The 131,757-nt window shown below is 41.1% G+C and overlaps 2 protein-coding genes and 2 long non-coding RNA genes across 7 annotated transcripts; 2 read left to right on the top strand and 2 right to left on the bottom strand.

Annotated features, from left to right (window-relative positions):
• Nucleotides 1–12,024: 12,024 nt before the first annotated feature.
• AHCYL1 (adenosylhomocysteinase like 1) lies at nt 12,025–83,382 on the bottom strand. 3 transcript variants are annotated; one of them, XM_020809988.3, is made up of 17 exons: nt 83,090–83,380; nt 36,507–36,618; nt 34,336–34,479; nt 33,629–33,729; nt 32,150–32,252; nt 28,639–28,733; nt 27,327–27,433; nt 25,785–25,901; nt 25,486–25,549; nt 22,997–23,085; nt 22,084–22,154; nt 21,721–21,815; nt 21,537–21,635; nt 20,985–21,053; nt 18,497–18,575; nt 15,892–16,012; nt 12,025–14,299 (listed from the first exon to the last, which is right to left on the bottom strand). In XM_020809988.3, the coding sequence occupies exons 1-17, from the start codon at nt 83,198–83,200 to the stop codon at nt 14,293–14,295; spliced, it is 1,584 nt and encodes a 527-aa protein (XP_020665647.1). In that variant the 5' UTR covers nt 83,201–83,380; the 3' UTR covers nt 12,025–14,292. The 3 variants fall into 3 exon arrangements, with proteins under 3 accessions (XP_020665647.1, XP_078248897.1, XP_020665648.1); XM_078392771.1 differs by lacking the exon at nt 83,090–83,380 and adding an exon at nt 53,274–53,431; XM_020809989.3 differs by lacking the exon at nt 12,025–14,299 and having other exon boundaries at nt 15,888–16,012; nt 83,090–83,382.
• Nucleotides 83,383–84,046: 664 nt separating this feature from the next.
• Nucleotides 84,047–93,415, top strand: LOC144589018 (uncharacterized). The gene is made up of 2 exons (XR_013544854.1): nt 84,047–84,219; nt 93,148–93,415. It is a non-coding gene; the product is annotated as an uncharacterized LOC144589018 (long non-coding RNA).
• Nucleotides 93,416–94,590: 1,175 nt separating this feature from the next.
• On the top strand, nt 94,591–96,156 carry LOC144589019 (uncharacterized). Its single transcript, XR_013544855.1, has 2 exons — nt 94,591–94,700; nt 95,993–96,156. It is a non-coding gene; the product is annotated as an uncharacterized LOC144589019 (long non-coding RNA).
• Nucleotides 96,157–96,773: 617 nt separating this feature from the next.
• Nucleotides 96,774–119,898, bottom strand: CSF1 (colony stimulating factor 1). 2 transcript variants are annotated; one of them, XM_020809986.3, is made up of 9 exons: nt 119,675–119,898; nt 115,502–115,633; nt 110,298–110,360; nt 108,138–108,299; nt 106,803–106,971; nt 103,858–105,008; nt 102,378–102,439; nt 101,796–101,851; nt 96,774–100,317 (listed from the first exon to the last, which is right to left on the bottom strand). In XM_020809986.3, the coding sequence occupies exons 2-8, from the start codon at nt 115,625–115,627 to the stop codon at nt 101,797–101,799; spliced, it is 1,788 nt and encodes a 595-aa protein (XP_020665645.3). In that variant the 5' UTR covers nt 115,628–115,633; nt 119,675–119,898; the 3' UTR covers nt 96,774–100,317; nt 101,796. The 2 variants fall into 2 exon arrangements, with proteins under 2 accessions (XP_020665645.3, XP_072853589.2); XM_072997488.2 differs by lacking the exon at nt 119,675–119,898 and adding an exon at nt 116,563–116,642.
• Nucleotides 119,899–131,757: the final 11,859 nt, after the last annotated feature.

The following is a 131,757-nucleotide window of genomic DNA, read 5'->3' as shown; positions in this document are numbered from 1 at the left end:
CACTGGTACTACTGTTGAGCCAGCTACCATCCTGTACCTGTGCATCTGGTTTCTCTTGCCTAAGTGCAGGACCTTACTTTTCCCGCAACTGAACTGCATCTTATTGGATAGGGCCCAATGTTCAAGTCTGTCTAGATGTTTCTGAATGTTGAGTCTATCTTCCAAAGTATTAGTAGTTCCCCCTAGCTTTGTGTCATCAGCAAATTTGATGAGTGCTCCTTTGATGATTCCCCTAATCCAGGTCATTTATGAAGATGTTGGAAAGCACTGGGCCCAAGACAGAACCTTGCGGGTCCCCACTACACACTTCCTTCGACATAGATGTAGTTCCATTGAGGACCACATCTGGTAGTTGTGCTGTCTATCCCATTTTCTACCTTATGCAAATGTAGGTTGTGGTCTACCTTATCAAATCCCTTAATGAAGTCTTAGTACTGTATACTATATCCACTGTGTTTCCTTGGTCCACTAATTTAGTCACTTCATCAAAGAGGGCTATAAGATTTGTTTGGCATGACCTGTTCTTAACAAACCAATACTGGCTTCTAGTAATCACCTTGTTATTTCTAGGTGCTCACAAATCTGTTGCTTGATTATTTTTTCCAGGTTTTTCCCAGGTATTGATCTCAAGCTGATTGGCCTGCAGTTTCCTGGATCCACTCCCCCCCCCCCTTTTGAAGATTGGAACCACATCAGCTCTTTTCCAGTCCTCTGGCAGTTTGCCCACACTCCAGGACCTCTCGAAGATTTCATTCAGTGGTTCCGAGATCACATTTGCCAGTTCTTTTAGTACCCTGGGGTGTAAACCATCTGGTCCAGGAGACTTGAACTCATTCAAAGCAGCTAGCCACTTCCTTACATATTTTGACCTCCTTCACTCTCCTATCTCCCACAGTGCTGCTTTCGACAGAGTGGACAAATTTTTCCTTTAGCATAAATACAGATGCAAAAAAAGAAGAAGAAGAATTAAGCAGTTCTGCTTTCTCCCTGTTGCCTGTCACCTTGTCATTTTCTCCCACTAGTGGACCAACCATTTCCTTGACTTTCCTCTTGCTCCTTACATGTTGAAAGAAACTCTTTTTTGGTTATTTTTGGCATTTGTTGCAAGTCTTAGCTCATTTTGAGCCCTAGCCTTCCTGACTCTATCTTTGCAGATTTGAGCTATTTGCTGGTACAGTGGTGCCTTGACTTACGAACATCCCTACTTATGACCATTTCGAGTTACGACCAGCTCCAGCCGCCAAATTTTGCTTCAACTTGCGGTCGGATCTTCCAGTTACGAACAGAAAAAGGCAGGGAAAAAAGGCAGGAAATTCAAATTTCTAACTGTAGGTGTCAACGAGGTGTCAATTTCCGATGGGTCTTGGGGGTTTGTTTGTTTTTTTGTTCCCCCCCATTTCCTATGGGTCTTGCATGCTTCCCTTGCTTTTTCCTTTGTTCTCTTTGCATTTCCAAACTGCCCCTTTGTTCTCTGTGCATTTCTGAACTGCTCCCTTCTCGGCCGGAAGGGATTGTGTTTCCAATGAGTCTTGCAGTGATTTTTTTGGTGATTTTTTTCTTCTGCCAGAACAGATTAATTGCTTTTCAATGCATTTCAATGGGAAATGGTGCTTCGACTTATGACAGTTCGACTTACGGCCATCTTCTGGAACCAATTAAGTTTGTAAGTCGAGGCACCACTGTATTCTACTTATGAGCCCCTTTTTCATTTTTTAATACAGTGGTGTCTCGCTTTACGATTGCCCCGCATTACGATGAATCTGCTTTACGACGATCTTTTTGCGATCGCAATTGCTATCATAAAATGATGGTCTGAATGGGGGGGATTTTGCTTTGCGATGATCGGTTCCCTGCTTCAGGAATGAATTCTTCGCAAAATGATTATTTTTCAACAGCTGATTGGCGGTTTCAGAATGGCCGCCGGCTAAATAAAATGGCTCCCCGCTGTGTTTAGGGACGGATTCCTCGCTAGACAGGCACCGGAAATGGCCGCCGTATGGAAGATCTTCGCTGAATGGTGAGTTTTTAACCCATTGGAACGCATTAACCAGGTTTTAATGCGTTTGAATAGGTTTTTTATTTTCGCTTTACAATGTTTTCGCTCTACAGCGATTTCACTGGAACAAATTAACATCGTTAAGCAAGGCACCACTGTACTTATCCTTTTTGTCCCTTAGCTTGTCAGAGAACTCTGTGTGCATCCACGCTGGTCTTGTCAGACATCTCTTGTTTTTCTTTCTCTGTGGTATTGTTTTGGTCTGGGCCTTTATTATTTTGCCTTTCAGGGTTTCTAAGCATCCTGAACTGTTTTTCTCTTTAGGATTTCCATCCCTGGAATACTTCATATTACATCTCTTAGTTAAAGTCAGCTCTCTTAAAATCTAGAACATTCGTCTGACTTGGTACAGTTACCCTTGCCTGCATTATGGTAAATTCTAATATGACATAGTCACTTTCTCTTAAAGTTCCTACAATTTCCATTCCCTCAACTATTTCCTCCCTATTAGTAAGTATTAAGTCCGGTATAGCTGACCCTGTACAGTGGTGCCTCACTTAACGGGTGCCCCGTTTAATGATGAATCCGCATAGCGACAAATTTTTTGCGATCATTTTTGCGATCACATTGCAATGTTTCTAATGGGAAAAATCGCTTTGCGATGATCGGTAAGCTGTTTCGCTTACTGATTTTCGCATAACAATGATTTCCCAACAGCTGATTGGCGGTTCCAAAATGGCCGCCGGGTTAAAAAAAATGGCCACCCGCTGTGTTTTCGCCCAGATTCCTTGCTTACCGGGCAGTGAAAATGGCAGCTGTATGGAGGATTTTCGCATAAAGGTGAGTTTTTTGCCCATAGGAACACATTAAACGGGTTTTAATGCATTTCTATGGGCTTTTTTTATTTTGCATAGCGGCGAATCTGTATAGCGATGATTTTGGCTGCACGGATTATTGTCACTATGCAGGGCACCACTGTAGTTCCCTCCTCCACCTTTTGGGTGATAAAGTTTTCAGCCAGGCATGTCAGGAACCTGTTGGATTTCCCACTTGCTGCAGAGTTGGTTTCCCAGTTGATATCCGGGTAGTTGAAGTCCCCTGTTGGGATCTGCAAGATGAGAGGAAGTAGGGATCTTGCAGATGAAGCCTCAGGGCAGGGATCTTTCTCCTCGACCAGCAAGGAGAAAGGAAAAGACACAGGACACTCGAGTGTGGTTTTTCAGGACGGGATCCGGATGAACAAGGACAGCCTGCTGTCAGGCATCTGTCCAGAGGGAATCTCTTGTTCCCCCGCCTCCTCTTCTTTTATTATTTTCTCCTACCACAGCACTAGTTAATCAATACAGAGGTAACTAATTTCTTGAATACACAACAGAATAACCAGAGTGCTGGTAAACAGAGACAGGTAATTTCCTTGAATACAAAGGCATCAGTAAACAGAGTGGTTGGTAAACAGACAGGCTGGTAAACAGACAGCTAATGGTAAACAGACACAGATAACTCCAAATACACAGACAATGTAAACATTCCTGAGGTAGACACTTTAACTACATTACCCAGAGACAATAGACAGCAGGTTAATGATTATCCTTACTGGAAGTTAGCCTTGCTGTTTTAGCATGATGTCTGCTACTAGCATACAGATATATACATTTATATACATTTATAATATACATTTGCTACTGCCATAGATATATACATTTTAAAGGCATACAATTTTCCCACAGTCCCCCATTAATTACTACAGTGGTGTGTTTCCTACACATTTCAGTTAATTGATTTGCAAAATGTCCATCTATTTCCTCTGCTTGGTTAGGTGGTCTGTAGTACACTCCTACAGCTATGTCATTCATTTCTCCCCTAATATTCACCCAAAGAGCTTAAGGAAGGCTTCCATCCTTGGTCTCCTGTACAGGAGTAGTAGTTCTTTACATACAGTGCAACTCCTCCTTTTTTGTTGGGTCTGTTTCTTTTGAACAAATTATATTCTTCTAGCACCATATTCCAATCATGGGTTTTGTCCCACCAAGTTTCGGTAATGACAACGTCATACTTGCCCTCACATACTAAGACTTGCCCTCACGTATGTTCCCCATACTTTCAGCATTAGTGTATACGCATCTGAGCCCTTTATGGCTGACATTTGTTTGCTTGCTGCGTCCAACCTAGCAGTTTGAAAGCATGCAAATGCGAGTAGATAAACAGGTACCACCACGGTGGGAAGGTAACAGCGTTCTGTGTCTGTTCATGCTGGCCACTTGACCACAGAAACTGTCTATGGACAAATGCTGGCTCTACGGCTTGGAGATGAGGGTGAGCACTATGCCCTAGAGCCAGACACGATTGGACTAAATGTCAAGGTCCCTTCCTTCTCACCACTTCCTCATTGTCAAGTTCAGTGTCTAGGGGTTTGTGCTTTAGGTTTGGTCCAAGAAATTGTTCTCCTTCCCCCTGCAGATTTAGTTTAAAGCCCTTCGGATGATTTGAGCGAGATGTCTGGCAAACATGTTCTTCACTATCCCTTGAGCCAGCAGTTTACCTCTGCAGTCCTCCATTACCTCATTGGATGTTCACCCTCTGGCGGAAGTACAGATGAAAATACCACCACTGAGCTCCCAGTTCTTTTGCCTTCCTGCCAGTTGCTCATAGTCCCGTGATATGTTTTTAGGCTCTTCTTTGTGGTATTTGTATTAGAACATTGCACAACTTAAAATAATGAATGTATATGAAAAATAAAGTTCAAACAAATTTAAAATATTGAAATGATTAGACTATTTTTGACCAGAATAGGGTTGCCATATACATGTGTACAAAAAGGAGGACATAGAAAGGAGGACAAAGGAGGATGTATTGTGGGGGGGGGGCTCTGTGCACGGAGTGGGGTGGGGGGCATGTCGCTTTTGGAATTAGGTATTGGGGAGAATAGCTCTTTGATCATGGGTCAATACATTCAACCTACTCAGTCTTGAAAGGTTAAGGCTGGGAAAGTTACATTTTTGGACTCCAAAACTCAATCCACTGGCCACTGTGTTTTCTTGTTTTAAAAAACGTTTTTTTTAAAAAAAACAAATCTACATATACTCTTACTGGGCTCCCAGAACCAATGGAGACAATCTATTCCATCCTTTAATGGAGACCCATCCCCCTTGTTGATATTTTTATTTTAATAAAAGCATAATAAAGTGAAATAAACAGTTTAAAAAGTTGTGTGACAGATCTGAAACACTATAAAAAACAGAAAAAAACAAAAGGTGTGGATTTCTCTCAGCTTGAGAAATGCAAAGGGTGGAGAAAATGGATTTGCAGACACACATACACACACACACACAGAGAGAGAGCCATTTTCTCCACCCTTTGTAATTTCTCAAGCTGAGAGAAATCCGCTTGTGTGAGTGTGTATGTGTGTGTGTCAGCTCCCACAAGCATGGGGGATAACTCTGCATATGCTCCTGGACCTGGAAATGCACCCTGCACATGCTCCAGAGTGGGGGGGGGTCAGGGCAGAAGGGGGGATTAAAGTGCCTCCTCTTCCCTGGCTTTAGGAGGAAGGAGGGACTGGACCAGCCCATATTTCCCTGGCTATGAACTGTTGGCACCCCAAACCCCAGACCAGTCTCCCCTCTGGCAGGCAAGCAAGTGCACTCACTTCAGTCCACACTTCTCCTGTCCATCCATCTCTCTCATACCTTCCTGCCTTATTCAGGTCTGGGCAGAAGCAGCCATCCACAAGCCGGGGATTGATTGCCCAGGTAAACAATCAAGCCGCCTTACGAATCTCCGATCTCTGAAAGAACCGGAGAATTTACAAGTCCGCAACCAAGGAAGTAACAGCGAGAGGTTCAGCTGCAGGGGGTGGGGGTGGGGTGGAGATACAAAAGCTGGACATTTTAAAGTTTTTTAGTTTTGCCTGCCGGACGGAGGACATGATCCTGAGAAGTAGGACATGTCCTCGTTTTGCCGGATGTCTGACAACCCTAGACCAGAAGCAAGCTAGTTCAATAGTGTTACCTCTGCCCTTTACTAAATCTTGTTTAGTACACATGGTGTACCATAGACTACATGTATGTAAGTGCTGCATTTTGAATTTCTCCACATTCACAGAAACTGTGCTGGAATCATTTTATTTGACTATTCTTTCATCTTCCTACTTTCCTTTGAAGTCCATTCAGTGACTGCAAATTTGTGGAGCCAGAATTTTGTTCTGGTGGGAAACACTCTTTGACATTTATTCATTCAGCAACGTGTATTGTTTTTGATCTCCATTGATTTAGCCAAGCCTTTTCTGATTTAATATTTAGAGCTTGAGATGAATGCAGAAAATCTTTCCTTGATTTTAGCCATTGTTTAGGAGGTTGGTGTCCACAAAGTGGATTGGTTTGGTGCTGTATTACAGTGGGGTCTCTACTTAAGAACTTAATCCGTATTGGAAGGTGGTTCTCAAGTTGAAAAGTTCTTATGTTGAATCTGCATTTCTCATAGGAATGCATTGAAAACCATTTAATCTGTATCTGCTCTTTTCTGTCCATAGAAACTACAGTGGAACCTCTACTTAAGAACTTAATCCATTTTGGAATGGTGTTCTTAAGTTGAAACATTCTTAAGTTGAAGCAAAATTTCCCATAGGAATGGACTGAAAACCAATTAATCCATTCTGGCTGTTTTTTGTTATGTAGAGGTGTGTTTATACATTGAAGCATTAGTTCCCATAGGAACTAATGCAAAGCTGGTTAATACATACTCTACCACTAGGGGGATAATTTTTTTTAACCTAAGATGACCTAAGGTTAAAAAAAGAGCAGGAAAGGTTTTTTTTCCTGTTCTTATCTTGGATTTCTGTTCTCAAGTAGAAGCAAAATTTAGCAAATGGAGCTATTCTTAAGTTGGATTGTTCTTAAGTAGAGACGTTCTTAAGTAGAGACCCCACTGTACTTTATTTCATTCATGATTTGCTAGCACCTCTTGACATATTCCAGAGAGGCAATGCCAGCAAATAATAGACTTTTTCAGTAGTAGGAGGTTCCTAGCAGTCAGTAATAATCATGCATGTTCATTAAGAGCTACATCCACTTGTTTGACATGTGCTGATTTATATCATAAGGCACTAGCATATTCTGCTGTGGAGTAAGTAGCAGAGGAACAAAGCTGTTATTATTTGTGGGTATGCAACCCACTCTGATCCAGCCAGTTTTCTAATAGTTGTTTCTGGTAGTAACTTTCTGTTTGGTGTTCAGACAATTTTTTTTTGTTTAGACTGCCAGTCCTGACTGACTTACAAAACTTATTGGGTGACCTTGGGTCATTCATATGATTCCAACTTGACCTACCTCACAGGGTGGTTGTGTCTTCTGGGAATAAAATAAGAGGAATGACAGCGGTGTCCAGAGCCTTCAGCTTACCCAAGATGGAGGATAAACGTAGCACAAATAAAGTGTTGCCAGGAAGTAGTATACAGTGTACTGTTTCTGATACTTATAGTAATATATAGTCGACATTCCTAGTACACATTGATGGCTTTTATAATCCATTAATTTGCACAATTTCTGAAGATGCCCAGGCCATCTTCCTATCGTATGGAAGCAAATTCTAAAATTCAACCATGTGTTGTTGGAAGTACTTCCTTTTACTGCTCATGTTTACATGTACAGGAGTGTGCAGCTGAATCAGCTCAGGATTTTGTTTATATTTAAACAGTCATTTTACATTATGTCTACATTTGGAATTAGCCTAAAACAATAACATACAACATGTCTCTGTTTATATAAAGAGTGTAGTCTCATTGCTCTTTGCCAGAGCATCTACATGTATAAACACAATACATACCTCTTGCATTGTGATAGTCAATTGTTGAATTTTAAGAGTTTCTTGTTTCTGTTATTTTGACTTGCGTATTTATTTATTTATTTGTTACATTTATAGCACGCCCATCTAGTCGTACTGACTACTATGGGCGGGTAACAACGTATCAAATCTAAGTGCAATTTAAAAACATAACAACACATTACTAAAAACACAAAGATCCAGATAGGAGAGGCAAGAGAACAAAATCAGGCGGTGGATGGAGGAAAGGCTTGCTTGAACAGCCAGGTTTTCAGTTGGCGTTGAAGATGCCCAGGGAAGGGGCCATACGGATCTCAGGAAGGAGGCTATTCCAAAGACGAGGAGCCACCGCCGAGAAGGCCCAGTTTCTAACAGCACTTTGAATTTGATGAGATTGTTGATGTTCATTATTAACATGTTGTAAGCTGAGCTTTTAAATGCCCCAGTTCATCCTGTGACATTTTTTATGTGCAGAAAGTCAAAATGCTACAACGATATCACTTTATCCAAGCTCAGGTTCCAGGTATCTTCTCATCTTTGATAGAGAAGCTGATTTTAAGAACAAAACATTGCAACAGGATAGTTGCAGCAAAGGGATAGTAATTTAGGCAGTGTTCAACCTGTTTTGCTGAAAATACTGATAGGAAACGGGATAGCAGTATTGAAATATACAACCAGGAAAAAGTAGTACTGATGTATCTGTGATACAGTACTTCAAGTCTTTGGTGGGCTAATTAACTTGTCTTTCTGGTATACCCAAGTCCTGTCAATCAAATTCATTTCCAATATTCTACATTCCCCACGGTCAGTGCAAAGATAAGAGTAGAGAAAGATGTGGGTATAATGGAAGTATTAGAGACTAGGTACATAGATCTGATATGATCAAGGAATGGGCCATTGAAGAATAAAAAATATTGCCAGGTACAGAATACATTAACCCATGCATACACAATTAAAACTGATAAAGAAATATATTTTGCATCCCTCATATTTTTAATTCCTATGCTATCCATACAGGGGAACTAAAATGAAGGATCAAGAATATAACTATCCCAAGTCCACCTACAAAGATGATGGTCTCTTGTGGTGAAGAAAATGAAGTCACAGATTCTGCCATATCTACATACTATAGTACTTATAGAATTGAACTTCCAGGGGTAGGAATTGTGAAGTTCTAAGAAGTGTGCTTGGACACATAAAAGCTTATGGGGAATAAAGAGAAATTAGTCTTAAACATGTTATAAGAGTTCTAATTTCCCTAGGACTAAGAATAGTATCTGACATCCCATACTTAGTATGTGACCAAAATAGAAAGCACACTGACAACACATGTATTTCTGTATGGGTTACTTATCTTCACATCAACTTAGCCATAGGTGGGCAGGGAAGTAACAAAAATTGCACACAAAGCCGAGGTCTGTCATCATTTTGAAATACTGCTACACAGAATGCAAAAGTCAACTAAGCTTCTTTTATATACAGTACAGTACAAGCTATTACTGTAGCTTCCAGAAACGTATTTGATTTTATTGGAAAGAAGAACCAAGTCAACTAATAAGGTTCTTAAGTACTCTGAAATCTTAATTTCTGCAACCTAACCTCTGATGGTATTGACAAAACTATTATGTTTGGGGTAGAGATGGTTTGACTAGCCACTTGTCAGCCTGGCAGGGAGGCTTGTCCTCCCTCTTTCTGCCAGGAGTGGTGTAAGAAAGTCCTTCTCCGGCGGGGGGGCACTTGTAGTGAAGGCGGGAAAAAGACACGGAGGCTCGTCACGGTCTTCATTAACAACTATTTTATTATAAACAGCTTCTAACTCGCGAGGATCAAACGGATCCTGTAATAAACGATCAGGCAACAAATGGTACTTCTTAGGGCGAACAATAGGTACCGCGCCCTGGTCTCCTAGAAGGGAGCTGGCCCAAACTTCTCCCGATCTGTCATCTGACGTAAAGGCGCACTCCTCACCGCACATACCGTGCCGCAGCACGGGTGGCAGGCCCAATCGCCCTCCAAAGGCTTCTTCTGATATTCTGGCCCGGGACGAATCACACGCCGCCCGCCCCCAGGATAGTTCAGAGGGAAAACCGACACTTTCCATTCTAAAGGCTCAATACCTCTGCCTCTGATTCCCGCAGGGGATGGATCCGGTAATAGTCCCCCTCCAGTCATCAAGTTAGGAAATCCCGGTGTCGCTTCAGGCTTTTGGCTTGGGTCGAGAATGGGTTCAGTCTGACCCCTCTATGTCTTGGCCAGTCCGGATTCAAGTCCGTCCAAGTTCTAAACTCCCGCGCGCCTCTCTCCTCTTTTATCTCCTCCCACATAATTAGATCCAGCTCCTCCCCTCCTTCCTCTACAAGACACACCTCTTCGGCCCTCTCAGCCACCACCTCTGTCTGGTCCAGCTCTATCAACACCCCTTCCACACATCCTCCTTCCTCTATGTCATCCTTTTTAGCGGAGGACGGCGCACTCCCTTGATCTCCTTCACAAGTGGCTAGTCAACTACGAGTTCTGGAGCTATTGGAAGGGAGTGCGGAGCAGGCTGCAGCAGCCGATGGGTGAGTGGATGGTCCGGGTCCAGGGGGCCGGACCCTCGTTATGTCCACCTATGTGGGGGTATTTGTATTCATATGAATACCCCCATCTCTAGTTTGGGGTTTTAAAAGACTGTTTTCCATTTCTGAAATTGCTGTAGCATCTATCTCTTTTCCTGTACTTTCCCCCAAAAGGGATCCAGGAAGATTTATTCACATAGTTTTCATCTGTGTTCTATTTTGGGATTGCTATTTCTATGGCTTTGTTTCATCTTTGCACTAAATCCTTACATTTTGTTTGCTCTTTCATCTTCTGTTCACTCCTACATCTTGACTTATAATAATACTGTCACCTTCCACTGTAGTGTCACTGTTTTCAAGCCAATCCAAAGTACTCATTTTGATATCTGAGGTGCTGAATGCTTTTGTACTTGAAGGGTTTCCTTTTCATATATGTACTTACCTTGATTGTAATATCAGAAACTTTTTTCAGGTCTTCCAATGACATTATGCAAGGTAGATGGCTACCTGCAGTTGTCTTTTTCGGTAGCAATGTTTTGGTTATGGAATGCCACCCCCAAAGGTTGGCCTGCTGCCTATTCTAATGGTCTTGGCACCAGGTAGCACTTTTTAAAATTGCTGAAGACCTTTTAAACCTATTTTATCCCCATTTCACTTAATTTTTATGCTGCAACAAAATGTATTATGCATTTGATTATTATACTATTGATTTTAAATTTGTTTTCAGTCTTGTAGTCCTTCTGAGAATGTCCTTTTACAGGGTAGCCTAAAAATATTGTAAATAAATAAGATGAAGTCCCATGAGTGTCTCAAATTGAAAATAAGTGAAGGCAGCTTTACGCTTTTGGTTGGGAAACCATGACATGAGCCTGATTTGCGGCATTTTAATTTGGACAGGCTACAGTTAAATACAAACTTGTTTAAATTACTTTAAACCACCCTGAGCTTATAAAAAGAATAACGGACAATTAAAATCAAAATTCAAACAATAGCTTGTCTTTGACATTCAACTAATAAGAGATATTTTAGTTTCATACCAATTATTTTAGTTAGATTCACTTGCCTTAATTTATTTTTGGGAACAGTAAGATTCTTGGCTGAAATCTCAACTATAATCAGTAGTCTTCTTTTTATAGGTTTACTAGCAGTGAAAAACTAATGTAGTTCTACCGTGCAACTTCTAGTGCTAGACACAAGTGTTTGGTTTTGGAAACCTGCATACAGGGCTTTTTATCAGTGTACAGAATCATCTTGTGTGGCTAGAGTGTAATGCTAACGGCATAACTTTTGTAGGCAAATTGTCTCAAGTTATGAAATCATCATGGATATTATTATCATGTGACCATTATGTTGCCATAGCTTCACAAATGAATTTTATCCAGTGCTTTATAGTCAATTTCTACTGTAGCCAAAATGAAAGTCGCTCCTTTCTTATATCAAATTCCTCCTAGTGCTGTGAAGCCAGTGATTCATAGGTCTCCTCAGTGTATACCCAACTACTCCTTCCAGAGTAAGATATACAAGACACTATGAGAATGGGCTGAAAACTGAAATCTTGCTATTATAACCAGCAGGCAACTTGTTTCCTCCATTTCTTTGGACATCACTGCATCTGGCTCTTCATCCAGAAGAAATGAAAGCTCAAGGCAGAGGTAATTTTCTAATCATTTTATTTAGATTTGCGTAATGATTTATTGCTCATCTGCAAGAATTAATATTGCATTCATTAAAAATCATTCATATACAAAATAAACTTATCCCCACCTGGGTTGATTCTATAACATGCTCCCTCTGACCACTCTGAGGTGTCGCCAGGCATGAGAATTTATTCCATGGCTTATACAGAGATGGAGCCCTTAGCTAAGTTATCTATTGACACTGCAACATGGAGGCAGACAAATGGAATGAAAAGATCCTCCTAAGCTTCATGGAGGACTTTGGGGAACACGCTGCTTGGCTTAGAAGGATCTAAACCAATTCTGAGATCAGAACTTTCCATAACAGAGCTGTGAGATTAAGAAACAAAAGTATGCAAACCTGATGAAAGATCTTAGAGGAAGCACATATACTGTACTGAGGCCTGGGATCACTATACCAAAAAAGAATGAAGAGTTCAGTTGGGCTAGCCAAACTTAAAATCAAATGCAGGAAAACAGGGTTGGCAGCAGGTGCTGGAGGCAAAGCACACTCCTGCAATCAAGTCAGCCAGTGGCCAGTACCATTGTGTCTGCCCTGTTTGCCTCCTGGCAGATGCCAATGATAAACTAGACACATATCTGTAATAGAAGGTACAAGAAAAGATCATCTAGGGATCTGAGAACTGGAGGGCAAGCATTACAATTGTGCAAAGGCTTGGTGGCTCAGGCTCCATATCACATATAATTTATTCTCAGTGAAGGACTATTGAAAAGAACAACAGCCTACGTAACAGAACATGAGCAATTTTCTGAAGATGGAGCTAGGAATGTCATGTCAAGTTTTCTGCAAATGTTACATAAAAAGGCAGGAAGTTCAAGACTGATCATATGCTCATTATGATTCACAGTAGTCTCTTACTTGTCACAGCTCTTTGAGACTTCAGCACATCTAAAGTGTTCACATCTAGGCAATTATCTGCCTAAACTACCTTCTTTAACCTAATATTTCCCTCCCTTGAAAATGCTGAAGCTTCCCCTCATGTTCATGGCACTGAAACATGAAATGTGGGTTGCACTGCATTCTCTCAAGAGAAAACAGTGCATTAACTGGACAGAATATGCTAGCCTACCAAGATAAGGTAATTAAAGCATCAGAGCACTTAAAACAGCAGTGCCAATGGGGTGGAATTCCACCTTCAATGTTCATTTGCTACAAATGGAGCCTGAAGATGGAAGGAAATGCTTTACATAATGAAAAATTATTTACAGCATCCAAGAAGCTAAGCTGATACAGTATTCAAACATCTTCTGTGCTGTGCAAATGAAGGAATGAAGTACAGGAGACACCATCTCAGCTCAAAAAGGCTGATTGGTTTTCAGTGGCCCCTAAGAATTCTGCAATGCATTTACTAAAATCTTCTGCCTTAAAGTATTTCAAACTAGAAGCAAAAGGAATTCTCACCCGTTGCTTTTTTAAAATATAATTTAGTATACTTCGATCTAAAGAAGCAAGAAAAAAATCCTAACATCTAATAACTATGAAAAAGTGGTTACCAATATTAATTTCAATTCATATCAGAACCCTAGGAACTTTAAAAAGAGAAGTTACCTGGTCTGCATAACCAAGCATGCAGCTATTCATTTCATGTAAAAAAAACAAACAGCCAGCCTAATTGATCATAAATAGTATTTGAAACTTCCCACTGAAATAAATCAATGGGACTTTCTCCCCACAAAACACGATTAGGAATAGGGTTAGGCATTTGTTGAATATATCTATATAACCTAACTGGCCACAAGGTGTCAACTCTGTTCCTCTGCAGGAAAAGAAGCACTGATCTAGCTGCTAATAAATTGGGGCTCGTTAAGGCAATTTAGAGTTTGCAGATAATTCCGAACGGGGTCAGGAAACAGTACTTTAAATGTTCTGCAAATCTACCAGTTCAACTAAGGTGCCCTGAAAAGTTAAATTAAAAAAAAAAGAAAAGAAAATTCACCACAGGAAACAGATGCCTTACATCACCAAAGGAAACAATCTCCCTAGTAACAGAGCTAAGGAGCTGAAACAGCACTAATTTAGTGGTGATGCAGCTAGGAAATCCCAGGTTGCCTGCAATGACAGACCCAACACCTGGGAAACATTAAAGAATGTGAGGGGATAGTAAAATCACATGAATAAAAGAAACAAATGTTTTTAGAATACACACAAAATATTGTTTAAAAACATCCTTGCTAAAGCTCTTGTGTAGATTATGTGGTCTGGTTCTTCAGCATTATTGGTCCATCAGTACCTACAGCAAAAGAGAAAAATCATCAGGCTGTAGAAAACTCACCAAGACACATAATAATCAGTAGACACTCCTGCCTTGAGCATCAGGACACCTGTCTCTGTTGGCTAATTTTATTTTTCTCTTGTTCAGCATATAACTATGTCATCAGTTAGTGTTAAGCAATAACATTTTCATGCAAGGCAGTTCAACCAGAGAAGCTTTATATTTTGCTTGTACTTTTAAAACTTATTTGTACCCCAAACCTCCCTTTGACATGTTCTCAGCAGCCTTACAACCACTTTGCCCAATATCTTGTACTGAGAATTGTAAAAAGTTCCCTATACAGTGGTGCCTCGCATAACGATCGCTGCGTTTAGCGATGAAATCGCTTTGCGATGGACTTTCTGCCATCACATCACAAGAGCGATCGCTTTACAATGGCCCCTATGGGGAAAATTCGCTTTGCGATGATCGTGGGGGAGTGCTCCCCCACGATCATCGCAAAGGCCCCGCCAGTCAGCTGTTCCAAAAAACGGGCTTTGCGCTGCTCGCGGGGAACCACTTCCCTGGGAGCAGCCCAAAGGCTCGCTTTTTGGAACAGCTGACCGGCGGGCGTTTGGGCTGCTCGCGGCGAAGCGCTTCTCTGGGAGCAGCCCACAGGCCCGCCCGTCAGCTGTTCCAAAAGGCAGGCGTTTCGGCTGCTCCCGGAGAAGCACTTCTCCGGGAGAAGCCCAAACGCCCGCCCATCAGCTGTTCCTTTTTTGACCAGCTGACTGGCCGGCGCTCAGGCACGAGGGCGGGGGAAGGCTCCCCCGCCCTCCTCCCGAGCGCACGCCAGCTTTTCTCCAGAAGCACTTCTCCGGGAGAAGCCCAAACGCCCGCCCGTCAACTGTTCCAAAAGGCGGGCATTTGGGCTGCTCCCAGAGAAGTGCCTCTCTGGGAGCAGCCGAAACGGCCGCTTTTTGGAACAGCTGACGGGCAGGCGTTTGGGCTTCTCCGGAGAAGCGCTTCTCCGGGAGCAGCCGAAACGCCCGCCTTTTGGAACAGCTGACAGGTGGGCGTTTGGGCTTCTCCTGGAGAAGCGCTTCTCCGGGAGCAGCCAAAACGCCCGCCTTTTGGAACAGCTGATGGGCGTGCGTTTGGGCTTCTCCTGAAGAGACTTCCCCCCCCTGCCCGAGCGCTGGCCCCATTTTCTGCCAGCTGATCGGCGGTTCCAAAATGGCCACTGCAACCATTTTCGCGCAATTTCCTCGCTTACCGAGGGCGCAAAAATGGCAGCGCTATGGAGGATCTTCACATAACAGTGAGTTTTCGCCCAATAGGAATGCATTAAACAAAGTTTAATGCGTTTCTATGGGGTTTTCCCACCCACATTGTGATGTTTCCAGATAGCAACGATTAATCCGGAACGGATTAACGTCGCTATGCGGGGCACCACTGTACGTTTTAGAAGGGCTGACCAAGTTTGAAATCCAATACAAGTTCAACATACAAAATCAACATGCTACTTCAATGACCAAGATTTCAAAAACCTACAATTCATGTGGTTGCATCTGAATTATAGGCATACATCCTGAGACATTTCCTGTTTTCCCCTCATGGAGACAGTTTACCTATAGTAGTTTGGCTTAAAGGGTCCATTTTTATTCAGTCCCAGATACTTTGCTTGATCATCTGTTAGTTCTGTCAGATGAGCATCAAATGAAGGCAGGTGCAAGCTGGCAACATATTCATCTAGACAAAAGCAAAGAAAAGATGACATAGTTTACTGTGACTAGATTTCTTTAAGAAGTTAGTACCAACAGCATTAACCTACAGTATTAATCAATCTCTAGCAACAGTATCCTCAATAAAGCTAAACTAGAGGTCTAGTAATTCTTTCCATTTTGGATAAATATCCGCAATGATATGAATACAGTGGTGCCTCAACTTACGAACGTCCCAACTTACAACTATTTCGAGTTACGACCAGCTCTGGCTGCAAAATTTTGCTCTGACTTGCTGCCGGAGCTTCCAGTTACTAACAGAAAAAGGCAGGGGAAAAAGGCGGGAAATTCAAATTGCTAACCATTGGTAGGTGAAGAGGCTGCTTCTTTGTAGCTCTTTCACCCCAACGGTTAGAGTGAGTGCGATTGGAGGATGCTTCGGACTGCCTGGTGAGGTAAGGTGCTGTTTTCAGCTTTTTAAAAACTGTTCTGGATGGGGTTTGCAGTGTGGTTCTGGGCTAGGAGGTTATGTTTCTGTGTTGTGATGGGTCTTGGAGGGTTTGTTTGTTTGTTTGGTATTCCCCCCCCCGTTTCCGATGGGTCTTGGGGAGTTTTCTTTCTTTTTATTTATTTACAGTGGTGCCTTGACTTACAAATGTCCCAACTTACAACCATTTCGAGTTATGAACAGCTCTGGCCGCAAAATTTTGCTTTGACTTGGAGCTAGAGCTTCCAGTTACAAACACAAAAAGGCAGGGGGAAAGGCGGGAAATTCAAATTACTAACTGTTGATGGTGAACAGGCTGCTTCTTTGTAGCTCTTTCGCCCCAGCAGTTAGAGAGTGTGTGTTCAGAGGAAGCTTGGGACTGCCTGGCTTCTGCTTCTGAGTGTGTGTGTGTTTCCAGGGAGGCTTCGGGCTGCCTGGCTTCTGCTTCTGAGTGAGTGTGTGTGTGTTTGCAAGGAAGCTTCGGGCTGCCTGGCTTCTGCTTCTGAGTGAGTGTGTGTGTGTTTGCAGGGAAGCTTCGGGCTGCCTGGTAAGGTAAGGTGCTTCTTTCTGCTTTTTAAAAACTGCCTGTTCTGGGTGGGTTTGGGCTGGGGGAGTTATGTTTATGTGCTGGGTTGTTGTTTTGTTTTTAGTTGGTTTTTTTTTGCAACTCCAGCGCCTTCCGATGGGGCTTGCTCCATTGTGTGTGTGTTTTCCAGCCCCAGTGCGTTCCTATGGGGCTTTCGGCTTTGTTTGTTTGTCTGTTTGTTTTTGAGGGGGCTAATTTTTTTCCTTCTGGAATAGATTAATCGTGTTCCAATGCATTTCAATGGAAAATGGTGCTTCGACATAACGACCATTTCGAGTTACATCCATCTTCTGTAACGGATTACAGAATCAAGGCACCACTGTATGTAATGTCTTTAGATTGGAGATGGGGAGCTGTGGAATGCCACCCATTTTCCATTCTACTGGATCCTCACATAGGACATCCCCACCCACATTTTCAAATGACTAGAAGTTTACATTTAAAAGAATATTTATGTCATTTTGAGATATATTAAATGAAGAATTATAACCTCTGGAGTGGCATTTTTTTTTAATCAGGGAGGGAGAGAGGAGGAATGGAGATTGTAGGAGGCTTCCAGGCTATACAACTTTCATTGCACCTTAGATACAGGAGTTAGAGATGGGCACGAACCAAAAACTGAACCAAGAAGTTTGTCAAAGATCATTGCTTTGTTGGGTTGGGTCTGTTTGGGTTTGTCAAAACTGCCGAACCAAACAAACTGAACCAACAAAGATTTTTAGCAATTTAACAAACTTACTGGTCCATCTGCCCCCTCCCCGGTCCCATAACCTGCTCCCTGGCCCCTCTCACACTGTCCCCATCACCTCCCTACCCTGTGCTGCTGCTGCCTCCTCCTCAGCCTCTGCCATCTTCAGAGGCGGTGGTATGGCTTCCCTTCTGGGAGCTGTGGCTGCTATATCTATACATGCACCCACCTTTCAACTGACAGGTGTGGGTCAGGCCTGCTTTCTATGTGCATGCACCAGGTTCCCACTTGTTCAGGGAGATCAGCTGGGACCAATGTTCTGTGTAAGTGGTGTGGCTACATGGTGCTGGATTGCTCATATGCAGCTGGGAGGAGGTGGTGGGAGGACCAGGTAAGGAGGTAACAAGGGCAATGGGATGGGGGCAGACAGATGGCAGCGGGGGTGGGGTGTTAGTGTCCCCTCCCTCCAGGTACAAACTTTTAAAAATGAACCAGTTCATGGTTTTGTTTTGTTTTTTCAATTTGAAAAAGTTCACAGTTTGCGGGTAGCCACAAACCACCACAAACTGCAGTTTTTCTGGTTTGTGCCCATCTCTAACATGAATACAAAATGTTTCCAGAATACTTTCTTTTTTTCAAAACATTGCTGCATGAAACAAACATAAGATTAAGAAACTAGGTTTGTCATACATGTAGTGTTGCATTGGTGTTCCAAGGACCCTTTAAGAGGGCTAGTTCTCTAACTGCTCACCCATCTTTTTAGGCAACAAGTACACATCTTGTTTGTATCGTCCCTCAGGAGCATTGTAAAGCTCAATCAAAGCCAGAGCCTGTGAAAATCATAAAGGGCAAGAATCAACAAGCAGAAACTTTACCTGCTATTTCTAGTTCTCTGAATAAAATATTATTGTGGTTTTGATATTTCACATGTCAAACCTCTAAACCTATAATGACAGCAGATACTTCAATTGAACCTTTGAAAAAAGTTTTCAAAAAACAAAGAAAAATGTCGTTCATAGCCTCCTCCTGTCCCCTCCCATTGCCAGGAGGAAGTTTTCTATTTTTATTTTTTTAAATTGATGCAGCGCACTAGCACTGCCCTTAGAGCAGTGGTCCCCAGCCTTGGGCTCCAGATGTTTTTGGACTACAACTCCCAGAAGCCTTCACCACTATCTCTGCTGGCCAAGATTTCTGGGAGTTGAAGTCCAAGAACATGTGGAGGCCCAAGGTTGGGGACCACTGCCTTAGAGAATCTTAAAAAAAAAAAAAAAAACTTCCTCTCCCCCTCAAAGAAGGAACAGAGAAAGTCTTTAATTTGACAACATTCTGAAGTGGCTCTCTTTTAAAGCCATTTCACAATACAGTGGTGCCTCGCTTGACGACGAAATCGCTTGATGATGAGTTTTTTGCGTTCTCAATAGATGGTTCCTATGGGGTTTTTTTTGCTTTATGTTGATTAGGTCCCTGCTTCGCGAATTGTTTGTTCGCAAAACGATGATTTTTCCGGTTCTGCAAAATGGCTTCCCTTCGCAAAATGGCTCCCTCCCTTCGCAAAATGGCTATTTTCCGGACGCCTGCTTCGGAAGACAGTGATTTTAAACAGCTGATTGGCGGTTCTCTATGGGTGATCTTCGCTGGACGATGAGGTATTTCTCTACTGTAATGCATTAACCGGTTTTCAATGCATTCCAATTTTTTTTGCTTGACGACGATTTCGCTTAACAGCAATTTTCCTGGAATGGATTATCGTCAAGCGGGGCACCACTGTATAGAAATTCCCAGTGACAATCTGACATTGCATTTGCTGGAAACCAACAAAAACTGAGCAATTCTACCCATACAAAAAAAGTAGAAGTAACTTACAGGGAGCCAGAAAGATGTGGGTAAGGACTCTCTGGGAATAGGCTGGTTCACATCATGTGATAGCCAGAAAAAGGAGCAAACCAACCTGTCCCCAGAGTGGACCAAACAGTGGGTTAAATGCCCATTTGATCACACCCTCATATTTTTTTAAAAGCTTAGCAAATCGCAGTGGGGTTTTATTGGTGGCAACTTAGTGAAAGGGAAGCTAACTGTGGGAGTCTCTTTGCAAATCTAGTGTGAACAAAAATAATGAATGATAATGTTATTGGGTACACCCTAGCAGGGACGTGGTGGCACTGCAGGTTAAACCACAAAGCTTCTGGGCTGCAAGGTCGAAAGATCAGCAGTTTGAATTAACGCGACGGAGTGAGCTGCCGTCACTTGTCCCAGCTCCTCCCAACCTAGCAGTTTGGAAGCATATAAAACTTGTGAGTAGATAAATAGGTACCACCATGGTGGGAAGGTAACAACGTTCCGTGTCTAGTCGCGCTGGCCACGTGACCACGGAAACTTTCTACAGACAAAATGCTGGCTCTACAGCTTGGAAATGGGGGTGAGCACTGCCCCCTAGAGTCAGAGACAACTGGACAATTTGTCAAGGGGAACCTTTACCTTACACCCTAGTACCTAAATAGAGATGTGTAAGATCACTTCACTGAAGAGAAAAGTCAGCCTATAACACTATATAGCTCCTCAGCTGAAGAAACAATCCATCTACTCTGCTTCATTTAAATTCTCTTGCAAACTTTGTTTACAAAGGCATCTACAGATACCAAAATAGCAGATAATTTGCATTAAAACTGACAAGAAGCAATATAGTGAGTTAGTGAGGCAGCAGTTTTAAGTATTTAATTTGTTTCTGAGTTCATTGTACAAGGAAAGACTCTTGCATTGTAACCTTATAGAGAACACATGTGGACATAGATATATTTTCAAAAATTCAAGAGCTAGGCAGGATTTCAAGTAATCAAGGAATAGGTCTTCAGAAACCTGCTCTATTCCCATGACTATCTTTTTGCTGCTTTGGTTGCTGTACTGGCCAGTTTTCCATGCCCTTCCTTTCCTGCCAAGCTTTTCCATTCAAAACTGTATGAAATACTGTATCTGAGGAATGCTGCAGATTTACTTGCACTAGAGTTGCACTAGTTCTCTAGGTGCAAATAACTTGTAGTACTGTGGTCCTGTTTCAAGAGCTGAAGTGAAAGACAAGCACTATTAAAACATGTTCAAAATTGTTTGTGGTTTTTTTTTTGCATAGAGTTTAAATAACCAATAGGTTTCTCCTACTATATTCTTCCATCGTGCAAACAGCATGTTCCAACTATAGTGAAAGGTGAGGCAGGAGGTCTGTGAGCAAATATTTCATAATCATGTACCTGAGTAGTAGCTGTGATGGACAGAACAAAGGTAGGAACAGTTGAACAGCTCAGATTGAGAAGTCGTCCCTAGAATATGAAGCCAAGAGGAAAAACTGAGAAAGCATACATAGGACAAAGAGAAAGAACCATAAAAAACTAAGCACGACCATTTCATTTCAAGTTACTGTACCAAGTAAATATTGATAAACAAACACAAGGTAGGCCTGGATTTATCACAAGCCGCCATGCTTTTAATTCAGCTCTCTGGGCCATGCAGACCTTGGATATGCCTACTTTGTTTAGACCAGGAGCAGTATGGCTCCTGAGCAAAACCAGAGGCTTGCTAGTTCTGTTCTCCACCCCACCTCTACAAGATAGACAACTCAGATACACAAAGGAATAGAAGCCATCTTCTCCTCTCCTTAGCAAAACATCTTCCTTTCATTGTATATATTTAGGTGCCAACACCCAATTTCAATTTCTTTCAATATCGTGAAGCCTGAAGAAGAAATAAAGAAGTCTTTATAATGTTTTCAATAGAATAATCAGTTTGGACTTCCTCAGACATACCTCAGCTAGTAGAACAACCCGTTTGCCATCAGGCCAAATTACATGATCTACTTGAGAACGAACACGCTCCCAGGTCAACTCTGGGGTACGAAGACTAGCCTGAAAGGAGAGAGATTAAGTCTGGTTTAACAGTCAGTGATTGTTCGGAGGACTGAAAGAGTAAATAAGATTAAGACACACTAACCACATCAATTTCCGTGTTGGAATGGCCCATATTACATACAATACAGCTATTCTTCATTCGATCCAGGTGCTCTCTGGTCACCACATTTTTGTTTCCTATAGGGAAAAAGGCAACTAAAGCAAGTTAGGGACAGATCTTCCACCACGAATTTCCCTTGTGCTGCTTAAAGCTTCAATTCCAAACTGCATATAAAACAAAACCGTGAGTATTATAGCTTATATTACTGTTGCTTGTTGAGAAGCCAAAAAAACAAAACAAACAACAACAACAACAACAAAACCAAAACGAGAAGAATTTCACTGGAGGGAAAGATTGTACCAATGTAAGACATACACATCCTTTCGGCTCTCCCCAGGCTTTTACCTGTGCAAGTTATAACTACATCCACTTGGCGAATGACTTCATTGAGCTTCACTACCCGAAATCCATCCATGCTATCAAAGAGAAGGTAAGACAGTAAAGGGCAATTTATCTCAGCAATGCAAAAATAACCAGTTGCTCTGACAATTTAAAACCAACTCTCCACACTTGATCAATTTACAAAATTCACTGGCAGTGGCACAGTATTGATACTTACACATATTCCTAAACAGATGTTTAGATGAAAGCACAACTTTAATCAGTTTCATAAATGACATTATAGTTTTGTCTCACTGGTACAGTTTACAAAGCAATGGAAGCAGAGCTTTGATGAGATATTAGGTGCTGCTTTCTGAGGCAAGATATCATTAATGCCAATTTTCCTTTTACTGAATTAAAACTAAAGGTTTAAATATTTATATAAACCTTGTTAGTTATATGCCAGTCTTATGAGAACTGAATATCTTCTTAAAATTGCTGAAAATACAGCAAAGTATCTGCTTCGCTATGTACAAACTTCACACATTCAAACATTTCCTACAGATGCATTGATTTCTATATTTTCCCACCCCTCAGAAGTTTTAATATTTGGTACTGCTACTGAGCAGCGTGTGCTACAACAGAATAGTCTCAAACCCATTGGATATGTAGTCTCTCATACGGAACAACAAAGTTGCATATTCACAAATCCATCAAAGAAGAACATAATCTCTTCAGGGTATTGTCCATGAAGTTTATACTGAAAATTTATGCTTTCATCTGAGGCTAGCCTTCTACTATGACAGTTTGGGAAGAGGAAAGTTCTTACTTATTAGACTGACTTCAGTTTCACTTTCTGAAGCCCCAAAGAACAGCAGAAGTAAAAGAAGAGGCTAATGCTCTCAGGCAGTAATGTTTGTAACAATTGATCTCTCACCATGCTTGAAGGGCACAGATAGGATCAATCTCTGTGACATAAACTATGGCTCCCAGGGCCTTCAGAGCTGCACAGCATCCCTTTCCAACCTATAATACACAATAGTCACAAAATTAAAGTGAAGAAGTAATTGCTAATGCCATCTTAAAAAAGAACAGATTTGTGGTGGGATAACCTTGTGTGGATTTCAGAGGTTAAAAAGATAGCTCATTTCTGTGGGCACCTCACAATACGGTGGTGCCTCGCTTAACGGGCGCTCCGTTTAGCGACAAAATTGCTTAGCAATGACTTTTTCAGAGCGTTTTTGTGCTTCGTTTAGCGATGGTCCCTATGGGCAATTTTTGCTTAGCGATGGTTGGGACCATGCTTCGCATAGCGATTAAATTTTGGGTCCCCTGTTTTGCTTAACGATGGTTTAAACAGCCTCATGTTTGCTGTTTTTTAAATGTTTTTCTGTTATTTATAAAGTTAAAGTTTACTGTTTAAAATGTTTGAAATCATAAAGTGCACTTAATAAACCCTTTGTTAACCAAATCTGACTTTGTTCTGACTCTTTTTAAATCTGTTGTTGTATTTTTTTCCTCCATTGAGATGCATTGAATAGGTTTCAATGCATTTCAATTGGGGAACCGCGTTTCGCTTAGCGATGTTTCCTATGGCGATTTTCGCTTAAGGATGGCAATTCGTTCCTATTGGAACGGATTATCCAGTTTTCAATGCATTTCAATGGGAAACTGCGTTTCACTTAGCGATCAAATCGCTTAGCAATTTTTCAGAACGAATTAACATCGCTAAGCGAGGCACCACTGTACAGCTAAACAAGAGTCTGCACACTCCTTATTTCTATGGATGAACATGTTTTGCATTTGCACTATTATCACTACATCCTGGTTCACTGTGTATGGACAGTTTATGATTATCTTTTTAGACTAGGAATAGAACTGATAACATTGTCTGAACTACTTTCCAGACATGCAATGGCCAGAATCTTATTGGTGTTCATGTATGGTTTATATAACTTGTTGCAGCTAATTGAAGCTAACACTGTTGGCAGGCACTCATCCACATGACCAGTCACACATTGGTTGTGAAATCAGGCACTCAAAATGTTATGTGTGCAGGTTTTCTCAATTGAATTCTGGCTTTCATGTTTATTTTAATGAGATTAACTATTAATATTAATATACATTATTAATAATACTAACTATTATGTGCATGACTGCATTAGAAGAAGCAAATGGGGATAGGGGCAGTGGACCTCATCAGTGCACTTTATGCGCTGTACTTTAAGATTAAATACACACACCAATTTCATAAAGCCTGACATACTACTGCTTATTGGTAAAGAAAAATGGCAAATACAGTACTAAGAATACTGCAAGTAGTTACATGGTAAAAAAAATCCTAATATGTGGTAAATTGTTTATACTGGCTCATTTTGTTCACATATAAATAGGAGGAAACAAATTTATTTATTTATAACTCAAATCCTATTGTGTACTAATGCCTGTGGAAGACAAATGGTATAACTTGTATCAGTTTATTGTCATTAATTAATGGATCACTGGTCAGACTTTCCAATGCATGCCAGTCCAATGGGATGGTGTTTGGCTCTGAATGAAAGTGGGGACTCTTTAATTGGCAGTAAGAAGTTAGTGCAAGTTACTGCATTTACCTTTTGTGGGTATAACTTCATAATGGGATTTGCCCAACATTCCTTCTAAGGTGCACATATGTGTGGGCATGCAAAGCTCTATCAGCGCCATGCATGGGCAGCCGGGGTCGATGCCTGCTTACTTCTGGGTTTCAGATGAAACCCTGCACCCACACGCAGATAGGCAAAGTTGCCGCACAGCAGGGATGACAATTAGAGGGAATGTTGCATTTGGCCTATGCAAAATAGCAACACTATAGCTACCGGTACTCTATCATCAAATCTGTGAGGTCACTTCAATACTGACATTCAGATGTGAACAAAGTATCTGGAGGGGCGGTCCTTGAACCTGGAACATACTTTTAGCATTAAAGCCAGACTTCTCCATCCTAACTCCACCTGTTGATGTGGCTTGAACACTGAGCATGTTTTAAGGTATCAAACTGCTATCATTTTACATGGTTTAGCCCTAAAGCATGTAAATTTCATATGGTGTTGGTAACATCCATGTTGGATCAGTTCAAACCACACATCTATCCAAATAAGCTGGAATACACTACTAAAGTCATTCCATATTTTATCGTAGCAATACAACTGAGAGTAGAACTGGTATCAGTATCTTGCAGTTACTATGATAACTATTACAATCTGATAAATAATGTTGTGGCTATTCTTCCTAATGGTTCTTTTCTTAATGGTTCTCTTACATAAGAAAAAGGCAAATAACAAGTCCCAGAGATCATAAATACTGTACAGTACTAAGCAAAGATACATCTTTAATGTGTCGCTTCAGAGCTGCTCAATTAGCCAGGCTATTGTCACTTCTGCAACTCACCTCACCATAGCCACATACCACCACTTGCTTTCCTCCAAACATCACATCAGTTGTCCTCTTCAGTCTGTGATGTAGGGGAGACAGAAAGAGAAACCTTTTTTTGAAATGATGACTATGTTTAAAGCATATGCTTTTAACTCAACAAAATATTTCAGGATTCCATAACAATATGGCCATATTCTGCAACTGGACCTCACAGAGTTGTTATAAACTCTGCAGCACTAAAGCATGGGATGAAAGCCTGGGACTACTTTTAGGTGTTTTTTTCCACAGCTGTCAAAACTTTGGATCAGACTCACCCGTCCAAGATGGACTCTCTGCAACAGTACAAGTTATCAAATTTCTGTTTGGTGACAGAGTCATTGACATTCATTGCTGGAACACATAGTTTTCCAGCCTTTGATAACTGGTACAACCTGAAAGAGGAAAAGAGAATATTTTGGAATTAAATACCCAGACATACATATATAATTAAAGAGGGGCACCATTTGCTTGCTGGACTAAAAGCTCTTCAAACTGAAGCAAAATACCCACTCCTTTAATAGTTACGCGCATGAGTCTGCCCTTCCCCCACTGCTTCCTGTATGCATATTATTTATAATTTTAAAAAGTACAGAAAACAATTTGAAGCCAGAAGCTGTCCAATATAAAGAGAATCTTCATTATCAAATATACTTAGGAGCTAATCACAACGCACATATAATCAACAGAGAAATATGCTTCATGCTGCTGCTAAGTAAGTCAAATGTACTGACAATTACCACCACCACCACCAGATTTCTGTGGAAAGACAGAGCAACAACAGTATTCCCCAGAAGAGAAGCCTGAAAAAAAATTTTCCTCACACATTTTATTTATCCATGAACTAATGTTCCAGTATGAGACCATGCTTCTGCATGCTATAGATCTCAAGTTCAATCCTCAGCATCTCCAAGCAGGGCTGGGGAAGACCCATGTCTAACTTTGGCAAGCTGCTACTGCTAATTTAGGCAAGAGTAACCTAGATAGATTAAAGGTCCGCTTCATCCATGTCCATATAGATGGATAAATGTACCAAAAAAACCCTGCAAAAAGTTACTCCCCAAAGTATTCAGAAGCAAATTCAAATACCCTTTAATTGCTATTATTTCATTTTGAAATAATTAGGGAGTATTTGCTCTTTATTTGGATTACTTTTTGTAATTTGACTGTGCATCAATTTGGGACACCAACTGGGTTGTTTATTTCTGCCTCAGTATAAACCAGTACCTTACTTCCTGCCATTATCACTAGAAATTTAGTATTGGATGCATCTTAAAGAAACAAATGGTACTGCAAAAATAATGGAGGCAAAGGAGAAGAGCGAAAGAAAACACAACTGAGCAGGAACAGCGGAGTGAACAGTTTCTATGGTAAACAACAGAATGGTAGTGGGAAATTAAAACATAATTTGTTCTTTACTAACACAAGATGTAAAAAAGGGAAACAAATGCTGTGTGAAAACCTCTTCAACTTTTAATGTTACATAAATCCCCATGGATTAACAAGAAAAGAAAGTACTGTATACTAGTATAACTAGACCCTAGTTCTATATTGGCTCCACAATACAGTTCCAGACAGTGGAAGACAGGAGGGCCTGGTGTGCTCTGGTCCATGGGGTCACGAAGAGCTGGACACAATTTAATGACTAAACAACAACAGCAGTTCTTTTATGGCCTTGTTTTGCTCATTGTGTCCTTGCATTATCCCATGGGGCCTTAAATAAAGCTTGACAACCAAATATGGAGAAGACCCTAAAATTACCCAGAGTTTCAATATAAGAAACAGAATGCATAAGATTGTTCAGGTCTCTTTTAGTTTACCTGTGCACACCTGTCACACTCTCTTCTACAATGCCTCTGATCTTCTTAAATACATTTGGATATTTCTTGTAGACCCAATGTGTCAAGTCTCCTCCATCATCCAAGATCTAAAATATGGGAAGTAGAAATCAGCTCAGGTCTGAAAAAGTGAACTTGTCCACAAAAGCTCACCTTAAAATATAGCAGTTAGTGTTTAAGGTGCCACAACATTTTTGTTTTCTTTTTTCTTCTCTTTTCTTTTTTGACCTGACATGCTAGCACAGACTAACAGAGCTACCTAATCTAAAACTCTGATTTTCTGCTATTGATGTCCCATGTTTACCTAATGTCACTTAAAAGCACAAACACAAAATTCTTCTGGTAGGAATGAGAAGTGTTAGTCACATACAGATTTCATGATTGGGATTTTGATTGTTCTCATATGTCATAAGCATCCTGCAAAATGACATCCATGCAACAACATATCAGGACTGGCTTTTTAATACAAGAACTGGAACATATATAGAGAAGGCAGTACTATAAAATGTGATCTAAGCATACTCCAGACCATCAGTGCTAATTACTATACAATGCTTAGGCTAGAAGATGGAAACAAAATATATAGCCACTATAGTAATAATCACTGTTTCTTTGGCTAACATTTCAAAGAAAGTCAAAGAAACAGGATATGGTTATCTGTACCTTTCTTAGAACACTGCAACAATAGCCAATATGCATGTATTTTGCCACACCAGTGGCTATGAAGTTAATTAATAAAATTACTTCCTTCTGTATGGCTGTGAACCAGATAGCATGCAGGAAACATTTCTCCACTGTCATTTCCAATTATAGATGAAAGTTCTCATGAGAATTTTCAGCTCAGTTTTAAGGAAAGGTATTAACTAGTTTTAAATTAAAACTTTCTAACTCCTTCTCTAACAAGCCCTGTTGAACAGATGAAATGAAAGAAAAAGGGCACAATGGAGTAAGGAAAAGAACTTTAGAGTTATTGGATGTGGCTAGCTACTGAAACAGCAGCATAATCTAATCTGGTCCAGAGAACAAATTCTAGAAGTGTAAGGGATTTTATTTCATAAATGTTACCATATTGTTCTATATGACAGCTCTCTTCTGAAGCAATGTTAGAAATATGTTGTAGAATAGCAATGGTGTTTTGCTATCCAACAGCAGAAAAGGAAAAAAACAAAAACCAGGAGTTCCATTAAAATATGCCAAAGCCCTTGGGTGTACCCAAAATAGCTTTCTGGATACCAGTCAATATTTTTCTGAATTAGAGTGTAATAGAAGAATGAGAGTCAATTTGTTTCATTACCATATTGGCTTGCCATCCATCCACATTAACACAACGATCAATGCACCACCAAAAGTCATCCTCTGACTCCCCTTTCCAGGCAAACACAGCAACACCTGGTAAAAAAAGAGAAAGAAATCAATTGCATTTTTTTGGGGGGGGGGAGTTTGGTTGCTTGAAACCTTCTCTAATGAAGCCATTGTGCAGCTGTGGCAAAATTATCCTATCCCCCACTCCATCACAAATATTTATACGAAGATGGTAACTGCAGCTGTGTGTATATTGCACATTTGCAACAATCTGTATTAGAACAATAGATTGAAGATTCTAAGATCTGCTGGAATAAATATCTGACAGCTATCTGAGCTCACCATTCTGCTCCTGCTTCCCTTCTTGCTCCCTGTTTAGCATATTGAAATTACTTGGGTATTAGAAGAGACATTCTTTCTATACCACCATAAACAACAAAATTGTGTTCTCTGGTGGCAGTCCTTAGCAACTAAAATGTAGCTAAGAGTAAAGCACAATGAACGCATACCTTAGTTAACAATTACACTATCTTCTGTGACAAGAAGAACAATTGATCTACACAGTCTAGACTGCTCTGGGGGTTTCTTGATGCTGCACCAGGAATAGCAGTTAGACAGCTTATCAGTACTTTCTAAGTAACCATCAGAACTGAACTTTTAACAGAATAAGCAAGATAGGAAGACAGCAGAAAAACAAAATTCTCTTGCACTTTCAAAATAGGAAGTTTATTATGATGAAATGGTTTTTCAAAGGGAAGAAGGTACCTGCAGAACAGAATAAACAAGCTAATAACGCTAAACAAACCCTCTTCCCTCCCAGCAAATTCAAAGGAGTCCACCTGGCTGTGGAATGTTTCTCTGAGGAGGATTGGCAGAATACCCACCAGCCTAAGCATGTGGAGAATTTAGAAAAATATTAGGACGGTAAAGCTGACAACAGTATTTTTATCCTTCTTTTTTCCCCAAAGTTTTTCAGACTAAGGGTTCAGTTATGTAAGTTTTCAATAAGCTCCAACAGCAATTAGAGAAAGGTCTTAAATTAATTTTGAAAGATTAGAAAATGTGTCTTCATTTTGACATGCAAATCTGTCAGTTTCTTTTCATATAATTCCAATTTGATCGCTGCTGTGCCACCACCTCCTCCCTTGACCCTTGCCCGGCCTGGCTAATCAAAGCAGCCGGGTCTATAACAACGGAATGGGCCTCTGTAATAATTAATGGGTCTTTCCTTGAGGGCAGATTTCCATCTGCCCTCAAGGAGACACTCATTAGGCCCATTAGGAAAAAACCAAGTTTGGCGGCGGACGAAACTGGCAACTATAGGCCCGTCGCCAATGTTTCTTAAGCAAGGTGGTCGAGAGGGTGGTGGCCGACCAGCTCCAGGCGCACCTGGATGAAACAGATGCCCTGGATCCATTTCAGTTGGGCTTCAGGCTGCGCCATGGTACAGAAACAGCATTGGTCGCCCTGTGTGATGACGTATTGAGGGAGGCTGACAGGGGCAAAATGTCTCTGCTGGTCCTCCTAGATATCTCAGCGGCCTTTGATACAATTGACCACGGTATCCTCCTGGGGAGGCTCTCTGAGCTGGGAATTGGTGGCCTGGCACTGGCCTGGCTTCGTTCCTTCTTGGGGAACTGCCCCCAGAGAGTGCAGCTTGGGGAGAGTGTCTCGGCCCCGTGGAGTCTCAATTGTGGGGTTCCACAGGGGTTGATTATTTCCCCAATGCTGTTTAGCATCTACATGAGGCCGCTGGGTGGGGTCATCAGGGGGTGTGGAGCCTTGTGTCATCAATATGCCGATGACATTCAGCTCTACATCTCCTTTTCACTAACCGCAGGAGATGCCGTTCTGTCCCTTCAGCACTGCCTGGAGACCGTACTGGAATGGATGCAGGAGAACGGGCTGAGGCTGAACCCGGACAAGACAGAGGTACTGAGGGTGGGTGCCCCCACAACTGGGGATTTGGGAAACTCCCTCTCTTTTGGGGGGGGTGACTCTGCCCGCCAGGGACGGGGTCTGCAGCTTGGGGATCCATCTGGACCCAGCACTCTCTATGGAATCTCAGGTGGCATCAGTGGTCCGTACCGCCTTTTTTCATCTTAGGCAGATAGCCCAGATGCGGTCCTATCTTGATGTTGGGGCGCTCACTACCTTGGTGCATGCGCTCGTAATCTCAAGATTAGTCCACTGCAATGCGCTCTACGTGGGGCTGCCTTTGAGGCTGTTGCGGAAACTACAGGTGGTGCAGAATGCGACGGCCAGACTACTTAGCGGAGTGAAAAATATCAACATATCTCACCCACTCTGGCCGCATTGCATTGGCTGCCCATCCAGTTCTGCATCAACTTCAAAGTGTTGATGCTTATGTACAAAGACCTAAACGGTTTAGGGCCTCGATACTTGGCGGAACGCCTACTTCCACCAAGATCTACCCGTGTCACTTGTGTGAGCCAGGAGGTGAGGTTGAGGAGCCTAACGCCGAGGGAGGCACGGAAGGAAAAGACAAGAAATCGGGCCTTTTCGGCAGTGGCTCCTCGCGTCTGGAACAACATATCTCCTGAGATTCATGTAGCTCCCTCGCTGAGTATCTTTAAAAATCAATTAAAAACATGGATGTCTCGGCAGGCCTTCCCTCCAGACAGTTCCTGATGTCCACTTCTCTCTCTTTCCTACCATTAGTTCCCTTCTTGTTTAAATGTTTCTACCATGTATGTTTTATATATATTTATTGTGTTGTTTTATGTTGTTAGCCGCCTAGAGTGGTCTTAACCAACCAGACAGGCGGGGTATAAATAAAATAAAATAAAATAAAATAAAATAAAATAAAATAAATAAATAAATAAATAAATAAATATTCTCTAATCATCACCTTTGCACCATTCTCTAGCAAAAAGCAACTTCAGTTTTTGCAACATGGAACATAAATTGCTACATCCATATCTCTAGGTCTAGTTAGGAAACTAATTCATATACAGTATCAGCAAATAAAATCTGAACTTCTGATTTGATATTTCAAGTTAAGGATTTTCCCCCAACAACAATATATACATGTAAGATAAATTCAGTTCAAATTCTTTCAAAAGATATTTCACTGATGCTTTTTTTTAACTTCTTGGCTGAATTGCAGTACTGAATCACAACTTGAGTAGGCTCACTCAGTCAGTAGAATTTGGTGAGTAAACTCAGTCATAAATTCCACTAGTTCAATGGGCCTACTCTAGTTGCAACCTACAACTGGATTTCACCTGTTATATAATCTCTAAGATAATAACTATACATTTGAAACAAAGCTAGTCTTATTTTTTTAATTAATTGCTACAGAACACTGATTACAGAGCTTTATAGCTCTAAAAAAATGTAATGAGCTAACACTGCTAAATATCTTGTTGCACAACACAATTTTATTAAAAAATCTAATGGAATTGATAAAGGTTGAATGCACACAAAACTAAACTTGCATTTCTCACTCTAGTATCTCTGTGCAGCTTTCCTATACTCACCAGCTTCAGCCAAGGCAGCAGCAACCTCATTCTGAGTTGAATAAATGTTACAAGCAGACCAACGGCACTGAGCTCCTAACGCACAAAGCGTTTCAATCAGGACCTGAAGGATAAAGCAGGCACAAAATCGGCCAAAAACCAGTCATATTAGCCAATTAGACAGTCCACAGCTAAACAGTTGTTTAATTCATTTAGTATATAGTCCACCCTACATGCAGACATTTGGCATTAAATAATGAGTAGTGATGGGTACAAATCGAAAAAATAGTGGTTTGATGCGATTTGTAATTCGTTAAGGTCAATGAATTATGATTTTCCCCCCAACAAATCCATTTGTCTATTTTTCTTGACTTTAAAATTTTATAAAACACCACCCGCAGGAAATTAGATAAACCAAAATCACAGAAAAGCTTCCCCCCACTCTACAAGCCCTGTAAATTTGGTTCAGATGTCTGAATTATACACCCACAAAGAGGGTCCCCATGAAAGTTCCCCCCAGGAACCTAGAGACACCAAAATCACTGAGAAGCTTCTCCTGACTCTCTTCCACTACCTCACCAGGTTTGGTGAAGACTGGGTTTCAGGAATCCAAGTTAAACACCCACAAAGTGGGTCCCCGCAGAAAAGTGCCCATTAACAGCTGGCTTGCGGCAGTGCTGGAATTTCCACAATGGCAGCTTCTAAAGGGCAGTTTCTTTGCGGGATGCACTTCATCCCCCCTAAAACTTGGATCTTGTATAACTTGGATGTCTGAAACCCAGTCTTTACCAAACATGGTGGGATTGTAAAGAGCTCAAAGAAGCTTCTCTTTAGTTCTGGTGTCTCTAGGTGCCGGAGGAGGTTATGTTGTTGTTGTTTAGTCGTTAAGTCGTGTCTGACACCATGTGACCCCATGGACCAGAGCACGCCAGGCCCTCCTGTCTTCCACTGCCTCCCAGAGTTGGGTCAAATTCATGTTGGTAGCTTCGGTGACACTGTCCATCCATCTCGTCCTCTGTTGTCCACTTCTCCTCCTGCCTTCACACTTTCCCAACATCAACCAAAAAGGGAAGTAAACAAACTGTCTGCCCATGAGCAGCCCCAATGAAGCTCCGCAAGCACACACCTTAGAGGGAACACTGCATAGTGCAATGATTTCTATATTATTTTGCTAAAACTCTCAGCAACCCAAAACTGCACCCAATTTCTCAGCGACCCAAAACTGCACCCAATTTCCAACCCAAAACACTGCAGTTATAATTCAAACTTAATGTATACCACCAACTACTTGGAAGTCTAGATCTTCCAGAACAGCAAATGTGTTTCTAGAACACTTCCATGCACAGATAAACCAAATGGCTTGTTAAGTAAGTCATGCTCTTAGTTATGCAATGATGGTATCCTCCCCTTTATCTCTTTAGAGTAACATGGATGACCTGCAGAAGTAGCAGTTATGATCAGTTCCAGCTAGTGTACAAACTGCAGAGCAGATGCACTTACCGCAGTCTGTGCTGTTATGTGTGTACATCCTACTATTTTAGCTCCAGCCAAAGGCTTCTCACCCTGAGCTCTTTTTCTTAGCGAGATGAGTGCAGACATATCTACAAATGCAGAGGAACATATTTTTTATTAAATATGTGTCAGTTACTCACCAAACAATCTTCATGCTGGTGTCCCAGAATCAGACAAGTTAAGGAAATGTATATAATATATGAGCTACTGGAGAATAGGATCACTTGAAAAGCAAAGATAAATGATAGGAACTATCTTCAGTGTAAAGAACAGGACAGTGAAGAATGCTGCTAACCACAGCCAGGGAAAGCCGAATGCTGCCAAGAAGTACACAGCTGAAGCTTTAATTGTCCCCAAATGGAACCACATCAAGATGGTCCTATTACTCTGTCCTGAGCACACATATGGTCAAAAATAATTTTGCATGTATTGGCCAATATCTGCTGCACACAAGTTATCCATATAGACTGTTTCACTGGCATCACCTAATGAATGAATGAATGAATGAATGAATAAATAAATAAATAAATAAATAAATAAAATGAACATCCTGAAAGGTTGCTTTTGTTTTTAGGTCCATATATCATTTGCTGACATTTCAGTAGAGTTAAATGACCACTAAAGTGTTTGCTGACTAATGAAATATAATTTACAATACCCAAAATGAGAGAAAATTTCAAGAGCCTGCCCTTTACCTTGCTCAGCAATCTCTATTTCTCGGCGCCCAAACTCTGCCTGCTTGATATTCTTAACACAGAAATTGCTACTTCCCTTGGAATTGGTTTGCTGCTTTTCTCTAGGAGAAACTTCATCATCAGAGCTGTCTGTGTAGGATGCCGCTAGAGAACAAAACAAAATGCTTCGTGAGAATAGAATAAACATGAAAGAAACTAAGACAATCATTATGTCTTACACACTGCTGACATTTTACCATCTGTGCTATTTTAACTTCATTCTAATAATTCATATCAAATAAGGGAAGTGTCATGGTCAATCTGGCTTCCTGTTTCAAATCTTTCACTTCTTGGCTTATCTACATGAGCATAAGGTGGCACCATGTGGTTTCCAAATACTGCATGATATCAACGTCCTTGGCAGATTACTGGCAGACAGATTCCATCTTATTTATTACATATTTTTGTCATTCAAACAAATCAGATCCTTCAACTATTTTCTAAGAACCTCTGTGGATTACAATTTCTGTAGGATTATATATATGTGCTAACTATATACAAGAGAGAAAAGAAGAGACTTTTGTAATCTCTAAAACCAGAGAAAGACATGGGTCTTATGTTTTCTGATGAGTATTGATGCAACTGGAAGAGGACAAGCTATGACAACTTCTGAAATCCACAAGGGTAAGCTAAATGTGCCAATGTCTTGAAAGAGAAAGGTGTTCTGCTAGGTACATTTCCACTAGCTACAAATTCAGCACTGTCAAAAGTCATACATCACAATATTTTGCCAGGTTCTGAAAGTCATAAAGGTGGTTGCCAGAGAAATGATTACCTATTCCTTTAAATCCGTTTCTTGTATGAATATAAATAAGGATGGGCACTAATTAAAAACTGAATGACCAAATTTATTCAAAAAAATCCCTAATTTGTTGATTTGTATTTGTACAAATTAATGCCCCGGAAGAATCACAAATCAATGAATTTTTAGCAATTTTTGATTCAATATAAAATTGTCCCCAAGGCACCTAGAGGCATCAAAATTGTAGGGAACCTTTCCATGACTCCTTTATAATCCCTCCAAGTTCGGTGACGATTGGGTACCCCATGCCAGGTGCTAAAGTATACTTTCCTATGGGGATACAATTTGTGAGTGTATAACTTGGATGTATGAAACTCAATCTTCACCAAACGTTGAGGGATTGTAGAGGAGAGTCAACAGAAGCTTCTCTGTGGTGTTGGTGTCTCTAGGTGCCTCAGGGGAACTTTCCTGGGGGGCTGTCCTTGTGGGTGTACAACTCAGACTTCCAAAACCCAAACTTTACCAAACTTGCAGGGCTTGTAGAGGACAATCATGGGAAGCTTCCCTGTGAATTTGGTTCCTCTAGAAGCTTGGGGGGTGTTTTATAGGGTTTTAAAGTAAAAAATTAATCACATTGATTTGTGGATTCATCAGAAAAAAAATCGTAAATTTGTAATTCATGATTCATCGACTTCGATGAATCACAAATCAAAATGTTACCTTTTTTTTACTCATGTTCATCTCTAATTATAAATAAAAAGTGACAATCAATATCCATAAGAAACAGATCAAAACCCAATCCAATGTTTTCTTTTTTCCTTCAGATGACGAAAACCTCTGTATGTAGCCCTGGAGATTGGAAAGCTGATTTTTAAAATATTTTTATTGTATACTCCATTCAGCATGACCAGTGGCATCATGCCTGAAAGTTTCTGTTCTAAAAAGTAACATTTCCCACTTCTCTTTGAAAATATTTTTCAAACACAAAAAGCAAGCTACATTAGCACATGGTTTGTGGTTTTTAACCTTTATACCTATAAGGAGCCTGTGCCCACAAAACACTGTAAAGAACAGATTTACCATCTACATTCTGGACAGAAACACTGTGTTGCAGGGTTTACTGATTATATCCTAGATGGATATACAAAAGCAGAAAAAGCCAAAATGCTGTATTTCCCATGGTATACCCTCTTTGGATTTAGCTGAACACAGAGTCTTCCATCTAGATTACTTGGCACAAGCCATGTATCCTTCTGTGCAGTTCTCACAGTACAATAATTACTACTGGTACAATGCATCATCACTGAACACTTCCAGCGATATGGATTAATGTTTACTGTAGTGCATATGCCAAATGGGAAATAAAGATCAGGAAAAGGTGGGCACCTACCAGAGCTGTAACTGTCAGTGGAAGATTGCGAGATGGAACGAGATAGGGACCTGCGACCAGTCTTGGTTGGGAATTTGCTGAACTCTTGCATGTCATCCGCAAACTGGATTTGCTAAGTGTAAAGGAGTAAGATGACAACATATATTTATATTGCTTTATCTTCTTTTATCTACAGGGTTGCTTTGCCATGCATACCAGAAAGATACACAGGTGAGCACTATGTTTCCCCGAAATCAGATTCCTGAAGGAACCCATTATTTTCAGTTTCATTGTGCAAAGATTAATCTATTTCCACATACTGGAACCATCAAAAGATATACATAATATGTAACATTGAAATTCATGCTAATTGCATTACTTAATATCAAAGTTATCTCCCTCTCTCTTTAGACATTCAAATATTTTTCAGGAATCTAAGAAAATTTTAGCACAGAAAACTGGAATTCATTCTGTACAGCCACATCATCTGGTAATAATGATATCAATGCTAAGAAGTAATTAATCATTAATAGTGACTGGGTAATAAAGGCAAATACAGTTAGAAGATCTGGGTAGCCACATCCATAGCTGCGCTTATCACAACAATGTATGTGCTAAAAAAAATCCACATAGTAAGACTATATTCACAATTCCTACAAAGTTCTACATCAATTTTTTTTTAATTCTCGGCTAAGAAAACTGTTTAATCGTAAATTCAAAGCTACTTATGTAACACATTAATATATAAAATCAGTATACAATGTGGTATCAAATATTGTTGTTGTTGTTTAGTCATTAAGTCGTGTCCGACTCTTCGTGACCCCATGGACCAGAACACGCCAGGCCCTCCTGTTTTCCACTGTCTCCCAGAGTTGGGTCAAATTTATGTTCGTAGCTTTGATGACACTGTCCAACCATCTCATCCTCTGTCGTCCTCTTCTCCTCTTGCCTTCACATCAAATATTAAATCTAAGTTAATATCATTAATTTATTATGTGACTGCTATTTAATAATAAAATTTAGTCATAGGTAACTAGAGTAAGAAAAAATGGCTTGCTTGCATTCTAAATTTTGAAGACGACACAATGTTCCAAACATTCTGGCTTCTGCAGTAAACTAAGAAATCTAAGATACTGGATAGTCTGCAGTAGAATTCCTAGATGCAGTTAGATAACTCAAGAATGAGGGATGACTATGCTGACAAATAATGCAGGAAATGCTCCAGGATTGGAACAGTCAGATTTGCATTATTTTCTATTGATTATACAAATAAATGTCAATGTTAATCAGCTCAGAGTTCTTCCCTACATCCACAGCTTTTTGCTCTGTTGCAGGGGCTTCTTTTTCAGAATCAAACACATTTATATGGGCTCAGGCAGTGTGATTGCTTGAGCCGATACGGAGATTTGCAGGTATTCTATTCTTCTTGCACTGCTGGCTACATGCAAAAGACAGCTGGAAACTGGCTACCTTTTGAATTTTCTCCCTACATCTTGTGCCTGGGTCTCCTTCTCTGCCTTCTTTTTCAAAGGCTTGGTGCACTACCTCTGGGGTGGCTAGGTGACTGAAGAGGAAAAAAAGAGAAAGAATTCAGCAGAGAGAAAGAAGTTTTTAGTTAGCCCTGTTTCCCGCTTGTTAAGGTTGTTCTGCTCTGGTTGTCCATATTTGTAGGAGACACGGTATTAGAGCTACCTTAACAAGCAGAAAACAAGGGTGACTGAAAATGTCATCCTCCCTGCTAATTCCTCAGTTTTTCCCCTCTTTGGTCATCTAGCTGTTCTAGTGCTAGGATACCTAGATGGAGGGAAGGAGGAAACCCAGGCACCAGGTGTAGCAAGGAGAGGCTTCAAACAGCTAAGGAGCTGCAAACAAGGCCGAGTGCCAATGTCCTCTGTTTCCTTTGCTGACTTCTGTGTGGTTGGCTGAAGCGAATCAAACCAGGGAAACTTGACTTCCCAAGTGTGACTTCACAATGGATCCATTCACAATTTTATTGCTGTGTAGTCACACCCTAAGCTGGGCACACATGACATCCTGACAACTGCATTTTGGTGGAAACTATACTTCACAATGGAAAGCATGGGAAGTATGCCAAGAAAAGTAAGGAACTTACAGCTCCTCAATAATATATTTGCCTTCACTATGAGTAGATGACTATATGGACTGCACAATCTGCAACTGCATTTAATCAAACACATTAAATATATGCAAAGTTCATAAGTCCAGATTTAGTAGTGACTAGAGATGGGTTCAACCGTTCAATGCAGCACCTGCACAGGTGTTCCATGGGTGTCATGTGCTACTCTCCCTTTCCTCCTCTACGTGATTGTCCATCCATTCACTGGCAACAGCACACTTCTCTGCCCCACATCCTCTGCATTATTATCCTGTCACTAGCAGCACTGCACTTCCCTCCTCTGCCTCCTCCACAGGATCATCCACTCACCAGCATCCCTATCCCATCTCCTCACTGAGTGGGTGACCGCCAGAGGAGGGGATCACACACTGCTGTCAGAGAGTGGGCAACTGTGTGAGGGAGGGAAGCATGAAGTGCCCATGGTACACCTGTGCAGGTGCGGCACCAAACTAGGCCAAACCACCAAACCATAGTTCGTGCCTATCTCTAGTAGTGACAGTGAAGAAATCCATAGTACTAAAATAGTATGAGGAATCTAAACTGATGGAAACTCATTTTACAAGTGTGCAGCTTCCGTCTTGGGACTTTTAACATAGACCATGAAACTTCAAGATCTGGCTATGCTGGTTTTTGGATTTTTTTTTTCTTCCCATGCCCCAAACTGCAATGCTCAAGCCTGATTAAAAAATCACATTTTTCCAGGTTTTTGTGGTCTCATAAAGTTGTTACCCACTCTCATATTTGTATTTTGCACACCTATTTTTTGTTTAGAGGGATCTAGAACAATTCATTTCTATTAAAATTAGAACCCAATACTACTAAATCCAGTAGAATCCACCAATTTTTGAAAACACTTCTCTTCTAGGATCAAGCAAAGAGAAATTAGTACATATAGACCACCGTAAGAAAAAATAAAAAGGTTATCAGTTTATATTGAACTGGCACTAGTAGACAAAGCAAATATTTGTTGCGAAGCCTCTGTGAAGCTTTTAATATAATTGAGGAGGCCTCTATGTCTCAACAAAATAAAAAAAGATTTAAAATCTAAACCATATGCAGAAAAAACCTAAAGAGAACGAGAAAACCCCAACTGATTCAAAATATAAAACCCACTTTTAATTCAGCAAGCCACACCTTTTAAACATCTTAGCAGTTACCACCATGTGATTTTATTATTTCCACAAACCACCCACATATGTTGCCTGTGTGGCCTTAAGAACAGCATGATAACGATGGGGCTGCCAAGAAGCAGAGCTGAAAAAACAGAATCCTTGAATTGGGGGGGGGGGGGCTTTGCCTTTTATGTCCACATTCCAACAAGCTTTGTCTTGAGTAATGCTTTTCAAAGTTATAAACTTAACCTTTGCACAAACATTTATTTTGATAAGGTTTTTTTATGAAATCTAGATAGCAGGGTGTAATATATGAAACACAGGAACACAATGAAATTGATAACAAGTTTATAATTCATCATATTAAAAGTTAAAATTTCTCCTAGATTCTGTGTCTTAAACAGAAATGTAGACAATATTTTTTTTACAGCAATTTGTGGATTCCTACCCTTTTCAGTGTCAAGTCTTAATAATTTCAGTGCTGCTAAATAACAAAATAATTGATATTTCAAAACATGAAGAGGAAATTGTTTGCCTGTAGCAGAGTAGGGAATTATAGCTTTCTAGATGTTGTTTAGCTCCAAGTTCTATCAGCCCCAGCCAGCTAATGTTTAGGGATGACAGAAGTTGTAGTCTTAACACCTGGAAGACACCAAACCAGTTTTCCATTCCTGGTCTAGCTTCCTTTAATCTCACATAAAAATTACTTTCTTTTGCTGAAAGAATAATACAAAACCTATTTTAACTTGTTATGTGCCATTCAGTCACCTCCAACCTATGACAATCCTATGAATGAGTGAGCTCCAAAATGTACTGTCCTCAACAGTCCTGCTCATCTCTTGTACTGCAACAGGCCATGTTACTTCATCTAGATCTTCAAAAGGATAGAGATGATGTTACCTCAAACAATCCCCACTGACTGCGTCAAGTGCCATTTTAAGAGGTGCAATAGAGAACATTTTAGCTATGTCTTCAAGCAGTATGTTTAAGGTTAAGGTATGGCAGTTAGCAGCTTCTTGTGCTATGATCTCTTTTTCAAACCAGTTTGCTTATTTAAAGCTAATCCTTGTTTAATAAATGTCTATCATAGATTTTTCTGACTTTCTCTGATAAGACCAGCCTATAAGAATGAGGTTCAAAAGTATAACCTTTCTTAAAAATCAATTTATCATCCTTAACGAAAGAGGTACCAGAAACCTTGCACACAGCATTATTATCTTATCCATAAATGGCATCCAGCCAATTAAACTCCAGATGAGAAACCTCTGAAAGGAGAGGCCTGCACACTGAGCAAACATTAAATGTTTGACCAGTTCAAATGTGGAGAAAACTAGAACAACAATTAATTAAAATTATGCCCTATGGTCAAAACCAGAAGAATATACTCTGCCACACACTGCTTTATCTTCAAAAAACAGATAAAAATGAATTTATTCTATATTAAATCTAATTTCAGATAGATTTTAACAGCTTTTTATTTTAACAAAAATTAGTTATATTGTTTCTCCCTTGGAAAATAATAAAATGAAATAAAACCAGGAACATACAATTAACTTTAAAATGGAATCCTTTGATTTCAATGAAAGATGGCCCTAAAAGCTGCTTTCTCTAACAAAAACAAAAACAAAAAATTCTCTTGTTGGAGGCAGGAATATCTGACTTCTCAGGTAAAGCACTATAAAAGATGCAAGTGTTATTATGCAAAAATACTACCATAGATTATTAGCATTTATGACAGTCAATGAAATGCAAAACCAGTAACTTTAGAAAGTGTGAGATCTGTCCTATGGGACTTCTCCATTTGCTTTATTAACTTTGCACTACTTAGATATTTGTACCTTCTGCATTAACTCAAATCATAATCCCTAGCCCAACTTAAAGCAGAATTGAAAATTTAAGTACTGAGAACACACGAAGAGGTGAGAACACATGAAGAGGAGCAAACTCTGAGCAGACCATAGGAACAGCTATGCTGGAGCAAACCAAGCCCATCTATTCAAGCATTCAGTTCTCACAGTAGCCAACCAAGAGGTCTTTAAGAAAGTCCACAAAGCAGATGTGAACACAACAGCTCTCTCTCTCATGCTCCTCAGCAACTCATAGCATACTGTACTGCTTGCTGCTCATATTGGAGGTTCTCCAGAATGACCAGACCAAGGTTCCCTCTAAGGTGTGCGCCTGCGTGTACAACTCTACCTCACTCCAGGCAGCCTTCCTCCTCCTCTGTGTACCGACAGTGATCATTTTCAGCCCCTTTGGTTCCAGTTGCAACGGAACCCCATGTGTGTGTGGGAAATCACACCCATGTGGAGCCAAAGTTGCAAATGAGAGAGGCCAAGCCCATTCATCGGGGCTGAAAATTAGAGGGAACACTGGACGAGAACAAGGGGATTTTTAAAAGGGAGCATTTTATTCTGTCTTTTATTTGTGTTTTTAAAATAGTATTGCACTTATTATGAGTTTGAACATGATACAGTTGTGCCCGCTTAACGATTACCCTGCATTACGACAAATCCGCTTCACGACGATGTTTTTGCGATCGCTTTTGCAATCACAAAAAGATGTTTTAAATGGGGTGCTTTTGCTTTGCGAAGATCGGTTCCCTGTTTCGGGAACTGATTCTTCGCATTACAACGATGAAAACAGCTGATCATCAGGTTTTCAAAATGGCCACTGGGTGCTCAAAATGGCTCCCCGCTGTGCTTAGGGATGGATTCCTCGCTATACAGGCACTGAAAATGGCCGCCGTATGGAGGATCTTCGCTGGACAGTGAGTTTTTAGCCCATTGGAACGCATTAACCAGGTTTTAATGCGTTTCAATGGGTTTTTTATTTTCGCTTTACGACATTTTCGCTCTACAGCGATTTCGCTGGAACAAATTAACATCGTTAAGCGAGGCACCACTGTACTTGTTTAATGCTTTTTAAATATTGTAATAATTCATTATTTTGCTTTTAACTTTATTTTTTTTAATACTGTATTCTGCCTTGGGTCTCTTAGGAGAAAGGTAGCATATAAATATTTTGAATAAATAAATAAATAATTCAATGAATTCTATTGTCGATACAAGTGTCTAGCAACAAGAATTCACTCCAGCCATGTTTAAGATGTTAGAACATTATCGCTGGTTGTAAGCCATAACAAAGTATCAATTATAAATGCTAGAAAGTAGTCAAGAGATTTAAAAATTCAAGATGGTCACCTACTGGCAAACCTGCATATGAAAAAAATGTCCAAGTGATCTTAAAAATTATGTTTCCTTATATGAGCCCACCTGGGTTTTTAAACCATCAGGGAGGGCCCTTTTCATGGTTTAACCATCTTCCCGAGTGTGTTTGATGAGGAGCATATGAGCGTGGGCCTTCTCTGTCACTACTCCCAAACTATGGAATTCTCTCCCATGGAAGGCCAAGCTGGCTTTTCCTTTTGCTCTCCTTCCTCAAGCAGGTAAAAATCATTTTCTTCAGAGAGGCTTTCTCTCAGTGTTTGTCTGCCTAAGAAGGTTTTTTTAATGGGCCTGTTGTGTTTTTGTTGTTGTTTTTATGTGTTCTTAGAACTATTTTTATCTACTAGCTTTAATATTATATCTGTTTAATTGTTCTTTTAATATTATAATCATAGTTCTGTGGCTTTTAACACTGCTTGTTTTAATATTGTAAGTTGCCTTAGGTCCTCTTGACTCCTTTAGGCCACAGGCACAGTATAAATGTTTTAAGCAAATAAAGGTAAATAAAAATGTACAACATTATTCATTAAAATATCAACCCAAATTAGTAACAATCTCTTTGGTACCAAAATAATTCTGATGTTTGGAAACGGTTGGAAAAAATTCACATAAAGTGTTAAAGCATAGTGGCCTTAAACATGTCATTCAGACTAACAGAAGATCTCCATCCCGCCCGCCCCCAAGTCTCTAAATTTAGCAAATATAATCCTGTTACACATTGGGTAGAGAGCCTGAGTATGCAGTGGTCAGAGTGTCAGACTACGACTCAGGAAACATGGGTTCACGTCCCCACTTGACCATGGAAACTCGCAATGGGGTGGCACTGGTAAACCCACTCCTTTAATAGATCACATACATTGAAAACCCTATCAGAGGTCACCACAAATTAGATGCAGCTTGATGTAACATGGTAACAAGTAAATCAGACAGTGTTTCATTTTATTCTCTAATATTTTTTCCAGGAATAAAAAGAGGAAGAAAACAAGTTATACTTGAATCTGGCTTTTAAGCTCTAAAAAGGATAATTTGGACCTAGGAAACTGCTTGCTAATGAAATCAACCGCTGAATTTACCACCATAATCCCTGCAACAGCTTTAAGAGAGCTCATCTGAACTCTGCAGCTTAGTAAAATCTGCCTTGTCTAAAAATATTATCAAACATTGCAAGCAGCTTACTAATGAAGTGAATTACTCCTGCATGATATCAATTTTAAACTTAGAAAAGATAGCTGATAAGGAGCTGAAACACAACTTTAGAGAAAAAGACAGAATGCAACTGAAACCTCAGACATTGACCTCCTCACTATATCCTCCTCCTCTTTGTTCCTGTACTGGAATCTCCAGCAAATGTTATAGGGCAGTGGTCCCCAACCTTGGGCCTCCAGATGTTCTTGGACTTCAACTCCAAGAAATCCTGGCCAGCAGAGGTGGTGGTAAAGGCTTCTGGGAGCTGTAGTCCAAGAACATCTGGAGGCCCAAGGTTGGGGACCACTGTTATAGGGAAAATCCTCTCTCAAATATCTCAGACACCAATACCAACAGCTGCAGAATGTCTCCTGCACAGGCTGCTGTGGAATGTAGATCTACAGAAGAACTTGCCCAATTCAGGGCTCCACTAAGTAAAGTACAAAACTGCTCCTTTTTCATTATACATAAAGGTTCCATGTTTCCAAAGCCAAAAGCAATCTTTATAATGTCATCTTTTGATTGGACCTCACACTTGCTTCACTGCTGGGTATGCTTTCCTAACTGGGTGGAGCACAGTACTTAGCAGGAAAGAAAATGTTTTTAATCCTAGTACTTCAATATAATATGGGGAAAATAGTTTAGCTTTTGCCTAGAACTTTAATTCATGATGCAAAGGTAACAGTCAATGTGTCCTTTATTTTGTAGAAGTCAGGTGTAAGAATCATACTTGTACAGTTGTTCCCACCACCACCACCACAATTATTAAAACCATGCTGTTCACAATATCAAATGTTAATCAACTAAAATAATTTATATACAATATAGTTAGTACTTTGAATTTTGAATTTTTATATTCATTTCTCATAGTTTTTAAAGATATTGGCATTCAAATCTCAAATGAAATGAAATGTCTCAGTTTTTTAAACAGTACCAAGACTTACTTGTATAAGCTCAGTGGACTGGAGTACCTGGCTGCAGAACCAGGAAGCAAGGTTTCAAATCCTCTCTGTACCTTCTGGAGGAAGGCCAACTGAAATCACCTTGAGCATGTATGGCTATTGGTTATGTGCCCTGCCATCTTCGTTGTCTCCAACAAGTAATAGAGCCCCAGGATGCCATCAGAAGGAGGGACTGGTAAACCACTTCTGAGTACTTTATATTCAGGAAACACTGTCACCATTAGTTGTGAAGACTTAATGATACTTTATTAATGTTACTATTACCAAGTCTAAGTCAATGGAAATGATTTCTTGAAATACTAATAAGGGTCCACATATATTCCAGGCAATAAGGTGATGCTAGCAGTGTCTGTTTATCCCAGGCTGGCCTTGAGATTGCATACTTCCATAGATCACCATAACCACCATAATCATCTTAGACCTATAGAGCTGGAAGGGACTCTATGGATCATCTAGCCCCCGTCAAGGAGGCATTGTGGGGAATCAAACTTCCAACCTCTGGCTCTGCAGCCCCATACCTAAACCACTGGCATCCTGTAATATGAATATTTTGCTCTAAAAGCCTTAGAACACATGCACTTAAATTCTCAATCCTCTTAAGAGTCCCCTGGACTGCAAAGAGAACAAACCTATCCATTTTGAAAGAAATGAATCCTGAGTGCTCACTGGAAGGACAGATCCTGAAGCTAAGGCTCCAATACTTTGGCCATCTCATGATAAGAGAAGACTCCCTGGAAAAGACCCTGATGTTTGGAAAGTGTGAGGACAAGAGGAGAAGGGGACGACAGAGGACGAGATGGTTGGACAGTGGCATCGAAGCAACCAACATGAATTTGACCCAACTCCAGGAGGCAGTGGAAGACAGGCGGGCCTGGCGTGCTCTGGTCCATAGGGTCACGAAGAGTTGGACACAACTTAAAGACTAAACAACAACAAATAATAATCATGTGCCATAAAGTCAATTGTGACTTATAATTTTCAGGATTTCCCAGGCAGAGAATACTCAGAAATGGTTTACTAGTATTTTCTTTTGGGAGCATCCTGGGACTGTGAAGCTTGTCCAAGGACATATACGTGGACTATAGTCATAGGAGACACAGTGGGAAATCGAACTCCCTACCTCTGGCTCTGCAGTCAGATATCTAGCCCCTAACTCCCTTATTATTACCCTTCTCACTGCTTCGTTATTTTTTCAGGTAAGACCTTTTTCTTTTTCTTTTCCTTTCTTTTTAAACACCAGCTGCTATTTGTATGGTTGGCCTTCATAAGGCTAGTAAGAAACCAGAATGATTAAATAGCTCCACTTTGCTTTTTGTTGGGTTTAATTTTCTTTAAGTACATGGTTTATTTCAGTCTCCAATTAGGGGCATAGAATGGGCCATTTTGGTTTTCTTCATAGAAACCCAATGTACTGAACATGGAAATCTCAAAGAAATTACATGTAGAGTTCATGTGTTCCATTTTTTTCTTTGAAAAGTGATTTAAGTTTAAAAGTGATTTAATATACTCAGATGTATTTGTATGCTACACAGTTCTTTCTTCAGCGTATGCTTTTAAAAACAATATCTAAAAGGCTGTGAGTACTTTATTTCTTTCCCTCACTCCACACTACAGGATTACCTGTAGGGAAACACCAAGAGATTTGGGGCTTGTACATTCCTTTCAGCATTGGTAAAAGTGAATTATCAAATCAAGAGATTTGTTGTTATTGAGGTTTAATTTCCTCTGGTCAGGAGCATTAAAATATGGATCTTCCAGTTTGGTTGTTCATTTCTTCCTGAGGTAAGTAGAAGAAGGGTGAGAAGTGCCTCAGTTGGTGCAAGCCTGGGGCATACCTCTGGCTTTTCTCAGAGGATGATAATGATTTAACTATTAGATCTAATAACTGTACATAATAGTTACCATATTTGCATTTAAAAGTGTTATTGAGATGATAGTCACTGTATTTTGATTTTAACTTTCTGGACACAGTTTGGGGCTGGTATTCAATTACTGCCTCAAGCAAACTGTATGTATTACTCCTAGGTAAAAGTAATGAGACATTTTATAGCAGTGAGTAATCCATTTGAAAAAAGTGCCACTTCATTTACTTAGTAACTTTACTTTTAATTCTTCATAAAGTAACATAAATTACCTGGGCTAACTGTACTTCTTAGGAAATGGAGGATTGGGGGTTCATCCACCAAACAGACACAACCTTTTAATATAAAAGGCTCTGCCCAGTATAAAAACATCTATCTGTACAAAATGGTCATTTTTACTATTGTGTATCTCTGGTTGTAGTTTTAAGAGAAGGTTACAGACTTGGCCTACCAACAATCTTAGTGTTTTACCTCTTTGTAGCAGTGGCAGTGATGTCAGCAGCAGTAAGTAGCTGCTTCTTCTGTTTCTCCCTTGTGAAGGAGTGAATAGAACTTGGCATTTCTTGTTTGAATGGAGGTCCCATCCACATCTTAAAGGAGGAAGTTATCTCTTATTTTATAATACACTAGGGTAAGCTTATCTAAATGCTCCAGAGTATCATATGAAACAGTTGTCTTGCAATTGTCTTATTGCAAATGCATTGTGGCTGTCATAGAAGTTCCTGATGTAAAAAACTAGCATATGTAAAGGAGAATCTCTTATCCTTGCCATGCATACTAGCTTTCCATATCCTAAGGAGCTGCAGGCTTTTTCTTAAGACATATATTTAATGAACACAGGTGGTAATTCCAATGTTGCAGTTGCATAAACTAGCCAGCTACTTATTTAAATCATCATGGATTGGCGTTTTCCTCCATTGTTGTTGTTTAGTTGTTAAGTCATGTCCGACTCTTCGTGACCCCATGGACCAGAGCACACCAGGCCTACTGCCACCCGGAGTTTGGTCAAATTCATGTTGATAGCTTTGATGACACTGTCCAACAATCTTTTAATTTTGTGGCTGCTGTCACCCTCTGTAGTGATCATGGAGCCCAAGAAAGTGAAATCTGTCACTGCCTCCATATCTTCCCTTTCTATTTGGCAAGAGGTGATGGGGCCAGTGGCCATTATTTTAGTTTTTTTTATGTTGAGCTTCAGATCATTTTTTGCACTCTCCTCTTTCACCCTCATTAAGAGGTTCTTTAATTCCTCCTCACTTTCTGCCATCAGAGTGGTGTCATCTGCATATCGGAGGTTGTTGATATTTCTTCCAGCAATCGTAATTCCGGCTTGGGATTCCGCCAATCCAGCCTTTCGTATGATGTATTCTGCATATAAATTAAATAAGCAGGGAGACAATATACAGCCTTGTTGTACACCTTTCCCAATTTTGAACCAATCATTTGTTTCATATCCAGTTCTAACTGTTGCCTCCTGTCCCACGTATAGGTTTCTCAGAAGATAGATAAGGTGGTGAGGCACTCCCATTTCTTTAAGGACTTGCCATAGTTTGCTGTGGTCCACATAGTTAAAGGCTTTTTTGTAGTCAATGAAGCAGAAGTAGATGTTCTGGAACTCTCTGTTTTTTTCCACAATCCAGCGCATGTTAGCAATTGGTCTCGAGTTCCTCTGCCCCTTCAAAATCCAGCTTGTACTCCTGGGAGTTCTTGGTCCGCATACTGCTGGAGCCTACCTTGTAGGATTTGGAACATAACCTTGCTAACATGTGAAATGAGTTATTATTTAATCCACCATTTAATGAAGGGGCATTCAATTATATGAAATAAGATATTTGACCCTGTGATATGTCAAATGCTACCCCAAGCTGAAGATGCATGAAAATGTCAAAAATTAAAGCTGTCTCACAATTACCTATAGTAAAAAGATTACATATTCTTTAACGTCCCTCTGCAGGTTTGAAAAGCAGAGTGACGCAACAGTATCTCATGAGTCTTTGGCGCAGTGGTTAAACTGCTGTACTGCAGCTAAAACTGTGCTCACAACCCGGGGTTCAATCCCAAGTTGACTCAGCCTTCTATCCTTCTGAGGTTGGTAAAATGAGTACCCGGCTCACTTGGGGGGGGGGGGAAGTATGTAGCTGCATAATTAACTTGTAAACCGGCCAGAGAGTGCTTGAAGTGCTATGGGGTGGTATATAAGCAGCACGCTTTGCTATGTCAGCGTGGGAACATGATATGCTCCCACAGACTAACATGAATACCTCTTCTAAATCGACGACAGTTTCTGGCTTTGTAAGTACAAAGTTTGGCTTCAGCAAACAGCACAATCCCACTAGAATACATACTGACATAGTAATTATTATGTTGTGTCACCTCTTTTATTATTATTATGTGCTCCCAGTTGATTCTGACTTACAATGACCCTTTTCAAGGTATTTTAGGGATGCAGTACCTAGAGGTGTTTTACCATTCCCTTTTGGGCACCCTGGAACTGTGCCCTGGAACTAAGGCTACACAAGCTGGCTCTTCTCCCTTCCACAGTCAAAAACTAGCCGTTAATGTAATTTTATTATAGTCTTTCCTTCCCAGCTCACCTGGCAATGAGAAAGCATACAGATGTGTTTCAATAAGAAACATCAATGGGCCAAATATATTCTACAATCTCTCCCGTATGGCAAGTATCAGCCCATTCTCAGCTTCCTTCCTTCCTTCCTGCCCTCTGATAAGACCTGAAAGCAAGGCTTGGACCTACAAGGAAAACAGTAATCCAAGCAAATAAGTAGTACATGCATATATATGTATTTGCAAGACAACTATTGTAGGAGTTTAAAGACATCAAAATACTGAGAGAGATTTTGAATTCCTACAACAGCCTTAAAACCTGAATGAGAGGAAGTTGGCAAAAGCAACAAAGGTCCCTTATGAACCTTAATACTAACAGATTTATTATGGTATAAAGTATTGTAAACATTATCCACTTCATCAGATGCATGAAGTTTAAACCTCAACTTGAAACTCACAGTACCTTCTCATGGAGGTCTCAATAGATTTTTGGGTTGGTTCGTCTTCATAAGTTCCCAAAGCCATTCTACTCACATTACTGAGCTGCCAGAAACAGCATTCTTTTTCCAGCCTCCCACAAAATTCAAATCTAGAAATAATACTATGATCTCTCATAATTATAATAGTTTATCTTGTATTTTAGTTGTACTTCTATTCATTTTGAAGAATTAGGAAAACTACAAGAAAGGTAAAGGTTCCCCTTGACATTTAGTCCAGTCATGTCCGACTCTAGGGCGCGGTGCTCATCCCCATTTCCAAGCCATAGAGCCAGTGTTTGTCTGAAAACAGTTTCTGTGGTCACATAGCCAGCACGACAAGACACGGAACATCGTTACCTTCCCACCAAGGTGGTACCTACGTATTTATCTACTCGCATTTTACATGCTTTTGAACTGCTAGGCTGGCAAGAGCTGGGATAAGCGACAGGAGCTCACTCCATCGTGTGGATTTGATCTTACGACTGCTAGTCTTCTGACCTTGCAGCACAAAGGCTTCTGCGGTTTAACTCGCAGCGCCACCATGTCCCTCACAAGGAGCCTCAAATGCAAAAAATCTGTAAGAGTACTGGGCTGCAGTAAATTCTCAGAGCAATGCAATAGTTATAACATACATGGCATTGTGCTATCAGCTCTTCATTTCTTAAAAAATAGGAGGGCAAAGTGCACCCATGAGCTCCCAGTGTGACCTCCTATGGCCCCTGGCTTTAACCCCCCCAAAAAATGTTGCATGGCAAGCTAAGAACCTCTGAGATGTATAATTTGTCATTTTTATGTAATTTTGCATTCTGCACCTATTTTAGTAAAGAAAAAGCCCTATTTTTTTGGGGGGGGGGAAACAGAAATTAGTTTTTCATGGCACAATTTGCCATTGGGGGAAAAATCTTGGAAAATGGGCTAGATATGCATCCCTTGAAGGTCCAGGAAAGGACAAAAATGGCCCCCTTGGGCATTGCTCACTCCTGCCTCAGGAGAACTAAAGGGAAGTTCTTTAAAAGGAGGAGTTTGTAATATATGAAGACTGATTAAAAGTCTATTGTCATAGTTCAGTTTGGCAGCATTTCACAACTAAAAGTGGCACAAATTCCATAAAAATGGAACTCAAGAATAAGCTGTCCCACTTTACCACTCCTCAATCAGGATACTACCCAAATGTCAAGACTGACCTAGAAACAACCAAGCCCTTTCTCCTCATCTCCAGAAAACATGAGGCAACGCAATGTCAGCCTTGAGCCTCTTTGCCATGGCAATATTACAACACTGCTGCAAGGTATCCAGCAAGAAAGACGCTAGTCTGCCTTTGCCCGGGGGCTAGATGGAGAACCAGGCCAATACTTCACAGTAGCACACTTCCACTGAGGGGATGGTAATTCACACTTTTGCTTCCATAGAAATTAAACACTGTAGCATGCACTGGTATGACCTATTCTTTTCATTTATATTCTCATATTCATTCTGACACTTCTACACTTCATCAGAACATAGCTGCAATTTGTTCAAGAAGAAAAGTTTAGGACAAAGCAGAAGTAAATGCCAGATTAAGCTGGGCCCATATATACCAATACTGTATTTCTAAGTAATAACAGGTATTTTTCTCTCTCCTTAAATTCAATAATTGAAATGAAACATGAAGAATTAAAAAAACTAGAAACTACAACACAGAAACTGAGTGCTACTAACAATCTCTGTTCTAAGTGATTACTGCCATCACTCATGATTAATTGTTCAACGGAAAACACCATTTATCCAGAACAATTTCCTCCCAGAAGGTTCAACCTGCTTTCTATATTTTTTTAAGTTTAGAGGCTTTTAAATTGGAATTGTTTTAATTCAATTATTGTGAAGCTGGTACCTCATTTAATATTTAGGCACAAAAGGGAAAATAACTTCACATCAGTTTTATTGATACTAATCATAAAAAAATAAAATTCCTTAGCCTGGAACTGCAGAAATTAGCTAGTAGGTAACCTTTATGCAATCTCCCATTAAATAGGCAGAGAACTGTGTTCAGCCATCTTTAAACTCAATATTAAAAACCTTCTGTGGAGAAGTCAATTGAATTTCTTCCTTAGTTCCATATTAGAAGCCCTTGTATTGCAATGGTACTGGTAATAACACAAAGGTAATTAAATGGAGGGGGGCGTGTTAGGGAGATTGCTAAAGGATGACATCCTTCTTTCCCATTCCTAACTGTAGCCAGGTCAGTACGTGACTGTGTATGAATGGATGAAATTGTCTAGACCAGTAGTCCCCAACCTTTTCTGAACCACGGACCAGTTGGGGGGGGGACAGGATACCCTGACACTCACGGATGGGCACAGCATTTGCCTCCAATGACACATCCGGACATTTTTCTAGTTCCTTCACTGTTGCCCTTCCAAGTCTTAGTTTTTTTCTGATTTCTTGGCTGCAGTCTTCATTTGGATTAATGGCTGAACCAAGGTACAGTGGTGCCTCGACTTACGACCATAATCCATTCCAGAAGATGGATGTAGCTTGAAATGGTCATAAGTCCAAGCACCATTTCCCATAGGAACGCACTGAAATGCAATTAAGCTGTTCCAGCTGAAGAAAAAATCACACACACACACACACACACACACACACACACACACACACACACACACACACACACACACACACACACACACACACACACACACACACACACACACACACACACACACATATCACTGCAAGACTCATTGGAAACATGATTTCAGCCAAGGGGTGGGGGGAAGAAAAGCAATCAAGCATGTAAGACCCATTAGAAATGCACAGAAAACAAATGAAACAGATTGGAAATGCACAGAGAACAAAGGGGGCAGGTTGGAAATGCAAAGAAAACAAAGGAAAAAGCAAGGGAAGCATGCAGGACCCATCGGAAATGGGGGGAAAACCCCAAAACCAACCAAACCCCCCAAGGCCCATTGGAAATGGGGGGAAGCCAAAAACAAACAACCCCCCCAAGACCCATCAGAAATGGGGAAACCCCTGTGATAAGCGAGACAAGAGCATAGAGGCTCTCGTCGGAGTGCCGTCCCCATGTAAGACCTCCAGAGAGGTGCAGACTACTCCACCGCCACCCCCCCCGGCAGAAAGATACACCAGGGGATAGACACCTGGGAGCTGGAAACAAGTCTGCAGGATCTGACGGTGGCAACTCAAACGGGAAATGAGGAAAGGGGGAGGTCCATGGCGGAGGCGGGAATGGGGATTATAAATAGGGACCACAACAACATACCAGGAGGCTGGGAACTCATCTGGGTGGAAGACTCTTGGACAGGGAAATGTGAAAAGTTTAGGGTGCCTCGGGAGGAGGCAGATTACCGCCGCAGACGAGGTCTACCACAACATCCATCGTACTGGGGCGAATCCAAGGTTCGGGAGTGGAGGCAACGTCTGAGGGAGGAGAAAGAAGCGGAAGCCTGAGAAGCCGAGGCTCGTTGAGCATGGCGAGTGGAGGAAGCCCGAAGGATGATGCACCTCCAGGACTGTGGGGACACATTATGGGAGAAGGAGACCCGATATGGGGAGTCGACGGGGGCGATGAGACGTTACCGCTACTAAGAGAGAGAAGTACTGATGAAGTTCCCAACCAGAACCCGTTTGTCCCGGGACCATGGGAAGTTAAGTCCCTGAACCTGTTTGATACAGACTTATGGTTGCCGCTGCAAAGCCCATTGGTATCGCAGGAGAAGTTACAAACCGAGCCATTAAGAGATGTTACACGATTGGTGAAAAAATGAATACAAGTTTGAATGTTGGATTAAAAACAACTCCTGGTTTATTTGAGCAAAAGTTGGAGGCTAATAGCAAACCCTCACACACACCCCAAAAACAACCAAACCCACCAAGACCCATCGGAAATAGGGGGAACCCAACAAACAAACAAACCCCCCAAGACCCATCGGAAATGGGGAAAAACATTCCTGAAAGGAACAAAAAAACCCCAAGACCCATCGGAAATGGGAAAAAACACCAAACAAACAAACAAACCCCCCAGACCCATTACAGCATAGAAACATAACCCCCCAGCTCAAAACCACGCTGCAAAAACACCCAGAACAATTTTTAAAAAGCAGAAAACAGCACCTTACCTTACAAGGCAGCCTGCAGCCTCCATGCAAACACACACACACACACACACACACACACACACACACACACACACACACACACACACACACACACACACACACACACACACACACACACACACACACACACACACACACACACACACACACACACACAAAAAATCAAAAGTCCCAAGCCTCCTCCAACACACATTCTCTAACTGCTGGGGCAAAAGAGCTACAAAGAAGCAGCCTCGTTGCCACCTACAGTTAAAAATCTGAACTTCCCGCCTTTTCCGAACTTCCCGCCTTTTCCCCCTGCTTTTTCTATTCATAAATGAAAGCTCCGGTCGCAAGTAAAAGCAAAATTTTGCACCCGGAGCTGGTTGTAACTCAAAATGGTCGTAAGTTTGTAAGTCGACGCACCACTGAAATCTCTAAGCACGTCAGTTTCTTCACTGATAGCATTACCCTTCCCAAATATGACCTGCCAGATTATAAAAAGAAGGAGAATCTATAGCATGGAAGGTCAGAAAGAATGAGGGTACACCATGGAAACTGACAGCCCAACAATAATGTCAAGTCTTTGAAAGGTAATTAATCTAAACATCTTAAACTGCCAATTGTAGAAGAGAATCACAAGAGCCCAACTAGTACTAAAAGAAGGTACAGCTCCACACCCCTATACAACTATAAATAAATAAACTATGATCTACAGATGACAGATAATCTGTTGCCTAAAGACAGCAATTTAAATAGCTATTTACTGAAGCAATTCTTAAGTCAGAGCTTTGATCCAATTAGTTCAGCATTACTAATGGGCATGTAATAACAAAAAATAATTTTAAAAGGCACCTACATTATTTTTGACAGAGATATTTCCTAGTCCCACCAGAAGATACAGGGATGTATTCCTTTTGCATGCAAAGCATAAGCAATGACAGAACAGAATAACCACATCTCAGTGTTATACTGGTATATATGATTTTGGTTCACATAGCAGATTTTGGTTCATATTGTGAACCAAGATCTACTATATGATGGGGGATAAGGTTAATAGTTTTACAAGCCAGTGCCTTCTTTTACCTCGTCATTAACCTTTTCCTTAAAGACTAAAACTCTGTCCTTGAGCACTTATAACATGGACATGCATTTATGCCAGTTATAATAGATGTTGAATATACTGACTGTGGAAAAGAGCCATTAAGGGCCTGGGGCAGAGAAGAAATGATATCATCCATATGATACAGAACTTTAATTTGAGTATTCCTCAAGTAGAACATCTGAAGCAAAAATTACAGTGCCAGAACCAAGAGCAACTAAGGCAACAACAGCAGTTCCCTGTTCCTGCAACCTTGATAGGCTCAGACAGGAGTAATTTACTGGCAGTTGTGAAGTTGCTACATGGCAACTCATGCTCTGCATACAGTTACTAGGAGAACTGCCAGAGGATAATGTCATTGATAGGATGGTTGCACAGTTATTCTGGGAGTTACTGTTTTGTTACTGCACTTCCACTTTCAATAAAGAATTTCAAGGAATTCTTTCTTCTTTTAACTCTGGTTCTGTTAATACTCAAGTAAGTTTTAGGATATTGACAACCCTGAGCCAATAACTTTAAGCAGAATTATGTAAGATCATATTTGTCCATGCCTAACAGCCTAACATTAGAGTTTTACAAACACCAGTGGTCAAAGGTGAATTGTTTCTACAACTAACCTTTTTTTAATGCCAAACACTACACACCAGAAGGAAGGGTTACAGTGTAAAGAACTATGAATATTTTTAAAACAGCAGGAGTGATGACTCTATGTGAAAGTTTTCATAATCCAGAACTGGATTCCTAAAAGCCTTGGTGTGATTCACCAGTGGCACCACTACTGTATATCCCTGTCAGTTCTGTTGTTACTGCTGCTGTTTGCTGCTGTTAAACCAGCATACACATACAGAGCTGTCTGCACCCTTAGCTAACCAAATTCTAAACTAATTCCAATCATGTTTAGGCTATCTTTAATTTAATGTGAACCACGTCCAAATCTTCAGACTATTAAGATATACCAGTTTCAAATTAACTTTCCTGAAAGGACAGCGTCTGAAAACAAACCTATATACAAAGAAGCTCAGGGCTTTAATATACACCATAATTTTTACTTTGGGTAGATGCTCACTGTTTTGTTCCTGAAGCGGTGGAGAGCATAAATCAAGAACAGACAATGGGACTGAAGGTGATGGAATGTGAAGAAATTTGTACTGCTTAACATAACACAGATAAGTAGACTAGGGTTTTAAATGATGTAGCAATAAGTAAACCATATTCTGTCAAATGTGATATGGGCAGAATAAAGAAACGCAAGTTACTGGCAACTAAAAAACTGTCACCTCAAAGAGCCAGAAAACCTTCTTTCCAGAATTCCAAAGTTGGGCCCCAGTACAAATTAGCATACTAATTAACGTGCTAATGTTAAGTGCACTGATGCATGGACAGTAATTGCCTAGGCTCTTAAATGAGAACCAGCCAACTTATTTTAAAATGGGGGAGGGGACAAAATAAATTGATCTATTTGCTATGAAACAGCTAGATGTTTATCTACAAATTGTAGAACAGGTGACAAAAGTTTGCTGAGTACTAAAAGATCATAAATACAAAGAAAAGCATGCTTAACTATTAAAAGGTCACAATTCATCCACAATGGTGAAACCTTTAAGAATGTACTAAAGCAGGGGTTACCAACCCCCAGTCCGCAGCCTGGTGCCGGTCTGTGCCATGGCTGGACTGGGCCACAGAGACAGATCTCCAGCCCCCCCCCCCCACATGCACTCCATCCATCCACCCACCCCACCCACATGCACGGCCTGCCACCCACCCACACAGGCGCCCCTCCGACCCGTGAGCACCCCCCCTCTGTAAGTGTGCTCCACCCCTTCGTGCATGTGCGCAAGTGCACCCCTCCCCTCCGCCTCTACATGCAAGCATGCCTCCCCGCGAGCCCGGGGGGTGTCCCCCCGTGCACAGACCCCACTCTCCCAAATGGTCCACGACTCAGAAAAGGTTGGGAGCCACTGTACTAAAGGGCATGCATCAAATGGACAATTCTCATCCATCATACTTAACAAGCATACTTAACAAAACAATTTCTTCCTCTTGCCCACTTTGGCAAAGAGGTACAAAAAATGGGAGGTGGACGTTTTTCATCACAGTGAAATATATAAGATGCTTCCCCACTTGCTTTAGCTCTGTGCTACTTTCAAATGTAGCAGAACACAGGATTTTTTAAAAAAAATTACAATGTCTGCCAATGATATTCTTCGTATTATACTACTTCTAAATTTTAAAGCCTCTCTTGCTTTACATCTCACTATCCTTTGCAACAAGTCAATGAAACTATTATTGCAAGTGTTCAAATATTAAAAGAATACGCTAACACATAAAAACCTTATTCTGTTCACTCAAAAACTTTCATTTGCTGAACTCCATTAAACAATGAAAGGTGAAAATCTGAAGCTATGAAATGTTCAGGCACCATTTCCAATCAGAGAAACAAGGTTAAAGTTAAATAACATTAAGCCTACATGCACATGTGCAACAGTTTAGACATACTGTAATACTTCGATTTCTGCAGGACAAGAATGCATAAACATTCAGTAGCTGAGAAAAGCCTTCTTTGGGGGCTTAAACTTTGGATGGCTTTGACAGTCAAACAAGAGTTTGCTGTCACCATGACTGGGATCTCCTCATCAGTCTTGACTTCCTGATGCATCTTTAAACCGCAAAACAAAGGCACTAGAAAATATAAGCACCTATGACAACTATTCTGAAACTAGCAAGGGTAGCAGGTACAGTGATAATGCAAAAGGACATTGCAAGACATGTAATAATGGACTCAAATTATAGAAAACCAGATCTTGTTTAAATAACAGGAGCAACTTCCTGTTAGAGCAGTACTGTAGGACAATGGAACCAATTACTGTATCTTGGGAGATGGTAAGCACTCCTACACTGGAGGCATTCAAGAGAAAGGTAGATAACCATCAGATATACTTTGATTTGGATTGGCATTATAGGCTCCTTTCAGCTCCATTATTCTATAATTCTATAATTACTATACAACACTTCCAGAATGGACGCAGAACACTACAGTACTTTGGTTTTCTGCTTGCATTCCCCCCCCCCCCACACACACAAAGGCTTCCATGCATGTTTGGGGTAGAGATTATTTCTCTCTTTCATAACTCTTGGACTCAGAAACCTTGGATTTGTCTAATTTAACAGAGGCCTAGCAGATGATGGGGAATGCCATGGAAGGGTGGAGAGAAGAATGATTGCGGAATCCTGCTTTTTATCTTTGCTCTCTTACATTCTTATGCAGCAAGATAACAATGACATTTTTCACATGGAAACTGATGAAAGACAAAATACCTACATATTGCTCCAGGTTAAAGTGCACTAAAGCAAGGAAATACAAGGAGGCAAGTAGGTAACACTCCCATGACGAAGCAATATTTTTCTCTCTTTAGAGCACAAAGTACACTAAGTACTTGTACTTAAGATAGCTTGGATGAAGAAAGGAGACAAACTACTACCCCTTCCATCCCCCAGCAGCCCCACCCCACTCCTCCAAAGTCTTACTGTCCATAACAGGTAACTGTACTTCTATACCTCGAAAGAGGTTTTATGGCAAATGGTATAGTCTGGTTGTGTTGGCTAAAGTGACAACCTGTCAATGTAGTCTTACATACTTATACATGTTACATGACCAGGAAAGGGTAAATTTCTACAAAAGAAATCAATATACAGTATAGATCACAGAGCTGACTTCAGCTTTGGATGCACCATCTCACTAGTCCTATCAAATATGTTTTTAATAAGATTAAAAGGATAGCTGCAAAATGTATCAAACAACAGAAATAATTGTGCTTACAAAAAACTGTTTTTGTCTGTAGAACTAAGAAGCTGCCTCACTAATTTCTCCTGTCAATTTTGATCCCATTAGGAGCCACTGGAAGCATTCTTCTTTTACAGCAAAAGCAACACTTTAGAACAAAACAATACAGTATATATAACAAAGTCCTCTATATTTCTCATCCATCGTTACAGAAGCAACTTTTGGTGTTCTTTCTTTATTCATAGCAGGTTATAGAAATCAAGGTAAACTCTGGCAACATTATTTGCTACCTTGATAATTTTAAATTTCAGAAGCTGTTCATTAGTCTGTCACATAATAACTTTTTTCTTGACCTCAGTAAACAGCATAAAATTTGCTATGGATGGGTTGTAGAAGAAATGTTTAGGGGCTGTCTTCAACGAATCATGTGAGATGGAAAAGCTTTCCACTGCTACATTTCTCTGTGGAAATTTTTCCATTCTTCCAAATGCATTGTTCAATATTATCAGTAACACAGTAAGTGAATACATCACAAATCACATTGGACAACTGGAATGAATACAATAACAATAAAATCTCACATGAAAGTTATAATATTTTCTTTTCCGATGACATTTGAAAGCAAATATGTTTGTGTATACTTTACTGTTGCTCAGGCATGTTGAAAAGGTTGTCAGTGTGCCTTCATTTTTTTTCTGAAAAAACAGAGCAGTGTAAAGGAAACCCATGGTACTGAGTTGTCTTCAAGTGCAATTTTGATTTAATTTATAGTTGTTGTTTTGGTGGTGAGGTACATGAAGGATTTTCTGCCATACCACTTCAGGCAGCAAAATGTCTCAGGTCAGCATTGAGTATTAGATCTAAATCATAGTAAGAATATTGTATTGGAATGTTTAATTTTAATTAAATATTTTAATTCAATCTTTCAGACTATTAAAAACACTTAAGGATACAAAACTGATATGACATATTTAGTTGTGTTTATTAAATGATTCAGTCATTCTAAATGCTTTCTATGTAGGGCTGCCTTTGAGGAGTGTTAAAAATCTGTGACTGGTACAAAATGTTGTAGTCAGACTATGTTCTGGTGGACATTTTATAGACTAGCCTCACATGAGCTGTACTTGCTTCCACTTTGTTTCTCACCTATAAAACTATAGATGGCTTCGGGCCAGTATATACAAAACACTATCTTAACCATAAAACATATACACAATTTAAGACCCATGTTTGAGGCCCTGCCTTATGGCTCACCAATAAAATTAGGTGAGGTGAATAGGAATATGGGACAAGGTCTTTTCAGTAGAAACATCTCAGTTAAGGCATTCTCTTCACAAGAAGGTTCATTAGCTCCTTCACTGCTCAGCTTTTAGCAGGTGGTGAAGACATTTCTGTTTCACTCAGCATTTCTTGGTTTAAAAATTTTCACTGCTCCAGTCTTAATTTTTTGTTATTTTAATACACTATACAAATTACCTTGACACCCTCATGTAACAAATAACTGCTAAACAATTTGTGTCAGTTCAAAACAATAAGAAGCATTCTGATATAGGTTTCTCATAACACCACTGGCTTGTATCCAGCAATATACAGTGGTGCCCCACATGACGACAACCCCGCAGAACGACAAAATCGCATGACGATGACTTTTTTGCGATCATTATAGCGATCGCAAAATGATGTTTCCTATGGGGGATTTTCGTTTGATGATGATTAGGTCCTTGCTTCGCAAACCGTTCGTTTGCAAAATGACAATTTTTCCAGCTCCGCAAAATGGCTGCCCTGTGTTTTCCAGACCCATGTTTCGCAGGGCAGCCATTTTAACAGCTGATCTGTGCTCGGAAAATGGCTTCCCCTATGGGCGATCTTCGCTGGACGACGAGGTAATTTCCCCATTGGAACGCATTAAATAGGTTTCAATGCATTCCAATGGGAATTGTTTTTCACATGACGATTTCGCTTAACAGCGATTTTCCTAGAACGGATTATCTTTGTCATGCGGGGCACCACTGTAGTACAGAGATAGGTTGAGCATGCATGACCAGGCTCTTCTTTCTAAAGTTTGCTTTCAGATTTATCTACATTTGGGTCACCTCATACAGGTCATATATTATACCCAGGTAAAGATAAATACCCAGTACGATACATTGGACAGAGTAATGGCTCTGGGTTTTAATCCCTGCTCAGCCATGGAAACTCATTGGGGGAGTGGAACTAGTAAAACTACTCCTTAAATCTCTCTCTTACATTAAAAGCCCTATTGAGGTCACTATAAATTAGTTCCAACAACAAAGATAAATTATCCCTTACAAAAGTGGCTGTACAATACTTTTTGGATGCAGTCTAATATGGATATCCCAGCTCTAGTGTGCTGTAAAAACACACCGTTGTCCATCAGACTTTTAATTATTACATTTTGGCCCAAATCCTCTTGCCTATTTATGCTGGAGTAACCCAAAGCATAACTTTTGGAGGTGAACTAACTGATCAATGTAGACATTATTGGTTTGTGTAACTGTGCAACTGATAATGCCTACTGTGATTTCTTAACTTGGGGCCATTTTCCTCCAAAGTTTACAGCATTTGCACAGCTGTGAAAGAAGACTTTGCTCTTTTTTTGCATACAAAACAACAGAGACCTCCGAATTAAAAAATAATAATAAGTGACCCATGGACTAGAATGTAAAGCCCCAAGTTTAATATTCTTGCCACAACATTGTAACCAGGCAACTCAAGTATCTTGATGTTGGAACATATTCAAACTTAATGCAAATTAAGAAACCACTTGATTTTTTCTTGCAGAAGAATCAGATTGCTTTTCAATGCAGGCAGCATGTGAAGACAGCTGCTAAGGCTTGTTTTGATCAAATCATTCTGGTAAGAATGCAAGAATAGTCACCAGAAACAAAGTGGAAGACTATTTGTGGAGAATATTTGTATTAGAACACTCGTGACACTTAAGGTCATCTAAACAGCTAGCAATAAACTCATTCCACAGCATGCCAGAGGCAGATCTTTTATTCTGATGAGCAAAAATGCTTGGGAGGGGACGCTCCATTACAACAGCTAAATTTGGTGCAATAAAAACTGGAGTATCGGCAGTTCCCTTTTCCCTGTTTCTCTTCCCTTACTGGAAATACTGCAGATTTGACTAGGTTTGGAGGTGCCACAGCATTTCAAATTTCTGTGATGCTGCTCATTTATTTTGTGTAAAATAAATGAGCAGCATCAGAGAAATTTTTCTTCCTTTTCCTAATATTATGCTCCTCTTGTAGTTTTGCCCCAAGAATTAGTAAATCACAGCTTCCATTCTTCACCCTGAGAATATATTCCTTCCAAGTAGTTCTCAGGCAACAAGGACTTGTATTGCTTCATTTCAACTGCAAGTGGGTTTTTAAAAGAACAGTTTTCTGTTCCATTTAAATAATGGCTGCAAAAAGACAGAGAAAATTTCCCTTTCATTCCCTTCAGCCTTTCTCCATCACACAGCCCTCCTTGCCAATAGATTCCCCCCACTCCCTTTTTTGTACCAAAATGAAAAAAGAAAAACAACTCTTCTTGCTTCACATCATCTTTTTTAAAAAAAAAACCACACACACAGCAAAAAGATGGAGTGTTGAAGGACAGCTTCTGCAAGGAAGAAGGAAAAACTGTGATGCATTTGTTTCAGAAAGAATGGTCTAGCACTTTTAAGCCTTGTTTTGGAGGGGGAAAGATGCTTGCTATTCTGTAGTATGCTACAGAAGTGATGGCAATGTTTAATTTTTGGGAAAATAACTTCAGGAAACTGCTGTTGTGAGCATATGAGTGTACAGCTTGCATTTTGGGCTGCTTGTGGCATGGTCCTGTGCAAGTTATTTCCAGGTGATCATACAACAGATAAGGAATAGCAGTGAGTCTGATCCCAGTCTGTACCCAAGAAGGACATTAGAAACAGCAGTATTGCTACTACTTTTTGGGGCCAGGCTGGACTGATTCCTTGATGGATGGAAGTTACTTCATGGGAGATCGCTCTTAGCAAAGTAACCCTTTCTGGTATGGTCAGATAAACACTTTCTTGCAGTCTGATCACACCCTTAAATTCAGAAGAGGCAATGCTATTTTTGTTATTAGCTTTTCTCCTTAAATATGCTTGAGAAGCAGGATCCCATATGCAATATAAAAAAAGAAAACACTTTGCAGTTTATGGACTATACAATATCATTGCTCACAAGCAGTAACATTTTGGCTACTATATTATTGTTCTTATGTGCTGTCCAGTTTCCTTTGATTTATAGTCATGCTACAAATAAGTTGTCAAAATCTCTTCTCCCTAAAGAGATGTCTTGGGCGGGGAGTCACTATAGGTGCAAGCGACCACCACTTTTTATGCCTGAGACAGGTCCTTTAGCATCAAAATGCATAGTCCTTGCCCTATGAACAAACTTGACATGAAATAGAGCCTCTTGCCTGGTTACAAGGCAATGAACCATTGACTGTGCGCTTCCTTAGATAGCACAACAGACTGGCTAGGCAGGACCTCTCTGTATAGTGGCAATTAGTGACCTTTCCAATCTTCACTAGATTTAGGTGCATTCCTGCTGTTCAAGAGACAAGTCCTGAATTAGAATTATATTTGTTTTAAGAAAATAAAGTAGCTCCATTAAAATACAATTCTAGCTTTAAAAGCATGAAGCATGAGCATATCCAAACAGTTATTATGATTCAAATAAGCTTACTATTCCTAGGTTAAAATAATAACATCTAAATCTATATTAAGTAATCATCTTGGCAACATTCTACATCTTAGCATTCTAGAGAAGCTGGGCAAATCTCTTCCCCCTCTCTTTCAAATGACAAACCTCTCTCCTTACATCAATCACAGCAACAACATGTCACATATATGAAACAACAATTTTTCTACATGTCTCTGGACCTCCCTCTTTCTTATGTTTCCAGTTGTTAACTAATTAGGTCATTTTTGCCTCTAAAGAGAGTTCAGGATTGATTTGATCTAGGATTATGGCATTTGATAGTTGTCCTCTAGCACCATTTTTGAATGAACTTATTTTTTCCCATTGGCTTTTCACTGTCCAGCTCTCATAGCCATACACAGTAACTGGGAACACAATAGTACATATTGGCCTTTATCTCCAGTGACACATTCTTATACTTGAAGATTGGTTCTGGTTCCTTCATATTTGCATTTTCCAGGTCCTAGTCTTCTTATTTATTTATTAAATTTATGCCCCGTCCATCTAGGCCAAAGACTACTCTGGGTGGCTAACAATAATAGATAAATTATTAACAATATATATATATATTATATTAAAATATATTATATTAAAAAATATATTATATTAAAAACAATATAATAAAATAAAACAACAGTAATAATATAGTTCAAGATGGGGAAAAGCCTGCCTAAAGAGCCAAGTCTTAAATTCACTCTTAAAAACACCCAAGGAGAGAGCCAGACAGATCTCTGGGGGCAGACTGTTCCGGAGGTGAGGGGCCACTGCCAAGAAGGCCCAGTTTCTTGTTCTTTCACTCCAGGCCTCCCTCAGTGTTAGGTCCCTCAGCCGCCCTTCTTGGCTAGAATGAGTGGTTCGTGTAGATCTAGGTGGGAGGAGGTGTTCTGCTAGATATCGAGGTCCTAAACCGTTGAGGCTTTATTTATTTATTTATTTATTTATTTATTTATTTATTTATTTATTTATTTATTTATTTATTTATTTATTTATTTATTTATTTATTTATTTATTTAATAAATAAATATGCCGCCCACATTACCCGAAGGTCTCTTTATATGTCTATGTGGCGTTCACCCTTATTATGCTGAATAGGTTATGCATTATTCACGTTCTATGCTGATGTGGTTGAGAGGTGGGGCCACCAGAGAGGTTAAAAAGGCAGAGCCTGAGAGGAGAAGAGGGAGAGTAGAGTTCAGTTATAGAGAGAAAGTTGGGAAATCTGAGGTGTGATTAGTCTGAGGAGTGAATAGTAACTTGTGAGATTTAAACAGAAGATTGATGCTCGAAGAACCTGAGGTAAATACTTATGAATTATTAAAGAAACATCTGTAATTGATAAATCTGTTTTAATAAAAAGTGAAAACTGAATGGACTTTCATCTTTCCTAAGTAAAGTACGTTGATTTAGTGATCAACTGGTGGCAATGTGTGAAAAGGTGTTTGGTTTGCCTTTGTGTGCTCTGTGTTTGAAAGACAAACAGGGGCCACAAGGGGCAAATGTCACAATTGATGGCAGTGGCAGGATATGAAGCAATCCAATAAAGCCTGAATTTAAAGTGAATTTTTTTTTTGAATCAAGGGTATCTCTTAGTCAGAGGTCTGTGGTGAAGAAGTAGGTTACCTGCTAGAGTTTTTGGGAAAAAGTGGCAGGGCTTCTGATCCCAGATCTGGGGGACTAAGACAGGGAATGACTGAAGAAAAAAAAATCCTGTTTTTAACTTCAGGATTTGAGAGACCTAGTGGCTAGCTTAAGATCCAAGGCTCTGAGAGAATGGAGTGCTGGTGGATAAAAGCAGAAGCCGGGGGTCAGAACAGATCTGAGGGAATAGAAGAAAAAGCAGAGGCTTGAAATAGAAATTTATTTCAGTGACTGAAATTAGAAGAAAGACAGGTCCTTTTTAAAATCAGTATAAACATACTCAAGATTAAGTAACTCAGATAAATATGCCACCCAAAAGAACTAAAATGCCAGTAATGGAGGTAATTGATCCTCAAGAGGCAGAAAGTTTATTACCTCAATGAAGGGAAATGGAAACTCTCTAGCTGTGGAACAGGACGAGACTCAGGAGGGTGCCTCAGGGAGAGAAGGTGATATAAGCTCCCAAGGTTTTGAAAAATTTAAATTGGAAGCTAAGAGCAAAGGAATTAGAAATCAGAGAGAAAGCCAGAGCTGAGGAGAGAGCTAAGGAGCTAGAGCTCAGGGAACTAGAAATCAGAGAAAAAGCTGAGCAAGAAAACAGACAAATGGAATTGAGACAAAGAGTAATGGAGTTTCAATTACAAATGAACCAATTAGAGTTAACTTTTCAAAATAACAATAATAACAGCACTAGTGAGGGAAATCTCTCAAAGATTGATCTAAAGAAATTTCCCCAATATAGAAAAGGTGACTGCCCAAAATCTTTTATCATTTCCTTTGAGCGTGCATGTTGGGACTTTAATATCAAGGATGAAGAAAGGATGATCATGCTAAGATCCCAAATAAATGGAGATTAGCTGAGTTCTATTCACAGATGCTTCTAGAGCAGGCAAGAGATTTTGAGGCCTATAGAAAAATGGTTTATTCTAGATTTGGTATTAATGCAGAACACCTGAGGTGAAAATTTCATTCCCTAATCCATAAACCTAAGGAATCTTATTCTCAGGTAGAGGCTAAACTGTAGCAATGTTTGGAGAAATGGATGGAATGTGAAAATGTCACTTCTCTTGAGCAGATGAAAATGTGATTGGGTTGGAACAATTTTATTCTATTTGCCTGGGGAATTGCATTATTTAGTCAAAGACAAAAATCCCAAAAATCTATTAGAAGTAGATGAAACAGCAAATTACCTTGGGTAGATTCAAAACCACAGGTTCTCTGAGGTAAATTTTAACAAGCAGAACTGGGACAACAATTAGGAAACCCTTTAATAAAAATTACCTCAGCAAAACAACAGGAAAAGAAGGCCAGGGTAGTACTTTACCTAAATTAGCACAGCCTAGTTTTCAGACATAAATGAACCCTGAGGAAAAGTTAAAGTTGAACAGATCTCCTCAGAATGAGCGAAGAAGACAGTGTTATAACTGTGGGGAGTTCAGTCATTTACAATTCAGTTGTCTGAAAACTAAACTTGGGAATGAGAAGGATGATATTCAGCCCAAGAAGGTTTACTGTTTAAAACCCAGCACATAAAAAGGCAGGGGGAAAGCACCATTTTTGAATTTCCCACTCCCCCCCCCCTGCCTTTTTCCACGCTAGGCAAGCCTTGGGAAGCCTCTTAGACCCAGCACCGATCAGCTGAGAGGCGGGAAGAGGGGGGGCAGGAACGGAGATGAATACAAAATGGCTGCTGCGTCCCTGCTGGTTGCCAACTCTGAGCTGTTTGGCTCTCTTTTTCCGGCTGTTCTGGGGCTACAAAGGCACTGTGAGGAGCAGGCTCAGTCTACTGTATCTGGTAAGTGACCTTTTGCTGACTTTTTTTTGTTTCTGACCTTTTCCCCCATAGGAACGCATAGGAACGCATTAATTAAATTTCAATGCATTCCTATGGGAAATGTGCCTCGCAAGACGAAAAATATCGCAAGACGGGCTGTCTTGCGAGGCACTAAAAACCTCTCAAGACCCTTTCATCTTGCGAGTTTTTAATCCCACGAGGCATTCGTCCTGCGAGGCACCACTGTGGTCCTTAAATCCTTGCAGGGCAACCCCCTATCTGCCATGTCACTGAATAAAGAAATAGATTCAGATAACATACTCAGTGCATCTAAAGCCAATCATTGATTGCATTTAAGAGAAACTTGCATGAGAATATTAAAGTGACCCATGATACCTCAGTCATCATTAACACTTTGAAATCAATGTGGAAATGAATGGGCAGCCAATGCAAGGCAGAGTGGGGGAAATATGCTGATATTTTCTCACTCCAGTGAGAGTGAGAAATCTGGCTGCCGCATTCTGCACCATTTGAAGGTTCTGCATCAGTCTCAAAGGTAGCCCCACATAGACCGCATTACAGTTGTCTAATCTCGAGATTACAAGCGCACAGGCCAGAGTGGTGAGTGGCCCAACATCAAGATAGGGACACAGCTGGGCAATCTGCCAGAGATGGAAATAGGCAGATCAGACCACTGATGTTACCTGGGTTTCCATGGTGAGCGCTGGATCCAGATGGACCCCAGGCTGCGAACCTCACTCTTCATGGTGAGGGTCACTCCCCCAAAAGAGAATGTGTTTCCCAAACCACCAATGGAGGCGCTACCCACCCTCAGTACCTCCGTCTTGTCCAGATTCAGCCTTAGTCTATTCTCCTGCATCCACTGCAGTACAACCTCCAGGCAGCGCTGAAGGGATGGAATGGCATCCACTGTTGGAGAAAAGGTGATATAGAGCTGGTTGTCATCGAAATACTGATGACACAAAGCCGCACACCCCCAGATGACTCCACCCAGCGGTTTCATATAGATATTAAACAGCATTGGGGAGATAATCGAGCCCTGTGGAATCCCACAACTGAGACTCCATGGGACTGAAACACTCTCCCCCAAGCTGTACTCTCTGAGGATGGTCCTCCAAGAAGGATCGGAGCCCGGCAAATGCCAGACCACCAATTCCCAACTCGGAGAGCCTGCCCAGGATATGAGAAAGCATTCTTGTAAAATGCCTTTTAACTGTGGAACATTTTACAAAACCCAGTACCTAAAATCAATTTTTGGTTGGTCTATTCAGACTGCAATTTTTTTAAAAAAAATTCCCAACCAGGCTTAATTGCAGAATGCAATCTTCAATCCACATAGCTGAAGCAAGACAAACCCAGGAGAATTAGCTCCATTAAGGCAGAGAAAGGTCGTGCTTTGTTATGTATACAATCTGTCAATCCAGTTTTAATAAGAATTAGCAATATGCTTTTATTTGGAGCTGGTGCAGATCCCAAATTAATCCTCTTCCTATGAGGTTGGAAAAGAATGCACAAAATTCAGATCAAGATGCCAATGTATGTGAGAAGAATAGCTGAAGGTGTAAGTTTCCACAGAAGTTCAAGTTACATAAGGAATTTCACAAGAAATTTCACAAGAAATAAGAACAGAAGAAACTTCTACTGATTAATTCTTCAAGCAGATGCTTGATCTTGCCTACTCAGATTTTAACTAGCCCAATTTCCAATATCTATGAACTACATCCCCTCACCCACACCCCTCAACAGATGACAGAAAGTCGCCTCTTCCTCACCTGCAAGGATTCTCAATATATACAATCATATTTCCAGTTTGGTTTATTAGAACAGCGGTCCCCAACATTTTTTGGTCCGCGATCTGGCTGGAGAAGGCGGGGCACCCCCTGCGCTTGCGTGCATGTGCGAACAAGCGTGCACTCTGTCTTGCATGAGCACGTGTGTGGTTGTTCGCATGTGCAAATGGCAGTGCAGTACCCGCTCGGGCATGCTGGAGTGTGTGTGCACCCGCAAACGGGCTGTGTGGGTGTGTGGGTGTGTGTGCGGAGGGGGGTGGGAGGTCTGTCTCAGTGTCCCGGTCCGGCTCAGGCCATGGACCGGCACCAGGCCGCGGACTGGGGGTTGGGGACATCTGTATTAGAACATCAAGATTCTGATCAGCTAAATCCTTTTTCTGTCACAAGTTTGAGGTGAATAGGTTCTACAGCAGCAGTAAGCCTGTTACCAAGGACACACTATTGATCAGAGGCAGAGCACATATTACAGCTCATGTAGCTTACTTTTACAGGAAAATGTAGTCCCTATTCTCCAGGGCTTGGACTAGGCCAAAGAAAATTTCCATTTTAAAAGTGCTTTCTAGAATTAAGAGGGGGGGCAAGGGGGGAGGATTGTATGACACTCTAACCAAGTTACATGGTCACAAGTTTACCTTGTGCTGCCATTCCTTCAAAATCATTTCAACATTGCTACCATCATGGACAGTTTTGTTAATCTATACAGTAACATGCTGAAATGCATATGCCCTAAAGCAGGGGTCTCAAACATGTGGCCCGGGGGCCATTTGCGGCCCCCCAGATGATAGTTTGTGGCCCTCGCCTTGCCTCCCCCCAAAGCACCCACACATCCTCTGCTGTCAAGAGTAAAAAAAAAGCCTTGCCTTGCTCGCCGGCTCTCTCCCAAGACAGCACCTCTTGCATCCTCCATCCAGAACTGCAGCCTGCCAGCCAGCCCACCTGTCTGTCAGCTAAGGAAACTCCTGGGCGGCCTCCTTGGGCTCTTGCTCCGCTTGGCGGAAAATTTGATGCGGCCGAGCCTCACCCAGATTCTGTCTCTAGCGGCCCCCAGGTAAATTGAGTTTAAAACCCCTGCCCTAAAGAAAAGGTATTTTGGTTGTGCTAACTGAAAACTTAAAGCAGCTGGCCCTCTACCTCAGGAAATTTCACAATGGAATAGCTGAACATCACAACAGAAAGGACAAAGACAGCACCTTCATTACCGGTAAATCCTGAAGTCTGTTATGTCCCTGTGACTAATTGATTCAAAATTTAAGTTTTTTACCATATGACATTCCATGACTTAGAAGAAAATCAATACAACATGAAGCATTAGCACTTAAAAATACAATTACAAAGCAGCTCACTATTTATATACAATAAATACGCAAATGCACATGCACAGATTTCTATCTACACACTTTCATGGCATACTGACCACCTGAGAGGAAGAGGAAGAAGCAGCAACATTTTTACAATTTTCTTAGTTGCTTTCCCACATTACACATCCAATAGTAACATTTTGCTTGATTCTCTATCACCTTGTAAGATAAGGTGATTGAGAATCAAGGTTGGGCAGCTATAGAAGAGCATCAAGCAACATCTAGAAGTGGCTGAAGAGAATGCACTGAGTACATCCCAAATATATTGAATACAGTCTTCCAGCTGGATCAAGATGCCATTAGGTACTTATCACTGATGCCCCCCTTCCAGTGTCTCAATTTTCTGCATTTCCACTGACCCACCTTCGCAGAAACAATTTAAACTGTACTATGCCAAAGTTGCAGCACTGCATTAACATTTCCTTAGCATTTCAAACACACTGCTTCGGCAGGATTTCAATTATTAACACAGACATATTAAAACAAAGAAAGGCTCATCAAAACAAAAAGACTCATGTCAGTGATGCAATGTTAATGGATAGATTGTGAGAACATAGGAAGGGAAGCCTTTTTCCTTAATACACAGGGTAAAGGAAAGAATCTTGATGAAGTACAACAGCTTTTTGATATCCATGGAAATGTTTTTGCACTTTTTATATTTCTATTTTGTTGTGTGAAAGAAGCACGGCCAACAAGATGTTCAATTAAAAAGGAACTTTTGTCTGCTAAGTCAGAATAAGGTTCAACTCAGGTCAGGCTTCAGAGGTGAATATGCAAAAGGACACAAAAGCTCCATGCTGCGTTTCTCTGTGTGTGTCTGTTTAATTTTGCAGTTAGTCCACACTAAGGTGTCTTTTTAAAATAACACTTTAAAAATTTTATTATGTATTTATCAGGTTTATATCTTGCCTTTCTGCTAAAAAAAGGTATGACAGTGAATGATAATAACATTAGTAATACAAAAATACCATATAATTATAAAAGCACAATTAAAAACATATCCAGAAAAAAAAATCAGTTAATAAGATCCAACCAAATGGAACACTTCAACGACAACCCAGATTGTCTCTTTGATTCCAACTTCATTTTACTCTCCCATTTAGTCCATTATCAGCAACAGACACTGGTTAAGAACCAGAACAACTTTGTTAAATTTAGATGGAAAAGAGAGATAGAATTGAATGTTATCAGCATAATGGTGGTATCAACTCCAATCAACTTCTGGGATTTTCAAGGTATAAAGTACCCAAAAGGGTTTACCAGTCCACTACTGGTGATGCTTTAAAATCATGCAGTACTGCCAAGACCAGGCACAAAACCGCATTAGGCACACACACACTTCTGTCAAGGTCAATCCTGGCTGGCTCCTCTGCTAAGAGTCATGGTAGCAATTCAAACTCCTAGCCCCTGGCTATCAGTTGTTCAAACTCACTTCCTCCCCAGTGTTCCATAAATCAGTGCATTAGAAAGCTGCTTGCCAAATGTTAGAAAGTTAGCAGAGCTACGAACCATTTGGCAAATAAACCCATCAGACACTGCAAAGAATATATATCCTGATTTGGAAACATGTAGTGGAACTAAAATGGTAATTCAGCTCTTTTCTTAAAAAGATTTCTTTTCTTAAAGAAGTCATTCAACAACTACGATGTTTAGATTCTTTAAATCAGGACTCCCACAAAAACCTGGCTAGCAATGGTAATTACAAACCACACCCAGGCAACATCAATCCTTGATCCATAGCCAATTGCTAGCTGCATGAGTTTAGTCCATCAAAAACAAAATCCTGCAATTATGAGACTCAGTGCCCTCTCAAAAATTAAAAGCCAGCACCTACAGAATCGTTTACTGTCTGCAGCCATTTCAAGCCTAGCCAAAATGGGAAAATATGGTCTTTTATTTATCTTTCCCTTTCCTTGAGGATGTCATAGAAAACTGTACAAAGTACATTTTAATCAGGAGTTTGCATATACACAGCACAGAAACCCCCCTTATCCCAAACCCATCCAGAAGTTTTTAAAAACTAAAAAGCAGCACCTTACCAGGCAGACTGAAGCCTCCTCCGATGGCACTCACTCTGGTGGCCGGCCCTGGCCGGCGGCATAGGGCAACCGAGGCGGCGGGGCTATCCATAACAGAGGGGGCCCTTACTCATGAGTAGACCCACACTAGGGATGGGCAGGGAGCACACCGGCTTCCTGCGCCTGGCAGCGATCCATAGCCACCACGCTTCTCCTTCCTCCTCCTGTGCCGCCGCTGCTGCCGCATGCCCCGTCCACCGAGGAGCCCCTCCAACCCATGCACCCTACCTCAGAGCCTTCGGCGGCCCTTGCTCATGAGTAGACCCGCACTAGGTATGGGCAGGGAGCACACCAGCTTCACACGCCTGGAGGCGATCTGGAGCCTCCCCTGCCTCTCCTTCCTCCTCCTGCACCGCAGGAGTAAAAAAGTTCCCTCATCCCCTGCTCTAACTGTCAGTGCGAAAGACCTAAAAAGAAGCAGCCTCTTCGCCATCTACAGTTAGAAATTTGAATTTCCCACCTTTTTCCCCTGCCTTTTTCTTTTCTTAGGTTGAACCTCTGCTCTGGTCAAAGCAAACTTTTGCGAGCGGAGCTGCTCATAAGTCGAAATGTTCATAGGTAGGGGCATTCGTAAGTCAAGGCACCACTGTATATCAATAACAGAAACAGCCAAGTACAACTACAGTGGTGCCCCGCTTTACGACGACAATCCGTTCCAGGAAAATTGCTGTTAAGCGAAATCGTTGTCAAGCAGGAAAAAACCCCATTGGAATGCACTGAAAACTGGTTAATGCGTTCCAATGGGGGAAATACCTGATTATCCAGCAAAGATCCTCCATAGGGTGGCCATTTTACGATCCCTGTATTGCGGAAAGAGGTCCAGAAAACAGCCGGGAGCCATTTTGCGAACCGCCGATCAGCTGTTTTTAATCGTCGTCCAGCGGAAAAAACAGTTCCCGAAGCAGGGATCAAAACGACGTAAAGCGAAAAAACCCCATAGAAACATCATTTTGAGATCACTATAGCGATCGCAAAAAGTCATCGCAAAACGATTTCATCGTCTAACGTGGTTGTCGTCAAGCGGGGCACCACTGTATGTGTAAGAAGGAAGGCTGGCAACTTTTACAGCCTCATTCAGAAGGCTACTGTAAAGAGTAATCCCCACACTACATACATATCTTTGATATACTGTAATGGAAAAAATATTTCTGACCAACCTTATTGCAGAGTAAATACATGGAAAATCACAACCACCACATAAACAATCAACTTTCCTGGGAATGGACTTACTCTTAACTAATTACACTTCAATCTACTGATTGCTTTTCTTTTACTTATTTATTTTATTTTAAATATTTTACCAGGCCTTTCTCCTTAAAAAGGACCCAAGGCAGTTAACGTCAAGAAAAGACAGTATTTAAAAGCTAAAAACAGTAAGTATACAAATATTTTAAAAAGCATCAAATACCACACTAAAATGTAAACAAAATCAATACCAACAACATATTTAAAGCAACAAGGTACAACAATCCATTAAAAAACCTCTCTAAGACAGAAAATCACTAAGGGAAAGTCTGCCTGAAGAGAAAGGTATTCAGTGGAAGGACAGGAAAGATGGGCCCAAGTGGGCCTCCAGTGGGAAAGAATTCCAGAGTCAGTGAAAGCCCTCACCTGTGTCCCCACCAAATACACCTGTGAAGGTGGTGGGATGAGAGAAGCACCTTCCATGATGATCTTAACCACCAGGCAAGCTCATACAGGCAGTCTTTGAGAATGCTTGGACCCAAGTCATCTGGAGCTTCATAGGTTAACACCAGAACTTTGAATTGTGCCAGAAAATGGATCAGCAACAAGTGGAGCTGCTGTAACAGAGGGTCATGTGGTCCCTGTAACAAGCCCCAGCTAACAATCTGACTGAAGTTTCCTAATGCTTTCCAAAGGTATTTACCATTTCACTTTTCATCCAGTGGGCCAGCAATTCTCAACCTTGGGTCCCCAGATGTTCTTTGTCTACAATTCCCAGAAATCCTGGCCAGGACAACTAGTGGTGGAGGGTTCTGGGAGTTTTAGTCCAATAACATCTGGGGATCCACGGTTAGGAATCACTGCAATGGAGAATTAATCAAGAACAGATAACCTAAAAGGTGTTCCAACAAGCTCAATTCATCATCAGTTTAAAAAAAATCTCACACTTCAATTAGACAGAAGCACAGTCCCTGCAGCAACTATTTTCTTTTTAACTTGTTTTTCTCCCCAGTGGGTACCCAAGGCAGCATACAAAATTTTTTAAATCAACAATTAGTTATAACAAATTAATTTTGATTAAAAACTATGACATATACATATTTTAAAATTATTTTAAAACTATCAATTTTAAAACACCTCTCATGAGCTCATGCCAGATAGTTCCTTGATAGGAATCCAGTGCAGTTTGGGAAAATCACACTGGAAGCTTTTTAACGTAAAGTGCAAGAAATACTCAGTCTAATCAGTCTTTACAGAACACATTGAAAGCTATCATATACATAAATTTCAATCATCCTATTTTATAAGTATTCACAATCAGTTGTGCCCAATGAAGAAACAGAACAAACTATTCACAAACTTATCTCTGATGATTTTCATACAGGGAAATGTCTTGTCAAGAAATATAATTAACAGAGCAGATACTGCCTCTATGCCTACCTTACAGAATGTAATGCCCACATTAAAATCCAGGTTTCTAATTCTGGAAATGTATAAACAAAATTGCCCATTTAAAAAAAAGCTGTAAAGTGCTTTGTGTAATGTGCAAGAGTCTCATATAACAAGAATTACTCTAGGCATCCAGAGTTTACTGAACTGAACTGAAGATGGGCTACAGGAGTCTCTAGCAGCTGTTGTGTAAAAGACACTCCTCAGTCTACTGAACTAAAACAATTCAGCTACAACACAAAACATCATTGACTGTTTAAGTGACATGTACCCAGTAAAATCTTCTTTTAACAAACTACTTTTGACTCGTATAAAATAATAAAATGATATTTGGAAAGAGTGATGTTCATAGCCCTAAATTCCTGTTCAAGGTACATATGTATCCACAGTCAGCTTGTACCTAAGAAAAACTCCATAACTCAGCCTTCTGGAAGGAAAAGATCATTCAAAGCAAGCTCAGTACCTTGGGTTGACCATTGTGGCAATACATGGGAAGACCACCTTTCCTGATGCTAACTGGTACAAGTGAAGCAACACAATAAAAAAGACACCATGTATCCAACAGATAAAGTATCTGGAATAAAGAAGGCTATTCAAGAACTTAAGGTTAATGATTACAAGTTTCTCCACCTGCATTTTAAAACATTAGTAAAAATGCCATGATATGACATTTTGGCTATTAATATTATAAATTTTCTACAATGTTAGTTTATGTCCGCAAATATGTATAACCAAAAACACCATTACCTGTTCAGATTACAAATCTCAAATACTAAGTATAGACCTTGCGTTTCTCAGAGCAACACTACATAAGTAAACATGGGTTTAACTAAGTACAGTGGTGCCTCAACATACGAACGTCCCTACTTACGACCATTCCGAGTTACAACCAGCTCCGGCTGCAAAACTTTGCTTCTACTGTACTTGCGACCGGAGCTTCCAGTTACGAACAGAAAAGGCAGGGGGAAAAAGGCGGGAAATTAAAATTTCTAACTGTAGGTGGCAACAAGGCTGCTTCTTTGTAGCTCTTTCGCACCGACGGTTAGAGCAGGGGGTCAGGGAACTTTTTTACTCCTGTGGTGCCCCAGCAGTTAGAGAGTGTGTGTTGGAGGAAGCTTAGGACTACCTCCTTCTGCTTCTTAGTGAGCGTGTACAGTATGTGTGTTTGCAGGGAGGTTTTGGGCTGCCTTGTAAGGTAAGGTGCTGTTTTCTGCTTTTTAAAAACTGTTCTGGGTTTTTCTGCAGCATGGTTTTGAGCTGGGGGGGTTATGTTTCTGTGCTGTGATGGGTCTTGGGGGGTTTGTTTGTTGGGGTTTTTTCCCCATTTCCGATGGGTCTTGGGGGGTTGGCTGCTTTTTGGGGGGTTCCCCATTTCCAATGGGTCCTCCATGCTTCCCTTGCTTTTTCCTTTGTTTTCTTTACATTTCCGAACTGCCCCCTTTGTTCTCTGTGCATTTCCGATCTGGATCTGCTCCATTTGTTTTCTGTGCATTTCCAATGGGTCTTGCACGTTTGATTGCTTTTCTCCCCCCCCCCTCACCCTTCAGCCGGAAGGGATTAATCACGTTTCCAATGAGTCTTGCAGTGATTTTTGTGTGTGTGTGTAATTTTTTTCTTTGGTCAGAACGGATTAATTGCATTTCAATGCATTCCTATGGGAAATGGTGCTTCTAAGTACTGTACCACCATTTCGAGTTACGTCCATCTTCTGGAACGGATTATGGTTGTAAGTCGAGGCACCACTGTAGATTAGATTTACAAAGAACCTTTAATTTAAGGCAACACAATTTTATCTAAGAATCTGATTATTTTCTCTCTCTTCTGCACTCTAAACTCTTCCTATTCAAAGCACATTAAAGAGATAGTGAGGCTACATATATTCAAATAAATACCACTATACTATATGTCAGGTAATCCTGTACATCTTCACTGAGAAAGGGCCATTGGACTTCTTGTAGCTAGTCCCAACTAAAGTAGATCTGCTGAATCAATAGCTGAATGTAAACACTTAGACAAAACCCACTGACCCAATGTCTATTGCAGTTGGGACTAGCAAGAAGATGCCATTGTTACTGTGTGCTGTAAAGTTGTTTCCAATTTATAGTGATGTTATGGACTACTGATCTCTAAAAGATCCCACCATTAACAGCCAAGCTTAAGTGTTGCAAAGGTAGTAGAGTAGGACTTGCATATCCACAGGATATGTAGCTGCAGTTTCACTTATCCATGGTCTGAAAATATTAAAAATATTTTTAGAATATTAAAAATATTAAAAGGAAAAACTCTAGAAAAACTATTTTCACCTGTATTAACCGAAATGGCCACTACAGAGAGAAAGAGACCATGCTATGAATACTTGTTAGTGAAGAATGCATAGCATGGTCTCTCAAACCTTCCCATGGCTAATTCTGGCAATGCATGTGAAAATAATTCTTTTGGGTTTTTTCCTTTTACGGTGCTACATATATCGTGTTCACTATTATTTGCGGTTTCAGTATCCATGGGTGGACTTGCAACCAATCCCCAACAGATATGGGGTCCTACTGTATTTCCTTTACCAAGTCAATCCATCTCATGTTCGGCCTTCCTCTTTTCCTAATATTACTGTCTTTTCCAGTGAATCCTAGATTCTCACTATGTGTCCAAAGTGAATGCACCTCCATTTTAATCATTTTAGTTTCTTAAAAGGTTGGGCATAATTTAATATAGAATGATATATTTATTTTTCTGACAGTCTTCATTTGGACTGATGATTGAACTCAAGTATAGAAAATCTTTAATTATTTTGAATTCTTCATTATCAGCATGAATCCAATTCTTTTGTAGTCTTAATGCTGTTCTGCACTCCTGATTTTGTACTTTCCTCTTTCACCTTCATCCGGAGTCATTTCAAGTCACTGTTCTTTCTGATGGTAATATGGTATCATCTCCACATTTTAATTTTCTAAATTGTAACAATGTAGGCATATCCAGAGAAAACCAAAAGCACTTGAAAAACTAACCTTTATATTCCAGTGTGAGCTTCTGTAGATTAATCCACTTTATCAGATACACTGGAAACTTATATTATTGAAGATTTCTCCATCAATTTTCACTCCCATCTGAATGAAAATTCAGCTTTCTGTATGACATGTTCTGCACACAGGCTGAACAGATAGGGAGATAAAATATACATTTGCCTGACTGCCAATGGGAAACCATTCCATAATCTCTCCTAAGAATGACTCTTGCCAGAGTATAAATTAAGAATCAGGACAAGCAAACACTGTAGTACATTCATTTTTTTCTAGAATGACCCACAGCTTTTCACAATCCACACAGTGAAAACCTTTGCTGGTAGTCTATAAAGCACTGACTGATTTTCTTCTAAAATTCTTTGATTCACTCCAGTAGCCACTGTATATTGATTTCTACTGCCTCTTCTTTTCCTGAGTCCATCTTAAAAATTTCTTGGTCCATACATAGTAAAAGTTTTTATTGCAAAATCTTGAGCATAACTTTGCTTGCATGAATCCACAACTATTCTGATATTTTGTATTTCCCTTCTTTAAAACTGAAACATACTGTACACTGAATGTTTTAGTTGGTGTGCCACTGTTTTATTTTGCTTTCCATATTCATTGCCATATTCTTTTTAGGGTTTTGATCCAGTCTCTATAGCTTAATATAGCCCTACTCCTATTCTAGCTACATCTGGTGATTTATTTGTTCCAAGTGCTTGTGCAGAATATTTCACTTTGTTTTCTAAATTGCAAGTTCTTCATATAAAGAGTCTTCTTTGAAAAGATATATCACTTTTGTATTTCTTCTGCATGGTTCTTGAGTATAGTGCTTCCATCTTCTCTTTATTTACCCTGATCATGTATCATATTCCCCTGTTGATCTGTCAGCACATTTAATCTTAGTCTAAAATTCCCCTTGATTTCTTGAAATATATGGCAGATCATTTTTTTCTTTTGTTGTTGTCCTCTTCTTTTTCTCTGCAATTATTATAATACTTCTTTGTCCTTGAAAGTCATTGAAAAATTGTGCTTGATATTTCTACCTCTTTTTCCTTAATAACGTTAAGTGCTTCATCAGTCATATATTAAAGCTATTCTTTTCTTCTGACTATAAGAATCACGTTCTTGTATTCTTTCTGGATAACATCATTGCTTTCAGTTTGTAATTTTTCACTGTCATTTGAGTTCAGTAACGCAAATCTGCTTTTAAATGGTCTTTAAATTCCTCAGGAATGTTATTTACGTACAGTATTTTTGCTCTACGTTTATTCTAGTGTTCTTTAGCTTTACTCTGAATTTTGATATTAACATTTCACCATTTGTACCATAGTCCATTCCTGGTCCCGTTTTTGCAGAAAGTAAAGCATTTCTCCATCTTCTACTTCCAATGATACAGTTTAATTGACTTCTATACTGGCCAGTGAAGTCTGTGTGTACAGTTATCTATTCGGTTGCCTGAAGCAACTATTTGCAACAAACAATTTGTTATACAGAATTCTAGTTCTCCTATTACATTTCTGCAATGATGTTCAATTCTGGATTACTACCTATTTTTGCATTCCTGTTACCCATAATTATCAGTACATCCTATTTTGGTGTGTGAGTACTCCTGGACACTTGCATAAAAGCATTAAATTTCCTCTTCTTCAGCATCTGCAGTTGGAGCATAGACTTGAATGATGGTAATGTTGATGGAATTCCCTGAAATCTGATAAATATAAATTCACTCATTTGACACACAGCTCTGACTGGTTGTGCTACAACTTGCTCTACTCTACATGAGCCTCGTGGCGCAGTGGTTAAAACGCTGTACTGCAGCTAAAACTGTGCTCACGACCTGGGGTTCAAATCCCAGGTAGCCGGCTCAAGGTTGACTCAGCCTTCCATCCTTCCGAGGTCGGTAAAATGAGTACCCAGCTTGCTGGGGGGGCAATGTGTAGCCTGTATAATTAAAATTGTAAACCGCCCGGAGAGTGCTTGTAGCTCTATGGGGCGGTATATAAGTCCAATAAATAAATGAATAAATAATAAATATTACAAGCAGACAGTTTGTAGTTTCCAGAGAAAAGCACTCTGTAATTACCTAGCAGTAGAACTTAGAGACAGATAAATATTTGACTGGAGTCACAGACATGTAAACTGCCTTAAATTAATGACAATAATTATTTGTGAACAGAAGGAATTTACATCACTGATGACATTCACTTTGTAGCTCTATTTTGAAACACATAGATAGGGAGTGTTCACAAGACTGGATTACATCAAGAACTAGTCTATTATTAGCATTTTCACAAAATGCTACTAGATTTCCATTTTGCCAGATTCTAGCCTTTCCTACATCAAGTGAGTTGAATGGTTAAATTATCATGTAGCGAATTCAAACGGTCAGCTAATGAAATGAAGTTGCAGAAGGGGTAGCCATGTTAGTCTGTGCAAGTATAGATTAAAACAAAATAAAAAGTAAAAAGTTAAAAAAAATATGGTGGCAACTTAAAGATTAACTTCTATATATTTATGTGAGCTTTCATGGACAAGTCCACTTCATCAGACCTAGAAGGAGAAATAACATGGCAAATATTTATACTTAGCATCAAGATATATATATCAATACAGAGATCATGGTTGGTTGGTGAGAAAGTCAGTGGTTGATGATAGTGTCTTTGTTATGCAAGTCTTTTGTAGAAGCTTTTGTACTGTAAAGAATGTGAGAAAATCTGTCTTAAAGTGTAGTGCCCCAGAAGTCTTGGTTTATATTAAGAAGTCCTTTGATATGTGCATCTATCATTCATATATATTTTATCTTTTTTCTCTCTGAAGCACTACCAGATATACACACTACAAATATTGGACTGTACTGCATCTTCCAGATATGTTTTTGCCCTTTAGATCCACCTTAGAAATTTCTAAGATAAAATGAATTATACTCTACTCTTCTGGTCATCCATTGCCTCTGGGTAATTCACATAGTTTGCAACTGAATACAAAGAACAACTTACAGAAAAATTCACCAGTTACTGTAAGTAGCCCATTGAATTAGCATTCATGTTACTCTGTCACTGTTATTTTACCGTTGTTAATTTACCATTGTTAATTTATGAAAGGTATTTTCATATTCTTTACAGCACAAAAGTTTCTACTAAAGACCCACATATCAAAGACAGTATCACCACCCACTGACTTTCTCACTAACCAACCATGATCTCTGTATTGATATATATATCTTGATGCTACGTATAAATATTTGCCATGTTATTTCTCCTTCTTTTAGCTCTGATGAAGTGGACCTGTCCACGAAAGCTCACATAAAAATATAATGAAACAAAAAAGACAGATTTATGTTCCTTTCATAACTTCATTTACAGAACCAGATGTATCTAGATATTTACAGTCCCGAATTAGTAATGCAGGGGAAAAACTACTTTTAAAATTTGTCCTCGCTGAGGTGGAAGTTTATGGTTTGGTCACACATTAAGTGAAGTAAATATTTTTTAAAAATATGAAATGTTACAGATATGTCTCAGGGAGCCTTCTGAGTGCAGAGCTTGAACTTCCCACTCATTTGGGTTCACCAGCTGAATGATCCAAATGTGTCTAAGTCACCAGCATAAAAATAAAAGGGCAAAAGCTTTCAAATGTGACTGGATTTAAACAAATTCAAATCTGCTTCAATTTGGCTATCAACAAGGAAATACTAATTTTCCCAGTAAAATATCTGCTGCCTCTCAAAGTTCTGCCATTATTCAGATAAGCCACGGAGTGTAGACTTAGGTAGGATCCAGTGTTAGCGGAGTAACCAGAAGAACTTTCTGTGGCAGATCTAAGCTGAGCTTTCCAGCTGTATCTGCTTGTGTAGAATTTCCAATTGCAGCTCTAATCACAGGAATTATAGAGCTGTGAGGGGACAATATTTGAGATTCCAAACTAGATACACAAAGCAGAAGTAACCACTACCTACTAATGAATTACTAAGCAACATTTAGGGAGTATTTGAAGATTATCTTGAGACAGGTAAAAGCTGGTCAACAGCAAATTTCTATTTAGTATAAGACCCAAAATCTCTATTTGAAGGTTCAATTCAAAGAAGTCATAGAAAACTTTGTACTGATTTTTTTAGGGCTGAAACCAGTCCTGTCCTGTAATGATATTGCCTGTTCTACTGTACAGATCATATGTACATAGTGACCCCACACTGCTCCCAGCCAGTGGTGTACTGTGGATGGAGGTGAACTGACAGGAATCAAGAGTGCAGAGTATGTGAAGTCAGCTGGCAGTATTTTAAAAAACAAAAAAGCTGCTGGGTTTCCGTTTTTGACAGTTAAGAGTTTGGCTTCAGCTACTGTGCTAACAACTGGGTACAAGTGCCAAAGGGGTTGGCTAATGAAGCCGTTTTTTTCCCAAGTGTGACCTCAGGCGGAGTGCACAAAAACATCCCGTTCTCACAATGATTCTTTGATAGGGATGCCTTCCACAGAGAGGAGTGGTGATAAAGATCTCAAAGGTAGTTAAGCTTTCAGGCAGCAGGACACCGTTCACGGGAACATCGCCTGGGCCTGACGCGTCCAGGAACGGTGTCTTTAGAAACCTTCCCTCTCAGCCCTCGGCGCCGCCTCCCCCCTGAACCAGTCCTGGGCCCTGGGCTACCAAACCAGTCCCAGGCTCCGCTCCCTCTCAATGCCGCTGCCTTCTCCCTAGACTGAGCTCTTCCTTTCTCTCCGGCTTCCTCCCCCCGCCCCCGCCCCCGCCCCGCGTCTGCTTTCAGGGGTCAGGAGACACATGTCAACAGAAAAGCAGTTCCCCGGGGCATGTGCAGAGTACCTCTCACTACTATTCACAAACTCACACCCACTTTCACCCCAACCGTCAAGGGTTAAAGAGGAAGGGCTTTCCCATTCAGAGGGCATGACTTTCAGGAGTACTAGTTTCCAGCCCCGGCACCTCTCACGGCAGGCCCGGAGCCGGCTCCTGCCCCGGCTTCTCCCATCTGCCCAGCCAGCCAGCCAGCCAGCCACCTCCCCGCCCGCCCGGCACCGGGTGCCTCCGAGTTTGGCGGCTGCAGCTACCGGCCCGCACCTTCTTGGGCGCCTTGGTGAGGGTGGACATGAAGGAATACTTCTCAGCGTCCTCCATCTCCTTCGCCTGCTTCAGCTCGTCCCCGGCGGCTGCGTCCGGCACAGAAGACATCCTGAAGCGGAGGAGGGGGGAGGGCAAAGGGGGCAGGGCGCCGAGGATGAGGAGGAAGAAGAAGAAGAAGCTGCTGCCGGTGGTGCTGCTACTGCTGCTGCGTCCTCCTTTCCCCTCACCGGCTCCACGACCTCCCTCAGCAACCACCAAGACTGCAGACGCCGCGCTCCGGCAAGGGGCGGAGCCACTTCAAGACCGAAACGTCATCACGCACGGTCGGAATCACCCCCCCCTCCAAAGCCGCCGCTCGCACGCACAGAGCGGGCACCAGACGCCGCACGCACAGGCCTGGCTCTAACGTCACACCGCGCCAGATTCCGTGCGAAAGGGACAGGAGCGCCCCTGGCGAACGTTCTTCCGACGCAATTAACCGGTTCAACGCCGTTCGAGCCGCCCGGTCGTTTTTATTGTTCGCCAGTGCACCCGTGCCAGCGAAGAGTTGGCAATTGCTACATTTCTCTAGGAACTGGCGGGCCCCAGAAAGGGAGTTTCCTGAAGGCGCGAGGTTGCAGTTGTGTTCCTTTTTTTTTTTAAAGGGGGTGGGTGGGACTTGCAGCGCTTTAAAAGCTAATAAATTAAATATGCCATAAACTCTTTGGCGTATTCTATAAGACATTTGTTAATCTTTAAACTACCGCGAAACTCAAACAAAAACAAACGTGTTTGCTGCTATAGAGGCTATTAAACTTCTTAGACCTAAAGTACAGAATTCATTCACAGATCTAGAGCGTGAAGAAATGGTTCTTATTTATACCTCTGGGTTTGGAAAGACAAATTTCCCGGTCATGTAGTAGAATGTAGCTTTTAGGGCAGCCTTGAAAAGCTCTGCTTCTTGCTGTACTCCAGGAAAGAAGCACAACTGCACTCCCAGCCTCTTGTGGTATTAAGCCAGACGAATGAGGGCTGATGGTTGTGGATCCGGCACTACTGAAAGGCTGTTGTTTCGCTGCAGTGGAAGGACCGAGCATGTTCGCTGCTCACAAAATACTGGCTGACTATTGCAGACCCTGGAAAAGCAGGTGAGAGGTAGAATGGAGTGGCACTAGAGGGTTTTTTTTTAGTGCAGGCCTTGCTTGTTATTAATTTATAAATTTCCTGAAACATACTAAATGATGTGCACAAGAAAAGAGAATGGGTAGGAAAGAGGAGAACAAGCAGACCCAGGCATTGTACTTTTTTTTTACATCACATTCTTGTTCTTACAATTATAACCTTAACTGAAGAGAAGTTTGGGAAGAAGAACATTTAAATGGGAGCCTGGTTTCCCATCTGAACGAGCCTGCTGCCCTGCTTTTCTCACTGCTGTACCCATTCTGCTGCTGTAGCTGGCTGGAACGGCTTGAAACAGAATGCTACAAATCTCTCCATAGAAGGATCTGAAACTATTCATTCAAGGAAAGGGCCCATTTCCCATTAATAGGAGCTAAAAGATAATCGTTTTTGAGCAAAATGTCTTTGTTGATCTGCAGGAGCAAGCAGGCTTAAGTGTACTGTTACACGTAAGAAAAGGAAAAGAGACAAGTAAAGCATAGGAATACAACAGACATTCTTTGTTGTTGTTGTTTAGTCCATAGTTCATGTCCAACTCTTCATGACCCCATGGAGCAGAGCACACCAGGCCCTCCTGTCTTCCAGGAGTCGGGTCAAATTCATATTGGTCGCTTTGATGACAATGTCCAACCATCTCGTCCTCTGTCGTCCCCTTCTTCTCTTGCCTTCACACTTTCCCAACATCAGGGTCTTTTCCAGGGAGTCTTCTATTCTCATGAGATGGCCAAAGTACTGGAGCCTCAGCTTCAGGATCTGCCCTTCCAGTGAGCACTCAGGGTTGATTTCCTTCCTAAAAGATAGTTTTGTTCTCTTTGCAGTCCAGGGGACTCTCAAGACTCTCCTCCAGCACCAAAATTTGAAAGCATCAGTTCTTAGGCAGTCAGCCTTCTTTATGGTCCAGCTCTCACTTCCATACATCACTATTGGAAAAACCATAGCTTTGACTATGCGGACCTTTGTTGGCAAGGTGATGTCTCTGCTTTTTAAGATGCTGTCAAGGTTTGTCATTGCTTTCCTCCCAAGGAGCAGAGGTCTTTTAATTTTGTGGCTACTGTCACCCTCTGCAGTGATCATGGAGCCCAAGAAAGTAAAATCTGTCACTGCCTCCATATCTTCTCCTTCTATTTCCCAGGAGGTGATGGGACCAGTAGCCATGATCTTAGTTTTTTTGATGTTGGGCTTCAGACCATTGTTGACGCTCTGTCACCCTCATTAAGAGGTTCTTTAATTGCTCCTCACTTTCTGCCATCAGAGTGGAATTATCTGCATATCTGAGGTTGCTGACATTTCTTCCAGCAATCTTAATTCCGGTTTGGGATTCATCCAGTCCAGCCTTTCGCAAGATGTATTCTGCATATAAGCAGGGAGATAATATACAGCCTTGTTGTACTCCTTTCCCAATTTTTAACCAATCAGTTGTTCCATATCAAGTTCTGTTGCTTCCTGTCCCACATATAGATTTCTCAGGAGGTAGATATGGTGGTCAGGCACTCCTATTTCTTGCCTTAGTTTGCTTTGGTCCACGCAGTCAAAGGTTTTTGCATAGTAAATAAAGTAAAAGTAGGTGTTTTTCTGGAACTCTCTGGCTTTCTCCATAATCCAGCGCATGTTAGCAATTTGGTCTCTAGTTCCTCTGCCCCTTCGAAATCCAACTTGTACTTCTGGGAGTTCTTGGTCCACATACTGCTGAAGCCTACCTTGTAGGATTTGGAGCATAACCTTGATAGCGTGTGAATTGAGTGCAATTGTACGGTAGTTGGAGCATTCTTTGGCACTGCCTTTCTTTGGAATTGGGATGTAGACTGATCTTTTCCAATCCTCTGGTCACTGCTGAGTTTTCCAGACTTGCTGGCATATTGAGTGTAGCATCTTAACTTTGTCGTCTTTTAAGATTTTATATAGTTCAATTGGAATACCATCACCTCCACTGGCCTTGTTGTTAGCCATGGTTTCTAAGGCCCACTTGACTTCACTTTCCAGGATATTTGGCTCAAGGTGAGCAACCACACTATCTGGGTTGTCCAGGACATCCAGATCTTTCTGGTATAATTCCTCTGTTTATTCTTGCCACCTCTTCTTGATGTCTTCTGCTTCTGTAACGTCCCTACCATTTTTGTCCTTTATCATGTCCATTTGCACAACATGTTCCTTTAATATCTCCAATTTTCTTGAACACATCTCTGGTTTTTCCCTTTCTATTCTTTATATCTTTGCACTGTTCATTTAAGAAGGCCCTCTTATCTCTTCTTGCTATTATTTGGAAGCCTACATTCAATTTTCTGTAACTTTCCCTATTTCCCTTGCATTTTATTTCCTTCTCTTCTCTGCTATTTGTAAGGTCTCGTTGGACAGCCAATTTGCTTTCTAGCATTTCCTTTTCTTATGGATGGTTTTTGTTGCTGCTTCCTGTATGAGCTTGCATCCATAGTTCTTCAGGCACTCTGTCCACCAAATCTAGGTCCTTAAATCTGTTCTTCACTTCCACTGTATATTCATAAGAGATTTGGTTTAGATTATACCTGACTAGCCCAGTGGTTTTTCCTACTTTCTTCAGTTTAAGCTTGAATTTTGCTATAAGAAGCTGATGATCAGAGCCACAATCAGTTCCAGGTCTTGTTTTTGCTGACTGTATAGAGCTTCTCCATCTTTGGCTGCAGAGAATATAATCAGTCGGAACACACATTCTAGAAGACAGCAACTGTCACAGTGGAGGAAGCTGTATCCTCTGTTTAGCATCAACACTAGTATTATAGTGAGTCGTGTGTAGTATATAGATGTGAGAGTCTATGTGTTGTGTCCCCCTGTCTTTCTAAGGATAGAAAGTGCAACTCAATGACAGTCCTTCCTTCTTTCCTTTTGACACTCCGTAAACCTAGAGGCAGCAACAATGATGTCTCATTTCTTTGCAGTGGATAGAAATGTGATAGTACTGTGGCTGTCTCCCCTACGCTTTTTGTTGTTAATCCGAGGGTAGCTTAGTGTCTGTGAAAAAATTAACTTGCGTTACATGCGTTTTGAAAAACCTGATGTGTTCATAGACCACTGATCACATTAGGGAATATCCAGTGTGAGTGAGAACCCAGGACCCTCAACCAGCCATGTTGTCTAGGGCAAACACAACAGAAATGGTTATACTATTTAACAGATTTCTGTACAGTATATATAATCACAGTGCATACTGAGTGCTTGGAAAATGTGACACATTTGCAATAGAAATATGATCTCAAGATTAAGTAGAATTTGTGTATCAAATGAGTATTTAGTATATCAAAGATCTGGTTGTGCAGGAAGGGCCTGCATTAGAGGACCAGAGCGGACAAGAATGTGAACACCAGACAGAAAGGAGAAGGTGGAGAAAGGGAGACTTCCCTCTTTATTCAATGTATGTTCTTGTAAGTCATCCCTGCTGTGGCATCCCTTGTTCAGTCTACCTTGAGCTAGAAATCCCAAGTCAGTGGGAGACCAAAGACCATGGGTGGGGAAAAGGACTAAGATTAACTCAAGTATAAATAAGAAGGGTTTAGAACTATTTGATACTGTTCCTGTTTCAGACTTAACGCCCTATTTAATAAACCCTTATGTCTTGAGGAATGGAACAAAATATGGAAGAAAGTAATCTTGGAGATCCCGTAGCAGTTGGGGGGGGATGCACACAAGGAAATTTGGCCTGCCGATCTGGCCATGGATTTTGACATTTTTATGCTTTTTATGCACCACCCGAGCTCTGTAATGCCCGACCTGATGGTTATCTATACAGAATTAAAAGCTAATTTATCTTTATGATACTTTAGCGGTCTAATCAGATTATCACCCACTCTTATCAATGAATTCATTGCGAAGTTTGCCTGTCCGGGTAGTAAACTCTTGCGCCACTTGCATTCTTTCCTGTAAAGTGAATGCAGAAGACCTGCATAGTTGCATAGAAAACATGCTGATTAAGAAGGAGAAGATGTTTCCACCAGCATTTCAGCTGCCCAATTTTGAGCATATTTACTCAGAAGAAAGTCACTGTATTTCAAGGAGACTTGCCCTCAAGGAAGTTGGGAAAGCAGTGTGCTTCCAGGTACTAAAATGTCTTGGGCCAACCCTGAAACCACAAAGTGTGGAGAAGGATGTGCCAAAGTAGATGGGCTTGAGAGGAGAGAGATGGGAGTGGAGGTAAAAAGCAAACTGCAGTGGCCACAAATCAAAAGTTATGTAAACCACAAATATACTAATTGTGGAGTATTTCAGTCTCTCTACATTCCACCTCTGACCGTAAGGTGGCAGTATTGCACTGTTGTGGAAGCATCTACTAAATTACGGTACCTTTGGTTCAATGTGGCAGATTAGATTTTTTTTTTTTAATGCAGGGCAGTTGCATTGATCCCAGTGCTCTAAGCTTGCCTGCCCTGGGGCCTCAGAAATGAAGTGAAGGAGGTTAATTCTTTTCATTCCACAGCTGCTTGCTAGGAAAGGCAGAGCCAGAGGGTATGCCTTCTCCTTTGGCCTACTGCTCTACTTTTTCAAGTTAAATGCGGCATGTTCTGCCTCCCCCAAAGGTTTTCTCAGCCACTCCACATCTTATCTGGGATTCTGTCACGTGACTTGGCAACACTCAGTCTCCTTAAGGCCGCCATCTACTTATTCTGTATCTAGCACTTTATGTATAGTTAAGATCTGCTATTCCAACCCATGTTATCCTAAAAGGAAAAACAGACCACTGCCTTTGCTTTTCTCCACCCCCATAACTGGCTGGGTAGCTTAGTGGTTTAGGTTGGCAGTTCAATTCCCCACTATGACGTCTATGAGTAAAGCCCAGCCTGTGTGGCCTTGGGCAAACTGCACAGACCCAGGATGTCCTCCCCCCCGCCCCAGAAGAAGGGAATAGTAAACCACCTCTGAGTATTCTCTACTCTACCTAGTAAACCCTGGAATGGGTCACCATACATCCAAATTGGCTTGGCAGCACATGGTTATCATTGTTATTGCCCTAAAGAGTCATATCTGGGGGCGGAGGGGGAGGGGCTGAACATCTTCTTTACTTCTTAGTGACATTCTCCATTAGTCCTCTAATTAAGGTCAGTATGGATGTTGTTTTTTCTAGAGTTGCATCTGTAGATTGGCCAGATGTCTCTGCATATTGTGGTCATCGGCAGGTCCTGCCAACCACTCATAGGGGCCTATTGCTATGAACATTTATGTCTATGTTAGTTTTCAGTTAAGCTAGGTTGATTCTGTCTATACGTTTCTGTCTGTGGAAACAACTGTCAGAGTTCTGGGCCACCTGAAAGCTCACCTTGTTTCCATCATTTTAGTCGTCTAATAAAGATATTGCTCAATGCAGAATGTTAATGCTTTCAGTTATTTTTCACAGGCACCCTGACCTGACAGTAAGTGAAACTCCAGCTATTTCAGTGAATGCAAAGTATTTATCTACATGAAACCATGAATCTAAACTACACAGTATTAACTACATAATACGAGTGTCTGAGTCTTATTTTTTTTATTTTCCTTGTGAGTAGGATGCATTCCCTGATCTGGAACAAGGAATGTCACCTACAGTTCAGCTCTTTGCTCCACACTGTTTTTCTGTGCACCTACATACTGGCTCTTTAAAAAAAGGTGCAAGAGAAGGAAAGGAGGGGAGATGGTGAGATACCCTGGATACGAGATGTGTACTTGAGTCCATTCATGTATGGAAGAAACTGAAGGATGCATCTGTAAAGAGGGCCACAGGACCGTGACCTATTTTTTTCCCATTCACCTCCATTGCACAGCATTTTGACACCTGGTTTTAAAAGGGCACTGAGAATTTATTTCCTTAATTTAAAAAATAACTAAGTGTTAAGCCACAGAAAGCATCTGGAGGAAGCCACAGAGCTGCGTTCTTGGAAACCCTGTCAAAGCTGGTCAGAAGCAGCTGCGATCAGCATTGTGGGACAAGGGGTGTGAAGTGCAGAACTCAGAAAATACCGCTAGCCTTTATCAAGTTTTCCCTGGGGCTGTTTGTAAAGTCCTTGAAACTATTCATAGATAACATGAAAGAAACAGCTAGTATGTATCAATTTATTTAATAATATAGAAACCATCCTACAAAACAAGCAATCAAAAAAAATGAAAAACCGTACGATAGTGGAACCAGTTACTTTGAGAGGTGGTGGGTGTTCCAACACAGGAGGCATTCAAGAAAAAAATGGACAGCCATCTGTCACATATACAGTACTTTGATTTGGATTCCTGCGCTGAGCAGGGACTTGGACTCAATGGCCTTATAGGCACCTTCCAACTCAGTTATTCTATGATTCTATGATATGAAGTCAATAAAAATCGCAGCCTCTGAGGTAATTTCTGCTTGACAGAAATGCAGCCCAATGCCACTTAGGTAGTAAATAAAAGAGGGATGTGCTACTTCATGGGGTTAGGAGGTGTATTCAATCTCTTGCCAGCCATGGGAGCCCATAGCCCTCTTTCCCCAAGTTACTGCTCAGATGACTTTATTGATGGTGGCAATTTTAGGTAATTAAAGATTTTCCCTTCCCACCCACAGCCCCCATGATGTCCCTACGATGAAAGGGATTACATATTTGGGAAAGAATCAGAAATCTTTCATTTCTGCAAAGTCACCACTGCTGCTGATACAATCAGCATATGTTATGTGACGACCATTTTAAGGCTTTACCCCGACAGACTAGTTAAATCACGCTTCTATATTTGTCTCAGCACTTACTCCCACATAGTGATTCACACCATTTTTCATGTGGTCACATTGGATGTAGACACTGATGGCAGTCGGCTAATGTGAGAAAAACAGTTCTTACCACTACACCACAGTGCTTTGATGAGGCCTCTGCAGGTTGTCTCTAGCTTTCAGTCAGTATAAAAAGCAACATTAAAGAAGAAAAGGGAAATCAGATGAAAGCCCAAATGCTCTGTGCTTGCTGTGCTGAACAGTTATTGTAGCAAAAATGAAGCCTGTGATGATGTTTCCTCTTCCCAACTTTGGTATCAAGATTCTATTATCTGTGGATTTTTTTTCTCTCTCAGGGAAGCTATGTTTAGTGATATTCTAGAACTCCAAGCAGAACCACTTTTTAGAGTCACTTTGCATGCTGGGATGGTCATCCGGTTGAAGTACAGAGTCATGAAGACTGGGCAGTCCAGCAGGCAAACATAAACCAAAACAGGGAGCCTCCCCCTCCTCCAATTCTGGTATTCCCAGCTTTGAAAGTTTCCTCTCTCTTTGCACCATTTAATTTTCAGGGTAGCCCTGTCAGGTTGCAATAGGACCTAGCCATTTGAAGAATAGGCAGAGGACCATATACTGTAAGTGTCTTGGTGCTTCAGCCAAAGCAGCTAGCTGTTAAGTTTCAGACAGAATGAGAGCTAAAGTATTAGTGACACAGAGCTGCACTAGTGCTTCTGCAAATCCGACATTAGTGTACAGAACAGCATTGACGTTTCAGAGCTGGAATGTCCATCTTTGTACCAAAAAAAAACCCCAAAAGGAATGATGAAGGTATTCTATGCACATCCAGCCCACTTGCAAACTTACTGTGGTGCAGGTCTACACAGACCTACTCAGAAGAAAGTTCCATTGTATGTGACTTTCTTCCAGCTAAGTGGGTGTAGGATTGCAGTCACAGTCTTTTATAAAGATAAGTAGCCTATCCATAAAGATGCAAACATAAGCAGCAATGAGTAATTTTGCAACAGGAAAAACTTCAATTAAAACCCAACTCTTTAAATTGTGATGGTTGGAAACAATAATCACAAATCATATCTGAGGTGTTTAACTGTTGGCATAACATACCTAGGAAAGCTGTCCAGCAGATTTCTTAGGCCAGAGGATTCCAGAGTATAGGGGTCATGTCAGAAAAGATACTGTTCCAGGAAAAGAATTACTTTGCCTGCACACATTATTTTCCATACAAAACGTAGCATCTGAAGCAACCCTAAATCTTAACAAGTTGTTGTAGAAGGGGAGAAAATAAATGAGAATTATAATAGGCTTTAAATGCAATTATAGATAGCAAAAATTAAAACTGAGGCACAGATGCCTTCTTTGCCCATGCCAACTGGATTCTTTTTACTAAATGTAAAAGTTGTTCAGTAGGCATTTCTGAGGGTGTGGCTTAAAATCCCTGGTCTCTGTTTGATTTCTCCTGTCTTATGTTAGTGGCCATTCTAACAGTTGCTGAAGCAGCCATGAGGGAGCACAGCCCAACCTCTTAGCATGACCAAAAGAGCAATAGCCACTCAACTTCCTCCATGTATGCTTCCATGTCAAATTCAGAGTGCTGGCTTAAACCTATAAAGCCCTTAACAGTTTGGGACCTTGTTACCTGATGGAGCATCTCTCCCAGATGTTGCTTTGTGGGTGGGTGCTCTGAGAGATGTCTGGAAAACTACCACCAGGAACGGGGCCTTATAGGTGGTGGCTGCAATCCTATAGAATGTGTTACCCACAGATATACTCCAGGCTCCCTCTTATCCTTCCAAAAACAGATTAAAACCATACTGTTCAAACAGGCCTTTGGGAACATCTAACGCCTGTAACATCCTCGTGGGCCCATTAACTGATCTTGATTTTAATTTGCTGTCCAGGTTTTCTTCTTTTTGGGCGGGGGGGGGAAGATATCTTTGGTTTTTAATGTATCTTGATTGTATTTAATTTATGTCTTGGGTGGTATTGGGTCATGGTATTTTAATTGTCACCACCCAGTTGTGCCCTGGCACTATATGGGCAGGGTATAAATGTAATGAACAAAATTAAATAAATAATAATAAACTTTCTCTCCAATTTTCATGATACTCCATTCCCAGGCTACTGCATCAGCTCAAGTTAGGGCTGCCATTTGGTTCTTCTGTTTCTCTCCTTTTGATCTATTCTCAATTATCCTATCATTGCTTTACAGAAAAAGACGGGAGGTTGAGCCAACTCCAGCAGTACAGCTGCCATACCGTTTTCTGTTTCCATTCCTTTTGGTCATCACTATCACAATGCATCCCTTATGAATACACAGTGGAAGTGAAGAACAGATTTAAGGAACTAGATTTGGTGGATAGAGTGCCTGAAGAACTATGAATGGAGGCTCGTAACATTGTAGAGGAGGCAGCAACAAAAACCATCCCAAAGAAAAGGACAAGAAAGCAAAGTGGCTGTCCAAGGAGGCCTTACAAATAGCAGAGAAGAGAAGGGAAACAAAATGCAAGGGAGATAGGGAAAGTTACAAAAAATTGAATGCAGACTTCCAAAGAATAGCAAGGAGAGACAAGAGAGCTTTCTTAAATGAACAGTGCAAAGATATAGAGGAAAAGAATAGAAAGGGAAAAACCAGAGATCTGTTCAAAAAAAGGAACATGTTGTGCAAAGATGGATATGAAAAAAGGACAAAAATGGTAGGGACCTTACAGAAGCAGAAGACATCAAGAAGAGGTGGCCAGAATACACAGAGGAATTATACCAGAAAGATTTGGATATTCTGGACAACCCAGATAATGTGGTTGCTGACCTTGAGCCAGACATCCTGGAGAGTGAAGTCAAGTGGGCCTTAGAAAGCTTGGCTAACAACAAGGCCAGTGGAGGTGATGGCATTCCAGTTGAACTATTTAAAATCTTGAAAGATGATGCTGTTAAGGTGCTACATTCAATATGCCAGCAAGTTTGGAAAACTCAACAGTGGCCAGAGGATTGGAAAAGATCAGTCTACATCCCAATCCCAAAGAAAGGCAGTGCCAAAGAATGCTCCAACTATTGTACAATTGCACTCATTTCACACGCTAGCAAGATTATGCTCAAAATCCTACAAGGCAGGCTTCAGCAGTATCTGGACCGAGAACTCCCAGAAGTACAAGCTGGATTTCGAAGGGGCAGAGGAACTAGAAACCAAATTGTTAACATGCGCTGGATTATGGAGAAAGCCAGAGAGTTCCAAAAAAAATCTACTTCTGCTTCCATGACTACGCAAAAGCCTTTGACTGTGTGGACCACAGCAAACTATAGCAAGTTATTAAAGAAATGGGAGTGCCTGATCACCTTATCTATCTCCTGAGAAATCTCTATGTGGGACAGGAAGCAACAATTAGAACTTGATATGGAACAACTGATTGGGTCAAAATTGGGAAAGGAATATGACAAAGCTGTATATTGTCCCCACGCTTATTTAACTTATGTGCAGAATACATCTTGCGAAAGGCTGGACTGGATGAATCCCAAGCTGGAATTAAGATTGCTGGAAGAAATATCAACAACCTCAGATATGCAGATAATACAACTCTGATGGCAGAAAGTGAGGAAGAATTAAAGAACCTCTTAATGAGGGTGAAAGAGGAGAGCACAAAAAATGGTCTGAAGCTCAACATCAAAAAAAACTAAGATCATGGCCACTGATCCCATTACCTCCTGGGAAATAGAAGGGGAAGATATGGAGGCAGTGACAGGGAGTCCCCCACTGCTTGGCAAAGCAAGGTTAGTCATGGGCAGCAGGCAGGGGGCAATCAAACAATGGGGGAGGAGAGGATGAAAGGGAAAGGGGTGAAAAGGGAGAGGGCACAGGGTGAGGATGGGATGACACAGGGACAGGTGACCAAGGGGTGGGAGAGCTATGGGGGTGCATTCATTCATTCATTCATTTTCATTCCTGTTATCAAGTATAGCTCAGTATCAGATAGCAGGATTTTTTTTTTTTTTTTTGAAAACTGGAAGGGATGGTCACATATTGGAATCAGTTCCTTGGAATTGATTCCACATCCATCCAAAAATAAAGACTCCGGCAGGGGTCTGTTTATAACTCACTCCCCTGGCACAGTAGTCTGTATGTACCTTGTGTGTACACTTACATTTGTGTAGTGTTTAAGGAGAACTTGGTACAGCATGGATTTTTTGTCAATGGGATCAAGCCTTAACTGCTGCAAAACTGAGAATAAAATAAACCTGTGATGCACATTTTTGGTGTGATCTACTTGCAATCGATGCCCTAGGAATCGGGAATAATGATAAGTAGGGTAAGCATTTGTTATAAAACACTGTGTAATTTTTAAAAGTTACAAGAAATATGCAGAAGTATTTAAATGTTGGGAGTCATTATTATTTTCCATGATATACAGGACTGTGATTTGTCTATTCTTCCTTCCTAGACCAAATACCATTCTCTCAGCAACTTTGCCTACAACTGTTGGCAAAAGAAAAGAAGGGGAGGGGGAGGCAAAACACTGTTGCATTTTAAAGACTAGCAGTTTTATTTCAGTATGAGCTCTTGTGACCAGAATACTCACATTTACTTCTTTCAAATTTCCGTACAACTGTTTCAGCAGAGGGAGAAACCATTGTTAAAATTAATCAGGCCAATATTGTCACTTTGTTTAGAATTGTTATGAGACACGGGTCTGTTTATGTACTGCCTAAATATGTATTTTAATTGATTAATTATCATAAATTATGAAGGGTATAAGTTCAGTCCACTGAACTTTTTATGTTTAATTTCTTGTTGATTCTAGAGAGGCTCCTGGTGACTTGCAAGAAAAAACTAAGTAACTTGGAATGGATGTCAGGCTTTGCCCAAACTTTTATCACTCTTCATATTTCAGTGTTGTTGCCAGTTCTGCAAGGAGCTGTGCTTCAGGGCAAGTGGGGCAGAGGGGAGGAGGAGGAGGGAAAGAGAGAAACTGTGCAGCTGGGATCATTTCCTACCAATTATCAGCTTTTCTGGGTTCCGGGATTCATCTGGAGAAACCTGATCTGCTTGTTTTCTTTCTTTAAAGGACCCACCTTCTTCTGTATCACTTAGTGATCCCTTTAGGCAGCAAAAAGAGATGTTTGGTAATGATGATCAACCATCTTTTCTCTTTCTGAGTAGTAAGGCATCCAAGACTTCAGCTTGCAAGCTCCTCTATTTAATAAATCTTGTCATTGGTGTACAAGTTAATGTTTTCCTGCTTTACTATGTCTTATTTATTTATTTTATTAGATTTTTACCCTGCCCCTCTAGACAATGTCTATGTTTTGAATTAGATGAACTCATAAACATTCTATATCTTACCTATATCAGAAAACAATAACTCCATACGCCACCACACTGAGAATCTCAAAACCATTAACAGTTCATCATGCTGGTTGTTCCAATAGCAAGCTGAGATGGTGAGTTCTAAAACTTTTGTACGGGCATGAGAACATTGACTGTGAGCATCTACAGATAACACTTATATTCTTCCCTGATTTTATACAGCGAATATTACATTTCTACTACTGCTAGTTATTGATCCATTTCTATTTAATGAATATCCATGTATCTACCGTACCTTTGTGTATGCCATATTGCTTTTGTCTTATGGTGGGAATCACACAACCCCAGCTAGATAGTATCGAGAATTGGGAGGACTAAGTTGGCATATTGCTGAAGCTTTGGACAACTGCCTCAACATCATGCCAAGATAAACCAAAAGCCACTCCAAGCATCCTAAATATTGTCAGAGGCTTGACAATATTTGTTTCATACTGATCAAAAGCATCCTTCAACTGTCATAGTCAACAACAGCACAGAACTTAAAAGCATTACACATAAGTGTTTATTATTATTATTAAATACATTTTCTATTTTTAAATAAACATTTAACCATTTTAAAAGTCTTTTATATAAAACATTTTGTTGTTTGAAAATATATATATATAAAAAAGAACACAGTTTGAACCAGAATTGTAACTCTCTTTTAAAGGAACTTCACTGGTTTCTCACATACATAGATATAAAAAAATAAAGACACCCAGTGAAGGATTGATATTAGAATTTGACCTTACTACTTATAGATTACTGTGCTAAAATGTAAGTGTTCAGGATAGAGCATGCCTACTGACCAGAGAGTGGACACCATGCTTTTTTAAACTATAGCTCCTAAAATCTCCATGTTGGCTGATGCATTCTGGGAGCTGCAATCCAAAAAACCCAACTTTTCCCAAGCTCTGTTATTGGCTGCTGCATCCAAACACCATTATAAATCTGGCCATGGGGTCCTAGAAAAACAGGGACAGATCTTCCATTTTCCTGCAAGTTAGAGCTAATTCTGTGCAATGGCTCACTGGCCTCTACAAGATGTTAGGGTCTGAATGCCTACATTGTCAAACTCCCTTCTGCTCAAAGCAAAGTGAGAATGTGCCGCTATGCCTCTGAGGTGTGGCCAAGCCCTCCATGAGGACCAGAAGCCAGACTGGAAAGGAGAGCGGGAGGGAGGAAAGAGTAGCAGATATTTCAACTGAAGAATAAAGTCATCCCTTCTTGCAACACAAGCTGAAGTGAGCAAGGTCTATCAGCTGCAGAAGTTAGCTAAGGCAACATCATATAATATGAACACTGCACACAGGGCTGCATGCCCCAATGGCTCAGGATCTTGCCCTCAGGCTAGAAGTCAGAATATGATTCAGTGGCACATGAAAAAGAAGACCCATCCAAATCCTTTTGCAAATATGAGGCCAGCTCACATTAATAAAGCAACATATATGCCCCCTGTTCAGAGACACCACTTCACAAAGCCCAGCTATTTGTACCCAACCCTTCCTCCAGTATAACAGTACGTATATCAAAAATATATTTATTTATTTATATCTCATTAAAGCTAAAATGGGAAAGAGAGCATTGTCAGCCTGAGGCCAGCTCAGGATCACCCCCTGCCTTATCAGAAACAAAAGCCAAAGGCAGAGGATGATACCGACAGAAGAAAAGGTGCAAATTGAGATGAGGAACAGGACGGCATGAAGCTGGGCAAGACTGACCATCTAGGCAGCCTCCCTACCCAGGCCCCACAGACTAACTCCTAGATGTGAGACTGGAATGTTTTCAGAGTACAGCAGGAAAAGCATTTATGTATACATAGTGCAACAGCTTGGTTTGAGTTTAGAACTGGCCCATGGCAACTCTTGCTTGCCTCCCGTGGAGCAGCCCACCACTACAACATGGAAGAGGAATACAAATGAGTGAGAGAAGTGTCATTATTTCTGGAGAAAGCCTACTTTGTCTAAAAATTAACATTCAGAGTACATTAAGGACAAAACACAGGGGTTCAACCTAAAAACTATTTTGTTATGTCAAGGTGACACTATGCTGCTCCCCTCTTCAATTTTTCTCTAAAAAGGAAAACTGAATTAAGCCCCTCCCAACCCCTAATGAATTTCTTCCCTTCATAATAAAGTTCTGAAAGTGGTGGTGGTGGGATACAGCCCAGAGAACCGTTTGCTACAGAGAATCAGTAAGTGTAGCTAGAATTAAGCACTTCCTTCTTTTAAGGCACTTCTTCCATGCCAGTTCCCCCACCCTCACCAGACAACCTGCTCTGTATTCTTTTGGCAAGTTCAGGTTTCCAAAAGAAAGAAATGTGGTTCTATCCTCAGTTTCCAAAATGGATTTGGGGTGAGGTGGGGGAAGGCAGTGAGATAATTATGGGCAAAAGTATTCCCTGATAGTCATTAGTCCTTCTGGAAAGAAGCAAAAGTGAGGAGAAATCAGTGCTAAAACGTGGACATTTTCCTTGGGCTGATGACCCTCCCTGCAATGTTCTGCAAACTCTAGAAGGCAGAAAGTGCAAACAGCAGCTTAAACTGGCTGCAACATAACTAGCAGCATCTGCATGGCTATAGAGGGGTAGTCACAACACACTTTGGACTAAAACTGCTTCTGGGCCTTTCAGCGCCACTAAATATTTGCTTCTTACTGTGATAGACACAAACAAGGGGATAAAGGTCAAGGCTTTAAACTTTAGCCTTCCTCAAGCTGGCATCTTCCCTTGGCTGTATTGGTAATGGGTGCTGGGAAATTTAATCCAATGTATTTGGACACTACTAGTTTGGAAAAGGCTGCTAAACTCATAAACATTATGACCTGACCCCTGTGGCCCTCCAACTGATGGCTTATATCAGCAACATAATCTGTTGTTGCTGTTGTATGTACAGAAAGATAAAGGCTGACAAAGCCAGAGTTTCAAATAAGCTGGTTATAAAGGTCCTCTTTAGCCTTCAGGACTAGTAGCCATCAACAGACCTATGCTTTATACACCAGTTTGCTCAAGCTGATGTCCTCTGTGGGCTGTACATATTCTTCATTGTATTCTAAAACCTGCCAGCTAATGGCCACATCACCACATCCTACAGTGGTGAATTTCCTATATTGTGCTTTATGAAGTACTCTTTTTTGTTTGTCCTAAAATGCAATTAAAATCACTTTTATTAAGAAATTACTCCTCCAAGTGACCCACCTGAGTTTTAGTAAGTCAAGGTTAAAAGTGGGTCCTGTTTTTCAGGTTAAAAGCTGGACACTGGGAATAAAAACCCAGATGATTGCTGAGACAGCCAATAGCAGCTTTCTCCTATTAATGCACGAGGTTATGCAGGGAGCTAAGTTGTAAGCAGATAAGATCTTAGAGGGATATGTCCTTCCTGCCAGAGCTGCATGATACACACAGCTTAGAAGATGAGGGTTTGAAGCCATCTGTTTTCCTTGAACTACTACAGGTTGCCATCATCCATATCACTGATGATTGTGGCTAGGAAAATATAGTTGAACAGAGATCCTAAGGTCTTCTACAGTTCAAGAGAGAAGTCAGAGGCTCTTAGAAGAGCTGGCTGAACCTTCCTGCCCAGAGACTGGAGCATTGGAACCGAATATTGCCCTCCCCTCAAAGGAACTCTGGAAGGGACATTCCTCCTCCCACTCCAGGTAGCAGTTGGCACACTGGTTGAAAAGCAGAAATGCTCCTCCTCACCACATTGAAAGAAGGCTAAGTCCATGTCAGTTTCCAGACAGTCTCCCTCCTACTCATCAAGCTCCAGCTTGTTGAATGTTTGGCAAAACCAGGGGAACGTTGTGGGAAACCAATCTTCAGTGCCAGAAATAAATAAGAGTCCACTTCCTCATTAAATTCTTTCCATCACTAAAAAAAGGACAGATTAAAACACTCCTCATGAGAAAGTCCCGCAGTAACGCCTTCAATTCCCAGTGTCCAGTTGGTGTTAACTCCTTTCAATAGCAATGAGAGGATCATACATAAAAGGGCTTATAGTCCAAGCCTCACAAGCTTCTTTCTTCACCAAAAGAAAGGACCACCTGTAAGAAAAGGATACAACAACCATCACCATGTCAATGCAATGTCTCACAAGAGCAATAAGACTAACCTGGGGTATCCAAGGACAGATCAGTATATTTTACTATAAGTCACTTCAAGGGTCATATTTTATATCACACTTTCTGTGTAGTGATAAAATGAATGCAGCTTACAAACAGAACACAAGCAAAATACAACAATAACAATAAATTACAGGCACACTGAAATCCTTATTCTGTAGACAAAAGAAACATAGAGACCAACACTATAATTATAGTCAAGCAAAGAAAAACTAGCTAAATGCTTTCTCTAGGTATTAGGCCTCAGCTGGATATTTAAAAATTATGTATCAAGACATACATATTTCAAAACTAAGTTTACCAGCCAACCACAGAGGAAATTTTAGTGACCTTATATCATCTCTTGTTTAGGCCTGATTGGGGTTAGAAAGTCCATTAAGCAATTAACAAAAATTACCAGACAGTATTCATTCTTTCACTGAAATGAAAAGAGGCATATTCATGGGATTTATTTCTGAAGCTGTCACTTCTCAAGGCAGAGGAGTTTTCTTCTCTTCTAATTTGGAAGCCAGCATCTTGTGCTGGCAAGGAGACTGTTTGAACAGGCCTCCTGCAACATGTTCAGGATCTTGTTACTTTCTACTGATCTAAATGAAGTCTTGATAAACAAGTCACAGAACTTCTGGGAAAGCATAGTTTGACCTTCTGAAGCAGGGTGAATTTTAAGGATTATCAGTTCTTGCTCAGTACTCATCACAGATACAGCTTCTCCACTTTACTCCTGGGTGACCTCTGACTCCACAAAAAGCAAAGTCACGCAAGAAAGTGGTAGTTTTACTACGGGTTCCCACCCACACCACTGCCCCGGGCCTGGAATGCACTGTAAATTGATCCTTATCTGCTGCTGACCCTTAGGGACAAACCTACATTCCATAGCTCCTATCTTCATTTGCAGGAAGCAAATCGCTACACAGAAAGGAGGTAGCAGGATAAATGCCCTCAGTGGCATTTGATTTCAGAGGACAACAGCTGATTACCTGAACCTACACATAAAACTGCAAGAGATCATCTAACCCAGCTTCCTCTTTTTAGTATTTGCCACCAGGACCCAAGGCTTGAAAGATTTATTTTATGGACAATAACTCCCCAAATTATATCAAGTAGCCATGCTGGCTGGGAGATTTTGGGGGGCTGTAATTCAAAAAAAGTAACTTTTCCTAGCTCTGATGAAATGCACCTGCTGGGCAGGAAAGCAACAGCCCTCTCTCTTCACTGCCAACATCTGGTGTTCATACAGCTGTTTATTAAGATCAAGGTCCTATATCCTCCAGTTGAAGGACAAATGTCCACACATCACAACCTTGACTTTAGTTTATCCCTTCCAGAAATTCTGTTACAGCATAGGAGACTCCCATATGTCTAAATGCATCCTCTGTTCTCCTCAAGGAGGGTCACCTTACCTCATAATTTCTCCTGGATCTGCAATTCCACATGTTCCTCCTCTTTATTTAGTGGCCTATAAAGAAGGAAAGAATTCAATAAGTCTAATATGGAGTTGAAGAGCAGAAACTGTGAAGCACTGGTAGGTGAGGTTTAGGATTTTCAGCTCCCAACAGAAGGCAGTCAGGTTCAGGTTTGTAACAGTGCACTGTGCAGGGAAGAGACTAAGTGGTGTGATGTGGAAAACTGGAATTAAGAAGTTGCAGCCACAAGGAAATGCAAGAGCAGAGCTTGGAAAAAATGACTGGCTCTGGACTACAACTCCCAGAATTTCCCAGCCAACAGACAGATCTTTCCAAGACCTGTGTAGCAGGCAGGAGTTTGGTTATCTAAAACACTGGTTCTTAACCTTGGGTTACTCAGATGTTTTTGGACTGCAACTTCCAGAAGCCTTCACCATCAGCTCTGCTGGCTGGGGTTTCTGGGAGCTGCAGTTCAAAAACACCTAACAAAGGTTAAGAACCACTGATCTAAAACAAAGTAGGACCTATGGGAGAAGACCTACTTGTATGTTGGAGTGAAAAAGCCACTGAGCCTCTTACCTTCCTTCTTCTGGTCTCTCCATGTTACTCTCATTCCTCTGCGATCGCCTCTGTGCTACAAACTGTGTGGAAGAAAAGGAACAGTGAGAATAACTACATATAATCTTGATATAAAGCAAGCAAAGCTGCATGACTTCAGTACTGTCTGAAGAGCAGAAAACAAGAAGAGATTTCTCTGGCCCTTTCCATGTGCTATGGTTATCCCAACAGAAAAAAAAACACAGCCATTATTGGAGCAGCCAACAAACACACACACACAGAGAGAGAGTCTAACATCTAGCAAAAATACACTTTCCCCACCCCATTGCTTTCGTGCATGGAAAATATTTCTATTCGTGCTGTGGGTACTTAATGAGACTGCATTTGTGATGCCTGCTCTTGTCCTACTCAGGCCATTTCTGAAGTCTTCCACATATGCTGAATGGCAACACCCATTCTTTTCAGCCAGCATGGCCACACTGACTGAGTGCTGGGTGTTGCTATCTAACATATCAAGTGGATTTGAAGATTGAAAAAGGCTGCTTCATGGTCATGAGCTCCATAATGTTACTACACTCCTCTTGCTTGATGTAAATTTCTCATCTTGCCCACTTCTCCACAGAACTAGAGATCTCACCACATGTATACAGTGAAAGCAGAATTAACAGAAAGCTACTGCTGCTCCCCCTTCTATGAAAAAAGATGTTCATATGGAAGCATCCAAAACCTTTTAGCATACAAAAACAAAGCAAAGGCCATATTCTCTTCCCTGTAAGTAGCAATGAAGTCCAACTCTTTCAACACAGACTGCAAGTCAGCTCCACAAATCAGGAGATATGCGCAGTTTCATCTCTCCTCCTATAAAACACTTCTTTTACAGTGTATGCAAATCAAGTCCACTGATAGGAACACTTAATCCCTCTTCAGCATCTGAAGAGATGAACACCATCAGCAAGGTGAAAGACATGGAATCTATCTGGAATTCCACATTCCTCAAGCATAATTTTGAGCAGACCAACACATATCTATTTGGTTCCTGCTGCATCGTTTTCATGGCCTTTCCTCGAACAACAGAAGACCATCAACGTTGGAAAAATGCCACAGATCTTCACTTCGTATATATAAGAACTATTTCAGAGGAAGGTATTTTCTCTTCTACTTGACGTCACTCACAAGGACAGGGATGTCAACGCCTTGCACTATGCTTCTACTTTCAAATGTAAGGAATGTCTTGTGTTCTGTAGAACACGCTGGGCTTCTGAGCAACACTGCACCAAAAGAGAAATACCCCCCAACCTAATTGACTAGTTCTTTTCCATGTCTCAGTGAAAACAAAGATACAGTAGATGAAAAAGGAGATTAGCTGCTGGGGAGAGTGGGATTTTTACCCCTCTTAGTCTTCTTGGGCAACTCGAAAAACATCACATATGCTACCCAGGCAGCCAAGAAACAGGGCAATGACAACAGGAGCACAGTTTTTAAAGCCAGGACTGGCCCTTACCCTGATTTTATGCAAGTAGAACAGGAGGCCTCCCATTGCCAGCAGAATCCCCAAGACACTGGACACCACGACATAAATCACTGTCATCCCTCGGGTATCGCTGGGCTCTGGCTTCTTGGTATGCTTGTCTGTGTTTGGAGGAATGAAGCTCAGATCAGAGCCAGGCCCTGGCATGCTATCCTCTGGCTCTCTGTCCTGGGCCAGGCCCTCATCTCGTTCTGCTCGTCTCTCTCGGAGCTGGGTGCTCTGCTGTCCTCCTGGGGCTCTGCCTCGGTTGCCCACCTCCCCCCAAGATCCACTTTCTGGGGAGATCTGCCTTGGAGAGGATGGGCTGTCTGTATTGGCCACCAATCTAGATGGTTGTAATGTTGCAGACACAGATTCTTCAGAGTCAAGAACGTGGTAGAGTGCCACCGGGACATCAGGTGGGAGTGTTGCCCATCCGCTGCTGGAGGGCACCCTGGTGCCATCCACTGGCTTCAGACCAGCAGAAGATGCAAGGGTTAGGCTGGGTGTGCTACTGGTGCCAGCTGTATCCCAAACAGTTACAAGTCCTGTAATGGCATCTTTCATTTCTCCTGTTTGAAGCCACTGCTTACTGAGGAAGGATTTGTCAAGGCCAGAAGGAAGGGAACTCACTTCATCAGGCCATGCCTGGCCACTATGATCTCCAGAACCAGGGACAGGAGACTTGATCTCCAGAGAATCAATATGATGTTGACTAGAAATAGATGGAGGAATGTTTTTGAGCTGATGGGAAAATTGGTCCAATGTTATAGCTGGATCTAAAAGGGAGAGAGAGTTTGTGGTTTGAGGTTCAGATTCCTTTAATACAGATGTCAGTGGCTGCTCTTCTGCTGGTAAGGACGTGACCATCTCAGTGTCAGCCCTGAAATCCATGCTTCCTGTAGCTTCTGAGCCCATCTGGGTGCTTCTAAGTACCCTAGGCCTGGTACTATGCTCTGCCACTCCTTGTATCAGTGTGGTGCCAGGCAGCACAAATAGCTGCTGAATGCCGTCAGCTGCCTCCTTGCTGTCCAGGTGGTCTGCTACGGAAGAAGAGGACTCAGAGGCTGGATGGAGAGAAGCCAAGCCTCCCCCACTGTTGGGGCTTGTGGCCAGACATGGGCAATCCTGGTCAGTCACCACACCTGAAAGATCCAGATAAAGAGAACGGCCATAGAGTCACCAGCATCTTAAGGGGCGAAGCAGAAGGAATGCTTGAGGCTTGATTGGTCCCTTCCCTCAAACACCATGCAAAGACCAGACCTCGGCCTGAGCAGATCAATGCCAAAAGCAACAAGAAATGGAAACAATGAACACTCAACAAAGCAGGAGGAGGGAAGCTAGCAACAAGGTCCAAAAATGATGGATGGATGGACTGATTGATGGATTGATGGAAAGAGCACAATGATTAGTTGAGGCAACAGCCCACAAGAAGAGCTCAAGCAGCCCAAGCTTGCTAAAATGGTAGCAGCATTAGTAGTAAGGCACTAGATTATTTAGCAAGTAAGCTAGTTAGTAAATCAAAACAAAAGTATTGCCAACATTCACATCTAGAGGGCGCACACATAAGTAGGCAGGACAGCAAACAAGCAACACAGGAACATCAGGACCAGCTGGTTAAGCAAGAATTGAGGAAGGAAGCATGTTGACTCTATCCTGCTCTCCTTCCTGGTCATCACAGGTGCTGCACATACAGCAAAAACACAAGACTGACACAGGAGCACAGAAGAACTCAGACAGCTCCTAAAATCAGGCAGCGACTACATTCTTCATATCACAGCCCTGAGCACCACTCGGAGGAACAGAGGCTTCATTATATCGTTGGATGTACAGGGTACTCAAGCTAAAATCACTAGTCATCCTTATATGTGTGTACATGATGTGTCATCAAGCTGCATCCAACCTAAGGGAACCCTTGTAAGGGTCTCCAAAGTATGTCAGATTACTTAAGAGGTGGAATTTCAGTGCCTTCCCCCCTCAAAATAAGTTTCCAAGGCCAAATGGAGGTTTGAACCCAGGTCTCTTGAGTCCACTTTGATGCTCTATCCATTATACTGGCTCCCTTTGAGCCACTTTTAAAGTGAACGGCAGCTCAGCCTGAATACATCTGTTCACTTTGCTTATTAGCCATCATCCATGGCTCTCTACAATACTGTCTAGTGGAGACAGGGAGATCTGAAGAGATGTGCATGAAACTCTCAGGATCATTTTAATTGTGTGAGGAGCGATGGGACAGAATGCTGGGTGTTTACATACTAGAATGCAATGTCTTCTTCACTTATGCCCATCTCTGCAGCCCAGCACCCCTATTTGTCTGATGGCCACCACAGGAATGCAATCTGCAAATGTCAGCTATGACCATAACAATGTAAGATCTACAGATGAAATTCTCAGCATATCCATGAAATGACTACAAGCAATTTTTTTAAAACATTATAATACAGTACAACAGTTCTTTGTGTGTACAAGAAAAATCATTGTTAACACTTCCTTAACGCACACACAAAAAAGTAAGGACATTTTCAAAAGCCCTTATCCAGATATATTATCCCCAAAACAGAGCACAGAAGAAAAATGTCATTGGTGGAGGACTGGGGAAAACTAAAACTGATGACCATGGAACTAAGAAAAAACCTTCCCAAGGTTTTATGCTACTTTGTCCAGTCAAGCCTGCACAGGAATTCACATAATTTTTGGACTTCAGCACTACCAGGTTTGCTTTTGCCTCAAAGGTATAGTACACATCCAGGACAAGAGATGTCTGCAGACTCTAAGCCTTGGACTTTAGCAGTCAAGTAATAAAAATGGCACACACAAGTGTAAGCGCAAACACAGATTTGCACATATAGAAGCTACAGAATATAACTCAAATGCATTCCCAAAATGCTACTGCAGTATCTGTAACGAGATGCACACCCAGGATGCATCTTGCCATGTACCTGGGACTTCTGTTTCCTTCTTTTCCTCGCAATCTGAACACTTCTGAAAGATGCTGCTGCAATCCTGGCTGATATTTGGTTTGGACAGGAAACGTTGAGCGTCACTGAAGTAATCGTAGACCAGCTGCAGCATGTCCTCTGCAGTCAGGAAAAACCTCTTGGTGCAGTGCTATGAGAAACGGGCCATGGCAAAAGGGAGAGAGAGAGAAAGAAAACCACATTAAAGAGGTATCTTTTGTATCTCACTGTTCAGAAATATTTTAGAGGAGTCTATCTGATAAGTAACATTCACTGTGATGCTTCTACAGGAGCAAGTCTCTGCACCGGCACTGAGTGGTCAGGAGCCTACTATATTGCCATCTATAGAACAAGATGCTGACCACTGAGTTAATGCTAACCTCTCAACTGCTAGATAAGAACTTCAGATGGAATGCTTGGCATAGCATGAAGGCTTAAGGGCACGTGTCTTTGCAACTTAGAAAAGTGGAAGATGAAGGGACATGGCAGAGGAGCATAAAATAATGCACGGTGTGGAGAAAATTGATAAGGAGAAGTCTTTCTTGATCTTTCTTCTAGTCATTCTCCATACTGATGGAAATATTCAAATAAAATAAAGTACTTATTCACCCAGTACATTGTTAAACCATGAAACGTGCTACCACAAGGTGTAGTGGCAGCTACCAACTTCAACAGTCGCCACACCTAAGAGAAAAATGGACAAATTCATGGAGTGTGAGGCCATCAATGGCTACTAGCCATGGTGGCTACATATTCCTTCCAGAGTCAGAGGGGCTTGGCTCTGTGTATCAGTTGCTGGGGAGTATGATCAAGAGAGCACACACTTGACCACATGTCTGGCAGTGGACTTCAACTGTAGGAATCTGGATGCTGAGCCACAGAGACCCTTGGGCCAATCCAGCAAATTTCTTCTTCCATCCTCATGGGCAGAAACAGCCTCATTTCGAGAGCATTAAAAAACTGCAATGGAACATTCCTGCCCCTGAAATAATCAGCTAGGTGTTGGGGTTGGATCTGGACAACAACAAGAGCAACTTACCCTTCTCCTCCCTTGTTGTCACAGAACACAAGTAGCTATCAACCTGTCTGTCTGTTATTGTTTTAATTGTTACTCAAATAAACAAGCCAGAGTAAAAGACAAGAGTAAAGTCACATCTAGTCTGACCCTAACAGAGTGCAACTTTCAAACCATCCTCAGTCCTCTGTTTGAACATCCTTAGCCACAAAATGCCAGAAGTAGCCACCACTCAATCTCTTTGTCTCATTACCTCTGTTAAGATTTATTTAAGAACTGCAAGGCTGGTCAGCAGAACTTACCTTATCTACATGATCATCACCAAGGCAGAATAAAAGCTCCAAGTGCAAATCCTGGATGGCTTTTAGCTTCTTGAAGTTTGGTGAATTGTTCTTGAATTTGATTTGATCAAGAATGTTTGACAGTGGTGAAAATGCTGCTTTGAGAAAGCATTCAACATTGCCCTAGAATGCAACAACAGCAACAAAAGGTACCATCATGGAACTATTCAGAGCTGGGGTTAAAAGTTGACATTACTAAGCTGCTGCCACCATCAGTTCCCACTGCCTGCTGCTTCTCTCTTCCTGAATGTCGTTCCCCTGTCCCTAAGACTCAAGAGTGACAGAATGGGCAACCATTTTGATTGACATGAAGACTGTCTGCCAAAACCAAGTCCACCAACTAAACCACAATCTAATCAATGCAGAAGGTAGTTTTGGGAGTTACAGTCCCAGGACTATGGTTCATAACTTCTCCATGTCAGTGGTTTTACAGTTCTGTGTCAGGGAATGTTGTGAGGCCACATCAGAGGCTTCATTAGGGACAATTAAATGAAAAGATATGTTATGCTGGTCAAAGCTGCTGAAAACTGAATCTTCATGAACTGGTATCTGAGCCTGCTTTTGATTCCAGTCTCCACATCCTTTTTTCTCCGAGAATCATGGTTTTTAGATGCAAGCTTAAAGACAAGGACTTTCTTCCTACATGAATTAGTAAGCAACACTAGAATCCCATTTGGCAAAAAAGCAGAGTAAAAATGATTTGAATATTTCCAAATACTATTTCTTTTTCTAGAAGATGCATGCAGCCCCCAGTAGTCTTTCTGCAGCCTCACAGATTCTGACCCCCATGGCACTCAATTAAAAAATAATAATGTTCTCTTTCATATCAAAAACATGTTCTCCTCGGGAGTGTCAGTGAACAAGAACATTGACATTAACAGGTTACAGGTACTCCCTCCAAATCCTTAAAGGAAACCAGAAGTAGATGTCCTGACACTTTCAGTCTGAGTTAAAAAAAATTGACAATTATTTTGGATCCTGGAGCACTCCCCTCACCCGCCACCACCCAATATTCAGGCCAGCATTTGGCCTGCAGACCTGTAAAAGTTGCCCACTGCTGGCTTGTCATACTCTTAGGTTAGCCTATAACTAGAAAAGGAAAATCTTTAATGAAAGTGTCTGAGGGCTTATCTACACTGGCATCCAAATGACATACAGACTTCAAACCACCACATGTGGTCCACTGCAGCCTTTGCCAATATTGTGAAGTGGCTTAAGAAGACAGCTACTTCAGGGTATTAGCAAATTAATCACTTCTTCAGGCGGGCTTTCAACCAGACCTTGAAAACCAAACCAAACTAAAGCTTCTGACAGGAATCATTCTATTTAAAGTAATGCAGTGAATATCTGCTATTAGATATGCTCTTTAATTTTTTTTTCAGCCCCTCCATAGAGATGAGAAAGTGATTAATTTGCTAATATCCTGAAATTGCTGTCTTAAGCCACTTCACAAGGCCAAGTTGTAGCAAGGCCAAGTGCAGCCTAAGAGCCAAGGTCTAAACTAAGCACTCTTTTAGAATTATTTAACAATTGCAGAACTCATTTTCTCAGTACAACACTCATATTTGAGAAATGAGGCAGTCCCCCACCAGCAAGCTTACAATCTAATACAAGATGAAAAGGCAATGGGAAAAGGTAAGAAAAGCAAATACTGGAGTAAGAGCTCTTTCTCCAGTTTCTATGCCTAGGTTGACTTTGCCCATGGCACCATGCCCAAGATGAAGGCACAACATTTGAAAACACTGCTCTGACATGTAAACCAGAGGCAGGGAATATCAGCCCCATAATGTTGTTGGACTTCATCTCCCATCAAGTCTAGTTAAAATGGCACATACTGGCAGATAATTTGTACTCTAATATCCAACATGACCTGAAGGGCCACAGATTCCCCATCCATGGTCTAAACCAGTGGTTCCCGATCTTGGATCCCTAGATGTTCTTGAATTAAAACTCCCAGAGGCCTTCACCACTAGCTGGTGTGGCCAGGATTTCTGGGAGGTCTAATCCAAGAACATCTAGGGACCCAAGATTGGGAACCACGGGTCTACACAGTATATTCTTGGAAAAATGCACACTAGTGGTGCTTTCAGCTGAAAGGTTACTACCACATTCTCAACTCACCAGTTCTGTCTTGTCCACATAGCAGAAGGAATACTTGCATGAGGTTTTCATCTGACTATCAATCTGTAACAGAGAGTCAGAAAGTCAAGACACAAATCCTAATGGGGTAAAACTTCCTGTATTTAAAAACTATGCTATTGAAATCCACATTACAGCCATTCTGAAGATGTGGCAGTGGCACCTGCTGTCCACTCTCGTGGTCTAAGGCTTCAGCCATTTGCTCTGAAGTCTGCCCCAAATCTCATGACTACAAGAATATGGTCACAGTGACTAGGTACAGAATTCAGCTGACACTTCTGTGAGTAGTTGTGTCAGTGTGCAAGTAACTGAATTCTACTGGAGAAGGATTTTATTGTGCAACTGATCTGTCTCATTCACAGACTTTTACATGGGCTCTTGATGTAATCCTCCTGTGATTTCCCACTGCTTCTTCCAACGTTTTTTCTTTCTACAGACAACCAAAACATAGCAAGGAGGGAAAAACAGAACAGTTGCATTACAGCCCAACAAGCAGTGCTAAGTGCCCTCCATGTGGAAACGTCCAGCACAGAAGGACTAGCAATCTAAGACTGCTAGCCAATATTTTTTCTTTCTTGAAGAGCCTTTGCTTTAGTTGCCTGCCCATACCAAGAAACTTCCTATGTGCACATCCCTACACAACCATCCTTTAGCGGAGTACTGACATTGCAAACTACTGGGGTGTGGTATTTATGGAATATATGCAATTTGTATTTCACCATTTTCTGAATTTATAAGAAGGTAAACCATATAATTAGATATGATTTAAGAGATCTTAGAATAATGCAATGTGTGTGCATGTGTGCACTGATACACAGACCCTACCTATACCTAATGGGCAGCCCTTTGGCTATTTGGAATGCAGGACCCAGAGAGGAAAAGCTGTTCAACCACAGAGAGCAGCCCTTCAAATTCCTGATCAGTGGAGCATTTTGAAAATGTGTAATAAATTGTTTTGAAACTTGTAACCCAATTGATAACAGTTCTGCTGTTTTTTTGTTTCAAAGTGTGTCCCACTTAATTTCCTTTATTTAGCACAGGTGATAAAAATGTGAAACAGAGACCAGCATTGATTTGCACAGGTTAAAAAAAAAGCCAGCTTCCCTTTTCAGAAGCCCTGTGTCTTTTCTAGAGCTTTGGTTATATTTTTTGAAATTCTGGTTTTGTTGGTTTTTGTTCTTACACTCAATGTGTTTTTGCTTAGCTTAAGAGTCACTAACCTTGGGTATGGAGCAAGAATGGAGAAAGAAGCATTTCTGTAACACTTCAAATGAAATGGGGATAATGGAATTCAAAGTGTTGTGTATGGGAACAGGGAGGAATTGCTATTGAATGTATGGTCTGGCTCACAAAACAGTGGAAGTGTACAGAACTGCTGTAGTACTGGCCCTTTAAGCATTTTCCTGTAGAACTCAGACTGCAAGTCAAAATGTGGTGCCACTTGGAAAGGGTGAGATTGCTTAGCTAGTTCTACCTGTGTTGGCACAAAGCTGCTTTTCTCTGTGCTATAGAATCTGAAGTCCTGTAATCTCTTGCCTAAGTAAGAACTGGATCATGTAAGGGCTGGCAAACCCCAAACGAAAGTACAACTGCTGGGTTGCCTACAATAGCAAACCAATTTTTTTTCTTACTGCATGCCAGGCCCCACCCAAGATGCCTTTGCTGTTGAGAAAGAGAGCAGCAAATTGTGCCCCTACCCCCTGGAGTTCCTAGAACCAAGGTATTTTGGAATATGCAGCAGAAAATTCCCACAGCTGGTTGGAAAAATCTAGTGACAACAGAATAAGTTACTGGCAATTTGTTGTTGTTTATGTCACCCTAAATGTTCTGCTTGTGTCATCTGCCTCAACTTTGCATAATGGTGGTGCAGTGGTTAAACTGCTGTACTGCAGCCAAAACTGTGCTCACAGCCTGGGGTTCAATCTCAGGTAGCTGGCTCAAGGTTTACTCAGCCTTCTATCCTTCTGAGGAAGGTAAAATGAGTACCCAGCTTGCTGGGGGGGGGCAATGTGTAGCCTGCATAATTAACTTGTAACCCGCCCAGAGAGTGCTTGAAGCGCTATGGGGCAGTATATAAGCAGCACACTTTTTTGCTTTACCTATAGTAAAATACAGTTATGGCCGCAAGGTTAATTACTAACAATTTTTTCTCTAATATCAGATTCTCTATCCAACAGTTGTCTAGTATCTGAAAAATGTTATTGTTAACTCGAAATGACTCACTGTATTTGGTTAAGGGTAGACTATAAAAAGGAAATTTGTTAACAAGTTGAAAAGTGCATTATTAATTCCAGAATAGAAGACTGCACAACTCCATCATTGTACATCACAATTCAGGAAGTGTTTAGGCTTTATATAACCTCTAATATTTCAGAGATTAAAAAGAGATGCCTAGAGAAAGCTATGCAAATAAGAAGCAGAGCAGAACCGAATCACAGATACTGGACAGCCTATGTAGGTACTAACTACACGGAAGAGCTTACACCCCTGACTCCTTTCCTAACCGTAATGGCAAAGAACAGACACCATTCAACTAACTGTATGGGGTTTCACTTTGTTAAGGGATGGTGGGTGATAGGACAGAGTTTTAATAGTTCTTGTCCTTCCACAGGCAACCTGCCGGGAAGTCTAGCTTCCATAATCACTGGTCACTCCACACACTTTCCTTCAGATTGGGATGATAAATAAGGATTATTTAGAGGACCTGAACTGGCCACAGATTCTTCAGTGGCTAACTCCTTGTCATGGTTTCCCTTACAGTCACATCACCCGGTCATCACAAAGCATGACTGTTGTCATGGTTCCATTACTCCCGTTCACTAATTAACTACTGCCCTTTGTTGGGCTGGTCTCATTCTCACTTGGAACACTGTCAGAAATAATTCTGTAAAAGCCTCCAGAATTCTTTGCTGGTGACATCAGACAAGGAATCTCTGCCAGTTCATCACGAGGACAGTCCTTGCAGCAGAAACCTCGCAGTAATTCATGAGCCACCTTGGCCAAGATCAAGAACCAGGCCAAATTCTAAAAGATTCTACTTCCAACATGCTGTAGCTTTAGATCACCCTGAGCTGTACTTCCTGTTATTCTGAGAAACTAATAATTGCTGTCTGTGTTTTAACTATGTATATTGTCTTCCTAAGGAACTGTCCAGAGACCTCCTTTCTAAATTTTTCTTTTTTAAAAATATTTTATTATATTTTTTCTATTTTTCTATCCGTTGCAGCCAGATTTATTACAATATATTCCACTCACTTAATCTTATCTTATATACTCTCTAACATAGTATTAATCTAATCTATTCTATTAAATTGATGTAGATTTCATCCAGGCATAAAGAGGCTCCCATTTATTATTATCTAGTCTGTCATTTAGTGTATCTGTCAAAATATTCATTTCTGCTAATTCCAAAATCTTCTCAATAAATTCCTTCTTTATAATACATTTTTTTAAAATCACACACACATACGTTTTATGAATTTCATCTTCACAGAGTGAGTAAACTGCTATAAGTTTTCTTTACTGCGGAGTCATAGTATATCCTAATCTGTGTCCAGAAGCTGCTCAGTTTTTATTGAACAACAAAAAAGGGGGAAAAAGGAATCTTGTGGTATCTTGAAACCTAAGATTTGTTTTAGCATAAACATAAGCTTTTACAGATTACAGTGCACTTCCCCAGAGAAGTCCACTGTATATACAATAATCAAAGGATGTGAATTAGTCCCCACACAATACTGGCACCACTCATCTCAATCCATCCTCCTCTCCAATCTCAATTCTTATTTTCTCCTTTTCTGCACTTCTGCCTCAGATAAAAATGGCATGTAGATGAATGAAGAGCCAGTTGCTATGAGTCTTAGGTCTGCTGGTACCCACTGGGCTCCTTGTTGACCTCACCATCTGAGAGGCACCCTGTTTTCAATTTGTCAGCGGAGCTGGTAGCTTCATGGAGCTGCTGCAGGGTGGCACTGTGCTAATACAGAAGTGCATGACCAATGCCATGTGAAATTGTTCAGAGAAAGGAGAGGGGAGTAGGTATTCCAAAGACTGAGGACTGAACATCACTCCAGCATACATCTTCAACTTCTCCTCCTCAAAGCTTGGAAACATGAGTTGTGTTTGCAGCCTCCATTTTGGAGCTTACTTTCGAGAAACAGACCTGACACAGATATCTGGTGTGACTTTTCAAACTTTCATTTGTTTTTCTGCATCATCTACAATGCACAGATGCCTTGTATGGGTTGAAAGCTACCTTTAAAAAATTAATGGTCTAATAAAGATATTGCCTCCCCTTGCTTTTGGTAGCTGAACATCGTTTTTCTTAAGGAGAGTTTTTGAGTTGACTTGAGGCTGAAAATTAGTTTAGATGTGTAATCCTCATATTTCCTTCTGTTTTGCATATTTTCTCAGAATGCTTCTAATTTAAAGCTTTTGTCTACCATGACCTTTTTTGTTAGCATAGTATCATCCAAATATTACCTCTTAGCCCCAACTCAACTCACATGACTACAAGGAGGAATTTGGGGAGCAGGAAAACCAAGGGCTTGCTGTGCCTTTAACTCCCTGACCTCTGCTTCCTCCAGCATCTATTGTTACACTGATTATCTGTCTGTCTTATCAGTCTCACTTCCCTTCTTTTCCTGACTCTCCGAAGGAGCAGATATGCTGTGGCTCTTCTCCATGTGCCCACTAAGGGATATGTCTAAGTAGTTAGGATTAGGGTTTAGGCTTTTCTACCTTGAGCGCAACTCTCTTAACAAAAGTTAATTGTTTCTAACTACTTATGTAGCTTCATTGTGGGGCTTGCAGATTGCAAATCTTATGTAGCACTTTTTACTCAGAGAAAACCTACTGTTCAACACTGGGCAAAATGAAATAGGCCTCTCCTGAAGCCAACATTAAAGGAGCCGAGAACAGTATACAGTCTCTCTCAAAGCAATGGTACTGGATCTTTGGCCCTCTATATGTTCTAGACTTCCTAACCATTAGTCATTCTGACTGGGGCTTCTGGGAACTGAAGTCCAAGAAACCCTCTGACAGACTTCACAGCAGTCCGTCTTTCCCAAAACCTGTCCTCACTGCAGTGTCAGGCTGGACTCCACGGCTGAACTGCCTCAAGGGATGCCGGGTTACTCAGCTCTTGTTCCATTCTTCTAACCACCCATTTTCATCATACTGGAACTCACCAGATCTGACAGGTTTCTCAGATGGGATTCGGTGATGAGCCGGTGGCAGCCTTCCTTGGTCTTTTCCGCCTCATTGATGGTGCAGGCCACAAGGAGGAGCAAGGCCAATGGGATATGGGAAGTCATGCTCTTCTATAAAATGGTTGAGAAAGGAGAAAATGCCATGATTAAATGTGGAAAAGTTCTTTTTGGCAATGGAATAACCTCAGTGATACTGTATGTTGTATTCCACTTTTCATAAACACAGATCAACATTAAGCACTGAACCATGAACCCATTCACACCTTGCTATCCTGGTATTGTGCCTGTTTTGTTGTTTTTAGGCAACAGTGTGTTGCATAATGTTACCAGGTCTCCTAAAACACTGTGCATTAGTTTCTTCCTTACAATGGTTTGCCACACATCCTCCTTTCACATCCCATATGCTGGAGAATCATCCTCTTTCTTCTCCTAATAACTAAGCAAGAGCATCTTACTATACAAAGTATTGTTCTAGTGTTGTTCATTATGTTTAAGATGGGTGGGTCTCAACTGAATGCTAAATTAGACTGAAGCTTATGTTTAAGAAAGAGTTGAAATTTTTAATAGTGTGTCAGTATCTCCTTCTATTGCCTTCCCACTGTCCCATTGTTCCAGACCAATCTGTGTCAGAAACTGGCAATAATGACTGCCAGCCATTGGGCTTATGTCCAATGATAACTCTGCAACTTCCCTTGGCCATCCCTGACCTTCAGAATAAGCGGTGCCTTGTAGCTATTTATGGAGCCTGCACAGTTTACTCCACAGGCACAAAAAGGCAGACGTGAAGAAGCACAGCAGAGCTGCCATTGAGGGGTCAGACTGCCCAACAGTACTTCTGTTATATGCAGCATTTGAAGAACAACAAGGTTCTAAAGGGTTAAATCTGATTTGCAAGCATTCCCTTTCCATTTCGCCGCCTCCTCTTCTTCTCCCTCCCTTTCTGCATTCTTATTAGGAAAAGGACTGGTCAGCTGAGCAACTAAGCTGGGAATTTCCCAATACTTAACACTCAGCTGCACAGCACATTCAGAGAAAGATACCTTTGCCAGTCTGTGTCAACAGCATTTTTTCCTGGATTGCCCCTTAAATAATTTTCATCATCTCCTATTATCCAGGCAAATTTTGCAGATATCACTGGGAGAGAGAAACATTTCCCAGCTGGAATTTCCTAGCTGCTTTCCCTGCCATACAGAGCAGAAATTGGAAAAATAAATTAGTTTCACTTTCTCCCATATTTGCATTGTGAACATCTCAAATTCTTTCAGCATTCCTAACATGAAGATACTTGTAATTTGGATAAACTTTTGAACAATGAAGTTATTTGACATTTGTCCCCATCTCTATTACAAAGGTTTAAAAGCAATGTTTATATTTCCTTCCTTTCATAAAACATCAAATTCAGAAACTCAGTACCATGAGATCTCAGTGCTGCTGGCCTCCTAGCCAGATATGGAAAGGTTTCAAGTGGATGGCAAAACAATAGAGGAAATTGTTTGGGAACTACTATGAATGAGACGTTAGAATAAAGCCTTGAAATAGAAGCAACCAGAGACTTCCCTTGAAAGACTTTTACATACTTATTGCATGTTCTCCAACATCTTTTCCCAAGGTAGCCAATCCTTCCTGATTATTGCTACAAATGAGAAAGTTGGTCAGACCATTTAGATTTTTGCCACTGCTTCACAAAACCCCTTATTATGGGTTTATGGCATCCACAGCTGATTGCTAGGAACTTCCTTGCAAAGCTGGACACCTGGATCTGCTAACCAGAGTGCTGACTGACTTCTGTGGATGAACCAGCCTCTGAAGTCCTGCTCCAAGGCCCCTTGCAGTCTGAGGCAAAAGCAACTGGTGATCAGAGGCGGCCACAACTGTCTCTGGAATGCCAACCCCAAATGCTTTGCTTGAGACTACATCATTAGAAAGTCAATGGCAGGAAGGCCAAATGGGCTACTAATGTTCGTAAGTTTCCTTGCAAGACTGTTGGGAAGAACATTATCTGTGTATAGTTCTTCAGAACTGTGTAGGAAAGCTCTAAGATATGACACCTTATCTATTGCAAACCAAAACCTGCAGGACAAGTTAAAATGTCAGACTAGCAATGGGTCTGCGATTGTACTTCATCCCTCTTCTTACCATCATATTCCATGTTCTGGCAACAGCTGTGATTTCTCATGCCATTCTAGGATGGACCTCCCTGTTTTTTGCTTATTCTTCTCCTCTCATGCCATCCCTCTCCCCTGAATTATTTTACCTATTTACTCCTTTGCCCTTCTTTCTCAAACACAGAGTCCTTCCCTGACACTCTGTGCATGCCCTGGCATGCTCACACACACTCCTTCCTTGAAAGCATATATTTTGCAGTTCACAGTCAGAACCATTTTCTCCCAAAAATCATGTAAGATGAATTCTACAATGCCACAGCTGCTGCCACCAAATATAAGATTCTTCCATCCTGGGAATTTCCCCCAAATGCACCTAGCCATCAATCCAATATTGCTAGCCAAGGCAAACAACTAGAGTGAAGAAAGAAACGTAAAGAAAAAAAATCTTTAAAAAGAAGCAGCAATGTAGAAATACTGTAGTAGATTTGGAAAGATTTTGGGCCATGCTTAGTTTACTGCCAAATTTAAAAAATGCTCTATTCTATAAGTGACTGAATGCACAATTTCAGGCGTTCGCAATTTCTAGAGCACTTCACTAGTCCTTAATCTTGATCATGTTCAGTTTAACAATCTGCTTGTAGGGCAATGAAGATTTTCATTTTAGAAGTCAGGAGCAGATGCTGAGAGGTACTCATAATGCCAGAAAACTTCGAAAAGCCCAACATCCTAAAAAGAAAACCCTTTTCTTTTTACACCAGGCAGAGGAATTCATTCAAACAATTAACATACAGTATATCACTTACCATACCTATGCTGATATTTCAGAGCAGTATAGAAATAGGAAGGGAGGCGGTTAACTCGTAGGAAAGGAAAGGCACTCTGTGTATGCTTAAGGATGCTCAATAGGGCGGGCGCGGAGGCCAATTCTATCCAGGCTCAAATTAAATGTTGCAATTGTATAACGTTTCTCTAGCTTTATCAATTAATTAGTTAAGACTTGAGACCCGGATCTCGGAGAAACCACCCCTTCTCCTCAAAAATAGTCCCTGTTGGAAGGTAGAAATGGAGACTTCTTTGTACTGTACTTCCAAAACCTGCTGCCCGTCACCGGCTTAAACCCAACAAGCAGCCCAACCTGCCTCTGCTCTTTCTAGGGACCGCGTGGGCAGCTCCACCCCAGCTGCTGTTTACACTGCTAGCGAGCGCTATACAGCTTCAGTTGGCTGCCTGGTTGCTCACAAATGCAGCTTCCCGCTACATACTGGCTGAAGAGCAGCCCAAGGCGGCGAGAAGAGGCGCGAGCTCGAGGGGGTTACCGTGCTTTGCACCTTTCTCTCCTCGGGAGAAAAGGCCGTCGAACTCAATAGGCCTTCGGCGTCAACATGCAGGGGATGGGGCCGCAGGGAGCCGGCACTTTGCCGCCCGACATGGCTCGGGAGAGGCCTCTGGGCAGAAAGGCGGGAGCAGGAGGAGCCGATAAGTCGCCAAGAAGGAGCGGGACACAGCCTGAAGGGAGAGCTCCGAGCCCCCCGGTGCTTTGCCTCTAGAGGTCGTGTGGAAGAGGAAGCGCGGGACCTGCCGCCCGGTTAAGCCGAGGCACGGCCGCGCCGAGAGGAAAGGGTCGAGCCGAGCCGAGCCCTCGCACTCCCGGAGCAACGCACCTTAGAAAGAAGTTTATACTGGGCCCGTGCTGCTTTCCTCGGAAGTCAGCCCTCATAAACGCTGTGCCAACACGGTGAATAAATGCGCCTGGGCGCCGGCTCTAAGGCTAGCTCCGGTCCCTTAGGGCTCCCAGCTGCTTCCCCGCAGCTCCTCTCAAACCCGGGACGAGCTGCGGAGAGCGTCCGAGGAGGCGCCTGGCAAGAAGGGACCTTCTCCCCCGGTTGCTTCGCGGGGCTTCAGCAGCTGCAGGCTCGGGCTCCCGCCACTCTGGCGGCGGAGAGAGAAGAGGGGGAAGCCGGCGGGGAGGCAAGAGGCCGGTCTGGCTCTGACAAGACGCAGCACCGATCACACACACACACACCCGCCCCCCCCTCCCGGCTCTTACCTTCGCCGTGCACACGCCTTTCCCGAAGACTGGCAACAACTCCGCCGGCTGTAATTCCAAGATTGCAAGTAGCGGCGAGGGAGCTCCTTTTTCCCCCTTCTGGCACGCTAAATCCCGCAGGCAGGGCGGCGAGAGGAGCAGAGTTTTCCGCTTGCAACAAGCCCAGAAAAGGCAGCCTCCTTCACTGGCCGGGGCCCGCGCCCTCGGCCTTATAAGAGCTGCCGGGGAGCATGTGGCTTACGGGAAACGGCGTTGGATGAGCGCCAGTTCTTGCCCTTTCTCTCTTTTCTCGGGCGTCTTCCACTTTAATTTTTCACCTCCTCACTTTTAGTCCCCACCCCCGTTTAGTCCCTGAAACCTGAAGCTCGTGAAGCTTGAAGGCGAGCTTTCTGGATCCCTCGTTTCATCCCTTCTCACCACGACAGGACGCACGTGGGCGCACCTGGGAATCTCCCCACGAAATCCCGAGCGGCCCCGAACCTGCAAGACTTTTGGGGGACGGTGTCAAACGAAGCCTTGCTTATTGGGACAGTTTGCAAAGCCCCCTCTAAGCAGCCGTGGGCTAGCAAAGCTGGATGAGGCACTAAGAGAGCAACAGCGTGATTCTAATGCAGGTCTGCTCCAAAATATATGAATTTTAGGACAGGATTGCGGTCCCAGTCAAGTCTGAGATCCACGGGTGAATCCGCTGGGGATTCGGGCTGCGATCCTGTACACTCTTACTTTGGATTAATGCTTTGGGGCTGTATCATCGCTTAGTTATCCATCGGAACAATGAGACTAATAGTGGTCTGCTGCACCGGGTTGTTGTGTGGGTCGAAACACAAAAGCGGATGATAAAAATCAACGAGGGGTTCGTAATAGAGTCCTGACATACTGAAAGGATGTGACAAGTTTTTTAACTACCTGAAACAAAAGTGTAATATATTAACTTGATCTTTTATTGTTGAGTTAATGTTTACTTGTGTTTTATAGCTTCTGTATTATTTATACAGGGTTTGTTTCTGTCTCTGCAGGGTTTGTTTCTGTCTCTGCTGCACACCATACCTGTAAATCACAGATATGTGATTTTAAGGAGTGCTGAGTGAACCATTAGGCAGGTGTGACTGTAGAGGATCATAGGTGCTGCTCACCCTTATTTAGTTTCCCAAGTTTCTCTTGCGACTGCAACACTGATGAAGTGAGTGAGCCCCTGACACCTTGTCTTGTCTGTCCCTCACCGTTCACTATCCATCTCGGCTCCTTCTAAGTCAATATCAGGTTGCGAATAGGGAGAAAGGGAGCAGCTTGCTCCATGGACACCGAGGACGGTGCTGTGTCACCAGGAGAGAAACTTCAGTGTCACCTCTTGAGAACTGCAAATGCTCCAAAGCCAGGTGGCAGAGAATGGACCAAAATGTGCAATCAGTAGCTGCCCTTGTGAAGCTGCAACAACCTGTGTTGTGTGATGCTTGCTTTCTCCTGACAAAAATGTTTTCAAAGATCATAGACACAACACCCAATCATGTGGGTGAGAAGGAAGAGAAAGACTTGTCACTGGAAGTAATTTCCACTCACCAGAGGTGACTAAAGGCATGTTACTCCCAGCTATGGCTTGTTGATCACTATAGAATGAGCAACATTTATATCTTTTGCAAAGCAGTACCAGGACATCCATGTGTGTAAATACTTGCCAACTATGGTAACACGCATGCATCATAGGAAGATGCCATATACACAAAGTCAAAGTTGGTTTATCTAGCCCAGGTATTATCCACTCTGAGTTGTCAGTGGCTCCCCAAGGTTTTAAACAGGATGTCTGAGGAGTTTTCTTGTCAATTCCCCTTCAAATAGTAAGCAGGCCTAGCTTAGCTTATTTTCTGTAAACACAGAGGCTGTGTTCTGTTCATAGTGGCATACCTGATAAAGCTGGGCCACAGTTCACAAAAGCTTTTAGTAATATTTGTCAATCTTTAATTTTTTTTTTTTTTTTTTTGCTACACAATAACTTTGTTGGTTTGGGCACAATGCAGTAACATGGCTACCTTTCTGGAAAACAGGTGGGGTGAGATGGTAATTGGAAGACGTGGACAATCTGAAGAATAGAGCTGACTAACTTGCAGAAACACAGAGGGCAAGTGTACAAGAAGTCCCCAAGGGAGGGGAGTTTCTGGGGGGTTTGCCCTTTTCAGCCATATTGTGGACCCCTCCCCCCCAGCGGTGGTAAGGGTGATGGAAAAACTCTTCATTCAGCAGTTGTGCATACCCTTGAAGGAGCTTGTTTAAATGTAATATTGTTTGAAATTCCTGAGGCTAGCAGGACTGGCCCTTTAAGATGACAAAAGGCAGATATGAATATTTCTGGAATGTGCAGACAGTTAAGTGTAATGATTGAATGCAGGCCCTGACGGGGAGGAGCAGGTAGAGAGTAACATCAGCATCTCTGTAAATTCTGACACCTGCCTTAGAAACAAATAGGTTTCAGGCCCTCCCACCCTTCACTCTTGCTTTGTTGTAAAGAAATAGAATGTGTTTCTTTAATATTCTGAGTAGTCAGATATTTTTAAAAGGGCCTTTTTATGTTGATATTTTTAAAATTAAATTAAAATTAAAAATATAGTTTAAAACATTTTTGGCTGAAGTGGCTGTTATTCAGCTTCAGAATTTTTATTTCTGTACTGCTTACTGTGATGTATTTTGAAAGCATGTATTCCTTGCGTCACTACATATGCAAACACTTGCACCATATATAAAGAGAGAGAGAGTTAGTCACTGAAGGCTGGGAAGGGCTGAAACTTATATTGCAACCTAAGGTTCTTTAAGAGCTTGGAGAGATGAGAGTTTTGTATTTGTCTCCTGGGGCGATGAAGATGAAGCTCCCATCTCTTCTTGGCAACCTTGCTGGCTGGGAGATTCTGGGAATTGTAGTCCAAACCAGCAACTTTTCCAAGCTCTTATTAAATCTTTAAAGATGTGAAAATTAAGTCAGAGTAAGCATCTTCCTTTGTATGAGCCCAGATTCCTTCTCTCTTTGCACTCTAAATGAGAGAGGCACCTCTGCCCAATCTGAATGCTGCTACATTAGGCAGTTTAGCCTACCCCCTACTGTTTCATAAAGTCTGTTCAACATTTCAAAAGACTCATTAGAAACATTGTTTTAGAAAACACAATCAATTTTGAAAGAATTGCTGAATTGGTCCTGAGATGGGGCTGGAATGGGTGTTGGTTGGTTGGTGCTGTCACAGACAAAGGCAATCAGTGCTATGCACCAGTGGCTTCTGCAGAAAATCAAGATACTGTAACTGAATTCTAAAGTCACACTGCAAGAACACAGTCGGGAGTTTAAACAGAATGTGGCAAATATGCTACCAGGGTTTTTTTTCTAAAGAAGCCTAGGGCAGCAGCCGGATATCCTCTTACTTGGGAAGGAGCCTAATTATGTTAAGTAAATTTTATTTGGAGTACAAAATGTACAGAATTGTGCTTATGTTTATTTGTGTCCTTATGCCTAGCAGTCTGAATTGCTTCTTGTCTAACTTGTAATTTTATGGTCTTTACTATGTCCATGTTTCTATATTCTAGGGGTAAAAAAACAAAAATGTCTTTTGACAAATCTTAATAGTTCCCGTTTATCAAGTCAATATTAACATAAATGTGCCATTGTCATAACATAACCATTACTTACCAATGCATACTGCACTTGATCCTGCATATAATTTATTTTGTCTAGCGGCCTGAGCCCATATCTTTGTGAGCCCCAAACAATGCTGCTTCAGTGAGATGTATCATTGTTTCCCTACAGCTCTGTGTTGCAAAATGCCCACATGAATCCTAATGTGTAATCTTGAGTTGTAGTTGTGTTGCATTCATAAGCAGAATGTGAATGCAACAGCAGTCTCTCTCCCATATTCTAAAGCAACTAGTACTGAAAGATCGTATGACCTCCAACAGTAGTGCTAATATATAATCATTATGACTAGCAGCTACCAGCAGCCGCGTTCATGTCCACGAAACAGCTTTTACTATGTACAGCAACATAAGCCATCTATACCATTCATGACACATTCGTTCCTGAAGCAGACAGTTCTGCATGTGGCACACTGAATTCTCCAGCGCATAAATCCCATTTGACAAAGACATTTTCTGATGTTGGAAACAGAGCAACAATGAAAGTATTATCAAAACTAATGGATATGAAAATGCAAATAGATTATGATGTCATTAGCACTGGGCATTTATGAACTGGAAAAATGGGGTGGAGGATGGGCAACTCATATTTCATAGCACCTCCCTCATCATCTTGTCCTCCTTGCATTTAACCATTGACCTCATTTGCTTCCACCGAGCACAGAAGGTGACTAAATGGAATTAACAATTGGACTATGAGAAGAGAAGTTGGCAAGAGCTAAAAAAATTAATACTGGCCATCAGTCCATATGCAAATGTTAAGGGATTGCAGCTGGTGAAAAATGCCCCCAGAGATATGTAATGATGTGTGCTTGCAGGCACATTTATGCTAGTGATTTCACAAAATACTGTTCAGATCAGGGGAATGAAGAATTCTCACCAGTGTTCTCATTTATGGTTGAGACAGGCTGTCTAACTGTTGTTAAAGACGCTCATGCTCCCAGGTGAGATCTCAACTCCAGCATAAGATGAAGGAAGCAAACACTTTTTGTCATGGTTTGCACAATTTGCTCAAAATAATTCTGGTGTCATTCCCCCCCCCCCCCCCGAAACTAAGCACACATACGGCAAGCATGAAAGAGCTGACAAATTGTTTGCAAAGATGCAGGTAACTCATCTAATGCTTCTACTTTTTGAAAGAACAAGTAGCAAGAGGACAGCAGTTAATATTGTTTTAAGCCTTGTTTAATTGTGCAAAAGAAATCAGACTTACAACGCCCAAATTGTCTCCCAGACCACTTTTTAAAATGTTGCTTTCCTGCTAAGGGAGAGAAAAAATATGTTTTCCATTTAATATATGAGGGCAAATCAGGGTACACTTTACACTCCAGTTGAAATTGGTAATAATATGGAATAGAAGGAAAGAGAGAGAGACCCATCTCATTTCCCCCCAATATCAATTATACAAGAATTTCTGTGTGAGTGTTGGGCTCTATTGGGTTGGGTGATGCATCAGCTTGTAAGGACTAATGCATTCCTCTTCCATTAAATTAGGTGAAGTGCAGGTCCTCTTTGTGAAGTTATGAAGAGGATTAAGGTTTCTACATCTGAAGAATTATTCAACACAGAATGATCCTAGTTTAATTCTGTATTTCAGTAAACTCACATTTCCTTTTTTACACTGCATGAAACACAGCTATGTACTAGTTATTTTTTTCTTCAAGACAACCTAGTACCCAAAGAGAGCTCTGTTGTGGTTGGATGCACTACATAGTGAAATTGATTTGTGGGAAATCCCCCAGGTCTTTTTCCTTCTTGACGTTTGACTTCCGAAGCAGTAACATGTCTCAATTTAGTACAATAATGCTATTAGGAAGTTAAATCCTGCTTTTGTAATCTTCATTTCCCTGGTGGAAGGACCTCTAGTCAGAGCAAACCTAGCAAGGGTATTTTGGTAGTCACCAGGGAAGAGGTGGAGTCACTTGCTACCAACTTTTATGTCTCATTGTCAGCTGTTGATGATGTGATAGTCAGAAAAGCAAAAGGGATGGTGGAAGAGGAAAATTAAAATCTGACCAGTTTAGCAAGTAGCAGTGAATCAAATTTGTATCTCTTGGGAACTCTGACTAAGTGTAATCGAAGAGGCGGCCATCGCTGCAAATGTAAGACACAAATTCTGTAAGATACAAATTGCTGCAATTTAGGTTTTTTAGAAAGCTAATTAATACACAGAGCCAGAATGTAATATTATGTATCTCTGTCTAGAGTGGTGAAGTTGACTGTTTTCACAATAACAAGCCTATCCTAGTCATAATTCTTATACGTATAATCAGAACTTGGAAAAATTAATTATTCTTCTGCTTCCTCCACCACCACCCCCAGTGCTGGACATTACATTTTTGAAATCTGGCTCCAGAGATCACACCAGCCTTCTGGAGCAGGTTTGGGGGTGTTTGCACAGTTTCAGAAGGAAGTGGAGACCAACCTCTCCCATTCCACTGGGAGAAGGAGTTCCATTCACAAATGTGCCCCACTGGATCAGGGACATTATCTTGATGGACTTTAAGAATCTACATGGATTTGCTGCTGTGGCTGTATTGCAATTAACGGTAAAGGAAAATTCAGAAAGCATCTGATCATAGCTCTGCATCTTGAATGCTAAACACTGACTAAGGTATCTTCCAAATGAAGAAAAAGTTTTTGCCTCAGTTGATAGCAGTTTGTTGCAAACGAAAGCAGGACTTTCCTGTGGTTCTCATCCTAAAAAATTGACTGTTTCTCCTCAGGAGTAACAGCACTCATAGGCAGGTACAATCCCATAAGAAAGGAAATGTTCCAAGAGGTACAAAGAAGGGATTTCTAAGGATCTCTCTCATGCAAAAAGAGATCCTTGCATTCTTCTGCCTTGCTTGGAGTAAAAGGCAATGAGATGGTCATGGATTTCAACTCTAACAATAAAAAAGGAGGTTCATAATCCCATTGTTGCCACCCTAACCCCACCTCAAGCAGCTTTTCATAGACACAGATAGATTTTCATCTCACCATATGTTATTTGGTAGGGGTATTCAGAGAGTGATCTTAAGAGTTTAGGGACATGTGTGAACAGGCAATTCTTCAACCAAGGTCTCAAACTGAAGGACTTGCACTGGGTTAGGACTATGAGACAATGAAGTTGAATACTGGCATAATATACCCATAACAACCAATCCCAGTCATAGCAGCCATACGTTATACCCGGGACTGGCAGTCACAATTTTAGGACATCAAAGGATGTTTCTTCCTCCCAGGGCTCCAAATGTCTTCCTCAGATGAAAAGAGATCCCCAGGAAGTCTTGCAACCTGAGAGAGGAACTTTTACATTAAAGATTAAAGTCAGCAGTCGATGATGCCATCAGCTTTTCCATGTGCAGAGTTGTGTGGCAAGATTCTGGTCAATGGTTTCAAGGATAACATCAGAAGGAGATATTCTGGGGCAGCAGCCTCAGTCCATTGGGTCTAGGGCCAATTTCAGCCCTAAAGATTCCAACAAAGACTTGTGCCACATAAATATGGCAGCATACTGACAACCAGGAGTAGGATATCCATGTCTTGAAATTGCCTTCCTGTACTAAAACAAGATATGTGATACATAGACACAAGTCTCCTTTTAGAGCAGTGGTTCCCAACCCTGGGTCCCCAGATGTTCTTGGACTACAACTCCCAGAAATTCAGGCCAGCACAGCTAGTGGTGAAGGTTTAATCGGAATCTGGGGACACAAGGTTGGAAACCATTGTTTTATTGTATAGTTACATTTCCTGGAGGGTTCCAGGCATATGATTTGGTCTGAAACAATGTGCAAATCCCCTGCTTCTTGTTTTTAACAAGGAAATGCAATTCTATTTTATTTTATTTTAATTGGCAGTGAGCACTCTTGAGGCTGCTAAAATGAACTCCCTAACAGACAATAAGCCCTGGAGTAGTTGCTTGACCATGACCTTCATGTCCCTAAACTAGTCAGTGGGATTAAATTACTGTAAGAATGTCCAATATATTGAGAGCCCCTTTAGGCTTGCCAAATGGCTGAGTATGGCGTGAAGCATTCTTCATGACATTTGAAGGAGTAGCTTTGGTGAAGCAGTGGACTTTATTATTAGCCCGTTAGCTGTCTGGGAAAGCACAGGCACAACACAAAATACAAATGACTGAAAAAAAATAATTGTATTAACTTTATTTATTAAATATCTCTTCAGAGTAATATTAAAAGGACTTTTAATGAGATGTTTGGAAAAAGAAATACCCTTCACTGTTTCTAACAGTGCCCCTAAGAACTCTTTTTTTTTTCCAGGAGGATCTAATCATGCAACCATCTCCTTAAAGAAGCTTAAATTGCCCTCTTTTAATGAGGAATTTACCATCTCTGCACTCTAGACTCAAACTTCTAACAAAGTACCTTGCTGATGTCCTCAGATAATAAACATTGGAAGTCATCCAACAAAACCAGGCAGTGTAGAGGATTAAATGTGGAATCCCAACTGTATAGGATATGAGATAGTTTATCCTCAGAATGTCTTGCAAACATGTTGCAGCATGTTACTAAGGGTTCCAGGACATTTTCTATTGAGTCAAATATCCCCAAATCACTTGAAATAGCTCTGCTGGCTCACATTGTACAGAGGCATTAGTGGAGCAATGGATCTCATCCAACCATAATGAGGGACTAAATACAAAAGTTCCCATTTTCAACTCACCATATACTACCTGCTTGAGAAAATTAAAATGAGAGTGTGCCTGCTACATGCACTAGGCTAATGATGTGTTGGGACAGCCTTATGACTGATGTGCTGCCTTGGAAGTTCGAAGATGCCCCAGATACAGTGGCATCCACAGGTACAATAGTCGGATCCCTTGTTATTCAAGCACTTCCCCAAATCATTTTGGGTACACATATGCATTACAGATACTACCATGCAAAACACTTTACAGCCAGAAAAATCATTTGGCTCAAGCTTGGTTAAAACTAGTCCAATTAACAGTATACTGACATTTTTGAAATCTGAAAGGGGCAAGTTGATCTTACCTATCCTGAAATGACTGTGGAAATTCAGCTATAGCTTCTTGGTTTTTGATGACTCTGAAAATTGGAACAAATTTGGTGCTTTTTTAAAAGAATGAAATTATAAAGAATATTTCAAGTATCCCAAAGTATACTCAATCTTCTCATTAAAAAAATTAAGTTTATTTATTTAAAATATTTTCACCCCACATTTCTCCTTAAAAGGACCCAAGGCAATTTGCATCATTAAAAGGCAATATAAAATCTAACTACAGTGGGTATACAAATGCTAAAAAAGATCAAACAACCCCCCAAAAAGAGAAAAAAAGAAAGCACAACATCAAAACATATTCAAAGCAGTAAAAGTACAGCAATCCATTTTGAGAACTCCACTCAGGCAGCCAGTTACTCAGGGAATAAATAAATCATAAAGAAGGTCTGGTCTGCGAGGGAGTAACATCAAGTTCCTCAAGCCATTTCCCAACCAGAGTCATTCTCCTTAAAGGCCTTCTGTAGCTCAACGATTCAGAAGCTGAATGGTGGCTAGAATGCTTAAGGCCTGAAGGAGGCCTGCAGAACTTTTGGTCCAGCTGTGCCTCTTACCTTTGTGACCTAGAGCTAAAACTATAAGAGCATAAGAGGCATCAGCCATGGCAGCACTCCAAGCAAAGAAGCGTTGCCATCTGAGGAAGATGTTACATTCTTTGGTCTACAACTCCTAGAATGCAACAGCCAGCCTGGCCCCTGTAGCATACTGCCCAAGGTATTCTAGGTATTCTTATCACAAAAAAAGCAAAATTCGTCCTCTTTGTGAAGGATTAACAGCTGGCTGATATAAGAGCCATTTTTTTTTCTGAGATCTGCCATGGAAACACCCTTTCTCAACACTTGTCTGTTTTAAAATATTTTACACTAACAAAAAGAACTCAGATTATTTCCTCTCTAAACCTGAATTTGACATATTGACCAAAAAATGAGTAGTAATAGATCCAACCTATTCAGGAACCAAGCTTTACTGAAGAACATTTGTATGTTCTGTATCATCAAGTCAGAATTGACTTATAGAGACCCTAACAGGTTTTTCAAGGAAAGTTAGAAACTTAAGGAATAGTTTTACCAGTTCCACTCCCCTGGTGAGTTTCCATGGCTGAGCAGGGGATTCAAACCCTGTTCTCTAAAGTCCTAGTCCATCACTCTATCCACTACACCACATTGGGAATCCATGCATAAATATGCATAAATAGAAGAAAAAAAAACAGCTATCTATGTATCCTGCAATATCTACAGAAAAGTTATGGACACTAAAAACACATAACACACACCAATGTCACTAAGGCTAGAGTCCCATGCCAGTGACTGCACCTCTACTGAGCTTCAGAAAGGGCCTTTTTAAGTGAGATATTGAGACTGGGTTGAAAACAAGGATAATGGTCCATGTTTTATATAGAAGGACTGTAGCCATTCTTTCAAGTTGCCTGAAGTCTGTGCAATATTGCCGAACAAATTATAGTTTTGAAAAGGAAAGGGGGACTTTTAAGGATGGTGATTTGAAGTGAACCAAAGCTATTCTGCTGCATAAGTTATCGGGTAGTCAGAACCGGACTGTCAACCAGTTGAAAAATTGCACCCCCCACCTTTAAATCTCTTGCATTATCATATTTTCAAAAGGGAGGGGAACATTACAATTACAGTATGTTCTACATTTAGTTTTGGATTCACCTCTTGAGATTTAACAAACAAAACTCGATGGGAATAAGTTCCTTTATGCTTCAGGTCAGGATTTGTGGGCAAGACTAGGCAAGATTTATGGGCTAAATCTCCCTCTCAGCAAGCTTATTAACAATTACTGTACTGGCAGCCTGTGATTTTTGCCAGCTAAATGGAATCAGCCAGAAGGTACATTTATACCCATTGTGACTATCCCACAAGACCAGTACCCAAACACAGCAGCCACAGTAATTTTCAGCCTCTGCAAAAGCAAGCTGCAGGACATGCCTTAGCTCTGGATGAGAGGCCAGAGAAATCCCCTGGGTTAGGATAGCACACAGCCCTATGAAGACCTGAGAGGCATTTAAGAGGAGCAAGAGAGGAAATGAGAGTAATCACTAGAAACCACATTATTTAGTTTTATTGGGATTAAAGGTCTTAGTAAGTCTCAAGAGAACCAATTTCAGGATTCTTACTGGTAACAGTTATTTGCAATGTACAAAGTAATGCAACCCACAGCTCTAGGACACAGTGGTGGCCAGTGGTTAGAACACATTATGCACAACCCATCTAATGAGTCATGTAGAAACTTACATAAATTTGCAAAATTTCCAGAAAGTTTGAAGACCAATGTCCAGATTTTTTCCAGAAAAAAGTAGAAATTTGAGGATATATATGCAACACATACATACTTTCTCATTAAGCCTAAGCTTATTTTCTCATAGCATGTTGCTAAATATAGAATGTTCTGTTTTCCATAATCATAATCATCATAATTTTAGAACTGCAGAGCTGGAAGGGACCCGATGGATCATCAAGTCTAGTCCATATGAAGGAGGCTATAGTCACATGGTTCTTTTTGGCATCTGGATGAAATTTGTGAAGCAATCCTGTGCTTTTTTTTCTTTCTTACTCAGACCTTCCCAGAACTTGGAATTATTCTTGGACTACAAATTCCAGAAGCCTCAGCCAGCATGGCTCAGGATCCTGGGATCTGTAATCCCCCCCCCAAAAAAAATGTTTCCATGGTCTGGATCTTTCAGTTTATTCTAGTCTGTTTTCTTCTGTGAGTTTTGTTACTCATGGAAATATTCTGATTTACTTTCTTTGAGACCTGTTGGAGGACATTCTCTGTTGCCAATCCACCTTTTTCTGAGCACTGGAACATTATAAGCCTGTGTCTACAGTATATTCAGGAACGATTGTTCTTTAATACTCTGGATTTCCTTACATATTTGGGGTAATCACCTTGTCTTTAAAAAGCATTTCACTCATTCCAAAAGAGAAAATATTTTATAAGGATCTTTTTCAATGTCCCCATATTTTCCAGAGCACTCCCAGTCCCTCACTCATGTATACACATGTTGTTAATTTGGTGTGTTGGGCACAATCCCCAAAAGCATCTAGCACCAAAATAAAGGATGGGTTTGAACCAGTGGCAGCTGCTTCATCTGGAAAAAGGGGCACTGCTTCACATCAGCCTCATGCCATGTCTAGTCAATCTGCTCCTGCCTCCTTTCTTGCCACATCAGGGTCCATCAGTTTCCTTAGTGCTGCTGAACCTCTGCCCTCAGAATCTGTACAGGAGGAAAAGTGAAAAGCCATAGGCTTTCCCCTTTGTCTCTATCCATCACTGGTTCTTGTGACTTCCACTCCTATAACCACAATGGGCACCAGCCATCACTGGGTAGAATGTGATCCTCTGCTGTCTTACAGAAGACATTCTCTTGGAGGTTT

Source organism: Pogona vitticeps, chromosome 4 (genome assembly GCF_051106095.1).
Source record: "Pogona vitticeps strain Pit_001003342236 chromosome 4, PviZW2.1, whole genome shotgun sequence".
Classification (NCBI taxonomy): domain Eukaryota; kingdom Metazoa; phylum Chordata; class Lepidosauria; order Squamata; family Agamidae; genus Pogona; species Pogona vitticeps.
The sequence above is the reverse complement of the archived record's forward strand: the minus strand, read 5'-3'. Positions and strand labels throughout refer to the sequence as shown.

Bases quoted from the DNA above. Each gene is read 5' to 3' on its own strand.
- AHCYL1 (XM_020809988.3), bottom strand. From the start codon at position 83,200: ATGTCTTCTGTGCCGGACGCAGCCGCCGGGGACGAGCTGAAGCAGGCG. The intron at 25,902-27,326 runs GTAAACTAAAAG...TTCCTCTTTCAG, and splicing joins AGTGTGACAGGTGTGCACAG to GTTGTACCAGTTATCAAAGG. The intron at 16,013-18,496 runs GTGAGCAGTTAG...GCTTTTGTCTAG, and splicing joins CTTGTTGCCTAAAAAGATGG to ATGAATATGTTGCCAGCTTG.
- CSF1 (XM_020809986.3), bottom strand. From the start codon at position 115,627: ATGACTTCCCATATCCCATTGGCCTTGCTCCTCCTTGTGGCCTGCACC. The intron at 110,361-115,501 runs GTGAGTTCCAGT...TCTCTGTTACAG, and splicing joins TGAGAAACCTGTCAGATCTG to ATTGATAGTCAGATGAAAAC. The intron at 105,009-106,802 runs GTACATGGCAAG...TGGATCTTTCAG, and splicing joins GAAGGAAACAGAAGTCCCAG to GTGTGGTGACTGACCAGGAT.